The 113,920-nt window shown below is 43.1% G+C and overlaps 1 protein-coding gene across 4 annotated transcripts; it reads right to left on the minus strand.

The window, feature by feature from the left end:
* Nucleotides 1–1,133: 1,133 nt before the first annotated feature.
* On the minus strand, nt 1,134–89,384 carry kif3c (kinesin family member 3C). Of its 4 annotated transcripts, none has more exons than XM_062966681.1 (9): nt 87,628–89,384; nt 25,358–25,459; nt 23,361–23,483; nt 23,036–23,154; nt 20,221–20,340; nt 18,120–18,158; nt 12,266–12,407; nt 11,476–11,651; nt 1,134–7,837 (listed from the first exon to the last, which is right to left on the minus strand). In XM_062966681.1, the coding sequence occupies exons 1-9, from the start codon at nt 89,239–89,241 to the stop codon at nt 7,729–7,731; spliced, it is 2,544 nt and encodes an 847-aa protein (XP_062822751.1). In that variant the 5' UTR covers nt 89,242–89,384; the 3' UTR covers nt 1,134–7,728. The 4 variants fall into 4 exon arrangements, with proteins under 4 accessions (XP_062822751.1, XP_062822750.1, XP_062822753.1 ...); XM_062966680.1 differs by having other exon boundaries at nt 12,266–12,410; XM_062966683.1 differs by lacking the exon at nt 18,120–18,158.
* Between the last annotated feature and the right edge of the window lie 24,536 nt (nt 89,385–113,920).

Consider the following 113,920-nt stretch of genomic DNA (forward strand, 5'->3'; position numbering starts at 1 on the left):
TGGATCGAGCTGGCCATTTGGAATTTCAGCACAGGAGTGTTAGAATAGCAAACAAGAAAGTAAAAGAGGTCAGAGGCCAAAGAAATGCATTCATGCTGTGCAGAGAATATTAAAGGGTGTCCTGAGAGAAATCTTTGTCAAAAGCAACGTCTCGTTTTGGAGTATAGAAGCTAGTTCTTGCTTTCCTGGATTACCTTGCAGCCTTGTGTATTCAAGTTATGGGACTTTGTCAAGCATTCATGGAACCTTGTTTTTATGCCTTATGTTTTCTTGGATTATTCTTTATAGCCTTGGTTTTGCAACAATCTTTTGGATCTTTACTTTTGCTTTTTAAGAACTATTTATTTCCTATTTCCTAATAAACTACGAAAGACTTCAACCTGTGTACAGTCTGGTGTGTTCAGCAAGGTGAAGCTAACCTGAGGTGCGACAGGGCGTTTTATTTGTGGTGAAAAGCCGGTTCCTGTAAAGGCCAAGGTGAATGTGAACCAACCCAGAGCCGTTGCCTTGTTGCAGGGAAGCCAGGCTTGCTTTCCTTCCAGCTCGAGTCCCGGGTGACCTTTTTGCGAATTGTCTGCCTGCCTGGCAGTAACTGGAGCGTGAAAGTGCAATCGAACCAAGGGCAGGAGGAGGAGGAAAATGCCAGAAGGGGCCAAGCTGATGTTAGCAAGGCTGCGCTGGGTTTAGCCCAGGCATGGGCAAACTTAGGCCTTCCTTCCAGGTGTTTTGGACTCCAACTCTGTCATGATTTCCAATCCTTGACATCTCCTGTCAGCTGACAAGGAACAGATGCCAGCCATAAAACCTCAATGACCCTCTGGTATGCAACAGCCCCTATATAAGTGGGCCAAAGAGAAGGTTCTGGTATTCGGAACAATAAAATCTGTTGGAATCTACCAGCCTTGGTGTCTTGGTGCTTTTTCCTTTGGAAGACTGACCCACAGCACAACTGGGAGAAGAGAACCCAACAAACTCCCACCATTCCTAACAGCCTCAGGCCCCTTCCTTTCCCCCCCCTGCCGCTTAAGTCTCTTCCACCTCTATGACTATATGTGGTCTAAAGGACGCATACCTGCTTCTCCCCTTTAAGGAAACCCAAGAGACCCCAATGAACGAGGCAGCACTCTCTCCGCTTGGACAATGCTCATTCCTTTATTGTCACTGCCGGGATTCGGTCGCAGTGCTGCTCCGGCGCAGCCACCCAGGCCGGCACCGGGGCGGAGCAACGTGACAGTTGTGTTTGGAGAGCAGAACCAGAGGAGGGGATTGTGGGGGGAACAGCATCTGCCAGTACACTTTGTATAATATAGGTATGCATAACATGTCCAGTATATTCATACGTAGAGAGAGAGAGAGCGACAAGCGTGGGCCACCGAACACCGACTTCTGACTGCCTACGGGAATCACCACACCAACAGGCACAAAGAGTTTGGTCCTGGCCGCCTCGCCTGCCAACCAACCAACGCACCCATCAACAAACCCTCCCCTCCCCTCCCTCCCTCTTCCCGCTTCCGGACCCTCCCTCCCACCCTCCCACCCACCCAGAGAGGACCCCACAAGCGTTTCCCCAACCGGACGCCTGCACACGCACCCACCATGGAACACTCACTCACACGTAAATACAGACTCGCCCACATACACAGAACAAGGAACATCGGAAGCCTACAGCTTGGGTCGCGGCCACAGGGCCAAGGGGTCACTCAGCCCACCGTGACAGGGTCAGCAACGGCCCCCGTGCCAAATATCAGCATTTCTGTACAATTGTCCTGGGGTTTAGTCTTGTGCTCGGACGTCCTGGAGGCCAGCGGCAGGCTGGGAGGCAAGGAGGGCAGGAGAGCGAGTGTCCGGAGAGAGAAAGCGAGACAGCGGGCGGGCAGCACACAAAGGGCACTCTGGCATCCAAGGCCATGTGCTGATGCCGCCGCCCTTGGCAGTGCGCCCTTGAGAGGAAAAGCCCACTTCATCCCCCAAAGATGTCCTTAGTCCGTTCCTGAAGCCGAGGGTGGCCAGCCCCAGCCCAGCCCATACCAGTCCAAGGAGTCTTGACGAGCATCTCTCAGCGAAAACGTCTTGGAGAGAGAGAGACACAGTGCAAATGCCTCCCCGCTTTGCTAATGGGAAGGAATGGCCTCCGTGGCTTGGCTAGGTCTTTCATTCGGCCTCCGACAAGCCAAAAGCCAGCCGGTCACCTCCGCATCCAACGGGCCTTGGCACTCAGGTGTGCCTCAAGGTGTTTCACCCCCAGTTTCCACCCTGCTTTTGTGCTGTAAGGAGAGCCCAGAGGACCACCCCACCTCTGGCCCCCAACCATGGGTGCATTACTGAGGGGGCCGTGGAGGAGTTCAAACCACGCCAGTGAAGAATGGAGGGGAAGGGATGCTCGGGCAGGTGTGCTACCCGCATTGTGCTGCCCATGGGCTCCTCTGCTGCCTGGGGTCTCCAATGGGGGTCCCATAAATGCACACGGATGAACAAGGAACACGAGGAAGCTGGAGTGTGCCCAGAGGAGGGCGACTCAAAGCATCAAGGGTCTGGAGAATAAGAATCCCTTTGAGGAGCGGCTTAAAGAGCTGGGCATGTTCAGCCTGCAGAAGGGAAGGCTGATAGACAGGAGACATGAGGAGAGCTATGGGTTATGATGTGCGGGGACGGAAGCCATAGGGAAGAAAGAGCAAGCCAGGACATGGAACAAGGGCTTCAAATGACAGGAAAGAAAGGAGACCCCACCTGAACATGACTGTGTGTTACAAAGAGCTGTTCAGCAGTGGAACTCTCTGCCTTGGAAGCCCGGTGGAGGTGCCTTCTTTGCAGACTTTGAAACAGAGGCTGGATGGCTATCTGTCGGGAGTGCTTGGAATGCGACTTTCCTGCTTCTTGGCCTAATGGGGTTGGACTCGGTGGACCATGAGGTCTCCTCCAACTCTAGGTTTCTATGATTCTTACTTGGGCTGCTCCTCAGGGAAACGGGGGCTGCAAAGAGCCTCAGGGTCCCCGCTGGGCCTCTGCTCACAAGGACAACGGGGTCATGGGCCAGGGCTTGGAAGGGCTTGGTAGCCCAACCTCAGTGAAGCAGGCCACCAAATGCAAGACACAGAGACTGGAGGAAGGGTCGTTCTGCAGCGCAAGGCCCTGGAAAGGGGATCTGGACCCCTCCCTCTGGATCTCAGCCCCAAAGAAAGGCAGCTGCCCGTCTCCTAGACCTTCTCCCCTTAACTGAGGGCCCTTCTGTTGGGAATCACCCTGGACTACTCAAGTCTAGATGTAGTTCGATGATAGAGTTAGATTGAGGGAATCCTTTCCCTGTTTCCAAAGCATGCCTAGACAGGCTTTACTGTGTTTTCACTCTATCCTGTGTACGTCACATCCCTTACTTTGAAGTTAGTAGAAATGTGAATCTCCAGGGACACTAACTTCTCATTGGTCAGAATGTCTTTTATGGCCCCAGTAAACTGGACCATGAGGTTGGAACCATTCTGGTTCTCTCTTCTCCCTTTGTTCTTCTAGCTAACAAGCAGCGTCCTGCCATCTCTCCTGGCAAGATGTAACTATTTAGGTGGTTGTTATTTTCCCTTAGAAACCAGTCTAGAGTAGACTAGACAGCTCCCAAGCCTTTCTATCTACAACGGAGTTCTTTTTACCTGAATAAATACTTTTTGAACTTTTACTGAGTCTTTTACTGAGTCTTTTACTGAGACTCTGCAGTCCATTGCCATCCTAAGTTGAAAGGTTTCTCTTGCTCACCCCGTGTAAGTAACTGCTGCATTTGAAAGCTTTGCTTTTGCTACTCTGCTGCATTTTGGTGGAATCTCCCCCAGAGAGGGTTAAATGGAGTCTAACCGCTCAGAGATTACCACAACACCTTCCTCATCTACTTCCTCCGGTCACCCATCGTGGCTGCCACCGCCAGGGTGACCGCTATCTGAAGACATCGTTTCCCTGTCACTTGAAGGGACCAGCCGTGGTGTCCTTGGTGTTTGGATTGAAGGGTACACTAAGGTAGTGGCGCCCAGCACTTGCCATTGGACTATTTGTGTCTCCGAGCGGGGCCACTGGAGTGGCCACCAAAGAGCAGCCGACACACCAAAAGGCAAGCCATGAAGCAGAGAGTGAGACACTGAACATAAGGAAGCTCTGGAGCAGGGGATCCCCCTTAATGTGCATAGGGCCGGCCCTAGGTAATTTTCAAGCGTAAGCAAGCAATATTTTTGGTGCCCACCCAAACTCTTCCCTCCGACAAAGGCCTGGCCTGGATTTCGCTCCGGATTCTTCCAAAGGCCCAGGCCCTTGCCTCAACTGCACCCCCTCGAGGATTGCACCTTCCGCAAATGCATAGTTTGCCTATAGCTTGAGCCGCCCCTGGGTGTGCAGGCTCCACTCTCCTCTCCAGTGGCACAATGGGTTAAACCTTTGCGTCGGCAGGACTGCTGGTTGTTGGTTCAAATACAAGGAGAGCGGGTGAGCTCCCATATGTCAGCTCCAGCTCCATGTGGGAACATGAGAGAAGCCTCCCACAAGCGTGGCAAAACATCAAAACATCCTGGCAATGTTCCCTGGGCAACGTCCTTGCAGACGGCCCATTCTCTCACACCAGAAGCGATTTGCAGTTTCTCAAGTTGATCCCAACACAAAAAAAACACCTTTCCTCTCCAGAATCCAAATACAGGGAGAGTGAGTGAGCTCCCATATGTCAGCTCCAGCTCTATGTGGGGACATGAGAGAAGCCTCCCACAAGGATGGTAAAACATCAAAACATCCTGGCAATGTTCCCTGGGCAACATCCTTGCAGATGGCCCATTCTCTCACACCAGAAGCGACTCAAGAGTTTCTCAAGTTGCTCCTGACACAAAAAACCCCCCCTTTCCTCTCCAGAATCCAAATAAAGGGAGAGTGAGTGAGCTCCCATATGTCAGCTCCAGCTCTATGTGGGGACATGAGAGAACCCTCCCACAAGGATGGTAAAACATCAAAACATCCTGGCAATGTTCCCTGGGCAACATCCTTGCAGATGGCCCATTCTCTCACACCAGAAGCGACTCAGAGTTTCTCAAGTTGCTCCTGACACAAAAAACCCCCTTTCCTCTCCAGAATCCAAATACAGGGAGAGTGGGTGAGCTCCCATCTGTCAGCTCCAGCTCCTCGTGCGGGGCCATGAGAGAAGCCTTCCACAAGGATGATAAAAGTGCCAAACATTCAGGCAACGTCCTTGCAGACAGCCCATTATCTCACACCAGAAGCAACTTGCCGTTTCTGAAGTCGCTCCCGACACGAAAAAAAAAAAAGCCACAGGAATCCTTTCTGACGACTACTTTGGATGGTCCATTGGCTTCCTCAGCTGCCAGCCCAAAGGGATTGTGGGTAACCTGCCAGGGGATCCAGGGGTCTGCTTTGTGGCTGTTTTCCACATGGCAGAGCCCCCTTCCCCCCCATCACAACACAATAGTGCCTCATGGGTGACCAATCGCACAGCGCTTGAGCCATGATTCTGGGAATGGAGGTCAACAGGTGGAGAGTGTTGGAAAAATGTCATCCTGTACTGCTCAAGTCTCTATGGTTAGATAGGAAGACTAGAAAAGAGCTAGGGACATCTTCCCCAGTTCCATGCATGCTTTGATTAAGCTTCTCACTATTGTTTCCTCCTTCCTGTCCTATTTAGGTCAACCCACCCTTTAGATACTTTAGAAATGTGATCTCTCCTAGGGTTGTCGTAACTTCCCAATTTGGCCTTTGGAATGTTTATGGCCCTAGAGAAGAAGCGACCCATGAGGTGGGTCGCCTTTTCCTGCTTTGTTCCAGAGAGAGGACGCACTCTGTCCGCTCCTATTTTCCAAGATGTAGCTATCTATACCTTTGTTATTTTGATCCGTCTATGTGTATTAGAACAGGATAGATTAGCTAGTTAGCTCCAAACCTTTTCTATCCATTAATGGATTTCTTTTTACCTCAATAAATGCTTTTAAACTTTAAAGCTAACTTTGTGTTCCTTTGCCTTCCTGAAGACTCAAGAGGCCTTCCAAAACTCACACCGCGTAAGTCTCACTGCTGCATTTTACTCTGCTATTTTAATGGGAATTCACCTCAGAGAAAGTGCGCTCTGTCATGGGGAGAATGGGATGTGGGGGGGGGGGAGCATGGAATAAGACCCCCAGCCCACCCCTGTGCAGCATTTCCATCACTGGGGCCCAGGTTCTTTCTGTGCAAACAGGGAGTCCGTTCTATGAGATTTGGGGGGCAGAAGGTGGGAGTGAAGGGATCACTGAACCAAAGTGACTCCATTTTAGAATGCCTGTCTGCTTGAAACCAGAAGATCAGTCTCACTTCAGAAATAAAGATAAGAATTTGCAACTTGCTGTCTTGTGACAAGATAGCATGTGTCCTGTGTGTTTAGCAAGTTTCAGTTGTGGTTAAGCTTGTGGTCGGCCGATTCTGAGAAATGTATGCAATGCATGTACTTTCGCTTCACCTGTTGAAATGTTCTACAGTTTGTGGTGGGCTACATCCTGGAGTTGTTTACAAGGCAGGATGTGCCTGCCGACCACAAACTGTACTGGTGGTTTTTCCAGTAAAGCCCAGTCCAGAATGGGGAACTAGAAATGCGTAAACAAGTAGGGTATAAAAGACCCCGGGCAGATTTGCTCGGGGCAGACAATTTTTGCCAGCTTCACTGCCTGTGTTGCTATTGTCTGTCTGTAGCTACAATAAAGGTGTTTTGTCCTCAACTCTTTGGTCTCCGAGTGTGCTCATAGCGGCTTGGCAAGCCCGGTGGTTTTTATGTGATTGGGGTACTCCCAAATCACCCCTTTCAGGAGAGGAGGGCGAGCTCCGCCAGAAGGACACACGGCACGGCCAACCAGGACTCCCAGTATTGTTGAGGAAAGGGGGTGAGTGGGGGGCTAGGGACCACTGCTGCAGCCTAGCGCATGATGCTCAGTGGCCTCTGTTAATGTAAGATTTGTGTAAGGTGAATGTTTAAATGTAATTTGTGCTGTGCCTGGGATTGCAAAGTGATGGCATCATCTGAAGTGTATGGACGTTGAAAGAGTTAATCAGAAATGTCTGCAAAGAAGGAGGATCCAGATATAAGAGTGAGTTCCTTCCTCTTGCATCAGCCACCAGTTATCAGTCATCGGTTGTTAGTTGTCTGCCTGCCTAGTCTGTATGTGCTGTATTTGCTGCTCTACACAGTAAAACTGTGTGCATTGATTTTCCTGACGTCTCCCAGTGTCCGTCCTTCTACGCTCCAGAGCTTCCAAGCTCCAAAAGCTTCTTTACAACGCTGACAGCCTCTTCCCCAAAAAGTGTGCTCAGAATTATCCACGGGATGAAGAGCAAGCCAGGGCTGCCTCCTAGGAACATTGTGCATTGGCCGAGGCTGGACGCCGCTCAGTCTAACAACCCCATCATCATCATCATCACCATCACGAAGACACACCATAAATAAATATGTTAAATAAATAGAGTGGGGGGATCCAAGGAGGGCAGGGGGTGCTGTACCCTTCCCAGGAGCCACCCCCTCCTCCTATAGACAGACGGACAGACAGACATAGACAAGAAGGGGCTACACAGACAGGGGTGAGTTAGTGCAGGGGAGACCCTCCCTGGACCCCGGGGTCCTCCATGGAGGGAGGGGGGAGGGAGGGAGGGGGGAGGGAGGGGGAGAGGAGGGCGGCCCCCTCCCCAGTGCAAAGGAAGGACAGAAGGGAAGGGGGTCGGGTCGGGGGGGGGGAGACACTACTGATGAGCCGCTACTGCCGCCGCCGCCGCCGTGGGAGGGGTCTGTGAGCCGGAGGCCAAGGAGACGTGGCTGGTGGAGGAGGGCAGGGGGCGAGGGGCCTGGCACCTGCAGAGGAAGACAGGAAGAGAAGGTTAATGCGGGATTTGTGTATTGGTAGTGTTTACATGCAATTTGTGTCTTGGTTTGTATTGCATACTGATTGCATCATCCAGAGTGTGACATAGTCTGTAAAGAGTTAATGACTGAGAAGCTGTGATGACCTTGATGTGTGGCTGGAACTGGGGAGTGTCCAGACACAAGTGTTTGTGCATTACTGATTAGTTCTGTTCTGTTCTGTCTGCCTAGAGCAGGGGTCCCCAAACTTTTTAAACACAGGGCCAGTTCACAATCCTTTGGACCGTTGGAGGGCCAGACTATAGTTGGCCACTGAGCAATTATTATTATTATTATTATTATTATTATTATTATTATTAACAATAATAATAAAAACAGTGTTGGAAGAGACCCCTTGGGCCACTTAGTCCAACCCCCTTTTGCCTTTGTGCACCGAAAGCACAAGCAAAGCACCCCTGACAGATAGCCACCCAGCCTCAATGTTAATACATAATAATAATAATAATAATAATAATAATAATAATAATAATAAGGATTACAAGAGACCCCTTGGGCCATTTAGTCCAACCCCCTTTTGCCTTTGTGCACCAAAAGCACAAGCAAAGCACCCCTGACAGATAGCCACCCAGCCTCAATGTTAATACATAATAATAATAATAATAATAATAATAATAAGGATTACAAGAGACCCCTTGGGCCATTTAGTCCAACCCCCTTCTGCCTTTGTGCACCGAAAGCACAAGCAAAGCACCCCTGACAGATGGCCACTCAGCCTCAATGTTAACAACAACAACAATAATAATAATGTGATTTTGTGATACGAAATCCAGCATATCTATCTTGTTTGCTGTATCATACAATATAATATGTATCATACAATATAATAATAATAATAATAATAATAATAATAATAATAATAATAACCCTTGCAGCCCAGGAGCAAGCCATCAGAACAAATGCAATCAAGGCCAAGATCGAAAAATCAGCTGATGACCCAAAATGCAGACTGTGCAAGGAAACCGAAGAAACCATGGGTCATCTCCTCAGCTGCTGTAAGAAAATTGCACAGACAGACTACAAACAGAGGCACAACTATGTGGCCCAAAGGATTCATTGGAACTTATGCCTCAAGTCCCACCTCCCAGCAGCAAAGAACTGGTGGGATCACAAACCTGCAAAAGTATTGGAAAATGAGCACGCAAAGATACTGTGGGACTTCCGAATCCAGACTGACAAAGTTCTGGAACACAACACACCAGACATCACAGTTGTGGAAAAGAAAAAGGTTTGGATCATTGATGTTGCCATCCCAGGTGACAGTCGCATTGAAGAAAAACAACAGGAAAAACTCAGCCGCTATCAGGACCTCAAGACTGAACTCCAAAGACTCTGGCAGAAACCAGTGCAGGTGGTCCCGGTGGTGATGGGCACACTGGGTGCCGTGCCAAAAGATCTCAGCCGGCATTTGGAAACAATAGACATTGACAAAATTACGATCTGCCAACTGCAAAAGGCCACCTTACTGGGATCTGCACGCATCATCCGAAAATACATCACACAGTCCTAGACACTTGGGAAGTGTTCGACTTGTGGTTTTGTAAAACGAAATCCAGCATGACTATCTTGTTTGCTGTGTCATACAACGTCGTTGTGTCAATAATAATAATAATAATAATTAATAAGGGTTGCAAGAGAAGAAGAGACCCTTTGGGTCATTTAATCCAAACCCCCTTCTGCCCTTGTGCCGTGGGGGCCGGATAAATAGCTTCGATGGGCCGCATCTGGCCCCCGGGCCTCAGTTTGGGGACCCCTGGCCTAGAGTGAGAGTCCTGTGTCTATTGTCTGCAAGTCTGTTTGTCTTGATTACTGCTTCCAGTAAAACTTGTATATAGTTTTACCATTGTCTTGGATGTCTCTTTGTTCTGCGTTCCTCTGACTCCATCCAACTACTGCTGCGCTGCTATTACTCTGACAGAAAAGACGGTCAGAGGAGAAGAAGACGAACAGAGCAGGACCAGAGGATCCTCATGGGGATTCCTGGCGTCCAAACCTTGGCCCACTTGGGCCGCCCTTCTCTTCTTGCCCATACGCCTATCCTGACTTGCTTTGCCCAGAACTGGACTCAAGTCTTCTTCCAGGTGAGCAGGTCTGGCCAAAGCAGAAGAAGAGAAGGCGACAAGGACTTCCCTCGACCCCAACACTGTTCTCCTCTTGATGCAGCCTAGATGTGCTAAAGGGCCGGGCTTGAGCACAGCAGGTGAATCACCAAACTGCAATACATCTTGCCAATCAGAAGGCTGAGACCTCAAAGCCTGGGTCAGGGTGAGCTCTTCAGTGTCTTGGAGGTTGTGCTCGATTCTGGCCACAGGGGGGTGCTGTCACTCCTTCCTCTATGATGACAAGCCCTTGATCACAGACTTTTCCTCCTGTTCTTTGATCACTGGCATTTTCTGGGATTTCCTTTGATGATGCCATAAAATACCTCTCCGCTTAATTGGTGCCTAATTTCTCTCCTCACAGCTCACAGCTGTTTTCTTTTTTTTTTTTTTATTCATAATTTTTATTGAATTTCTACAACACGTCACACTAAAATGAAGAAGAAAGAAAAGAAAAAAAAGAAAGGAAAAAAGGAAAGAAAAAAAAAAGGGAAAACCCCACACACACCCATTTACATACTAATAGTACTTCCCATCATCCCCTTTGGGGGGGGGGGTCCAATTTAAGTTAGTTTTTATAATTGTTTTCCAGTCCTGATTGTATTGGTATGTCCCAGTTTATTTTTTTTCTGTGACAAGGCGTGTTTCTTACTGCATGTCCATATACTTTTTATATTGATCCCAGTCTGTCCTTTTTATTGGCTGTCCTCTGTGCATCTTCAATAAAAATGTTAGTTCATCCATATCTCTTATGTCCTCAATTTTCTCGAGCCATTCTTCCCTTCCCGGAGTTAATTGTGATTTCCAATGCTTTGCATAAATAATCCTTGCAGCTGTATTGATATATGTAAATAGTTTGTCGTCATTTATGTTAAATTGTGTTTCTGAGTCTGTCAAGTTTAGTAAATAATATTCTGGTTTCATTGGAAATTTTTTCCCTAGTATTTTCTGAGATTCTGTGTGTATCATTTTCCAAAATTTGGAACAGCTCACAGCTGTTTTCAAACTGCTTAGGTGATCAGTGAGCTGGGCTGAAGGTCGGGTGCTCACCCCAACCCAGGCTCGAACTGCCAACCTTTTGGTTCGTAAAGATCTATTGCTGTTGGTGATTAGCCAGCTGTGCTAAAGCCCAGCCTTAGTAGTAGTAGGAGTATCAGCAAAATAGATGATGGTAATTTTTGGGGTGTTGTATGGTTTCCAGGCTGCATGGCCAATGTGTCTTAGCAGCATTTACTTGTGATGTTTCCCCTGCATCTGTGGCTGATGGCATTTCCAGAGAATCGGATGGTGCTCAAGCAAGTGGAGGATATCTACCTGTGGAATGGGTGGGAGGAAAGAACCAATGTCCCTTTTGGCCTCCTCCCCATGAGCAGCACTCCTTGCTGGAATTTGGGTGCTCCCTATAAGCAAAACACACACATCCATGTACACATTCCTATACATCTACCCCTCGTCCCCTCCCTCCGGGCTCACCAGGAGCGGGACTTCCGGACGCGGGAGGCGGCCGGCGGCTCCAGGAGGCTGTCCAGGCGGGTGAGGCGCTCCAGGTGCAGCGCCCGGGGGTCCTGCTCCGCGGGGTCGCCCGTGATCTCAAACTCAAAGATGGTCGGTGGGGAGACATCCAGCTCCAGGAACATGATGTTCTCGGCCTGCGAGAGGAAGACAAGGAAGGCCATTAAGAAGGCAGGCTTGCTCTTTTGGGAAGGCCATCTACTCAATGGTATTTGAGGTGGCCACTGGGTGAAATGTGTTTTTAACTGCTGTGATTCATTGCTTTTAACACGGCCATGGGCAAACTTCGAACTTGATGTGTGAAGATAGAGATATTCTTGGGAGCCCTGTTATTAGAGAGAGACCTCTTTGAGGAATATAGTTAAAAGCTGTAATAAAGTATGAATTTTTGGTTTACAGATGTTATGTTTAATTGTGTGTTTGTGTTTTAAAAGGGTAAGTATTACAGTTATTGCATCTGAGCACTCAGAGGTAGGTTGTCATAGAGAAGTAGGCAGAGCCAACTGCTGTTTTGCTGAAAAAGTGTAGAGTTTAAAAAAGGGATTCAGTCTGTGCTCTGATGAGGCACAGGGAAGATTGATCCTAGGTTAAGGGGATCAAGCAGACTCAATTGTTCATTTCTGAGTCGGTTTAAAATAAGTCTGGTGACTTATTTAATGTAGTCTGTGTCCTGGTAAGGAACAGAGAATCTGTGATCGTATATCACAGGGGTGACTTGCCCTGTATGTGGCTCTAGGCCTCCCTGACTCACCCGGTAGCGCGGATGGGAGCCCATGGACATGGCGAGCCGGGCGTACTGGCTGATGGGCCGCTTGTAGCCCACGGCGGAGGCCGGTCGGCGCTTCATCTGCGTGGCTCCCGCGGTGCTGCTCAGGGCGCTGCTGGCACTGCTGCTGCTGCGGAAAGGGAGGCAGGTTCAGAATTATAGGGGTGGGGGCTCCTTCTTTGCAGGCTTTGAAGCAGAAGCTGGATGGCCATCTGTCGGGGGGCTTTGGATGCGATTTTCCTACTTCTTGGCCAAATGGGGTTGGACTGGGTGGCCCACAAGATCACTTCCAACTCTAGCATTGTATAATTCTATACCGTTGGCCAAAGCCGACCCTGAGGGAGCAGCACAGCCAAGGCAAGTGGGTTGATATATATAATAACTAGCTGTGCCCGGCCACGCATTGCTGTGGCGTTGTCTGGTGGTGTTGGTGAGAAATTGTTGAGGTAGTGGTGGTATTGAATGTCTGTGGTATGGCTGTCTTTATGTTTAGTATGCACACTGAAGTGGATTATATGGCAGTGTGGAGTCAAGATAATCCAGTTCAAAGCAGATAATATAAGATTCTAAATGGGTTATATAGATGTGGAAGGGCCTTGAGTCTACACTGCCATATAATCCAGTTAAAATCTGATAATCTGTGGAAGAGGCCTAAGTGAGGCCTAACTGTGCCTGTCCCATGGGCTGAGTAGGTTTGCTAGGAGACCAAGTGGGCGGAGCTTAGCCTTCTAACTGGCAGCAATTGGATAAAAGCAATTATTCCTCTCTCTCTAATTAGGACTTTATTTTTCTTTTCTTTTTGTTGTATCAACCTAGAGGCGTGGATGACGGGTTGTGTTGTCAAATTTTGAGGTTGGGGGGCCTGTAGTTTTGTTGTTTTGTCCGCTGCCCTGATGCCATCACTCTTTTATATATATACTAGCTGTGCCCGGCCACGCGTTGCTGTGGCGAAGTCTGGTGGTCTGGGAAATAAAGTATCGAGGAATTGGTGGTAGTTAAGGTATAGGGTCAAGGTTTCCCCTGACATTAAGTCCAGTCGTGTCTTACTCTGGGGGTTGGTGCTCATCTCCATTTCTAAGCCGAAGAGCCGGCGTTGTCCGTAGACTCCTCCAAGGTCATGTGGGATGACTGCATGGAGCGGCGTTACCTTCCCACCGGAGCAGTACCTATTGATGCACTCACATTTACATGTTTTTGAACTTCTGGGTTGGCAGAAGCTGGGGCTAACAGTGGGGGCTCTGTCAGTTCCCCCAATTCAAACCTGCGGCCTTTCGGTCCAGAAGTTCAGCAGCTCAGCGCTTTAACATGCTGTGCCATCAGGGGACATTATTTCCTAAAGGTTGTGAATATACAATATTTCTGATTGGTTTTTTTTTGTCTGTTGGAGGCAAGTATGAATGCTGCAATTAGGAAAAATGATTAGGATGTAATGGCCTTGCAGATTTAAAGCCTAGCTGTTTCCTCCCTGAGTGATTTTTTTGTTGGGAGGTGTTAGCTGGCCCTGATTGTTTCCTGTCTGGAATTACCTTGTTTTCAGAGTGGTGTTGTTTGCGATATTTTATATGCTTCTACTGTCTGTGGCCCTGAGAAAACAGAGGATTTTCCAAACTTTGATGATGGGAATACTTTGTTGGGAGGTGTTAGCTGGCCCTGATTCTTTCCTGTCTGGAATTCCCTTGTTTTCAGAGTGGTGTTGTTTGCGATATTTTATATGCTTCTACTGTCTGTGGCCCTGAGAAAACAGAGGATTGGCCAGACTTTGATGATGGGAATCCTTTGTTGGGAGGTGTTAGCTGGCCCTGATTGTTTTCTGTGTGGAATTCCCCTATTTTCAGAGTGTTGTTCTTTATTTAGTGTTCTGATTTTAGAGATTGTATTGTTCTGTTTTATTATACCACATTAATTTTTATATATTCTGATTTTAGTGTTTTTGAATACTTGGAGCCAGATTGTATTCATTTTCACGGTTGACCGCAACACAATAATAATAATAATAATAATAATAATAATAGTAAGGATAGTAAGGATAGTAATAATAATGACTTTGGTAATACATAGTGCTTCACTGCCTTCTCAGCTTCCTTTCTGGAAGAATCCTTTCTTGGGAGGTGTTAGCTGGCCCTGATTGTTTCCTTTGTGGAATTTCCAATTTCCTTGCTTTATTTACTTTCTTTATTTCTTTATTACTGTCCTGGTTTTAGAGATTATATTGTTCTGCATTATTCTATCCTAGAAATTATTTCATATCAAAGTAGAATCTCACTTATCCAACATTCGATTATACAATGTTCTGGATTATCCAACACAGTCTGCCTTTTCATAATCAATGTTTTTGTAGTCAGTGTTTCAAATTCATTGTGATATTTTACTGGTAAATTTGTAAATACAGTACAGTAGAGTCTCACTTATCCAACATAAGTGGGCTGGCAAAATGTTGGATAACCGAATATGTTGGATAATAAGGAGGCATTAAGGAAAAGCCTATTAAATATCAAATTAGGTTATGATTTTACAAATGAAACACCAAAACATCATGTTAGACAACAAATTTGGCAGAAAAAGTAGTTCAATACGCAGTAATGCTATGTAGTAATTACTGTATTTATGAATTTAGCACCAAAATATCACGATATATTGAAAACATTGACTACAAAAATGCGTTGGATAATCCAGAACGTTGGATAAGCGAGTGTTGGATAAGTGAGACTCTACTGTAATTACTACATAGCATTACTGCGCATGGAACTACTTTTTCTGTCAAATTTGTTGTAGAATATGATGTTTTGGTGCTTAATTTGTATAACGATTACCTAATTTGATGTTTAATTGGCTTTTCCTGAATCCCTTCTTATTATCCAACATATTCACTTATCCTGCCGGCCTGTTTACGTTGGATAAGTGAGACTCTACTGTATATTTCTAATCTTATATTATCTGCTCAGAACTGGATTATCTGAGGCCCCTTCTTCACAGTTGTATAAAATGCACACTGAAGTGGATTATATGGTAGTGTGGAGTCAAGATAATCCAGTGCAAAGCAGATAATATAAGATTATAAATGGGTTATATAGCTGTGTGGAAGGGCCTTGAGTCTACACTGCCATATAATCCAGTGCAAATTAGATAATCTGTGGAAGAGGCCTGAGGCCTAAATCTGCCTGTCCCCTAACTGAAACCTGGCTGTCCCTTGGTTGCTAGGCAACCAAGTGGGCAGAGATTAGCCCTCTAAACTGGCAGCAATTGGATAAAAAAAATTATTGCTCTCCCTCTAATTAGGACTTTATTTTTCTTTTCTTTTTGTTGTATCAACCTTGAGGCGTGGATGATGGGTTGTGTTGTCAAATTTCGAGGTTGGGGGGCCTGTAGTTTTGTGGTTTTGTCCACTGCCCTGATGCCATCACTCTTTTATATATATAGATAATAATAATAATAATAATAATAATAATAATAATAATAATAATAATAATTTTATTCTTATACCCCGCCCCATCTCCCCGAAGGGACTCGGGGCGGTTTACATGGGGCCAAGCCCGGTCATGACAATATAAAAACAAGTAGCAAAACAAATCAAACAACAATAAAACAAGTTATAAAAACACATACAATACATCATGATAAAATCATGGATAAGATCTGTAGGAAACTAGGCTAAAGTGCTGTGGAATGATGTCCAGGGAGGGAGAAAGAAAGAACTCTTTGTCTCCTGGAAGCAAGTGTCAATGTTGCATATTGGCGACCTTGATTAGCATTGAAAGGCCTTGCAGCTTCAAAGCCTGCCTGCTTCCTGCCTGGGGAATTCTTTGTTGGGTTTGATTGATTCATGCCTCCAATTTCTGAGTGTTGTTCTTTGTTTACTGTCCTGATTTTAGAGTTTTTTTAAATACTGGCAGCCAGGTTTTGTTCATTTTCATGGTTTCCTCCTTTCTGTTGGAATTGCCTCTGCGTCTGTCTCTGTCTCGGTTGTAGGTGTATACGGGCATTGAATGTTTGCCCTATATGTATATAATGTGATCCGCCCTGAGTCCCCTTCGGGGTGAGAAAGAAGGGCGGAATATAAATACTTTAAATAAAAATAAAAATAAATAATTGTCCACATGCTTGTAGATTTTCCCCAGGCAGGAAGCACCTAGGCTTTGACGCTGCTTGCAACATTCACACTTGCTTCCAACAGACCAAAGTTCGTTCTTCCTCCCACCCTGGACATCATTCCACAGATATATGAACCCCACTTGCCTGGTTTCCAACAGACCTCACCACCTCTGAGGATGCCTGCCCTAGATGTAGGTGAAACGTCAGGAGAGAATGCTTCTGGAACAAGGCCAGACAGCCCGGAAAACTCACAGCAACCCAAATAGGACTCTGATTCACCCCACAAAACCAGTGGGCCTCAGCAGACATTGTCATGGCTACAGGCGGAGACTGAAGGCTTAAACCCACCCAACCTGTGGAACTCCCTGCCACAGGAAACTTCCTTTGCCTCCCTTTCTGCTCCCCTTCCTCCCAGAAGACCTGCATGTTTTGGTGTGAAGAGTTAATGCAGTGTTGACTCTTAACTGCCCTGGCTCAAAGCAAGGGAAGGATGGGAGCTGTAGTTTTGCAAGGTCTTGGGCCTGCTCTGACAAAGAGCGCCGAAGCGTCTGCAAACTACAAATCCCTTAGTATTGAGCCATGACAGTTGAACCGGAGTCGAACTGCATTAATTCCACACCCCAGCTTTTAAATTTTTGCAGCAGGACGATGTTTACATGTCATGCGTTATACTTTTAGACTAAATTTAAATGTGTTTTTAACTGCCGTGATTCATTGCTTTTAACATGGACATGGACAAAATTCAAACTTGAAGTGTGAAGATAGAGATATTCTTGGAAAATGTGTTATTAGAGAGAGACCTCTTGGAGGAATATAGTTAAAAGCCTTCAGAATTCAAGTTACAAAACTTGGTGTTATTAGAGAGAGACCTCTTGGAGGAATATCGTTAAAAGCCTTCAGAATTCAAGTTATAAAACTTGGTGTTATTAGAGAGAGACCTCTTGGAGGAATATAGTTAAAAGCCTTCAGAATTCAGGTTATAAAACTTGGTGTTATTAGAGAGAGACCTCTTGGAGGAATATAGTTAAAAGCCTTCAGAATTCAAGTTATAAAACTTGGTGTTATTAGAGAGAGACCTCTTGGAGGAATATAGTTAAAAGCCTTCAGAATTCACGTTATAAAACTTCGTGTTATTAGAGAGAGACCTCTTGGAGGAATATCGTTAAAAGCCTTCAGAATTCAAGTTATAAAACTTGGTGTTATTAGAAGAGACCTCTTGGAGGAATATAGTTAAAAGCCTTCAGAATTCAAGTTATAAAACTTGGTGTTATTAGAGAGAGACCTCTTGGAGGAATATAGTTAAAAGCCTTCAGAATTCAAGTTATAAAACTTGGTGTTATTAGAGAGAGACCTCTTGGAGGAATATAGTTAAAAGCCTTCAGAATTCAAGTTATAAAACTTGGTGTTATTAGAGAGAGACCTCTTGGAGGAATATAGTTAAAAGCCTTCAGAATTCAAGTTATAAAACTTCGTGTTATTAGAGAGAGACCTCTTGGAGGAATATAGTTAAAAGCCTTCAGAATTCAAGTTACAAAACTTCCTAACAGCCTCAGGCCCTTTCCTTTTCCCGCTCAGCCGCTTAAGCGGCTGAGCAGGAAAAGGAAGGGGCCTGAGGCTGTTAGGAATTATGGGAGTTGAAGTCCAAAACACCTGGAGAGAGGGCTGAAGTTGGCCCATGCCTGTTTTAACACAACTGTTTATGTAATGTTTTCCCTTTTTTCTCAATTGAACAGATATTATTTGGGTGTACCTTGTTTTTAACTTGATCTGAGCCTTCGTGGGTCTCGGGCTAAAAGGAAGGGAGGAGAGGGAGCCGTTAGTTCACGAGTTAAGAACCTGCATTTTCGCCCGCCGTTCGTTCGGGCGGGATCCAAGGAATTCAGAACAAGATGCCGTCCAAATCTCTCTCTTATACAAAAGTTGGAAAAGGAATTAAATAACAGCATTATGTTTTAAAAGAGGGTAAAACAGTTAAAAACACATTTAAATCCTAATTGCCAAAAGAAGATTCAATGGAATAGCCTACTGTAATGAAGTATGAATTTTTGGTTTACAGATGTTATGTTTAATTGTGTGTTTGTGTTTTAAAAGGGTAAGTATTACAGTTATTGCTTCTCTGCACTCAGAGGCTAGTTGCCATGGAGAAGCAGCCGGAGCCAACTGCCGTTTTGTTGAAGAAGTGCGGAGTTTTAAAAAAAGGGATTCAGTCTATATGGAACTTAATTCTAAACTTCTATGGAAGGGATCGGAAGTCGACAAATGTGTTTTTTCTCTTTTCTCTTTCTTTTTATTTTCTTTCTTTCTTCTTTCAATTTTCCTACATTTCTTTACCATTTATGTTCCCCCACTTTTATTGTAATGAAAAATACTCAAGAGTGCAAGTATATATCTATTTTTTTTGTATTTCGTTTTTTTTCTTTTCTCTCTCTTTTAATAAAAATGAATTTTAAAAAAAGGGATTCAGTCTGTGCTCTGATGAGTCACAGGGAAGATTAATCCTTGGTTGAGGGGATCAGGGAAACTCAATTGTTCATTTTGAGTCGGTTTAAAATAAGTTTGGTGACTTATTTAATGTAGTCTGTGTCCTGGTAAGGAACAGAGAATCTGTGATCGCATATCACAGGGGTGACTGTGGTTTAAAAGTGGCAGAGGATGAAGTTCTAGCTACTTTAAGTAAAAGAAGTGACACTTTAGGGAGTTTGACTCAACTCATTCTAGTATTGTAACTGTTAATGAAAGTGCCTCTAAGTGAGAAACAACAATTGTAACCAATAAGCTCTATGCCTGAATAAACTTGTCATTGTTCCTCTAACATCTAAGCCTCTATCGCATATATTATAAACTAAGTTATGCTACCATCTAAAGTGAAGAAGAAAGAAAAAAAAAGTAAAAGGTCTCCTCTGAGTCTTTGGTGGTTGCATCTTCCCACCTACCTTACAAGGTCGGTGTACAGGTAACTTCAGGCCTTGCTTGCAAAAGCTAAGCAAAGCAAGGGGGAGGAGCAATCAGGCAACCATTACTGGAAGTGCAGTCTGATTGGCTGAGGTGAATGGAGGAAGTGGCTTAGCAACTGGAGATGGGTGGAGCCAAAGTGACAGTTGGAACTGTGCAGCCCAAGAATATTGTTTTGTAGTTGATATTTCTGTGAGCCGCCCTGAGTCCCCTCCGGGGGAGATGGTGGCGGGATACAAATATACGTATTATTATTAAGGGGCCGGGCTGTGGCACAGGGGCCGGGCTGTGCCATAGGCTGGTGAGCAGCCTGCTGCAATAAATCACTCTGACCATGAGGTCATGAGTTTGAGGCCAGCCCGTGGCGGGGTGAGCACCCGTCAATTAAAAAATAAAAAATAGCCCCTGCTTGTTGCTGACCTAGCAACCCGAAAGATAGTTGCATCTATCAAGTAGGAAATAAGGTACCACTTATAAAGTGGGGAGGCAAATTTAACTAATTTACGACGTTGGAATGAGGAAGTGCCGTCACAGTGGATGATGAAGCAGCTGCTCCCCCCTGTGGCCAGAATTGAACATCTCCTCAGGAGAAGGTTAAATTGCCTCTGCGTCTGTCTGTCTCTGTCTTGGTTCTATGTGTTTATGGGCATTGAATGTTTGCCCTATATGTATATAATGTGATCCGCCCTGAGTCCCCTTCGGGGTGAGAAAGAAGGGCGGAATAGAAATACTGCAAATAAATAAATAATAATAATAATTATTATTATTATTAAATGAGGCTTGAACGAAGTTATATTTCCAAAGCAACTAAAGTAATTGACTGTTATGGAATCGACGGGGCTGGAATAAATAGGTATGTCCCTGCCTTCCTCGCAGGGAGGGCGCCCAGGAGGACTCACCCAGCCGCACCCAGCACCAACGGCTGGAACTTCCACTGGTCCTCCTCACAGTCGAAGTAGAGCCGGTTCATGATCTTGTTCTTCTCCTCCGGAGGAATGAAGTTCTCAATGATCAGGTACCTGGGGAAACGCGGGGGGGGGGGGGGGGGGGGGGAAGGAGAGTGGGACCCCAGGTAACTCATCGTCGTCATCATCATCATCATCATCATCATCATCATCATCATATTGCTTTTGTATTTCACTGTTGGTAAAATGGATTGGTATAGTGTGAAACTGTGCTTGGAGTTTAAAGCTGTGTGTGTAATCCGGTAGTGAAAGAGGTTAAATGCATAGAGTGGGAATGAATGGCTAGAGCGCAACTTTGAGAAGTTTCCGATTGCTAGCCGGATGTATGTTTAGAGATAAGAATGGAATGTTCACTCCTGATGTAGACGGACAGAGTCTGGGGATGATCCCATCTGTCTTGTATATACAGTAGAGTCTCACTTATCCAAGCTAAACGGGCCAGCAGAAGCTTGGATAAGCGAATAACTTGGATAATAAGGAGGGATTAAGGAAAAGCCTATTAAACATCAAATTAGGTTATGATTTTACAAAACTTCATGTTATACAACAAATTTGACAGAAAGAGTAGTTCAATACACAGTAATGATATGTTGTAATTACTGTATTTACGAATTTAGCACCAAAATATCACGATATATTGAAAACATTGACTACAAAAATGGCTTGAATTATCCAGAGGCTTGGATAAGTGAGACTCTACTGTAGTTGTAAATAATCAATAAATAATAATAAATATTATTAATATTTATAATAACTATTATAAATAGTTAATAAATAAACTTTGAGCTGCTTAAATAAGCTGAATTAAGGAGTCGTGAAGCATATTTTATTTGGTCAGAATGTCGGAGAAGGAATTGAGATCGGGAAGGTGATTCGTCTCAATCAACCGATATTCACTCCTCCAGGTGAGGTCTGGCCGCCTGGGCAAACTTGGGCCCTCCAGGTGTTTTGGACTCCAACTCCCACAATTCCTAACAGCCTACCGGCTGTTAGGAATTGTGGGAGTTGGAGTCCAAAACACCTGGAGGGCCCGAGTTTGCCCAGGCCTGCTCTAGACCAAAGCTTCCCAAACTTTCATGTTGGTGTCACACTTTTTAGACATATCGCCACACCGTAATTCAGTTTTACTACAAAACCGGAGGTGAAACCAACCCTGGAAGAGGTTCATGCAACACAGGCCATCCCCTAATTATAAACATCCGACTTACAAATGACTCCTAATGAAGAATGAGGCTGAGACAACACGAAGGGAGATGAATCTACTTCTCAGAAGGAAGGGAAATCCACTCCTGGAAGAGTTATTATCATGGGGGAAAAGGGTCTCCAATGAAGCTCTATATCCAATCCTTGTCCCCACAACAAGCCACGTTTTCCAAAATCCAATGATCACAGGGACAGAAAGTGAGGTGGAACCTTAGGGCACAGACAGCAACAAATTCCCGGGGGGGGGGGGGATCTTTTGTTGGGAGGTGTTAGCTGGCCCTGATTGTTTCATGTTTGGATTTCCCCTGTTTTCAGAGTGTTGTTCTTTGCAATATTTTCTGTTCTTCTACTGTCTGTGTAGATGAAGGAGTACCCGTGTGCAGTCCTTGAGCGCACACACTCAAAAAGGAAGGCTGCGAGCCTCAGAAAACAGAGGATTTGCCAGGCTTTGGTGATGCAAGGCTATTCAATGCTATCTATGCTGGCCAACAATGGATTCCGCTAATTAGGAAGCAGCCAGGCAAGTGGGGTTTATATCCCCTGTGGAATAATGTCCAGGGTGGGAGAAAGAAATCTTGTCTCTTGGAGGCAAGTATGAATGCTGCAATTAGCATGTAATGGCCTTTCAGTTTCAAAGCCTGGCTGCTTCCTCCCTGGGGGAATCCTTTATTGGGAGGTGTTAGCTGGCCCTGATTATTTCCTTTCTGGAAATTCCAATTCCCCTGTTTTCAGAGTGTGGCTCTTTATTTACTGATCTGATTTCAGAGATGATATTGTTCTGTATTATTATACCGCAGTAATTACTACATATTATATTTATAATCTTATATTAGCTGCTTAGAACTGGATTATATGAGGCCCCTTCTACACCAGATAATCCAGTTCAAAGCAGACACTGTGGATTATGTGCCGTGGCATTCTGGGATATTGGGCTGTGTGGAAGGGCCTTGAGTCTGCACTGCCATATAATCCAGTTCAAATCTGATAATCTGTGGAAGAGGCCTAAGTGAGGCCTAACTGTGCCTGTCCCCTGGGCTGAGTAGGTTTGCTAGGAGACCAAGTGGGCGGAGCTTAGCCTTCTAACTGGCAGCAATTGGATAAAAACAATTATTCCTCTCCCTCTAATTAGGAATTTATTTTTCTTTTCTTTTTGTTGTATCAACCTAGAGGCGTGGATGAGGGGTTGTGATGTCAATTTTCGAGGTTGTGGGGTGTTTACTTTTGTTGTTTTGTCCGCTGCCGTGATGCCATCACTCTTTTATATATATAGATAGATTATTATGGCTTGGATAATCCAGAAGCTTGGATAAGCGAGGCTTGGATAAGTGAGACTCTACTGTATTATTATTATTATATTGTATTACATTATAATATTGTTATCAATATTATATGTATATACAATACATTATATTATTAATCTGTATTTTACAAGGCCCTTCTACACAGACCTATATCCCAGGATATCAAGGCGGAAAATCCCACATTATCTGAGTGTGGACTCAGATAACTCTGAGATTCAGGGCTGGGCGCTGCCAAAGGCACCCACTTGAGCTTGAGTTCCCGGGTCTGCTCGTTCTGGGCCTCCTCCAGGTCTTGCCGGACGCGGATGTATTCGTCGTGCTGGTCCTGGATCTCGGCCTTCACCGCCTGGAGCTTGGCGTAGAGCTGGGAGGGAGAAGGAGAGAAAAGACAAGGAGCTCGGGGGCATGCGCAGAGGGCCCCCAGTGACACAGGAAGGCCCAGAAATCCCTACCCAGGTTGTCTCTCTAGAGATGGTGGATCTCATCCAGCAGAACCACCGCGCCGCTGGGAGCCCATTGACCCAGTGCAAGGGAGACACCGGACCCCTGACCACCTCGCTGACCGCTCACCTTCTTCAGCTTCTTGGTCTTGATCTCCACTTCCTGCTGCAAAGAGGTGAACGTCTCCCGCAGCTCCATGGTCTCCTCGTTGCGCAGAAGCATCTGCTGCTGGATCTCGCGCTCGCGGCGCTTCTGCGGATCGAGACCCCCCCAAAGCCCCTTGGTCAGTGCCACGATGCAGGGCGGCCAGAGAGGAAGGCTGACCACTCATGGACAGCGCTTTCCAAGTAAGTCAGGGCCAGGCTCGGCTCAGCAGGTGAGACCGCCAAGAGGCAGAAAATCCTGCCGGTCGAAAGGTCGTCAGTTCAAGCCAGGTCGGGGTGAGCACCCGCCATCAGTGCCAGCTCCCTGCCCACGTAGCAGACCAAAAGCAGAAATGCAGGTATATAAATAGGTACTGCTTTTTTAAAAGTGGGGAGGTAATAAAAGGCGCCTGTAAGGCAATTTGATCTGGAAAATCCTGTTGATCGAAAGGTCAGCAGTTCCAAGCCCGGGTCGGGGTGAGCACCCGCCATCAGCCGCAGCTCCCTGGCCACATAGCAGATCGAAAGCAGAAATGCGAGTAGCTAAATAGGTACCACTTCTTAAAAAGTGAGGAGGTAATAGCACCCATAAGCCAATTTGATCTGGAAAATCCTGCTGATTGAAAGGTCAGCAGTTCAAGCCCAGGTTGGGGTGAGCACCCGCCATCAGCCCAGTTCCCTGCCCATGTAGCAGACCGAAAGCAGAAATGCAAGTAGCTAAATAGGTACCACTTCTTAAAAAGTGAGGAGGTAATAGCACCCATAAGCCAATTTGATCTGGAAAATCCTGCTGATCGAAAGGTCGGCAGTTCAAGCCCAGGTCGGGGTGAGCACCCGCCATCAGCCCAGTTCCCTGCCCACGTAGCAGATCGAAAGCAGAAATGCGAGTAGCTAAATAGGTACTGCTTTTTAAAAAGTGGGGAGGTAATAAAAGGCGCCTGTAAGGCAATTTGATCTGGAAAATCCTGCTGATCGAAAGGTCAGCAGTTCAAGCCCGGGTCAGGGTGAGCACCTGCCATCAGCCCAGTTCCCTGCCCATGTAGCAGATCGAAAGCAGAAATGCGAGTAGATAAATAGGTACTGCTTTTTTAAAAAAGTGGGGAGGTAATAAAAGGTGCCTGTAAGGCAATTTAATCTGGAAAATCCTGCCGATCAAAAGGTTGGCAGTTCAAGCTCAGGTCGGGGTGAGCACCTGCCATCAGCCCCAGCTCCCTGCCCACCTAGCAGATCGAAAGCAGAAATGCGGGTAGATAAATAGGTACTGCTTTTTTTTTAAAGTGGGGAGGTAATAAAAGGTGCTTGTAAGGCAATTTGATCTGGAAAATCCTGCTGATTGAAAGGTCGGCAGTTCAAGCCCCGGTCAGGGTGAGCACCTGCCATCAGCCCCAGCTCCCTGCCCACATAGCAGATCGAAAGCAGAAATGTGAGTAGATAAATAGGTACTGGGGAGGTAATAAAAGGCTCCTGTAAGGCAATTTGATCTGGAAAATCCTGCTGATCAAAGGTTGGCAGTTCAAGCCCGGGTTGGGGTGAGCACCTGCCATCAGCCCCAGCTCCCTGCCCACGTAGCAGATCGAAAGCAGAAATGTGGGTAGATAAATAGGTACTGCTTTTTAAAAAGTGGGGAATTAATAAAAGGAGCCCGTGAGTCTCCTCAGGGAGATAATGCGGAATATAAATAAAGTATATTATTATTATTATTATTATTATTATTTAAACTTATATGCCGCCACTCCCCTAGGGCTCGGGGCGGCTTACAAGAAAGGCTAAAATCTAACAATTTGAAAACATCTTTAAAATGTTATTAGTTGTGTGTATGAGCCCCCCACTATCAGCCAGCATCAAGGGATCTAACATCCCAGGTCAGAGCGTAGAAAAGTTACTTTTCTGGGACAACCACCCCCAGCATCCCCCAACCATCAGTCGCTGGGTCCTATTGTCCAAAGGCTAACTTGGGCCAAAGCGGGGGTCCCGGATCCTCACCTGTTCGGCAATCTCTTGGCGCTTGAGCTCCAGCATCTTCTGCTGCTCGTTCGTGTGGTCCATGATGTTCCTCCCTCCAATCAGCAGCTTGCTCTCCATGGCCTGCAGGAAGGCAGCGGTGAGGAAAGGGTTAAGGGCCGCAGACAACTGCAGGGAACCCACAGATGTTGGTTGAGGGGGTGCATTTTGGTATCTATTATTATATTTGTTGTGTTGTTGTTATTATATTTGAAATTGATTTCCCCCTTTCTTTCCTCCCTTAAAAGAGACTCAAAGCAGCTCAAAGGCCTTTTAAGAACAGTGTTCCCTATGAAATTATCCTACCATCTCCTTTTGTTAGGGATTCCTTATCTTCAGAAGAGGAAGAAAGGGAGCAGGAAAGTGTCCAGGAATTAGAACGGGAGTTGGAATCAGAGGAGGAAGTTTTGCAAGTGCCCACATTTCAGGAAAGGCGAAAGGAAACAGAGCAGAGACGCCGATCAGCTAGAATAGCTGCCAGCAATGCTAAAGTAATTGGGAACTGCCCTAGCAGTTGCTGAGTGGGGGAACTCAGGGCTATAAATCAGAAGCAGGTCAAGTCACAAGTTGCTGATAATAAACTGACTCTCATGCCTAAGCCTTTGCTCACCTTGTGCCTGCTTCAAGTCTGCGTTTGGAAAACTGCTCCTAAGGAATTAGTGCTGCTTCTTTGTCTGAAGTAAAACTGCTGCCTGAATAAATCAGAAGCAGGTGGAGTCACCTTTTGCTGGTAACAAACTGACTCTAATGCCTAAGCCTCTGTTCCCCTTGTGCCTGCTTCAAGTCTGCGTTTGGAAAACTGATCCCAAGGAATTAGTGCTGCTTCTTTGTCTGAAGTAAGACTGCTGCCTGAATAAATCAGAAGCAGGTGGAGTCACCTTTTGCTGGTAACAAACTGACTCTAATGCCTAAGCCTCCGTTCCCCTTGTGCCTGCTTCAAGTCTGTGTTTGGAAAACTGCTCCTAAGGAATTAGTGCTGCTTCTTTGTCTGAAGTAAAACTGCTGCCTGAATAAATCAGAAGCAGGTGGAGTCACCTTTTGCTGGTAACAAACTGACTCTAATGCCTAAGCCTCTGTTCCCCTTGTGCCTGCTTCAAGTCTGCGTTTGGAAAACTGATCCCAAGGAATTAGTGCTGCTTCTTTGTCTGAAGTAAGACTGCTGCCTGAATAAATCAGAAGCAGGTGGAGTCACCTTTTGCTGGTAACAAACTGACTCTAATGCCTAAGCCTCCGTTCCCCTTGTGCCTGCTTCAAGTCTGTGTTTGGAAAACTGCTCCTAAGGAATTAGTGCTGCTTCTTTGTCTGAAGTAAAACTGCTGCCTGAATAAATCAGAAGCAGGTGGAGTCACCTTTTGCTGGTAACAAACTGACTCTAATGCCTAAGCCTCTGTTCCCCTTGTGCCTGCTTCAAGTCTGCGTTTGGAAAACTGATCCCAAGGAATTAGTGCTGCTTCTTTGTCTGAAGTAAGACTGCTGCCTGAATAAATCAGAAGCAGGTGGAGTCACCTTTTGCTGGTAACAAACTGACTCTAATGCCTAAGCCTCCGTTCCCCTTGTGCCTGCTTCAAGTCTGTGTTTGGAAAACTGCTCCTAAGGAATTAGTGCTGCTTCTTTGTCTGAAGTAAAACTGCTGCCTGAATAAATCAGAAGCAGGTGGAGTCACCTTTTGCTGGTAACAAACTGACTCTAATGCCTAAGCCTCTGTTCCCCTTGTGCCTGCTTCAAGTCTGCGTTTGGAAAACTGCTCCTAAGGAATTAGTGCTGCTTCTTTGTCTGAAGTAAAACTGCTGCCTGAATAAATCAGAAGCAGGTGCAGCCAGCTCTTGCTGGTAACAAACTGACTCCCCTTCGCTCCCCTTGCGCCTGCTTCAAGTCTGCATTTGGAAAACTGCTCCTAAGTAATTACCCGTATATACTCGAGTATAAGCCGACCCAAATATAATCCGAGGCACCCAATTTTATCTCAAAAAATTGGGAAAACATTGACTCCAGTATAAGCTGAGGGTGGTAAATTTCAGAAATAAAATTAGATACCAATAAAATTACATTAATTGAGGCATCAGTAGGTTAAATGTTTTTGAATATTTACGTAAAGCTCAAATTTAAGATAAGACTGTCCAACTCTGATCAAATCATTATTCTCATCTTCTTCAATGTAAATGTGCTTATGTATCCTTTTAATAATAATAGGGTAAATAATACAAGTAATAATAATCTATATATATATAAGGATAATGGTGTTGCTCCACCGGGCAAAACAACAAAACTAAAGGCCCCCCTAACTTACAAAATTGACAACACAATCCCTCATCCACGTCTCTACGTTCTTACGTTCAACAAAGGATTCCCCCCCCCAAACAGGGAAACACCCACTCTTTGAAGGTCCAAACCCATTCGGTACTCATCACTCTCTCATCTCAAAACACAAAATAAAGAGCAACACTCTGAAAACAAAGGAATTCCATCCAGGAAACAATCAGGGTCACCTAACACCTCCCAACAAAGGATTCCCCCCTCTAAGACACGGAACCACCTAAAAAAAGCCACAGCGACACGTGGCTGGGCACAGCTAGTAAATAGAGTAAAATAATAAATGTAATAATACTAATAATAATAGAGTAAAATAATAAATGCAATAAATAGAGTAAAATAATAAATGTAATAATAATAAATAGAGTAAAATAATAAATGTAATAATAATAAATAGAGTAAAATAATAAATGTACCATATATTCTCGAATATAAGCCAACCAGGACCCTCACCCGAGTATAAGCCGAGGGGGGCTTTTTCAGTCTCAAAAAAGGGCTGAAAAACGAGGCTTATACTCGAGTATATACAGTAGTGCTGCTTCTTTGTCTGAAGTAAGACTGCTGCCTGATTTGGGAATTTATCAGAGACTTAAGAAATGTGTTTGCATTAATACTTCTTTGCTTTCCTTTGCATTATCCAACCGAGTGTGATGTCCCCTGACCCCTTGGGCCGCGATCCTGCCTCCATTATGGACCACAGTGACGAGGAAATGGGGTTTGTGCCGATTCAGCAAGACTCTGCCTCTTTCCAGCTGCTTCCTATTGACAATTCTAGTCCACAGCTCATTAAAAAGGCCCTTGAAACGGAGCCTTCTCCCACCAGTTCCCCTCCCTTTGATAGACAAATATTTTGGGAAACTTGCAGGTCTGAGAAAGCTGGCAGGAGAAGGAGCGCGCGATTAGCAGCTAGAGAATCTGCTGATTAACCTGTTTTCCCCTGAGAACTCTCAGGGAGGATCACATCTGGTGAAGATGTTGTTTTAGCTCTTTTCCCTTGGGAAAAGAGCATTTGGACACCTGCTCTGTGAAAAGATTTGAAGTTCCTTAAAAGTTCTGTGCGCTGGCTAGATCAACTTCACTTCCAGCCAAGTGTGGACTGCGTTTAGCTCCACTACCTTCCAGTCTAGCCGTGCCTTGCCTGGCCGTGTTTCCTTGCCTTGCCTCGCCGTGATTCCAGCCTTGTCTTCAATACCTTGCCTTGGACGTACATTGAACTCTAGCAAAAGACTTGGACGTTTTCCCCACTCAAACTGCTTGGAAGTTTGAGTGTGTTTCGGTTTTTGGATTACAAACTTTAAACTCTAATATTATACATTGGATGATATATTACTGGACTATATTTGACCTTTCCTGAAAGGTCTATTGATGAACTATATCTTCTGCTTGTTTTCGTTTTAATTTCTTAATTCCTTAATAAAGATATTAGATTGTTTATTGGCCTTGGTGTATTGGTTTCCAGTGCTCTCGCAGCCAGGGGTGTCACACCGAGTGTGCTGTTCTTTATGTTGCTGAAGTAATAATAATAATAATAATAATAATAAACTTTATTTATACCCCGCCACCATCTCCCCAGCGGGGATTCGGGGCGGCTAACATGGGGCCATGCCCAGAGCAATACAATATAATAAAATATAAAAACAGCATATCCTAGCATAATTAAAAGTAATACAATAGATAATAATAAAAATCACATCAAGAAATCAAGAAACAGTAAAACAAGAGCAGGCCGCATGAACACAAAGATAAAACCCGGAGTGAGAGGGACAGAAGGGTACTCCAATGTGGGCAGGGACATATGAAAGTGGGGCAGTTTAGAGGATAGATGTTCGGGGGGGAGTAACACAGAAATATATAAAGTAAAGCAGTACTCATTTACTGACCACGTTGTTTTAAGGCTGTTCTTGAGAGACAAATCAGGACACACTTCTACCACTGTAAGGTGTTTAATGTCCAGTTTTATGCCAAAAACAGCTTTAGACACAAGTGAAAGCAAATAGAAAAGGCTTGACTTCAGCCAAAATAAAGATAATGCAATAAGTGAAACAGAAAGTACAATCCTGATGATAATGGACTGTCTTCAAGCAAATGTAAAACAGAAGTCTTCACATCAGACAGCAATGAAAGTCTTTGATGATATCAAAGAGATATTCGACAAGCTCCAACACTTTTGGGCTTCAGAAGAGCCTTAAAAACACGGTTATGTGCTCAGGCTTTTAATGAATAATGGCAAAGATGACACAGACTGCCTTATGGCTAAAGCACAAGGTTTTTGTGGATGAATGGATCTGACTATTTGTTTTAAAATTGTTTTAAAATTTTGATATTGTATTTAATAGTTTTAATTGATTTTATGTACTGTGTAATTTTGATCTTGTGTAGGCATCGAAGGACTGCCATTGTTGTAAGCCACCCTGAGTCCCTTTGGGTGAGAAGGGCGGGATATAAATGTTGGAAATAAATAAATGAATGATAACGCAAGCGTAAAGAAGAAGTTGTCACATCAGACAGAAATTAAAGTCTTTGACAAACAGGCTTACAAGTTGCAAATGACAAAAGCCTTCAGAGATCCGACACTGGAACAAAGACACGGTGCTGGTAACAAGAACTCCCCTGAAAAGCTAATTTATAGGCCTGAGCTTCCCAGCTCAGCGGGCTCTACGGCACAGTCTGATTGCTCAGCGTTTTCTCTGCTAGCCTGGCTGATCTTCTGACTTCTTTCTTCCTTCTACATTCCAGAAAGGTAGGGATTTCTGATATATCTACCACCTCTCATCCTCCTCCTCCTTCTTCCTCATCACTTAACCCCAAACCTTCAAGTGCTGCTTCTTCAACCACATGTCCTCCTTCTCCCTCAGAATCAGAAGAGCAACCCACAACAGTTAATCGCAAAGGACGACCACCTCACCCGCTTCATAGGGAATCTGCTACAAAACAGGAGCTTTTTTATTGAGTTCCAGTGTCAGAGAAGCAGAAGAATGGCCTGCCTCAGGGAAGCGTGTTTGTTCCATCAATATTTAACATTTACACAAATGACCAGCCGCTGCCAGAAAGGACAGAGTGTTGTGCCTCAGCCACAGTATAGCCAGAGTCAGGATGAAGAAGGGGATGCTGGGTTTCAGATACAAGAGCCAGTTGAGCCAGAAGTTGATGGCATGGGAATGCAGGCTGAATCAGAGGCTGGAGAATTGCAGTTTGAGCAGAATGAACTGTTGACTCCAAAAACCATAGATAACAGCCAGGCTGACATTCCCATGGGAACTAATGAGCGAGAGAGCTCAGTCCTGGTTCAGGTGCAAGATAACGATACTAAGACCTTGATTTATCTAGGGCGGACCGTCTGTTATGGAGAGGTTCTTAGGTTCGTAGGAGTGAGAGGCTAGTGGGAAAGAAAGAGGCCAGTTCTGGGGAAAGAAATGCCTTTCTCGGGTGCTTTTAAAAGTGTGTGTTTGCAGATAGCTCGTTGTCAAAGCAAATCCTCGCTTCATCTGTGTGGATGTTCTTGTTTCATGCTTAGGAAGAGTTTTTCTGAATCTTTGCACTTATGGGCTTTGTTTTTGGGATCTACTGCCTACTGCCTTGCCTTATGGATTATTAGTTTTGCTATGGTTTATGGACAAATGGATTTTCATGACTTATGAACTATTTGGATTCTTATTGACTCTTTTATTGCAACTTTGAAAACCCTTTCAACTGCCTGCTTTGATTTATATATTTGCTTTGCTCAATAAAACTTGAAAATACTTTCTTCTGTGTCTGACTGGGTGTCTATAGCAAGGTGAACTATTCTGAGGTGAGACACAGAGTTTCATCTATTCTGACGATCGTGCCATCACCACCCAAGCAGGGAGTTTTGATATGGTAGAAATTTAGTATAATGCCAAGTTTTATACTTGTGTTTGTGGTTTATATATTATAACTGTATTCTCTATACATAGGGTTGTTGTATGTTTTCCGGGCTGTATGGCCATGGCCAATCTATACATATAATAAAAGTGAAAAATGTGTATGTGGTGGAGGTGTCCACTTACACAGACAGCCTCCCACCTCCACAAACAACTCTAGTTCCCATGGCCCTCCCTCCACTGACACGCAGGTTACAGTGAGCGCCATGAACATGTAGCCCAAGCCCTGTGTTAGGGATTCCTCTTCTTCAAAAGAGGAAGGGGAGCAGGAAAGTGTTCATGAATCTGAGGGTGAGTTGGAATCTGAGGAGGAGACTTTGCAAGTACCCACATTTCAGGAGAGGCAAAAGGAAACAGCAGAGAGGGCTATAAAGCAGAAGCAGGTGCAGCCAGCTCTTGCTGGTAACAAACTGACTCTAATGCCTTCGCTCCCCATGTGCCTGCTCCGAGTCTGCATCTGGATTTAGTGCTGTTTCTTTGTCTGAAGTAAGACTGTTATTTGTTTTGGGACTGTATCAGAGACTAAGAACTGTGCTTGTCTTAAGACGTCCTTGCTTCCTTTTGCATTATTCCACTGAGTGTGTTGTACTTTATGTTTTGCTGAAGTAAAGCAGTTTTCTTTTACTTACCACAGTGTTTTAAGGCTGTTCTTGAAAGACAAAACAGGACACCCTGCCCGTGTCCTCCACAAACACCATCCTGCCCCCCACCCAAGTTAAGGCTTTCATGTGGGGATATGTTCATCCTAGATGTTCTGTTTTTCCTCCAGAATGGACATCCCAGGATTCCTTAATTTGCATGACCCCGCCCACTACCTCTCCCTTAACCCTTTCCTACCCTTTCCTATGACACACAGTTAACAGAGGAATTGATCAGCAACTGAACAAGAGGTTTGGGGAGAATTCATCATGATTTATAGTTGTACTTGACCTACATCCAGAGAGCACTGTGAACCCAACCAACGATGGATCTGGACCACATTTGCCACGGATGATGGGACTTGCAGTACCGTCACTGATACTGTGATGCCCACCAACAATGGGCCAGGACCAAATTTGGCACAGAGAAGCCTCTTGACCAAATGAACATGACATTACCTAACATCCCAAAACAAACAATGCCTTCTTCTAATAACCCAGGCACTGCCGGGTCCCCAAGCTAGTAAATAAATAAATACCATTGTGAGACATTTAAAATCCTTTGCATTAACGATTCCTCTTCTGCTTCCATTAGCTCTGCCTGACCCGTTGGATGGAGTCCTAAATTGCTTTTCAGGATGTTCGAATGGAACAACAACAACGACTACAAAATGCTACAAAATCCTTTGCACAAAGCACTCCCCTCCTGTGGTTTTAAACTTCAAATAGGTTTAAATGGTTTTTAACTGGGAATTTTAAAATACTGTACCTATTTAGTTCTGTTTTAATGTTTGCATATTTGTATATTTTAAACTGTATTATTATTATTATTATTATTATTATTATTATTATTATTATTATTATTATTATTATTATTATTATTATTACGATGTGATGATGACAGCAATCATAAGCTTGGGCACTCCAGGTGTTTTGGACTCTGGCCGTTGTCCATGTTGGGCTATAAATTATTTTTCAAAGAGGTCTTGTAATCTGTTTTTAAGTCCAGTTTAAGTACCATATATACTCGAATATAAGCTGACCCAAATATAAGCAGAGGCACCTACTTTTACTGCAAGAAAACTGGGAAAACATTGACTCCAGTATAAGCCGAGAGCGGTAAATTTCAGAAATAAAAATAGATACCAATAAAATGACATTAATTGAGGCATCAGTAGCTTAAATGTTTTTGAATGTTTACATAAAGCTCAAATTTAAGATAAGACTATCCAACTCTGATCAAATCATTATTCTCATCTTCTTCAATGTAAATGTGCTTATGTATCCTTTTAATAATAATAATAGAGTAAAATAATACATGTAATAATAGAGTAAAATAATAAATACAATAATAATAATAATAATAAGATCAGAGTGAAATAATAAATGTATTATTATTAATAATAAAAATAGAGTAATGTGAATGTAATAGTAACTGTCCAACTCTGATCAAATCATTATTCTCATCTTCTTCAATGTAAATGTGCTTATGTATCCTTTTAATAATAATAATAGAGTAAAATAATACATGTAATAATAGAGTAAAATAATAAATACAATAATAATAATAATAATAATAAGATCAGAGTGAAATAATAAATGTATTAATAATAATAATAAAAATAGAGTAAAGTAAATGTAATAGTAACTGTCCAACTCTGATCAAATCATTATTTCCATCTTCTTCAATGTAAATGTGCTTATGTATCCTTTTAATAATAATACAGTAAAATAATACATGTAGTAATAATAATACAGGAAAATAATACAAGTAATAATAAATAGAGTAAAATAATAAATGCAATAATAATATCAGAGTGAAATAATAAATGTATTAATAATAAAATAGAGTAAAGTAAATATAATAGCAGCTGTCTAACTCTGATCAAATCATTCTTCTCATCTTCTTCAATGTAAATGTGCTTATGTATCCTTTTAATAATAACAGAGTAAAATAATACATGTAATAATAATAAGATCAGAGTGAAATAATAAATGTATTATTAATAATAATAAAAATAGAGTAAGGTGAATGTAATAGTAACTGTCCAACTCTGATCAAATCCTTATTCTCATCTTCTTCAATGTAAATGTGCTTATGTATCCTTTTAATAATAACAGAGTAAAATAATACATGTAATAATAATAAGATCAGAGTGAAATAATAAATGTATTATTAATAATAATAAAAATAGAGTAATGTGAATGTAATAGTAACTGTCCAACTCTGATCAAATCATTATTCTCATCTTCTTCAATGTAAATGTGCTTATGTATCCTTTTAATAATAACAGAGTAAAATAATACATGTAATAATAATAAGATCAGAGTGAAATAATAAATGTATTATTAATAATAATAAAAATAGAGTAATGTGAATGTAATAGTAACTGTCCAACTCTGATCAAATCCTTATTCTCATCTTCTTCAATGTAAATGTGCTTATGTATCCTTTTAATAATAACAGAGTAAAATAATACATGTAATAATAATAAGATCAGAGTGAAATAATAAATGTATTATTAATAATAATAAAAATAGAGTAATGTGAATGTAATAGTAACTGTCCAACTCTGATCAAATCATTATTCTCATGCTTTTGAGAATTTTTCTGACCCTTTGTGTGTATTCTTTGCTGACCACAGTCTTCACATGTTCATGCTTGATGTTGTCTAGCTGTAATATGCCCAGATATTTACAGGCCTCTGGCTGGTGACACTTTATTGTTTGGCCATTGGGCATATTGATGCCCTCACTTTCAATGATTTTTCCCTTCTTCAATGCCACTTATTATTATTATTATTATTATTATTATTATTATTATTATTATTATTATTATTGGCTGTATCGACACTGCAGCATGAATCCATTTTGGTGCCACTGTCATGGCCACAGCTCAATGCAACGAGATCCTGGGATGTTGCAGTTTTGGTGCATCTACACGAGGCATGGGCAAACTTGGGTACCTCCCATTGGGTGTTCAACTCCCAATGGCCGAAGCTGGCACATGCCTGATCTCAATGGCATGGAACCCTGGGATTCGAGGTTTGACAAGGTCTTCATCCTTCTGTGCCCCTGGAAACTACAAACCCCAGGATGCCAATAGCAGTGAGGTGTGAGAGTTGAAGTGCACTCACTTTGTTCCCACCCATGGAAAGGGGTGAGGAGATGGACAACTGACCCCGGCCCCCTCCTGCCCCCTCCCCAAGACCCTGGCTTGAGCCACAGCAGCCCTTTGTGCAGAAGGATCTCCGAGGCAGCCAAGGCCAGACCCACTCACTCCCTTCCTTCCTTCCTTCCTTCCTTCCTTCCGGCCAGCTGTTGGCCCCACAGCTGCAGGCAAAGGCCATGCACTTCCCTGCACATCTTGCCCCACACGGGCATATATAGGGAGTTATAGAAGCATCGGGCTGGAAGGGAATCCCAGAGGCCATCCAGCCCAACCAAGCCCTTCCAATGGCCATCCAGGCTTAGCTCAGGAAACCTCCCGAGAAGGAGACTCCACCAGACTCCCAGGCAGGCTCCACCCCAGGGACCTCCTTCTGTTAGGCAGGACGACACCCTCCAAGCCCTCCCGACAGATGGCCATCCAGCCTCCGCTTACCAACCTCTAGAGAAGGAGACTCCTAGGTAGTCCAGATCCCATTAGACTTGGAAGGTAGGCATGGGCAAACTTCTATGCTAACAATATAATACGAGGGTTGAATGAAAAGTAATGCCTCCACCTTCAGTCCAACCAAGCCCTTCCCATGGTCATCCAGGCTGAGCTCAGGAAACCTCCCGAGAAGGAGACTCCACCAGACTCCCAGGCAGGCTCCACCCCAGGGACCTCCTTCTGTTAGGCAGGACGACACCATCCAAGCCCTCCCGACAGATGGCCATCCAACCTCTGCTTACCAACCTCTAGAGAAGGAGACTCCTAGGTAGTCCAGATCCCATTAGACTTGGAAGGTAGGCATGGGCAAACTTCTATGCTAACAATATAATACGAGGGTTGAATGAAAAGTAATGCCTCCACCTTCAGTCCAACCAAGCCCTTCCCATGGTCATCCAGGCTGAGCTCCGGAAACCTCCCGAGAAGGAGACTCCACCAGACTCCCAGGCAGGCTCCACCCCAGGGACCTCCTTCTGTTAGGCAGGACGACACCATCCAAGCCCTCCCGACAGATGGCCATCCAGCCTCCGCTTACCAACCTCTAGAGAAGGAGACTCCTAGGTAGTCCAGATCCCATTAGACTTGGAAGGTAGGCATGGGCAAACTTGGGCCCTTCTCCTCAGTCATATGCTATGCTAACAATATAATACGAGGGTTGAATGAAAAGTAATGCCTCCAGCTTCAGTCCAACCAAGCCCTTCCCATGGTCATCCAGGCTGAGCTCCGGAAACCTCCCGAGAAGGAGACTCCACCAGACTCCCAGGCAGGCTCCGTCCCAGGGACCTCCGCAAAGGTCATCCTTTTCTGTTAGGCAGGACGACACCATCCAAGCCCTCCCGACAGATGGCCATCCAGCCTCCGCTTACCAACCTCTAGAGAAGGACACTCCCAGGTGGTCTAGATCCCATTAGACTTGGAAGGTAGGCATGGGCAAACTTGGGCCCTTCTCCTCAGTCATATGCTATGCTAACAATATAATACGAGGGTTGAATGAAAAGTAATGCCTCCACCTTCAGTCCAACCAAGCCCTTCCCATGGTCATCCAGGCTGAGCTCCGGAAACCTCCCGAGAAGGAGACTCCACCAGACTCCCAGGCAGGCTCCACCCCAGGGACCTCCGCAAAGGTCATCCTTTTCTGTTACACAGGACGACACCATCCAAGCCCTCCCGACAGATGGCCATCCAGCCTCCGCTTACCAACCTCTAGAGAAGGACACTCCCAGGTGGTCTAGATCCCATTAGACTTGGAAGGTAGGCATGGGCAAACTTGGGCCCTTCTCCTCAGTCATATGCTATGCTAACAATATAATACGAGGGTTGAATGAAAAGTAATGCCTCCACCTTCAGTCCAACCAAGCCCTTCCCATGGTCATCCAGGCTGAGCTCCGGAAACCTCCCGAGAAGGAGACTCCACCAGACTCCCAGGCAGGCTCCACCCCAGGGACCTCCGCAAAGGTCATCCTTTTCTGTTAGGCAGGACGACACCATCCAAGCCCTCCCGACAGATGGCCATCCAGCCTCCGCTTACCAACCTCTAGAGAAGGACACTCCCAGGTGGTCTAGATCCCATTAGACTTGGAAGGTAGGCATGGGTAAACTTGGGCTCTTCTCCTCAGTAATATGCTATGCTAATACAGTAGAGTCTCACTTATCCAACATAAACGGGCCGGCAGAATGTTGGATAAGCGAATATGTTGGATAATAAGGAGGCATTAAGGAAAAGTCTATTAAACATCAAATTAGGTTATGATTTGACAAATTAAGCACCAAAACATCATGTTAGACAACAAATTTGGCAGAAAAAGTAGTTCAATACGCAGTAATGCTATGTAGTAATTACTGTATTTATGAATTAAGCACCCAAAAATCACGATATATTGAAAACATTGACTACAAAAATGCGTTGGATAATCCAGAATGTTGGATAAGCGAGTGTTGGATAAGTGAGACTCTACTGTAATATAATACGAGGGTTGAATGAAAAGTAATGCCTCCACCTTCATTACTTCAGTTTGGATGGGAATGTTTTAATAAATCAAATGCAGAAATAATCCTTACAATGTGCTCTTTAACTACCACTATTCACTTTTCCACATCATCACCAGACAATTGGATACATTTCTGCCAACGATGAACAAGTTTTCTGAAGCCGTCACGGAAAAAGTCGACACTCTGTTTCCGCAACCAGCGTCTCACAGGACCCATCGTACACATATCTTCTGACAGTCAAGCAAAGTAATAATGAGATCCACACATTTTTCTGGAATGCCAATGATGCTTGAAATTTCTCTCTGAGCGATACGACAATTGTCCTGAATCAATCTGTCAACCTTTTTCTTGTAAAACTCAGTGGTTGCTGTCACAGGACGTCAAACTCTTTGTTTGTCACACAAGTCAGATGTTCCCACCTCAACATCTTTGAATTTACTCGCCCAACGACGGACAGGACTCAAATCCACACAGCTCTGTCAGCTCTAGTTTGTAGTGCGGTTTTCTTGTACTGATTTTTTGTCTACTGTGCTTTGAGGAGTTTCTGATTTTTGACTTCAATCAAAGCAGGTTTCCAAATGCCAGCTGAGATCTTTTGGCACGGCACCTACACATCATTGTTATTATTATTACTATTTTTTTAATTATGATACAGCAAACAAGACAGAAATGCTGGATTCCGTATCACAAAATCACAAGTCGAACACTTCCCAAGTGTCTAGGACTGTGTGATGTATTATTATTATTATTATTATTATTATTATTTTATTGTATGACACAGCAAACAAGATCGATATGCTGGATTTCATATCACAAAATCACAAGTCGAACACTTCCCAAGTGTCTAGGACTGTGTGATGTATTATTATTATTATTATTATTATTATTATTATTATTATTATTATTATTATTATTATTTTATTGTATGACACAGCAAACAAGACAGATATGCTGGATTCCGTATCACAAAATCACAAGTCGAACACTTCCCAAGTGTCTAGGACTGTGTGATGTATTATTATTATTATTATTATTATTATTATTATTATTATTATTATTATTATTATTTTATTGTATGACACAGCAAACAAGATCGATATGCTGGATTTCGTATCCCAAAATCACAAGTCGAACACTTCCCAAGTGTCTAGGACTGTGTGATGTATTTTTGGATGATGCATGCAGATCCCAGTCGGGTGGCCTTTTGTAGTTGTCAGATCGTGATTTTGTCAATGTCTATGGTTTCCAAATGCCGGCTGAGATCTTTTGGCATGGCACCCAATAACAATAATAACAATAACAATAACAATAATAATAGTAATAATCTTTTTTTTTAAGATCCGTGCCAAAAGATTATTACTATTATTATTATTATTATTATTATTGTTATTGTTATTATTATTACATTAGTAATATACAAGATAGAATTCCTGACTAAATAATCATAACCGTAATCACAATAGTTCCAATAGCAGCAGCAACAGACAGCGTGCCAGACAGTTCCTGACGGTCTGATGATGATGATGATGATGATGATGATGACAGACAACACGGCAGATTTATCTGTTAGGACAGAGTTCCCATCATCCAGATGCACAATCCCATTAAACCCAAGCGCTTGGAGGTAAACTAATTTATGCCTGTTGTAATCTATAGGATTATATCTGCCTAAACCCAAGGCGGCTCAGCGATGATATAAACCAGATAGAGATATCCGAGATTCTGAAAGGCAGAGCTGGAATGAAAATGCCTGGATTTGAGGCATCACTGGCTCATTCATACTTACGGGTGAGTTTATTTATTTCAAAAGGACGGCATTTATTTGGCCACAAAGCGAGGCTCAGGGCTGCCACGATGTCCCCCTTTTGCAAAAACCCCATCTAATACAACAATATAATAATATACAATACTAATATTACGCTATACTAATAATATAATGTATTGTATATACATATAATATTGATAACAATATTATAATGTAATACAATATAATAATAATAATAATAATAATAATAATAATAATAATAATAATAATAATAATAATGAAAAGCAGAGGGGACAATGAGTCTCCCTGGAAAATTCCTCTCCTGATGTTGACAAGTCCATAACTTTCATTTCCAATAAACAGTTCAGTTTTCCAGTGCTCCATCATGTTTTCAATGAAGGTGCCAACGTTTTTACTAATCCCGATGGCGTCCAGGCACTTGATGATCCAGCTGTGTGGGAGTGACTGACAAAGTTCTGGAACACAACACACCAGACATCACAGTTGTGGAAAAGAACAAGGTTTGGATCATTGATGTTGCCATCCCAGGTGACAGTCGCATTGAAGAAAAACAACAGGAAAAACTCAGCCGCTCTCAGGACCTCAAGATTGAACTGCAAAGACTCTGTCAGAAACCAGTGCAGGTGGTCCCGGTGGTGATGGGCACATTGGGTGCCGTGCCAAAAGATCTCAGCCGGCATTTGGAAACAATAGACATTGACAAAATTACGATCTGCCAACTGCAAAAGGCCACCTTACTGGGATCTGCACGCATCATCCGAAAATACATCACACAGTCATAGACACTCGGGAAGTGTTCGACTTGTGATTTTGTGATATGAAATCCAGCATGTCTATCTTGTTTGTTGTGTCATAATAAAATAATAATAATAATAATAATAATAATAATAATAATAATAATAATACAGTAGAGTCTCACTTATCCAAGCCTCGCTTATCCAAGCTTCTGGATTATCCAAGCCATAATAATCTATATATATATATATATATAAAAGAGTGATGGAATCAGGGCACTGAAGTAGTAGCGGTATACAAGTCTAATAAATAAATAAATAAATAAAAATAATATAAGATTATAAATGGGTTCTATAGCTGTGTGGAAGGGCCTTGAGTCTACACTGCGATATAATTCAGTTAAAATCAGATAATCTGTGGAAAAGGCCTAAGTGAGGCCTAACTGTGCCTGTCCCCTGGGTTGTAGGTTGCTAGGAGACCAAGTGGGCGGAGATTAGCCCTCTAATTGGCAGCAATTGGATAAAAACTATGATTCCTCTCCCTCTAATTAGGACTTTATTTTTCTTTGGTTTTTGTTGTATCAACCTTGAGCCGTGGATGATGGGTTGTGTTGTCAAATTTCGAGGTTGGGGGGCCTGTAGTTTTGTTGTTTTGTCCGGTGCCCTGATGCCATCACTCTTTTATATAGATAGATGTATATTGGTGTAGTATAATATAGTAATAAATAATGTGTGTATTATGCTATGGTAATAATATAATATATTTTATGTACATTTAAATTGTAAGCTGCTCTGAGTCGCCTTCGGGGTGAGGAGGGTGGGATATAAATGCTGCAAATAAATAAATAAACACATATTAAGTGCTCAGAAAAGTCCCTTTTTGGGGACTGCGGTTCCCATCGTCCCCCAATTTGGCCAGAAAGGGGTGCTCAGAGCTGCCCCATTTTCTCCTGGGATATTTGGGCCATGTGCCCCTTCCCTTTGGGCCCCGAATGGACTCAAAACTGCCTGGGTTTGTGCAATGTGAGGAGGGGTCTCGGCATGGTCTGCTCCACATTCCCTGCATACATTACACTATATAGGTCACTGCAAACGGCAGCAGCGGAGGGGCTTCCTTTGGCAGGGAGATCGCTATGCGCCACGTCTCCCCCTCCCTCCTCCGCGCACAATGCCCTTTCTGTGCATCGCAGCCCCCTCCTCCTCCCCCTCCTCAATTGGGGTCTGGCTCTGACATTTCTGCATCCTTACATTATTTTGCAATTTGCATAGGGTGTGCATGCAAGACCTTACATTATTTTGCAATTTGCATAGGGTGTGCATGCAATATTTGGCACTATTTTGCAATTTGCATAGGGTGCGCATGCAATATTTGACACTATTATTCAATTTGCATAGGGTGTGCATGCAATATTTGACACTATTTTGCAATCTGCATAGGGTGTGCAAGCAATATTTGACACTATTTTGCAATTTGCATAGGTTGCGCATGCAATATTTGACACTATTTTGCAATTTGCATAGGTTGCGCATGCAATATTTGACACTATTTTGCAATTTGCATAGGGTGTGCAGGCAATATTTGACACTATTTTGCATTTGCATAGGATGCGCATGTAAGACCTTACATTATTTTGCAATTTGCATAGGGTGCGCATGCAATATTTGACACTATTATTCAATTTGCATAGGGTGTGCATGCAATATTTGACACTATTTTGCAATCTGCATAGGGTGTGCAAGCAATATTTGACACTATTTTGCAATTTGCATAGGTTGCGCATGCAATATTTGACACTATTTTGCAATTTGCATAGGTTGCGCATGCAATATTTGACACTATTTTGCAATTTGCATAGGGTGTGCATGCAATATTTGACACTATTTTGCATTTGCATAGGATGCGCATGTAAGACCTTACATTATTTTGCAATTTGCATAGGGTGTGCATGCAATATTTGACACTATTTTGCATTTGCATAGGGTGTGCATGCAAGGCCTTACATTATTTTGCAATTTGCATATGGTGTGCATGCAATATTTGACACTATTTTGCAATTTGCATAGGGTGTGCATGCAATATTTGACACTATTTTGCAATTTGCATAGGGTGCGCATGCAAGACCTTACATTATTTTGCAATTTGCATAGGGTGTGCATGCAATATTTGACACTATTTTGCAATTTGCATAGGGTGTGCATGCAAGACCTTACATTATTTTGCAATTTGCATAGGGTGTGCATGCAAGACCTTACATTATTTTGCAATTTGCATAGGGTGCGCATGCAAGATCTTACATTATTTTGCAATTTGCATAGGGTGTGCATGCAAGACCTTACATTATTTTGCAATTTGCATAGGGTGTCCATGCAAGGCCTTACATTATTTTGTAATTTGCATAGGGTGTGCATACAAGGCCTTACATTATTTTGCAATTTGCATAGGGTGTGCATACAAGGCCTTACACTATTTTGCAATTTGCATAGGGTGTCCATGCAAGGCCTTACATTATTTTGTAATTTGCATAGGGTGTGCATACAAGGCCTTACATTATTTTGCAATTTGCATAGGGTGTGCATGCAAGACCTTACATTATTTTGCAATTTGCATAGGGTGCGCATGCAAGATCTTACATTATTTTGCAATTTGCATAGGGTGTGCATGAAATATTTGACACTATTTTGCAATTTGCATAGGGTGTCCATGCAAGACCTTACATTATTTTGCAATTTGCATAGGGTGTGCATGCAAGACCTTACATTATTTTGCAATTTGCATAGGGTGTGCATGCAAGATCTTAACATTATTTTGCAATTTGCACATCTTTTTATTTGCGGGGTGTATCTCTGTCCATGCATGGCTATTTTTTGGAGCAATGACAACTGCGTGCATGGCAATCTGGCTTCACACAAAGTGCTGGCGTCATCTCATGCATGCGCACCCTATGCGCCACAGTGGCCGGCGGCAGGCTCGGGCCTGCGGTCTGGAAAGGCCTCTTTAAGAAACATCTCTAATGCTTAAAAGCCATTTCTAAAGCTTGTTGTTTTTGTTGGTTTATTCAAGGTGTCCTTCACTTATAAACAGAACCCGTACAAATTTGCAGCGTGACTCCACTTTGTCTGCCACAGCTCCATGCAATGGAATCCCGGGAGTTGTAGATCCACAAGACCTTAAGGTTTCTCTGCTAACAAAGGCTGGTCCCCTTCCTAACTACAATTCCCAGCTTCCACGGTGTCGCACCTCAGAGTAGTTCACCTTGCTATAGACACCCAGTCACACACGGGAGAAAGTCTTTTGTAGTTTTATTGAGCAAAAGCAGATATAAGTTGCTTGCAAAAGATCTCTGCAAAAAGGGAGCTGAGTTTGTGCAGAGGCAAGCCACGCCTCAAACAATGTATCGGTTTGCTGGCAGATGGCTGGGTTTGTCAGTTGGGAATCTGGCCTTCCAGAGAGAGCACAGAAAAGACAGGCTCTCTAGCTACAGTCAAGTAGCAGTTTAAATATGCTATGCTGGGTATATTGAATGCTGATTGATTAGTTATTGATCCTATGCAACTATAAGGACATTGTACGATTGCTGAACTGTTTATTTGACTTCAACTCAACAAGTAAAGTTTTCTTTGTTCTTTTAATTCCTCTGCCTGGTCTGAGTCTTTTGCACATGGTGTTAACTGGACGCTGCTGGTTCCGCTATACACACTCGCTAATAACATCCACTCAGATGAAGCGAGAATTTGCTTTGACAAAAATCTATTTCCAAACACACACTTTTAAAAGCACCCCAGAAAGGCATTTCTCTTTCCTGCGGAGGCCTCTTGCTTACTCGCCAATCTCACACTCCTACGAGACTGAACTCCCTTCCATAACAACCGGTCCGCCCTAGATAATTCAAGGTCCTTGTTATCTTGCACCTGAACCGGGGCTGAAGACACCGGGGCTTGAGACATCTCTTGCTCATTAATTCCCATGGGAATGTCATCCTGGCTGTTATCTATGGCCTGTGGGGTCAACAGTTCATTCTGCTCAAGCTGCATTTCTCAAGCCTCTGAATCAGCCTGTATTATTCCCATACCATCCTCCTGAAATTCATCCTGCATCCCATCATCTAACTCTTGTATCTGAAACCCAGAATCCCCTTCTTCATTCTCACTCTGGCTATGCTGTGGCCTAGTCACAATACACGGCATCAAAGGGGTATCAAAGTGTAGTTAATTCCTGCAACTTTCTGATCCATGTGCACAATGCATACAAGGCAGGGGGGTGTTAGGGCTCAGCAAGGGAAAGGGGATTTCTCAGAGGAGGAGGGGGATGATGGGTTTCCAACTGATGATTCTGTGTGTGATCAGTTGAAGATGAGACAGAGGATGCTTTGGATTCCGATGTTTGTTTGTTAGCAACAGGGGAAAAGGAAACCCATGAAAGGTCCATTCTCTTGGGAATCGGCCTTCAGCTGATGGGGAGTTTTCCCGCAATATCAGATTAGGCCTCTGGATGGAGGGAGTGAATGCTAGACTAATTAGGCCAGGGGTCTCCAAACTAAGGCCCGGGGGCCGGATGCGGCCCTCCGAGGTCATTTACCTGGCCCCCGCCCTCAGTTTTATAATGTAATATATTGTATATACATATAATATTGATAATAATATTATAATGTAATACAATATAACACTAATAATAATACCATATAATAATAATATTGATTATATATTCTATATTGCATATAATATAACTAATATTACAGTATAGTGGTATAGTTCACTATAGTAATATATAATGCTAATATTGTGCTATGCTAATAATATAATATATTGTATGTACATATAATTTGTAAGCCACTCTGAGTCCCCTTTGGGGTGAGAAGGGAGTGATACAAATGTAGTAAATTAATGCAGTAAATAAATACATAATAAATAAATAAATAAATTTTAGACTTAGGCTCGCCCAAAGCCTGAAATGACTTGAAGGCACACAACAACAACAACAACAACAACAACAACAACAATCCTAATTAACTTGACTATCTCATTGGCCAGAAGCAGGACCACACTTCCCATTGAAATCCTGATAAATGTATGTTGGTTAAAATTGTTTTTATTTTTAAATATTGTATTGTTCTTTAATTGTTCTTTAATTGTTCTTGTTGTTGCTGTTGTTGTTTTTGCACTACAAATAAGACATGTGCAGTGTGCATCGGAATTTGTTTGTATTTTTTTTTCTAATGATAATCCGGCCCCTCAACAGTCTGAAGGATTGTGGAGCGGCCCTCGGCTTAAAAAGTTTGAGGACCCCTGGCTTAGACAGTAACCCGAACCTTTTGGCAACATTGTCTGTTCTTGAGAGACACAGTAAACACCACTTAATTTAAGGCCAAGCCTGACCAAGAAGCCATGAAATCATTCCTCACACACCTGGGTTTCAAGGACTTCTCACAGAGTCTTTCTGACTGCCTAATTCAGGGGTCCCCAAACTTTTTAAGCCGAGGGCCGGTCCACAATCCTTCAGACTGTTGAGGGGCCGGATTATCATTTGAAAAAAAAAACGAAAAAATTCCGATACATACTGCATTTGTCTTATTTGTAGTGCAAAACCAACAACAACAACAACAATGAAAGAACAATACAATATTTAAAAATAAAAACAATTTTAACCAACATATATTTATCAGGATTTCAATGGGAAGTGTGGTCCTGCTTCTGGCCAATGAGATAGTCAAGTTAATTAGGGTTGTTGTTGTTGTTGTTGTTGTGTGCCTTCAAGTCATTTCAGATTTTGGGGGAGCCTAAGTCTAAAATGTATTTATTATTTATTTACTGCATTTATTTACTACATTTGTATCACACCCTTCTCACCCCAAAGGGGACTCAGAGTGGCTTACAAATTATATGTACATACAATATATTATATTATTAGCATAGCACAATATTAGCATTATATATTACTATATTGAACTATACCACTATACTGTAATATTATTAGTAACATTATATGTAATATAGAATATATAATTAATATTATTATATGGTATTATTATTAGTGTTATATTGTATTACATTATAATATTATTATCAATATTATATGTACATACAATATATTATATTATTAGCATAGCACAATATTAGCATTATATATTACTATATTGAACTATACCACTATACTGTAATATTATTAGTAACATTATATGTAATATAGAATATATAATTAATATTATTATATGGTATTATTATTAGTGTTATATTGTATTACATTATAATATTATTATCAATATTATATGTACATACAATATATTATATTATTAGCATAGCACAATATTAGCATTATATATTACTATATTGAACTATACCACTATACTGTAATATTATTAGTAACATTATATGTAATATAGAATATATAATTAATATTATTATATGGTATTATTATTAGTGTTATATTGTATTACATTATAATATTATTATCAATATTATATGTACATACAATATATTATATTATTAGCATAGCACAATATTAGCATTATATATTACTATATTGAACTATACCACTATACTGTAATATTATTAGTAACATTATATGTAATATAGAATATATAATTAATATTATTATATGGTATTATTATTAGTGTTATATTGTATTACATTATAATATTATTATCAATATTATATGTACATACAATATATTATATTATTAGCATAGCACAATATTAGCATTATATATTACTATATTGAACTATACCACTATACTGTAATATTATTAGTAACATTATATGTAATATAGAATATATAATTAATATTATTATATGGTATTATTATTAGTGTTATATTGTATTACATTATAATATTATTATCAATATTATATGTACATACAATATATTATATTATTAGCATAGCACAATATTAGCATTATATATTACTATATTGAACTATACCACTATACTGTAATATTATTAGTAACATTATATGTAATATAGAATATATAATTAATATTATTATATGGTATTATTATTAGTGTTATATTGTATTACATTATAATATTATTATCAATATTATATGTACATACAATATATTATATTATTAGCATAGCACAATATTAGCATTATATATTACTATATTGAACTATACCACTATACTGTAATATTATTAGTAACATTATATGTAATATAGAATATATAATTAATATTATTATATGGTATTATTATTAGTGTTATATTGTATTACATTATAATATTATTATCAACATTATATGTATATACAATATATTATATTATAAAACTGAGGGCGGGGGCCAGGTAAATGACCTCGGAGGGCCGCATCCGGCCCCCGGGCCTTAGTTTGGGGACCCCTGGTCTAAAGGATCATGAACTCGCTCTATCCATTATTCCTCTTTTACTCTACTGCAAGCATCTCCTCCACTTTAGAAAAATCACAATACTATTTTTGGTCTCTTGAGAGTATGATTTGATTAGCATGATTAGTCCCCCCCACCCCCACCCCCAGGACTAACTGTCACTCAGGGCCAGAGTGAAGAAGACATTCCACCTATGCAACCGAATTAAAAGAAAACTGGATCAAAATGTTCTACCGCTGGTATTTCACCCCCAAAAAATTATCAAATTTTAATAAGAAAATCTCAAATAAATGTTGGAAATGTAATGACCAAGTGGGAACATTTTACCATTGTTGGTGGACTTGTAAAAAGGCGAAAAACTATTGGAAGAAAATCCATCAAACAATACAAAAGATGTTGCAAATTAATATAGAACTAGATCCCAAACACTTTCTTCTGGGGATGATTAATATAGGAAAGGATAAAGATAAAGAAATTCTTTGCAATTATCTCATAATAGCTGCAAGAATAGTTTATGCCAGATATTGGAAAAAGAAAGAAATTCCGGAGCTGAGCCAATGGCTAGTTAAGATTTTGGAAATAATGAACATGGATAAATTGACGTATTTACTCAAAAATAACTATGGCATTCCCAAAAAGCAAACAAACTGGGACCTGGTTAAGAATTTTTTGATTGAAAGGCAAATGAAGGTGCTAATTTAACCCCAATAGAAAATCTAACGCTAATGATGGAAGAATTAAAAAAAAGAAGAAGAAAAAAAAAGAGAGAAAAGGCTGACACCAAAGCAGAACGAACGGAAAGACTAATTAAAGACAGAAATTTTTCTTTAAGTATCTGTGTAAGAGATGGAAGTGACCAATTATATTATATTTCTGTTTATTTTATTTTATTCTCCCCCCTTTTTTTTCTTTTCTCTTTTTTCTCTCTTTCTTCAATTTCTACTCACTCATTGCACTTTTTCTTCTAAGAACCCAATGTGTTCTTAAACACTTACTGTAAATTTTATTTGAAAACTCAATAAAAATTGTTTCACTCATTGCACTTTTTCTTCTAAGAACCCAATGTGTTCTTAAACACTTACTGTAAATTTTATTTGAAAACTCAATAAAAAAATCAAAAAAAAAATCACAATACTATTTTTGGTCTCTTGAGAGTATGATTTGATTAGCATGATTAGTCCCCCCCCCCCCCCCACCCCCAGGACTAACTGTCACTCAGGGCCAGAGTGAAGAAGACATTCCACCATGTCTGTTGTGTCAATACAACAATATAATCTATATATATAAAAGAGTGGTGGCATCACGGCGACCCACAAAGCAACAAAACTACAGGCCCCCCCAACCTCGAAATTTGACGACACAACCCATCATCCACGGCTCTAGGTTGATACAACAAAAATAAAATAAAAATAAAGTCCTAATTAGAGAGAGAGGAATAATTGCTTTTATCTAATTGCTGCCAGTTAGAAGGCTAAGCTCCTCCAACTTGGTCTCCTAGCAACCCAATAAAAAATAATAACAAACACTAAAAAAATAATTAAATACACTAAAAGAAATTAATACAATAAAATACCATAATAACAAAAATAACTAAATTTTTTTTACAAGAAAATAATAAAATATAATAAATAAAAAGATAACTTACAATAAAATTAATTAAAAAATGCAAATAAAGTCAAATAAAAATTACACAACAATTTTTAACCAATACCACCACCACTTTGCCACAGCAACGCATGGCCGGGCACAGCTAGTAATATATAATATTCATATTATGCTAGGCTAATAATATAATATACTGTATAGACATATAATATTGATAATCTATATATATAAATGAGTGATGGCATCACGGCAGCGGACAAAACAACAAAAGTAAACACCCCACAACCTTGAAAATTGACAGCACAACCCGTCATCCATGCCTCTAGGTTGATACAACAAAAAGAAAAGAAAAATAAAGTCCTAATTAGAGGGAGAGCAATAATTGTTTTTATCCAATTGCTGCCAGTTAGAAGGCTAAGCTCCGCTCACTTGGTCTCCTAGCAACCCACTCAGCCCAGGGGACCCTTTACCTTAACTACCACCAATTCCTCAATACTTTATTTCCCATACCACCATACTTTGCCACAGCAACGCGTGGCCGGGCACAGCTAGTAATACTATAATGGAATACAATATAATAATAATACACTATTACAATTGTATATTATATATTACATGTAATGTTACTAATAATACTGCATTATAGTGGTATAGTACAATATAGTAATACAGTCGAGTCTCACTTATCCAATGTTCTGGTTTATCCAACGCATTTTTGTAGTCAATGTTTTAATGCATTGTGATATTTTGGTGCTAAATTCGTAAATACAGTAATTACTACATAGCATTACTGTGTATTGAATTACTTTTTCTGTCAAATTTGTTGTATAACATGTAGGCATAGAAATGATGGAAATAAATAAAAATAATGAATGTTTTGGTGCTTAATTTGTAAAATCATAACCTATTATGATGTTTAATAGGCTTTTTCTTAATCTCTCCTTATTATCCAACATATTTGCTTATCCAACATTCTGCCGGCCCGTTTATGTTGGATATATGTCTTATGAATCCATTAGTATTCATGCAAGGCCGATTAGGTTTCTCAGTTGTTAGACTGATATACTTAGTTCTCCCTCTGAACTGTAAGGAACAAAGATATTAGTTTTCTAAAAGGTTATGATCTCTAAAAAGTCATCGTTGGGTGATATATTAGTATTATGCTATATATATATATATATATATATGTCTTATAAATCCATTAGTATTCATGCAAGGCCGATTAGGTTTCTCAGTTGTTAGACCGATATACTTGGTTCTCCCTCTGAACTGTTAGGAACAAAGATATTCCTAGTTTTCAAAAAGGTTATGATCTCTAAAAGATCACCGCTGGGTGATATATTAGTATGATGATATATATGCCTGGTTCTCCCTTATATATGTCTTATGAATCCATTAGTATTCATGCAAGGCCAATTAGGATTCTCAGTTGTTAGACTGATATACCTGGTTTTCCCATATATGTCTTATGAATCCATTAGTATTCATGCAAGGCCGATTAGGATTCTCAGTTGTTAGACCGATATACCTGGTTTTCCCTTATATATGTCTTATGAATCCATTAGTATTCATGCAAGGCCGATTAGGTTTCTCAGTTGTTAGACTGATATACCTGGTTTTCCCTTATGTATGTCTTATGAATCCATTAGTATTCATGCAAGGCCGATTAGATTTCTCAGTTGTTAGACTGATATGCCTGGTTTTCCCTTATATATGTCCTATGAATCCGTTAGTATTCATGCAAGGCCGATTAGGTTTCTCAGTTGTTAGACCGATATACCTGGTTTTCCCTTATATATGTCTTATGAATCTATTAGTATTCATGCAAGGCCGATTAGATTTTTCAGTTGTTAGACCGATATACTTGATTCTCCCTCTGAACTGTTAGGAACAAAGATATTCCTAGTTTTCCAAAAGGTTATGATCTCTAAAAGATCACCGCTGGGTGATATATTAGTATGATGATATATATGTGTATTAGGAATCCATTAGTATTCATGCAAGGACGATTAGGTTTCTCAGTTGTTAGACCGATATACTTGGTTTTCCCTTATGTATGTCTTATGAATCCATTAGTATTCATGCAAGGCCGATTAGATTTCTCAGTTGTTAGACTGATATGCCTGGTTTTCCCTTATATATGTCCTATGAATCCGTTAGTATTCATGCAAGGCCGATTAGGTTTCTCAGTTGTTAGACCGATATACCTGGTTTTCCCTTATATATGTCTTATGAATCTATTAGTATTCATGCAAGGCTGATTAGATTTTTCAGTTGTTAGACCGATATACTTGATTCTCCCTCTGAACTGTTAGGAACAAAGATATTCCTAGTTTTCCAAAAGGTTATGATCTCTAAAAGGTCACCGTTGGGTGGTATATTAGTATTATGCTATATATATGTCTTATGAATCTATTAGTATTCATGCAAGGTCGATTAGATTTCTCAGTTGTTAGACTGATATACCTGGTTTTCCCTTATATATGTCTTATGAATCCATTAGTATTCATGCAAGGCCGATTAGGTTTCTCAGTTGTTAGACTGATATGCCTGGTTTTCCCTTATATATGTCTTATGAATCCATTAGTATTCATGCAAGGCCGATTAGGTTTCTCAGTTGTTAGACTGATATACCTGGTTTTCCCTTATGTATGTCTTATGAATCCATTAGTATTCATGCAAGGCCGATTAGATTTCTCAGTTGTTAGACTGATATGCCTGGTTTTCCCTTATATATGTCCTATGAATCCGTTAGTATTCATGCAAGGCCGATTAGGTTTCTCAGTTGTTAGACCGATATACCTGATTTTCCCTTATATATGTCTTATGAATCCATTAGTATTCATGCAAGGCCGATTAGGTTTCTCAGTTGTTAGACCGATATACTTGGTTCTCCCTCTGAACTGTTAGGAACAAAGATATTCCTAGTTTTCCAAAAGGTTATGATCTCTAAAAGATCACCGCTGGGTGATATATTAGTATGATGATATATATGTGTGTTATGAATCCATTAGTATTCATGCAAGGCCGATTAGGTTTCTCAGTTGTTAGACTGATATACCTGGTTTTCCCTCTGAACTGATAGGAACAAAGATAGGGACAACTCTAAGCGCTCTCTGGTTCCATATAATAACCCTGCTTTTCTTGTTAGGCGGGGAGAGGCTCAGCCTCTTTGGCGCAAACCAGATGGAGAGAGGAGCTGGCACTCGCAGCATGCTCCATCCATGCGCAGGCACGGAGAGCACCATTAGCACAAGGCGGTTCCTGCCCGGGCTGCCAGGAGGCATCACATCTCCAAAGCCATGCCGCGTGTGCAAACACGCAAATGCACACACAGAAATAGGTCACCCTTGGAACCGGGTTTGCAAAGGAGTGACGAAGAGGAGGGCTATATTATGTGGGTCAACACCAGGCATGGGCCAACTTGGGCCCTCCGTCCGGGAGTTTTGGACTGCAACTCCCACCATTCCTAACAGCCTCAGGCCCTTTCCTTTTCCCCCTCCGCCGCTTAAGCGGCGGAGGGGGAAAAGGAAAGGGCCTGAGGCTGTTAGGAATGGTGGGAGTTGCAGTCCAAAACTCCCGGACCGAGGGCCCAAGTTGGCCCATGTCTGGTATATACTAACCATATGATGCCATACTGTTCTGAATCAAGTGATGTCAAGCTGCATTAATTCTGCGCCCGCGATCCAAACTGGTTCTCCAGCAGCAGAACAGAAACAGTATCAAATCAATCCCCAATCCTGGTTCTTCTCCCTGTTTTCTCAGCAGCAAACAGGCCTCAAAATAGCAAGGCCTCTCTTGAGTCCACTACAGCAGCAGTACTTAGCCAGCGCTGAAAACTTGTCCAAACTGGTTCTGCAGCAGCAGAACAGAAACAGTATCAAATCAATCCCCAATCCTGGTTCTTCTCCCTGTTTTCTCAGCAGCAAACAGGCCTCAAACTAGCAAGGCCTCTCTTGAGTCCACTGTTCACTACAGCAGCAGTACTCAGCCAGCACTGAAAACTTGTCCAAACTGGTTCTGCAGCAGCAGAACAGAAACAGTATCAAATCAATCCCCAATCCTGGTTCTTCTCCCTGTTTTCTCAGCAGCAAACAGGCCTCAAACTAGCAAGGCCTCTCTTGAGTCCACTGTTCACTACAGCAGCAGTACTCAGCCAGCACTGAAAACTTGTCCAAACTGGTTCTGCAGCAGCAGAATAGAAACAGTATCAAATCAATCCCCAATCCTGGTTCTTCTCCCTGTTTTCTCAGCAGCAAACAGGCCTCAAAATAGCAAGGCCTCTCTTGAGTCCACTACAGCAGCAGTACTTAGCCAGCGCTGAAAACTTGTCCAAACTGGTTCTGCAGCAGCAGAACAGAAACAGTATCAAATCAATCCCCAATCCTGGTTCTTCTCCCTGTTTTCTCAGCAGCAAACAGGCCTCAAACTAGCAAGGCCTCTCTTGAGTCCACTGTTCACTACAGCAGCAGTACTCAGCCAGCACTGAAAACTTGTCCAAACTGGTTCTGCAGCAGCAGAATAGAAACAGTATCAAATCAATCCCCAATCCTGGTTCTTCTCCCTGTTTTCTCAGCAGCAAACAGGCCTCAAAATAGCAAGGCCTCTCTTGAGTCCACTACAGCAGCAGTACTTAGCCAGCGCTGAAAACTTGTCCAAACTGGTTCTGCAGCAGCAGAACAGAAACAGTATCAAATCAATCCCCAATCCTGGTTCTTCTCCCTGTTTTCTCAGCAGCAAACAGGCCTCAAACTAGCAAGGCCTCTCTTGAGTCCACTGTTCACTACAGCAGCAGTACTCAGCCAGCGCTGAAAACTTGTCCAAACTGGTTCTGCAGCAGCAGAACAGAAACAGTATCAAATCAATCCCCAATCCTGGTTCTTCTCCCTGTTTTCTCAGCAGCAAACAGGCCTCAAACTAGCAAGGCCTCTCTTGAGTCCACTGTTCACTACAGCAGCAGTACTCAGCCAGCACTGAAAACTTGTCCAAACTGGTTCTGCAGCAGCAGAACAGAAACAGTATCAAATCAATCCCCAATCCTGGTTCTTCTCCCTGTTTTTTCAGCAGCAAACAGGCCTCAAAATAGCAAGGCCTCTCTTGAGTCCACTACAGCAGCAGTACTTAGCCAGCGCTGAAAACTTGTCCAAACTGGTTCTGCAGTAGCAGAACAGAAACAGTATCAAATCAATCCCCAATCCTGGTTCTTCTCCCTGTTTTCTCAGCAGCAAACAGGCCTCAAAATAGCAAGGCCTCTCTTGAGTCCACTGTTCACTACAGCAGCAGTACTCAGCCAGCACTGAAAACTTGTCCAAACTGGTTCTGCAGCAGCAGAACAGAAACAAAATCAAATCAATCCCCAATCCTGGTTCTTCTCCCTGTTTTCTCAGCAGCAAACAGGCCTCAAACTAGCAAGGCCTCTCTTGAGTCCACTACAGCAGCAGTACTCAGCCAGCACTGAAAACTTGTCCAAACTGGTTCTGCAGCAGCAGAACAGAAACAAAATCAAATCAATCCCCAATCCTGGTTCTTCTCCCTGTTTTCTCAGCAGCAAACAGGCCTCAAAATAGCAAGGCCTCTCTTGAGTCCACTACAGCAGCAGTACTTAGCCAGCGCTGAAAACTTGTCCAAACTGGTTCTGCAGCAGCAGAACAGAAACAGTATCAAATCAATCCCCAATCCTGGTTCTTCTCCCTGTTTTCTCAGCAGCAAACAGGCCTCAAACTAGCAAGGCCTCTCTTGAGTCCACTGTTCACTACAGCAGCAGTACTCAGCCAGCACTGAAAACTTGTCCAAACTGGTTCTGCAGCAGCAGAACAGAAACAGTATCAAATCAATCCCCAATCCTGGTTCTTCTCCCTGTTTTCTCAGCAGCAAACAGGCCTCAAACTAGCAAGGCCTCTCTTGAGTCCACTGTTCACTACAGCAGCAGTACTCAGCCAGCACTGAAAACTTGTCCAAACTGGTTCTGCAGCAGCAGAATAGAAACAGTATCAAATCAATCCCCAATCCTGGTTCTTCTCCCTGTTTTCTCAGCAGCAAACAGGCCTCAAAATAGCAAGGCCTCTCTTGAGTCCACTACAGCAGCAGTACTTAGCCAGCGCTGAAAACTTGTCCAAACTGGTTCTGCAGCAGCAGAACAGAAACAGTATCAAATCAATCCCCAATCCTGGTTCTTCTCCCTGTTTTCTCAGCAGCAAACAGGCCTCAAACTAGCAAGGCCTCTCTTGAGTCCACTGTTCACTACAGCAGCAGTACTCAGCCAGCGCTGAAAACTTGTCCAAACTGGTTCTGCAGCAGCAGAATAGAAACAGTATCAAATCAATCCCCAATCCTGGTTCTTCTCCCTGTTTTCTCAGCAGCAAACAGGCCTCAAAATAGCAAGGCCTCTCTTGAGTCCACTACAGCAGCAGTACTTAGCCAGCGCTGAAAACTTGTCCAAACTGGTTCTGCAGCAGCAGAACAGAAACAGTATCAAATCAATCCCCAATCCTGGTTCTTCTCCCTGTTTTCTCAGCAGCAAACAGGCCTCAAAATAGCAAGGCCTCTCTTGAGTCCACTGTTCACTACAGCAGCAGTACTCAGCCAGCGCTGAAAACTTGTCCAAACTGGTTCTGCAGCAGCAGAACAGAAACAGTATCAAATCAATCCCCAATCCTGGTTCTTCTCCCTGTTTTCTCAGCAGCAAACAGGCCTCAAACTAGCAAGGCCTCTCTTGAGTCCACTGTTCACTACAGCAGCAGTACTCAGCCAGCACTGAAAACTTGTCCAAACTGGTTCTGCAGCAGCAGAACAGAAACAGTATCAAATCAATCCCCAATCCTGGTTCTTCTCCCTGTTTTTTCAGCAGCAAACAGGCCTCAAAATAGCAAGGCCTCTCTTGAGTCCACTACAGCAGCAGTACTTAGCCAGCGCTGAAAACTTGTCCAAACTGGTTCTGCAGTAGCAGAACAGAAACAGTATCAAATCAATCCCCAATCCTGGTTCTTCTCCCTGTTTTCTCAGCAGCAAACAGGCCTCAAAATAGCAAGGCCTCTCTTGAGTCCACTACAGCAGCAGTACTTAGCCAGCGCTGAAAACTTGTCCAAACTGGTTCTGCAGCAGCAGAACAGAAACAGTATCAAATCAATCCCCAATCCTGGTTCTTCTCCCTGTTTTCTCAGCAGCAAACAGGCCTCAAAATAGCAAGGCCTCTCTTGAGTCCACTGTTCACTACAGCAGCAGTACTCAGCCAGCACTGAAAACTTGTCCAAACTGGTTCTGCAGCAGCAGAACAGAAACAATATCAAATCAATCCCCAATCCTGGTTCTTCTCCCTGTTTTCTCAGCAGCAAACAGGCCTCAAACTAGCAAGGCCTCTCTTGAGTCCACTACAGCAGCAGTACTTAGCCAGCACTGAAAACTTGTCCAAACTGGTTCTGCAGCAGCAGAACAGAAACAGTATCAAATCAATCCCCAATCCTGGTTCTTCTCCCTGTTTTCTCAGCAGCAAACAGGCCTCAAACTAGCAAGGCCTCTCTTGAGTCCACTGTTCACTACAGCAGCAGTACTCAGCCAGCACTGAAAACTTGTCCAAACTGGTTCTGCAGCAGCAGAATAGAAACAGTATCAAATCAATCCCCAATCCTGGTTCTTCTCCCTGTTTTCTCAGCAGCAAACAGGCCTCAAAATAGCAAGGCCTCTCTTGAGTCCACTACAGCAGCAGTACTTAGCCAGCGCTGAAAACTTGTCCAAACTGGTTCTGCAGCAGCAGAACAGAAACAATATCAAATCAATCCCCAATCCTGGTTCTTCTCCCTGTTTTCTCAGCAGCAAACAGGCCTCAAAATAGCAAGGCCTCTCTTGAGTCCACTGTTCACTACAGCAGCAGTACTCAGCCAGCACTGAAAACTTGTCCAAACTGGTTCTGCAGCAGCAGAACAGAAACAAAATCAAATCAATCCCCAGGTCTTTGCAGGCTCAATCAATTGGCTTCATGCACTTCATTTCCCAGTTAACACACACAGCACAGTGCCTTTTGCAAAGCATGACACCACTGACTCTGATTGAGTGGACCTAATCCAGGAGCAAGATAACTCCTGGTTTTAACAGCCATGAAAACACTTCCAGTGGCGGCCCTGCAACTGTGTCTCTATGGAATTTGGGGTTTTTTGGGGGGGAAAGGGCCCCCTGAATGCCCCCCAACGGCTCCTTACAGAGCCAGGCCCTGTGCCTTCGGAAGTGGGACATTTATCATGCCGAGCCCTGCGCATGGGTCCGTCCGGCGCATTCCTTCCTCCTGAGCTAATCCCGCTTTCTGCACAGGGTGGCCTACTGGCCCGGTTTGGAATAAGCCTGGCATCGTGACGGTGCTTCCGGGCTAGGGTGGAGTGACCCACAACTATGACTGGGGTTTGTTCAAGGGGGTTGCGATCGTGGGCTTCCTCCGAGGCCGAGAGAGCGCACTCCCTGCCTAAGATTCCCCCAATGAAGAGCCACAGCCGTGTGGGGACTTGGGCTGCAGAGTCATAATACGATGCTCAAACCATAACTCTGTACTGGCAGAGGACTCTTACAAGTGAAACAAGCAGTCAAAGAAGAAGAACATGCCCTGGCAGAATATGGAAAGCAAAGTGAAGAACCTGCTTTGATTGAGGTCAAAAATCAGAAACTCCTCAAAGCACAGAAGACAAAAAACCAGTACAAGAAAGCCACACTACAAACTAGAGCAGAATCAGTACAAGAAAACCACACTACAAACTAGAGCTGACAGCTGGCACAACAAAACATTGCATGGAAAGTTCCTTGACAGAATTGAAGGAAAAGCTGACAAGGAGAAGACCTGGCTCTGGCTCACGTAGCCCAGGAGCAAGCCATCAGGACAAAGGCAATTAATAATAATAATAATAATAATAATAATAATAATAATAGAAGACCTGGCTCTGGCTCACGAATGGGACCCTGAAGAAGGAGACAGAAGGCCTGATCCTTGCAGCCCAGGAGCAAGCCATCAGGACAAAGGCAATTAATAATAATAATAATAATAATAATAATAGAAGACCTGGCTCTGGCTCACGAATGGGACCCTGAAGAAGGAGACAGAAGGCCTGATCCTTGCAGCCCAGGAGCAAGCCATCAGGACAAAGGCAATTTAATAATAATAATAATAATAATAATAATAATAATAATAATAATAGAAGACCTGGCCCTGGCTCACGAATGGGACCCTGAAGAAGGAGACAGAAGGCCTGATCCTTGCAGCCCAGGAACAAGACATCAGGACAAAGGCAATTTAATAATAATAATAATAATAATAATAATAATAATAATAATAATAATAGAAGACCTGGCCCTGGCTCACGAATGGGACCCTGAAGAAGGAGACAGAAGGCCTGATCCTTGCAGCCCAGGAGCAAGACATCAGGACAAGGCAAATAATAATAATAATAATAATAATAATAATAATAGAAGACCTGGCTCTGGCTCACGAATGGGACCCTGAAGAAGGAGACAGAAGGCCTGATCCTTGCAGCCCAGGAGCAAGACATCAGGACAAAGGCCATTAATAATAATAATAATAATAATAATAATAATAATAGAAGACCTGGCTCTGGCTCACGAATGGGACCCTGAAGAAGGAGACAGAAGGCCTGATCCTTGCAGCCCAGGAGCAAGACATCAGGACAAAGGCCATTAATAATAATAATAATAATAATAATAATAATAATAATAATAATAATAGAAGACCTGGCTCTGGCTCACGAATGGGACCCTGAAGAAGGAGACAGAAGGCCTGATCCTTGCAGCCCAGGAGCAAGACATCAGGACAAAGGCAATTAATAATAATAATAATAATAATAATAATAATAATAATAATAATAATAGAAGACCTGGCTCTGGCTCACGAATGGGACCCTGAAGAAGGAGACAGAAGGCCTGATCCTTGCAGCCCAGGAGCAAGACATCAGGACAAAGGCCATTAATAATAATAATAATAATAATAATAATAATAATAATAATAATAATAGAAGACCTGGCTGTGGCTCACGAATGGGACCCTGAAGAAGGAGACAGAAGGCCTGATCCTTGCAGCCCAGGAGCAAGCCATCAGGACAAAGGCAATTAATAATAATAATAATAATAATAATAATAATAATAATAATAATAATAATAGAAGACCTGGCTCTGGCTCACGAATGGGACCCTGAAGAAGGAGACAGAAGGCCTGATCCTTGCAGCCCAGGAGCAAGACATCAGGACAAAGGCCATTAATAATAATAATAATAATAATAATAATAATAATAATAATAGAAGACCTGGCTCTGGCTCACGAATGGGACCCTGAAGAAGGAGACAGAAGGCCTGATCCTTGCAGCCCAGGAGCAAGACATCAGGACAAAGGCCATATAATAATAATAATAATAATAATAATAATAATAATAATAGAAGACCTGGCTCTGGCTCATGAATGGGACCCTGAAGAAGGAGACAGAAGGCCTGATCCTTGCAGCCCAGGAGCAAGACATCAGGACAAAGGCCATTAATAATAATAATAATAATAATAATAATAATAATAGAAGACCTGGCTCTGGCTCACGAATGGGACCCTGAAGAAGGAGACAGAAGGCCTGATCCTTGCAGCCCAGGAGCAAGACATCAGGACAAAGACAATTAATAATAATAATAATAATAATAATAATAATAATAATAATAATAGAAGACCTGGCTCTGGCTCACGAATGGGACCCTGAAGAAGGAGACAGAAGGCCTGATCCTTGCAGCCCAGGAGCAAGACATCAGGACAAAGGCAATTAATAATAATAATAATAATAATAATAATAATAATAATAATAGAAGACCTGGCTCTGGCTCACGAATGGGACCCTGAAGAAGGAGACAGAAGGCCTGATCCTTGCAGCCCAGGAGCAAGACATCAGGACAAAGGCAATTAATAATAATAATAATAATAATAATAATAATAATAATAATAATAGAAGACCTGGCTCTGGCTCATGAATGGGACCGTGAAGAAGGAGACAGAAGGCCTGATCCTTGCAGCCCAGGAGCAAGACATCAGGACAAAGGCCATTAATAATAATAATAATAATAATAATAATAATAATAATAATAATAATAGAAGACCTGGCTCTGGCTCACGAATGGGACCCTGAAGAAGGAGACAGAAGGCCTGATCCTTGCAGCCCAGGAGCAAGACATCAGGACAAAGGCAATTAATAATAATAATAATAATAATAATAATAATAATAATAATAATAATAGAAGACCTGGCTCTGGCTCACGAATGGGACCCTGAAGAAGGAGACAGAAGGCCTGATCCTTGCAGCCCAGGAGCAAGACATCAGGACAAAGGCCATTAATAATAATAATAATAATAATAATAATAATAATAATAATAATAGAAGACCTGGCTCTGGCTCACGAATGGGACCCTGAAGAAGGAGACAGAAGGCCTGATCCTTGCAGCCCAGGAGCAAGACATCAGGACAAAGGCAATTAATAATAATAATAATAATAATAATAATAATAATAATAATAATAAAAGACCTGGCTCTGGCTCACGAATGGGACCCTGAAGAAGGAGACAGAAGGCCTGATCCTTGCAGCCCAGGAGCAAGACATCAGGACAAATGCAATCAAGGCCAAGATTGAAAAATCAGCTGATGACCCAAAATGCAGACTGTGCAAGGAAACTGACGAAACCATGGATCATCTCCTCAGCTGCTGTAAGAAAATCACACAGACAGACTACAAACAGAGGCACAACTATGTGGCCCAAATGATCCATTGGAACTTATGCCTCAAGTACCACCTCCCAGCAGCAAAGAACTGGTGGGATCACAAACCAGCAAAGATCGTGGAAAATGAACACACAAAGATACTGTGGGACTTCCGAACCCAGACTGACAAAGTTCTGGAACACAACACACCAGACATCACAGTTGTGGAAAAGAACAAGGTTTGGATCATTGATGTTGCCATCCCAGGTGACAGTCGCATTGAAGAAAAACAACAGGAAAAACTCAGCCGCTCTCAGGACCTCAAGATTGAACTTCAAAGACTCTGGCAGAAACCAGTGCAGGTGGTCCCGGTGGTGATGGGCACACTGGGTGCCGTGCCAAAAGATCTCAGCCGGCATTTGGAAACAATAGACATTGACAAAATCACGATCTGCCAAATGCAAAAGGCCACCCTGCTGGGATCTGCACGCATCATCCGAAAATACATCACACAGTCCTAGACACTTGGGAAGTGTTCGACTTGTGGTTTTGCGAAACGAAATCCAGCATATCTATCTTGTTTGCTGTGTCATAATAATAATAATAATAATAATAATAATAATAATAATAATAATAATAATAATACATCACACAGTCCTAGACACTTGGGAAATGTTCGACTTGTGGTTTTGCGAAACAAAATCCAGCATATCTATCTTGTTTGCTGTGTCATACAATAATAATAATAATAACAACAACAACAACACAACAACAACTACTACTACAACAACAACAACAACATCACGTCCCCTATCCATCTTGCCTCTTGAGAGGTCTGTCTTTGGACGCATCTGCACCAAACTGTGTGTCGCTTGCAGTGTAAATGGAATAACAACAAACCTCTGAGTCTAGGTGAAATAAACAACACATCACTCATATTTTTACAAATATATACCCGAAGGAGCCCTCGGTGGTGCAATGAGTTAAACCACTGAGCTGCTGAACTTGCTGACCGAAAGGTCAGCAGCTCGAATCCGGGGAGCGGGGTGAGCTCCCGCTGTCAGCCCCAGCTTCTGCCAACCTAGCAGTTTGAAAACATGGAAATGTGAGTAGATCAATAGGTACCGCCCTGGTGGGTAAGTAATGGCACTCTGTGCAGTCATGCCAGTGGCCTACTGAATTTCTGCCTTGCAGAAGGAACATGACTCCCTTGACCCCAAATAATATCATTATTATTATTATTTGTTTGACTCCGTTCGGTTTAATTTATTGCTGTTACGTTTGATTCACTGATGTCAGGTTTAATTTGAAGTGAGGTTTTAATGTTGTTTTTGTAAGTGGGGTTTTTCACATGTGGGTTTTTCCAGGATCTCATGCCAGTATTTGTTTGTTTTTACAGAGGCACTGGAATCCCCTAGGTATGAAGCAGCCAGGCTTTGAAGCTGCAAGTTCACTCCTTAGAAAGTGTTGAGTATTGTGGCAAATTTGTAGTGTGATTTGGTCCAGTGGTTTTGTTGTTAACTCGGTCCTAATTATGCACATTACATTTTTTTTATATAAATAGATTATTATTATCATTGTTATCATTATTATCAATGGTATTCAAGTTGGACAACAGTGGAGTCCCCTTGATATGAAGCAGCCAGGCTTTGAAGCTGCAAGGCTATTCAATAGTATTCAAGTTGGGTAATAATGGAATCCTCTAGGTATGAAGCAGCCAGGCTTTGAAGCTGCAAGGCTATTCAATAATATTCAATTTATTTTTATTTACAGTATTTATATTCCGCCCTTCTTTCTCACCCCAAAGGGGACTCAGGGCGGATTACAATGAACACATATATGGCAAACATTCAATGCCAACAGACAAACAACATATATAGACAGACACAGAGGCATTTAACATTTTTTTCCAGCTTCACGATTCCGGCCACAGGGGGAGCTGTTGCTTCACTGTCCACTAGTGGCTGTACTTCCTCATTCCTTTCCTTGTGTTTTGCTGGCAGTTTTTATGATGTTGTAAATTAGTTAAATTAGCCTCCCACATAAAGCGTCCCTAAATTTCCCTAACTGACAGATGCAACTGTCTTTCGGGGCTGCATAGGTCAACAGCAAGCCGGGCTATTTAATGGTCGGGGGCTTAACCCGACCCGGGCTTCAAACTCATGACCTCTCGGTCAGTAGGGATTTATTGCAGCTGGTTACTAGCCAGCTCCGCCACAGCCCAGCCCTCAAGTTGGGTAATAATGGAATCCTCTCGGTATGAAGCAGCCGGGCTTTGAAGCTGCAAGGCTATTCAATAGGATTCAAGTTGGGTAATAATGGAATCCTCTAGGTATGAAGCAGCCGGGCTTTGAAGCTGCAAGGCTATTCAATAGGATTCAAGTTGGGTAATAATGGAATCCTCTAGGTATGAAGCAGCCGGGCTTTGAAGCTGCAAGGCTATTCAATAGGATTCAAGTTGGGTAATAATGGAATCCTCTAGGTATGAAGCAGCCGGGCTTTGAAGCTGCAAGGCTATTCAATAGGATTCAAGTTGGGTAATAATGGAATCCTCTAGGTATGAAGCAGCCGGGCTTTGAAGCTGCAAGGCTATTCAATAGGATTCAAGTTGGGTAATAATGGAATCCTCTAGGTATGAAGCAGCCGGGCTTTGAAGCTGCAAGGCTATTCAATAGGATTCAAGTTGGGTAATAATGGAATCCTCTCGGTATGAAGCAGCCGGGCTTTGAAGCTGCAAGGCTATTCAATAGGATTCAAGTTGGGTAATAATGGAATCCTCTAGGTATGAAGCAGCCGGGCTTTGAAGCTGCAAGGCTATTCAATAGGATTCAAGTTGGGTAATAATGGAATCCTCTAGGTATGAAGCAGCCGGGCTTTGAAGCTGCAAGGCTATTCAATAGGATTCAAGTTGGGTAATAATGGAATCCTCTAGGTATGAAGCAGCCGGGCTTTGAAGCTGCAAGGCTATTCAATAGGATTCAAGTTGGGTAATAATGGAATCCTCTAGGTATGAAGCAGCCGGGCTTTGAAGCTGCAAGGCTATTCAATAGGATTCAAGTTGGGTAATAATGGAATCCTCTCGGTATGAAGCAGCCGGGCTTTGAAGCTGCAAGGCTATTCAATAGGATTCAAGTTGGGTAATAATGGAATCCTCTAGGTATGAAGCAGCCAGGCTTTGAAGCTGCAAGGCTATTCAATAGGATTCAAGTTGGGTAATAATGGAATCCTCTCGGTATGAAGCAGCCGGGCTTTGAAGCTGCAAGGCTATTCAATAGGATTCAAGTTGGGTAATAATGGAATCCTCTAGGTATGAAGCAGCCGGGCTTTGAAGCTGCAAGTTCACTCCTTAGAAAATGATCTGAGTATTGTGGCCAAATTTGGTGTGATGTGGCCCAGTGGTTTTGTTGTTAACTCGGTCCTAATTATGTACATTACAATTTATATAAATAGACTAGCTGTGCCCGGCCACGCGTTGCTGTGGCGAATTACCTAATTTGATGTTTAATCGGCTTTTCCTGAATCCCTTTTTATTATCCAAGATATTCACTTATCCAATGTTCTGCCGGCCTGTTTATGTTGGATAAGTGAGACTCTGCTGTATATTTCTAATCTTATATTATCTGCTCAGAACTGGATTATATGAGGCCCCTTCTTCACAGCTGTATAAAATGCACACTGACGTGGATTATATGGCAGTGTGGGGTCAAGATAATCCAGTTCAAAGCAGATAATATAAGATTATAAATGGGTTATACAGCTGTGTGGAAGGGCCTTGAGTCTACACTGCCATATAATCCAGTGCAAATTAGATAATCTGTGGAAGAGGCCTGAGGCCTAAGTCTGCTTGTCCCCTAACTGAACCCTGGCTGTCCCTTGGTTGCTAGGAGACCAAGTGGGCAGAGATTAGCCCTCTAAACTGGCAGCAATTGGATAAAAACAATTATTGCTCTCCCTCTAATTAGGACTTTATTTTTCTTTTCTTTTTGTTGTATCAACCTTGAGGCGTGGATGATGGGTTGTGTTGTCAAATTTCGAGGTTGGGGGGCCTGTTGTTTTGTGAGTTGCCGCGATGCCATCACTCTTTTATATATATAGATTATTATTATCATCATTATTATTATAAGGGAAGTCCTCTTTGAGCAAACCCTTTGCCAAGGAAACGCCATGATAGATTCCCCTTAGGGTCACAGTACACTAGTACCACCACCACCACAACAACAACAACAACAACAACAACAACAACAACAACAACAACAACGGCAACAACTTGGGGTTCAAAAGAGCTACTCCGTCAAGGTCTTTTCTTGCCCCTTGGGACCAGAAAGCCCTAAAAGGAAGCCACAAAGGGGGGCAAGATCAGGGTTCAAGGCAGACGTCGGAGGGGAAGGAGGAAACGGCTGAGGCTGTGATGCCTCATGGGCCTTGCAGTCCCGTTCCTAGTGTCACTGTGGCAGATGAGGATGAAAACATGGGGTTTTCACCGGTTCAACAAGAGCCGGATTCTTTCCAGCTGCCGGATGTTTTCGCCCAAGAGCCCAGTAAAACAGACCTTGGGCATTCCTCACCCCCGTTCCCTAGGAGACAGTCCTATTCTGCAGACAGGGGAGTCAGAGAACAGACTCGTAGGAGCATACGGATTGCAGCTAAACAACAGGCTGATTAGCCATGTTTCCCCTGGGAAAATCCAGAGAGTCTCACATCTGCAAAGTTAGGTTTCGTTCCCTGTTCTCTAGGGAAAGAGGACGCTGAACACCTGTTTGGCGGGGAAACGAGACCCCAATATAGGTGCCGGGCACGTTAGAATTGTTGCGGAGTCAACAGAGCAGCTCCAGAAGCAACTTCGTGTTTCCAGCCTTGTGTGGACTTTGCAAAGTCCGCAACCCCAGTTCCTTGTTTTCCGGATCAAGTATTCAAGATTTGTCTCCACTGTCAGGACCCAGGCTGCAGAACACCAATAACCATGCGCAGAGACCAGAATCTATCTAATATCTTTATTAAAGGAATATATAAAGTCAATAAAAACAAGTGTAGAATATAGTTCCGAAGTAGACCTTTCAGGAAAGGTCAAATATAGTCCAGGAAAACAATGTCCAATATGTGATATTAAAGTCCAAAGTTATAATCCACTTCACCGAAACACACACTATTTGGCAAGCAATAGTGTGGGGAACTGTCCATAGTCTTTGAGGCTTAAGGTAAATCCGAAGGAAACTGGAAAACAAGGCTTGAAACTGAGAAGCAAGGTCCGTGGTTTAAAACGCAAGGCAAGGCAAGACTTGAAACTTGGCAAGATCAAACTTGAAACAAGGCAAACATGAATCAAGAACTGAGTCCATAGAAGTCCATGGTACAAGGCTGGGCTGGAAACTTGATCCGGGATCTGGGAACTGGAGTACGAAGTCTACACACGATCTCACTCCTCAAGCCGACGAATTGACTCCGCAAGGATTTCTTTGCGGGCAAACACCTATATAGGATCTTGCTTTCCCGCCAAGGAACACTTTCTCTGGGGAACAAGAAACGAAACCTATACTGTGTCCAGATGCATGACTCCTTAAAGTTTCCCAAGGGAAACAGACTTAATCAGCTAATTGTCTGGCAGCTATCCTGGCACTTCTGCGATTCGCCTCCCGAGCGCCTCTATCTTGATTATAATAATCCTGGCGAGAAAATGGGGGAGATTTCTGCTCAAGGCTTGTTTGGCTGACTTCTTGTGGGCAAACATCTTGCAGGTGCAAGGGCTCCACTTCTGGCTGAAACGGTGGGAAACCCAAGTTTTCCTCTTCATCTGCCACAATAGTACTAGGAATGGGACTACATGGCCCATGAGTCATCACATCCACGGACCTTGTTCTTAGAATCTCTGTTTCGCCTTGTTCCTAGTCACGGACCTTGTTTAATGATTCAAGTTTGTTTCCAGCCTTGTTCTCAAGCTACCTTGGACTTCAAAGACTCTGGGCATTTCCCCCACACTATTGCTTGGCAATAAGGTGTGTTTCGGTTATTGGATTAAAAACTTTGAACTCTAATATCATTTATTGGACAATACCTTTTTGGACTATATTTGACCTCATTTGATAGGTCTGCTTCTGAACTATATTCTTCACTTGTTTTAATTACTTTTATATATTTACTTAATAAAGATATTAGATAGATACTGGCCTCCGTGTATGGTTCTTGGTGCTCCGCTGCCTAGGGTCTGACAGAGGCTGACGAGGCTGACGAACCCACCCGAAGATAATGAGCGGAAAAGGCAGATTTTTCCCCAGGGAAGGAAGAGCCCTCCAGAACAATGGGAGTAAAACATGAAAGCGAGCAGAGCGTGGGGGTGTGGGTGGGGGTCTTGGAGCGGAACAAGAGGGGGATCATCCAGCAACAAGCCAATTTCACGGCTGGGAGAAGAAGTGGAGCCCGCGTTCACTGCAAAGACATCCACATGTGCATTCTGCATTTTCCTGGCTGCAGGATGAAAGGCTTTAACTCAAAACGCAGATGTCTATAATCTACAGCGAAACGTAAAAAGGAAAGTATGGTATATAATGTGTGGGTGCCACCCTGTTTCCCCTAAAATAAGGCATCCCCTGAAAATAAGACCTAGTAGAGGTTTTGCTGAATTGCTAAATATAAGGCCTCCCCCGAAAGTAAGACCTAGCAAAGGTTTTGTTTGGAAGCAAGCCCAACGAACAGAACACCAGAGCATGCAGGATCGGTAAATGTACGCACCATAGAGTATTGTACATGGAAATACAGTAGAGTCTCGCTTATCCAACATAAACGGGCCGGCAGAATGTTGGATAAGCGAATATGTTGGATAATAAGGAGAGATTAAGGAGAAGCCTATTAAACATCAAATTAGGTTATGATTTTACAAATTAAGCATCAAAACATCATGTTATACAACAAATTTGACAGAAAAAGTAGTTCAATATGCAGTAATGCTATGTAGTAATTACTGTATTTACAAATTTAGCACCAAAATATCATGATGTATTGAAAACATTGACTACAAAAATGCATTGGATAATCCAGAACGTTGGATAAGCGAGTGTTGGATAAGTGAGACTCTACTGTAATGGTAGTAACAAGAAATTATTGATAGGATTCACAGTTTGTCTGGTTATGCTGGTTTGTGATGACAACCACTGTATAGTATATAATAAATGTTCAATTTTTTTATTCAACAATAAATGTGAATTCTTTTTCATGGAAAAATAAGACATCCCCTGAAAATAAGACCTAGTGCATCTTTGGGAGCAAAAATTAATATAAGACACTGTCTTATTTTCGGGGAAACACGGCACGTTGGTAATGTAATATTGTTATTACATTACCATGTAATGTAAGCAGGAGGATCTCGGACGAATGGAATTAATTAATCTATATATATAAAAGAGTGATGGAATCCCGGCACCGAGCAAAACAACAAAACTAAACACCCCCCAACCTCGAAATTTCACAACACAATCCATCAGCGAGGTTGAAACCACAAAATATCACATCACGAACCTCCACAGGGCCTAAAAAAAACCCCAAAACTGGAGCTATTCAGTGCAATTCCAATTTGTTTTTTCGTGTCAGGAGCAACCGGAGTTGCTTCTGGAGTGAGAGAATTGGCCGTCTGCAAGGACGTTGCCCAGGGGACATTGCCCGGATGTTTTGATGTTTTGACCATCCTTGTGGGAGGCTTCTCTCATGTCCCCGCATGGAGCTGGAGCTGAGAGAGGGAGCTCATCCGCGCTCTCCCCGGGTGGGATTCGAACCTGGCAGCCTTCAGGTCAGCAACCCAACCTTCAAGTCACGAGGCTTTTATCCCCTAGGCCACCCGAGGCTCCAGTGCAATTCCAATGGGCCACAGCAACGCGTGGCAGGGTACAGCTAGTAGTTATATATACGTTTTTAAGGTTTTTATAATGTGTTTTAACGATGTTATTAATGGATCTGTTTATATTGTTTTGTTTTTATGATTGCGTTTTTGGGCATTAAATTTTGCCAATTTTTGTAAGCCGCCCTGAGTCCCCTCGGGTGGGAAGGGCGGGGTATAAACGTTGTAAATAAATAAATAAATAAATAAATATCTTCTATATAAACAACTTTTAGTGGCACTTGTTATACAAGCTGCAAAAGAAGGGGATTATGGTGTCGTATTGACAACAATCTAAACTGGATTTGACTAGAAACAGTGGTAGATCATAGCCCTCTGGTATCTATATATATAAAAGAGTGATGGCATGACGGCGACCCACAAAACAACAAAACTACAGGCCCCCCAACCTCGAAATTTGACAACACAACCCATCATCCACGCCTCTAGGTTGATACAACAAAAAGAAAAGAAAAATAAAGTCCTAATTTGAGAGAGAGGAGTAATTGCTTTTATCCAATTGCTGCCAGTTAGAAGGCTAAGCTCCTCCAACTTGGTCTCCTAGCAACCCAATAAACAATAATAAAAAAACACTAAAAATTAATACAATAAAATACTATAATAACAGAAAATAACTAAAAATAATACAAGAAAATAATAAAATATAATAAATAAAAATATAACTTACAATAAAATTAATAAAAAATTGCAAATAAAAATTACACAACAATTTTTAACCAATACCACCACCACTTTGCCACAGCAACGCGTGGCCGGGCACAGCTAGTATAGTATATATTGCATTTTAGGTATCCACTACTTATATTCTCTTTCACTACACTAGTATAGTTCTTAACATAAAGGAACACACTTAGCAACACTTACAAAGGTACAGTAGAGTCTCACTTATCCAACATTCGCTTATCCAACATTCTGGATTATCCAACACATTTTTGTAGTTAATTTTTTCAATATATCGTGATATTTTGGTGCTAAATTCATAAATACAGTAATTACTACATAGCATTACTGCATATTGAACTACTTTTTCTGTCAAATTTGTTGTGTAACATGATGTTTTGGTACTTAATTTGTAAAATCATAACCTAATTTGATGTTTAATAGGCTTTTCCTTATTCTCTCCTTATTATTCAACATATTCGCTTATCCATTATTCTGCCGGCCCGTTTATGTTGGATAAGTGAGACTCTACTGTATTATGGAAAAACTATTCCTATTTATGGTTTAAGTGTCAGTTATGTCAAATAGAAATCAAAACCAGATAAAGTCTTATTGTTGACTTAATAACAATCAAAATTGCCTTAACATAAAACTGTTGTAGTCTCTAGATTGATTACAATCTTGTCAAATCAAATAAATGAAATGCTTTCCCTACATTTAGGGATTTTCTTCTTTTTTTTAAAGGAAAGAGCATATACCTATATACACAAGTATAAGCCGACCTGAATATAAGCCGAGGCACCTAATTTTACCACCAAAAAAACTGGGAAAACATTGACTCAAGTATAAGCCGAGAGCAGTAAATTTCAGAAATAAAAATAGATGCCAATAAAATTACATTAATTGAGGCATCAGTGGGTTAAATGTTTTTGAATATTTACATAAAGCTCTAATTTAAGATAAGACTGTCCAACTCTGATCAAATCATTATTCTCATCATCTTCAATGAATATATGCTTTTAATAATAATAGAGTAAAATAATGTAATAATAATAATAATAATAAATACAGGAAAATAATACATGTAATAATAAATAGAGTAAACTAATAAATGCAGTAATAATAATAAGATCAGGGTGAAATAATAAATATATTAATAATAATAATAGAGTACAATAATGTAAGAATAATAATAAATACAGGAAAATAATACATGTAATAATAAATAGAGTAAACTAATAAATGCAATAATAATAATAATAAGATCAGGGTGAAATAATAAATATATTAATAATAATAATAGAGTACAATAATGTAATAATAATAATAAATACAGGAAAACAATACATGTAATAATAAATAAACTAATAAATGCAATAATAATAATAAGATCAGGGTGAAATAATAAATATATTAATAATAATAATAGAGTACAATAATGTAATAATAATAATAAATACAGGAAAATAATACATGTAATAATAAATAGAGTAAACTAATAAATGCAATAATAATAATAATAAGATCAGGGTGAAATAATAAATATATTAATAATAATAATAGAGTACAATAATGTAATAATAATAATAAATATAGGAAAATAATACATGTAATAATAAATAGAGTAAACTAATAAATGCAATAATAATAATAATAAGATCAGAGTGAAGTAACAAATATATTATTAATAATAATAGAGTAAAATAATGTAATAATAATAATAAATACAGGAAAATAATACATGTAATAATAAATAAACTAATAAATGCAATAATAATAATTAAAAAATCAGAGTGAAATAATAAATATATTAATAATAATAATACTAGAGTAAAATAAATGTAATAGTAGCAACAACAATAGAGAAAAATAATAAATGTAATAATACCAATAATAATAAATGTACCATATATTCTCGAGTATAAGCTGACTCAAATATAAGCCAACCAGGACCCTCACTCGAGTATAAGCCGAGGGGGGCTTTTTCAGTCTTAAAAAAGGGCTGAAAAACTAGGCTTATACTCGAGTATATACAGTATATATTTCCAGCAGGTAGAAAAAGAACACTGAAAACAAAGGGGACATTTAAATTACTATTGGGTTGCTGTGAGTTTTCGGGCTTTACAACCATGTTCCAGAAGCATTATCTCCTGACGTTTCATCCACATCTATGGCAGCCATCCATAGATGTAGGCGAAACGTCAGGAGAGCATGCTTCCGGGACATGGCCGCACAACCCGGAAAACCCACAGCAACCCAACCCTAAATATTATATTATCTTTCCCCACCAGCAGTCAAGTTTCCAAAAGGATGCATCCACACTGAAGAATCAATGCAATTTGATCTCGCTGTCACTGACATGGTTTAATTATGGGAGTTGTAGTTTTGCAAGGTCTTCAGACAGAGAGTGCTGGGGCATCAACAGACTACAACTCCCAGGATTCCATTGCATTGAGCCGTGGCAGCCAAAGTGGGCGTCAATGAATTTGTTCTGCAAATGTCTATTGTTTCCAAATGCCGGCTGAGATCTTTTGGCACGGCACCCAGTGTGCCCATCACCACCGGGACCACTTGCACTGGTTTCTGCCAGAGTCTTTGAAGTTCAGTCTTGAGGTCCTGATAGCGGCTGAGTTTTCCTGTTGTTTTTCTTCAATGCGACTGTCACCTGGGATGGCAACATCCATGATCCAAACCTTGTTCTTTTCCACAACTGTGATGTCTGGTGTGTTGTGTTCCAGAACTTTGTCAGTCTGGATTCGGAAGTCCCACAGTATCTTTGCGTGTTCATTTTCCAATACTTTTGCAGGTTTGTGATCCCACCAGTTCTTTGCTGCTGGGAGGTGGTACTTGAGGCATTATTATTATTATTATTATTATTACATTGTATGATACAGCAAATAAGATAGATATGCTGGATTTCGTATCACAAAATCACATTATTATTATTATTATTATTAACATTGAGGCTGGGTGGCCATCTGTCAGGGGTGCTTTGCTTGTGCTTTTGGTGCACAAAGGCAGAAGGGGGTTGGACTAAATGGCCCAAGGGGTCTCTTCCAACCCTCTTTATTATTATTATTATTATTATTATTATTATTATTATTATTATTATTATTATTAACATTGAGGCTGGGTGGCCATCTGTCAGGGGTGCTTTGCTTGTGCTTTTGGTGCACAAAGGCAGAAGGGGGTTGAACTAAATGGCCCAAGGGGTCTCTTCCAACCCTCTTTATTATTATTATTATTATTATTATTATTATTATTATTATTATTATTAATAATAATAATAATTAACATTGAGGCTGGGTGGCCATCTGTCAAGGATGCTTTGCTTGTGCTTTTGGTGCACAAAGGCAGAAGGGGGTTGAACTAAATGGCCCAAGGGGTCTCTTCCAACCCTCTTTATTATTATTATTATTATTATTATTATTATTATTATTATTATTAATAATAATAATAATAATTAACATTGAGGCTGGGTGGCCATCTGTCAAGGATGCTTTGCTTGTGCTTTTGGTGCACAAAGGCAGAAGGGGGTTGAACTAAATGGCCCAAGGGGTCTCTTCCAACCCTCTTTATTATTATTATTATTATTATTATTATTATTATTAATAATAATAATAATTAACATTGAGGCTGGGTGGCCATCTGTCAAGGATGCTTTGCTTGTGCTTTTGGTGCACAAAGGCAGAAGGGGGTTGAACTAAATGGCCCAAGGGGTCTCTTGTAATCCTCTTTATTATTATTATTATTATTATTATTATTATTATTATTATTATTATTATTAACATTGAGGCTGGGTGGCCATCTGTCAGGGATGCTTTGCTTGTGCTTTTGGTGCACAAAGGCAGACGGGGGCTGGACTCAATGGCCCAACACTCTTTTTTATTATTATTGTTAATAATAATAATAATAATAATAATCATTATCATTATAATAATAATAATTGCTCAGTGGCCAACTATAGTCTGGCCCTCCAACAGTCCAAAGGATCGTGAACTGGCCCCGTGTTTAAAAAGTTTGGGGACCCCTGATTTAAGACCTCGTAAAACTACAACTCCCAGGATTCCACAGCATTGAACCGTAGCAGCCAAAGCGGGGGTCAATGCATTCGTTCTGCAAGAGATCGTTAAGACCTTGTAAAACTACAACTCCCAGGATTCCATAGCATTGAACCGTAGCAGCCAAAGCGGGGGTCAATGCATTCGTTCTGCAAGAGATCGTTAAGACCTTGTAAAACTACAACTCCCAGGATTCCATAGCATTGAACCGTAGCAGCCAAAGCGGGGGTCAATGCATTCGTTCTGCAAGAGATCGTTAAGACCTTGTAAAACTACAACTCCCAGGATTCCACAACATTAAGCCATGGCATTTTAAAGAGGTGTCAAACTGCATTAACCGGACAGTGTAGACGAATTCCAGCCTTGAAGGACGGAAGCGGGAAGCTGGACGGCAAAGCCATAGGCAAACGCCATCAGAGAGGGGGATTCTGGGAGTTGTAGTACGCAAAAAGGACTCAATGCATAAATCTGGATTTGCATATTTTCCAAAGGTGGACAATGACCGTTCTCTGTGTGCCTCTGTCCACACACAAGGCCCTTCTTGATGTCCAAGGACAGAGCGGGTCATTCAAGGGGACGCAGCTGTGGACCACGGCCAAAGGTCAGCCTTGAGCCACGGCGGTTCAAATGGAACTAAACCGCATTAATTCTCCAGTGTAGATGCTTCCAAATTGTCCCAAACTTCTTCCTAACAGTCCATTGCAACCTCCTTCCTTGGAACTGGAATCTCAGAAACCGTTCCTTAACAAATGCTTGCAATGCCCATAGTCCCCACCCACGCTGGCTGTGGATGATGGGAGTTGTGGTCCCAACAGATCTGGATACATTCTCCCTTCTGACATAATTTTTATTAAACTTGTAACATAAGCTACTGGATGCGTTCTCCCTTCTCAACAGGCGGGGCCACCAACACCCATCATCCCCACTCACGGTGGCAGTGGATGGTGGGAGTTGTAGTCCAACAGATCAGAAGAAACAGAAGCAGAGGACGCAGGGGAGAACATACACATCGTTTTCAAATATGGTGGAACGAAGAGGCGAGAGATGAGATTTCTTGACTGTCTAGTAGTAATGTTGTTGTTGTTGTTGTTGTTAAATCAATACACAAAAAGTAAAAATGTGTATGTGTGTATGTGGCATGCGTGTCCGCTCACACACACAGTCTCCGGCCTCCACAAACAGGCTCTAGTTCCCAGTGGTGAGGAGCCACCACGTCACTCCCTCCCTGGACATTGCAGGTTACAGAGAACACATCCCAGTGTTCCTTTCCCTCTCCATTTGCATTTCCCCGCCCACTGACTCTCCCTTAACCCTTTCCTAGTGGTGAGGCACCACCAAGTCACTCCCTCCCAGGATATTGCAGGTTACAGAGAGAACATCCCAGTGTTCCTTTCCCTCTCCATTTGCATGACCCCGCCCACTGACTCTCCCTTAACCCTTTCCTACTCTTTCCTATGGCACACAGCAAACAGCGGACTTGATCAGCAACTGAGCATACTGGAGAGAGAAATTTGGGGAGAATTTATCATAATTTATAGGAGTTGTAGGGACTGGGATGTATAGTCCACCTACAATATGACAGCACTCTGGACCCCACCAACGATGTACTTGGAACTAACCTGGCACACAGACCCAACATGGCATAATGGAAGGTTTGGGGGTGATTGACCTTCACATCCAGGAGTTATAGTTCACCCGTATTCATAGAAGACAACCCATTTGATGACAGATCTGGACCAAAATTGGCACACAAATTCAGCATGGTCAACTGGGAATACTGGAGGACTTTGCAGGTGATTGAGCTTTAACTCTGGGAGATATAGTTCAGCTGTATTCCGTGAGCCCTCTGAACCCCGCCAATGACGGATCTGGACCGAACTTGACACACAGACCCAACACTGCCAACTTGGGGTGATTGACCCTGGCATCAGAGAGTTATAGTTCACCTGTAGTTTAGTGCAATATAGTAATACATATAATAGAAAATATAATTATATATAATAACTAGCTGTGCCCGGCCACGCGTTGCTGTGGCTGAGTCTGGTGGTGTTGGTCAGTCTACATTAGGTTGTATTTATGCTGTGACCTCCACCCTTCTTTATACTCACATTAGTCGTAGTATTTGAAGTCTGTTACCTTCTTCAATTTTCGTGTTGATTGATAATTGCTTGAGATCCCTGTTGTCTTTGGTTTGTTGTTAGTTGTAATGTCTAATTCTGCTGAGTGCGGTTTATATTTTTATTGTGGTACAATAGTCTTTTTTTGTTTTGCCTGTGTAGGTGTTTATTATTGTTGTTGTTGTTGTGGTCATGAAGGCTGGATAAGTTAGATGCTACTGTATTGTTTTTTGGAGGCCCAGTGTAGCACTGACTGGCCTCTCAGCCTCAGTGCCTGGCTGTTTCTTGCCTGTGATGGTGTTGATTCTTGTTGTTGTTGTTGTTCTCATTGTTATTATTGTAATTGTTTTTTTGGAGGCCAAGTGTGAATGTAGGGATTGGGGAGGTGGATGAGTTGTGTTGTCAAATTTTGTATTTGTTATAGTCACAATGCGTTGTTGTGAGTTTTGTCGGTCCGGATTGTGGTTTTGTGGTGTGGTTGTGTTGTTACAACTGAGAGGCAAGGCTTTTGTGTTGTGTTGCCAAGTTTTGTATTTCTGGGGCGTTTAGTTGTGTTGATATAGTCACGATGCACTGTTGTGAGTTTTGTGGTTCCGGATTGTGGTTTTGTGGTGTGGTTGTGTTGTTACAATTGGGAGGGAATGCTTTTGTGTTGTGTTGCCAAGTTTCGTATTTCTGGGGCGTTTAGTTGTGTTGTTATAGTCATGATGCGTTGTTGTGAGTTTTGTGGGTCCAGTGTGGTTTTGTGGTGTGGTTGTGTTGTTACAACTGGGAGGCAAGGCTTTTGCATTGTTTTGCCAAGTTTTGTATTTCTGGGGCGTTTAGTTGTGTTGTTATAGTCATGATGCATTGTTGTGAGTTTTGTGGGTCCGGATTGTGGTTTTGTGGTGTGGTTGTGTTGTTACAAATGGGAGGCAAGGGTTTTGCATTGTTTTGCCAAGTTTTGTATTTCTGGGGCGTTTAGTTGTGTGCCAAGTTTCGTATTTCTGGGACGTTTAGTTGTGTTGTTATAGTCACAATGCATTGTTGTGAGTTTTGTGGGTCCGGATTGTGGTTTTGTGGTGTGGTTGTGTTGTTACAACCGGGAGGCAAGGCTTTTGCGTTGTGTTGTCAAGTTTTATATTTCTGGGGTGTTTAGTTGTGTGCCAAGTTTCATATTTCTGGGGCGTTTAGTTGTGTTGTTATAGTCACGATGCGTTGTTGTGAGTTTTATGGGTCTGGATTGTGGTTTTGTGGTGTGGTTGTGTTGTTACAACCGGGAGGCAAGGCTTTTGCGTTGTGTTGTCAAGTTTCGTATTTCTGGGGCGTTTAGTTGTGTTGTTATAGTCATGATGCGTTGTTGTGAGTTTTGTGGGTCCTGTGTGGTTTTGTGGTGTGGTTGTGTTGTTGTAACCTGGAGGCAAGCCTTTTGCATTGTGTTGCCAAATTTCGTATTTCTGGGATGTTTAGTTTTGTTGTTATAGTCACTGCGCAAACAACTTTATCATTTTATATATATAGATATAATATATTGTATATGCATATAATATTGACAATATTGACAGCTAACACTTCCCAACAAAACATTCCTCCAGACAGTAAACAAACACCCTTTCAACCTGCAAGGCCATTAAAAAATAATCAAGGTGGCTAATTCCACCATTCCCACTATTAATTCCTATTCAAACTGACCAACCAAGGATTCCGCAAGGTAAAAACCGACCAGGCTTACAACCATCAAGGCTATTCAATACTTTTCAACCAGGCCAACCAACATTTCCCCTACATACAAGACCCACAAACTTTGAAACCACAACACTACTCTGTCCCATTCAACCTCGCCTAGCAACAATACCTTATGTGCAACCCGACCAGACTTTTAACCTACAAACCTATTCAATACCATTCAATCTAACCAACCAAGAATTCCCCTACTAAGGAAGTACCCACACTTCAAAGCGCCTTTTTGATTAATGCTACGACTCCAACCACTCCACAAACGGCCAGACTTTCACGCTGCAAGGCTATTCACTCCTATTCCACCTGGCCAACATAGGATTCCCATAAGCCACAGCAACGCGTGGCCGGGCAAAGCTAGTATGATATATAATAATATAATATATATTATACATTACTACTAATATTACAGTTTAGTGGTTTAGTGAAATATAGTAATATATACAATACAAAATATGATACATAATAAAATATTGTATATACGTATAATATTGACAATATTATAATGCAATACAATGTAATACTAATAATAATACAATATAAGAATATTAATTATATATTATATATTACATATAATATTACTAATAATATTACAGTATAGCGGTTTAGTGCAATATAGTAATTTAAACAAAACAAAATATAATGATATATAATAATATATTGTATATGCATATAATATTGACAATAATATTATAATGTAATATAATATAATACTAATAATAACACAATATAACAATATTAATTATATATTATATGTTACATATAATATTACTAACAATATTACAGTATAGTGGTTTAGTGCAATATTGTTAATTAATAACAATATTAATTATATATTATATATTACTTATGCTATTACAGTTAAAATTGTTAATTAATAACAATATTAATTATATATTATATATTACTTATGATATTACAGTATAGTGGTTTAGTGCAATATAGTAATATACACAATACAAAATATAATGATATATAATATAATATATTGTATATGTATATAATATTGACAATAATATTATAATGTAACACAATATAATACTAATAATACAATATAACAATATTAATTATATAATACTTATAATATTGCTAATAATATTACAGTATAGTGGTTTAGTGCAATATAGTAACATATATAATACAAAATATGATATATAATAATATAATATATATTATATATTACTAAGAATATTACTAATAATATTACAGTATAGTAGTTTAGTGCAATATAGTAATACAGTAGAGTCTCACTTATCCAAGCCTCCAGATAATCCAAGCCATTTTTGTAGTCAATGTTTTCAATATATCGTGATATTTTGGTGCTAAATTCGTTAATACAGTAATTACAACATAACATTACTGTGTATTGAACTACTTTTTCTGTCAAATTTGTTGTATAACATGATGTTTTGGTGTTTAATTTGTAAAATCACAACTTCATTTGATGTTTAATAGGCTTTTCCTTAATCCCTCCTTATTATCCAAGATATTTACTTATCCAAGCTTCTGCCGGCCTGTTTATGTTGGATAAGTGAGACTCTACTGTATATACAATACAAAATATAATAATACATAATAATATATTGTATATGCATATAATATTGACAATAATATTATAATGCAATATAAAATAATACTAATAATAATACAATATAACAATATTAATTTTATACTACTTATAATATTACTAATAATATTACAGTATAGCGGTTTAGTGCAATATAGTAATTTATACAATACAAAATATAATGATATATAATAATATATTGTATATACATATGATATTGAGAATAATAATATAATAAAATATAATACTAATAATAATGCAATATAACAATATTAATTATATATTACTTATGATATTACAATATAGTGGTTTAGTGCAATATAGTAATATATACAATACAAAATATAATGATATATAATAATATATTGTATATACATATAGTATTGACAATAATAATGTAATAAAATATAATACTAATAATAATGCAATATAACAATATTAATTATAAATTACTTATGATATTACAATATAGTGGTTTAGTGCAATGTAGTAATATATACAATACAAAATATAATGATATATAATAATATATTGTATATACATATAGTATTGACAATAATAATGTAATAAAATATAATACTAATAATAATGCAATATAACAATATTAATTATATATTACTTATGATATTACAATATAGTGGTTTAGTGCAATATAGTAATATATACAAGTTATAAATAAAGTTTTATTATTATTATTATTATAATACAAAATATAACGATATATAATATATTGTATATGTATATAATATTGACAATAATATTATAACATAACAATATAATTCTAATAATAATACAATTTAACAAATAGTAATATATACAATACAAAATATGATTTATAATAATATAATATATATTATATAATACATATAATCTTACTAATATTATTACAGTATGGTGGTTTAGTGCAATATACTAATATATACAACACAAAATATAATGATATATAATAATATATTGTATATACGTATAATATTGACAATAATAATGTAATAAAATATAATACTAATAATAATACAATATAACAATATTAATTATATATTACTTATAATATTACTAATACTATTACAGTATAGTGGTTTAGTGCAATATAAGAATATATAATTGTGCTAATAATATAATATATTGTATAATACTTCCCTAGTATTATAATTGGCACTTTAATGACTATGATAGCCGGGTAATCACCCCTCCCTGATGACTTCGACATATTTTGCACCTTGGCCCAGATCCTTGAATTTAACTCTTGATTTTATCATTTTATTTTTGTACGTGACTTTTTATGACTGTTTTTATCGTTTCTGATGTTTTATTGCCGATTGATCTGTTTTATTGTTTTGCTTTTATATTGTTGTGTCCGGGCTTGGCCCCATGTAAGCCGCCCCGAGTCCCTTCGGGGAGAGGGGGCGGGGTATAAGAATAAAGTTGTTATTATTATTATTATTATTTTATTATGACACAGCAAACAAGATATACATGCTAGATTTCGTATCACAAAATCACAAGTCAAACACTTCCCAAGTGTCTAGGACTGGGTGATGTATTATTATTATTATTATTATTATTATTATTATTATTATTATTATTATTATGACACAACAAACAAGATAGACATGCTGGATTTCGAATCACAAAACCACAAGTCGAACACTTCCCAAGTGTCTAGGACTGTGTGATTTATTATTATTATCATTATTATTATTATTATTATATGACACAGCAAACAAGATAGATATGCTGGATTTCGTATCACAAAACCACAAGTCGAACACTTCCCAAGTGTCTAGGACTGTGTGATTTATTATTATTACATTATTATTAATATTATTATCATCATCATTATTATTATTATTATATGACACAGCAAACAAGATAGATATGCTGGATTTCGTATCACAAAACCACAAGTCGAACACTTCCCAAGTGTCTAGGACTGTGTGATTTATTATTATTACATTATTATTAATATTATTATCATTATTATTATTATTATTATATGACACAGCAAACAAGATAGATATGCTGGATTTCGTATCACAAAATCACAAGTCGAACACTTCCCAAGTGTCTAGGACTGTGTGATTTATTATTATTACATTATTATTATTATTGACACAACGATGTTGTATGACACAGCAAACAAGATAGACATGCTGGATTTCGTTTCACAAAACCACAAGTCGAACCCTTCCCACTTGCCTCACCACTAGCTACTTTCAGTGGGACACTGGATTCTATGAACAGAAGGATGGAGTGGCCATGGGGAGCCCTCTCAGCCCAGTAGTAGCAAATTTCTATATGGAATACTTTGAAAAACAGGCCCTAGAAACAGCACCAAAAAAGCCAACTGTTTGGTTCAGATACGTAGATGACACCTTCACAATTTGGAGCCATGGAGAGGAAGAACTCAGCAAGTTCCTGGACCATCTTAACAGCATCCACCCAAACATCCAATTCACCATGGAAAAAGAAAAGGAAGGAAAACTGCCATTTCTAGATGTTCTGGTCATCCGCAAACCCAATCAACAATTGGGCCACACAGTTTACAGAAAACCTACACATACAGATAGATACCTTCATAAAAACTCCAAGTCAAAAAAGGAGCACAATCAAAGCCCTGACAGACCGGGCACAAAGAATCTGCGAACCTCACCTCCTCCAAGGTGAACTCAACCACCTAAACTGGGCTCTACAGGCCAATGGAGACTCCACCACAGACATCAGAAGAGCTGCAAGGCCAAGAACAAGCCATGAGAGTCAAGACAAAGATCCACCCAGAGGAAAGGTGTCCTTACCATACATCAAGGGGACCACTGACCGCATAGGCAAAGTGATGAAGAAGCACAACCTACAAACTATCTACAGACCCACGAAGAAAATCCAACAAATGCTACGGTCAGCGAAGGACAAGAGGGATCCTCTCTCCTCTGCAGGAGTCTACCGGATACCATGCAGCTGTGGACAAGTCTACATAGGGACCACCAAACGCAGCATTGCCCAAACAAGAGTCAAAGAACATGAAAGGCACTGCAGACTAATTCAACCAGAGAAATCAGCCAGAGCAGAGCATTTGATGAACCAGCCTGGACACAGAATACTATTTGAGAACACAAAAATGCTGGACCATTCTAACAACTATCATGTCAGACTACACAGAGAAGCCATTGAAATCCACAAGCATGTGGACAACTTCAACAGAAAGGAAGAAACCATGAAAATGAACAAAATCTGGCTACCAGTATTAAAAAACTCAAGAATCAGAACAGTAAATAAAAAGCAATACTCTGAAAACAGAGGATTTCCAGACATGAATCAACCAAGGGCAGTTAACGACTCTAAACAAAGGATGCCCCAGAGGCAGGAAGAAGACAGCAGATAAGCTTTTCAATGCTAATTAAAGTGATTAACTACACAACATTCACACTGACCTCTCTCACCCTAGACTTTCCACAGATATATATTAACCTCTTTGCTTAGTTTTCTCCATACCTCACCACCTCTGAGGAGGCCTGCCATAGATGTGGGCGAAACGTCAGGAGAGAATGCTTCTGGAACATGGCCACACAGCCCGAAAGACATACAACAACCCCACTTCCCAAGTGTCTAGGACTGTGTGATTTATTATTATTACATTATTATTATTATTATTATTATTATTATTATTATTATTATTATATGACACAGCAAACAAGATAGATATGCTGGATTTCATATCACAAAATAACAAGTCGAACATTTCCCAAGTGTCTAGGACTGTGTGATGTATTATTATTATTATTATTTTATTATGACACATTTATTATGTGATGTATTTTCGGATGATGCGTGCAGATCCCAGCAGGGTGGCCTTTTTATTATTATTATTATTATCAACACAACGACGTTGTATGGCACAGCAAACAAGATAGATACACTGGGTGCCGTGCCAAAAGATCTCAGCCGGCATTTGGAAACAATAAACATTGACAAAATCACCATCTGCCAACTGCAAAAGGCCACCCTACTGGGATCTGCACGCATCATCCGAAAATACATCACACAGTCCTAGACACTTGGGAAGTGTTCGACTTGTGATTTTGTGATATGAAATCCAGCATATCTATCTTGTTTGCTGTGTCATAATAATAATAATAATAATAATAATAATAATAATAATAATAATAATAATAATACATCACACAGTCCTAGACACTTGGGAAGTGTTCGACTTGTGATTTTGTGATACGAAATCTAGCATATCTATCTTGTTTGCTGTGTCATAATAATAATAATAATAATAATAATAATAATAATACATCACACAGTCCTAGACACTTGGGAAGTGTTCGACTTGTGATTTTGTGATACGAAATCCAGCATGTCTATCTTGTTTGCTGTGTCATAATAATAATAATAATAATAATAATAATAATAATACATCACACAGTCCTAGACACTTGGGAAGTGTTCGACTTGTGATTTTGTGATACGAAATCCAGCATATCTATCTTGTTTGCTGTGTCATAATAATAATAATAATAATAATACATCACACAGTCCTAGACACTTGGGAAGTGTTCGACTTGTGATTTTGTGATACGAAATCCAGCATATCTATCTTGTTTGCTGTGTCATAATAATAATAATAATAATAATAATAATAATAATAATAATACATCACACAGTCCTAGACACTTGGGAAGTGTTCGACTTGGGATTTTGTGATACGAAATCCAGCATATCTATCTTGTTTGCTGTGACATAATAAAATAATAATAATAATAATAATAATAATAATAATAATAATAATAATACATCACACAGTCCTAGACACTTGGGAAGTGTTCGACTTGTGGTTTTGCGAAACGAAATCCAGCATATTATTATTATTATTATTATTATTATTATTATTATTATTATTATTATTATGTACAGTACATATAATTTGTAAGTCGCACTGAGTCCTCTTTGGGGTGAGAAGGACGGGATATAAATGTATTAAGTAAATAAATAAAGAGCTGGTGCCGCAAGCAATTTCGGGGAAGGAAAGAGGGGGCGAATTGAGATGGGGGGGGGGCATCTCTTGCCAAGACAAAAGGATCCGATGGGCCGGCTTCCCATCCCCGCCTGGGCGGCTTTGTTGTGATGCGGATTGGGGAGGGAGGGAGGGGTCTAGTGCCCACCCACTTGCCCCCCCCTCCCCAATCCAGAGCTTTGTTGCCTTCCTGCGGATGTCCCCCCCCCCCCAAACTTAGGGCCAGACGGAGGAAGACGAAGCATCATCATCATCATCATCATCGCCCATGCAAAGGAATCCGACACAATCCGCTCCAAGGCCTTCACGGATCTTAGGAACACAATACACATCAACATACACTTCGACAAAGCGGAATGACAGCCCGAAATGAATTTATCCCAGGCATGGGCAGACTTGGGCCCTCCACGCCGGAGATAAAGTCTTTATTTATCCCACGAGACACATGCTGTGTGGATTCGGCAGAAGGGCCTTTCCGGAAATCCCGCTTCCTCTTCTCGGAGGAGACTCAGGGCAGCTGCTCTGAATCACGGCCATATGATTCCGACCGCGTTGGAATTCAACCCCACTCTGCCCCGGTCTCATGTCCTCAGCAAGGAAATTTAGTTAGGCCGGGGCTGGATGTTGCCCCCTGGGCCCTCCTCGTTTTCCTTGCCCTCTTGGCATAAGGACATTGTGGCCCACCTTGTCCTTATGCTTAAAAGACAATGAAGGCACGCAGCAGTCGAGAGCGCTCTCAGCCACTACATGTCCTGTCCTCCTCCTGGCATAAGGAGGGTGCGAGCAGGCCCATCTTGGTGCCAGGACAGCCCGAAGAAGGCATGCGATGGGTGAGAGCCCTCCGGAGCACTCTCAGCCACTACATGTCCTGTCCTCCTCCTGACATAAGGAAGGTCCGAGCAGGCCCATCTTGACGCCAGCAGGACAGCTTGAGGAAGGCACGCAGCAACCAAGAGTCCTATGTAGCGCTCTCAGCCACTATGTGTCCTGTCCTCCTCCTAGCATAAGGAGGTTGCGAGCAGTCCCATCTTGACGCCAGCAGGACAGCTTGAGGAAGGCATGCGGTGGCTGAGAGACCTCTGGAGCGCTCTCAGCCACTACATGTCTCGCCCTCCTCCGCGCATAAGAAGGGTGCGAGCAGGCCCATCTTGATGCCAGGAGGACGGCTAAAGGAAGGCACGCAGCAACCGAGAGCCCTCTGGAGCACTTTTAGCCACTACATCTCTCACCCACCTCCTGGCATAACGAGGGTGCAAGCCGCCCCATCTAGATGTCAGGAGGACGGCTCAAGGAAGGCACGCAGCAACCGAGAGCCCTCTGCAGCGCTCTCAGCCACTACATGTCTCGCCCTCCTCCTGGCATAACGAGGGTGCAACCCGCCCCATCTTGATGTCAGGAGGACGGCTCGAGGAAGGCACGCAGCAACCGAGAGCCTTCTGTAGCGCTCTCAGCCACTACGTGTCTCACCCTCCTCCTGGCATAAGGAGGGTGCGAGCAGGCCCATCTTGATGTCAGGAGGACGGCTCGAGGAAAGCACAGAGCAGCCGAGAGCCCTCTGGAGCACTCTCAGCCACTACATGTCCTGTCCTCCTCCTGGTATAAGGAGGGTGCGAGCAGCCCCATCTTGATGCCAGGAGGACGGCTCAAGGAAGGCACGCAGCAACCGAGAGCCCTCAGTAGCACTCTTAGCCACTACATGTCTCGCCCTCCTCCTGGCATAACGAGGGTGCAAGCAGACCCATCTTGATGTCAGGAGGACGGCTCGAGGAAGGCACGCAGCAACCGAGAGCCCTCTGTAGCGCTCTCAGCCACTACGTGTCTCATCCTCCTTCTGGCATAATGCGAAGAGGAGACCCCGGGTGAAGGGGATCGGGGCAGTCGCCACAGGTCTTGCCGTTCTCCGAGCATAAGTATGGGGTGAGCAGTCCCGTCCTTATGACGGGAGAACAACCTGAGGACCCTGGCCCTCCCGCTCCCGGGCCCACCCCACCCAGCATGTGTCCAGCCTCTCTCACTCCTGGCCGAGCCTTAACTTTGACTTCATTTTCTTACATCTGCGCATGTGCTGCGTGCTTTGAGATCACTCTCTCTGAGTGAGTGTCACAGAGATGTAGTGATCGGTGTGTCCTCCCCACCTCTCTTTGAAGCCTTAGAAGAGATGGGTGTTAGAGTAGCCCAGGCCTAGTTGTTTACTATTAAGAAATGCTGTTATTCTTTACTATTCTGCATCTTTGCCTGCCTAAGCTCTGAATTCTTCGCAGCCACACCCAACGGCACTTCACGCTCTGCATGCTGTGAGCTAATTCTCAACTTTAACTTTCCTATTTGTGTTTTAGGGTAGCTTTCCCTAGGACGTGGTCCATGAACACAGCCTACAACCAGGCCGAGGGCCTGCCTCCTTGGGGTGGGGGTCCGAGGGTCCTATTGGTGGGCCTTTGGGAGGCACCTCTGTTGAGCGAGTGGGCTTATTCATAAAAGACCCTCCCCATAAACGCATAGCAGAGCAACTTATTAGCAGCACCAGTAGCCAAAAGTGATAAAAAGAACAAAAACACACAGACCAATGTTATCTCTTCCTTTAGGAGGTTTGCCTTTGTAGTAAAATAATATGGTTGCACTATTTACAAAAACAAGGTTTCCATAACACAAATAAAGTTCTTTATATTTCCTTCTTTACATTGACCATGTGCTTTTCTCTCATGCAGATAAACAGTTTCACCCTCACAGAGCCTCCTCTCACACCAAACTCACACAGGAGCTTCACACATTAGCTCTGACACTAGAACTTGTCTCACAAGGCCTTCGACCTAGGGCCTTCTCACACTGAGGCCCCGCTCACACTGAGGCCTTTTCACATTGAAGCCTTCCTCACACTGAAGCCCTCCTCACATTGAAGCCTTCCTCATACTAAAGCCCTCCTCGCACTGAGGCCCTCTCACACTGAGGCCTTCTCACACTGAAGCCTTTCTCACACTGAAGCCTTCCTCACACTGAGGCCCTCCTCACACTGAGACCCTCCTCACACTGAGGCCTTCTCACATTGAAGCCTTCCTCAAAATGAGGCCTTCTCACACTGAAGCCTTCCTCACACTGAGGCCTTCCTCACACTGAGGCACTACTCACACTGAGACCCTCCTCACACTGAATCCTTCCTCACACTGAGGCCCTTCTCACACTGAGGCCCTTCTCACACTGAGGCCCTTCTTACACTGAAGCCTTCCTCACACTGAGGCCCTCCACACATTGAGGCCTTCCTTGCACTGAGGCACTACTTACACTGAGACCCTCCTCACACTGAAGCCTTCCTCACACTGAGGCCCTGCTCACACTGGGGCCCTCCTCACAGTGAGGCCTTCTCACACTGAGGCCTTCTCACATTGAAGCTTTCTCACAATGAAGTCTTCCTCACACTGAAGCCTTTCTCACACTGAGGCCCTCCTCACACTGAGGCCTACTAAGCTACAGGCACACCTGCTTATATTGAGCTGCAGCTTTTCCTGAGTCATTGCTTCCATTGAACACTTTCTGTGCTTGACTCACATTTTTTGTATAAACATTTCTGACCGCCTCACCTTGTACTTGGCGGCCAGGTGCTCGGTGGCCTGCCGCTCCTTGCGCAGCTCGCCCAGCATGCTCTCCTTCTCCTCCAGGAGCCGGGCCTTCTCCTCGCTGACCAGGCTGCGGTCGTCCTGGATGGCGGCCTTCTCCTGCTCCAGCCGCTCCTTCTGGGCCTTGAGGTAGCCCTCCACCTTCTTCTCCAGGAGCCGCCCGTCCTCTTCCCGCTGCTGTTGTGGAGATGTCCCGTCCCGGCTATTGTTGTTGTTGTTGTTGTCATCGTCGTCGTCCTCGGTCTCGTCCTCCTCGTTGTCCACCCCGCCGGGGCCCTTCTTCCTCTGCCGGTGGTGGTGCCGGTGCTTGAGTCCGCCGCCACCTCCCAGCATGCCCCTCTTCTGCAGCTGGGCCTTGAGCCGGGCCACCTCAGCGCGGAACTCCCGCAGGAGGGCGTCCTTGGGGTCCTCGTTGACGCGGGGCCGGTTGCGGACGCGCTTGGCCCTCCCGGCGAAGCGCAGCGTGGAGAGGCTCTCCTCCAGGCAGAGCGAGGCCGGGCTGAGCGTGGCCAGCAGGGCGGTGCGCGCCGAGCCCCCCAGCGAGTCCTGCAGCAGCCGCGTCAGCTTGGAGTCCCGGTAGGGCACGTGGGTGCGGCACCGCCCCTCCGCCAGCGCCCAGATGACGTGCCCCAGCGCCGACAGCGACAGGTTGATGCGTGCCGCCTCCCGACCTCCGCCGACGACACCGACTCCGACACCTCCGCCTCGTCCTTGCCTCTCCCCACCGGCCAGGTCTACGAGGTGCAGCTTGCCCACGCGGACCGGCTCGGCCTCGCCGTCCTGGCTGCACTCGATGGTGAGGAGCACCACGGCGTGCGAGCGGGAGCTGCGGGGGTTGACGGCGGTGGCCCCGCGGGCACGACAGCGCTGGCCTAAGCGCAGGACGTGGCGCAGCTCGGCGGCATCTTTCGTCACGAAGGCGGAGAGGTCCTTGAGGTACACGCCTCGTTCGGGGCTCTCCTTGAGCTCCAGCCGCCGCGGCGACGAGCCGAGACCCGAACCTGGCGGGGCGAGAAGGTCGCGCACCTCCTCCAGGTAGACCTCCAGGAAGGAGGCGCGGACGAGGAAGCGCTGCTCCGGGGCGGCCCCGGCGATGCGGGCGAAGAGCAGCTCGGCCGCCAGAGGGAGCAAGCCCCGGCAGGGCACGGGATCCGAAAGACTTTCAGTGTCTTCTGACTCCCCTTCTGCGATCTCCGCATCCTCATCCGCGCCCTCTTCGCCGTCCCCGCCGGGCCCGAAGAGCGAGAAGGTCTTGCCGGAGCCGCTCTGCCCGTAGCACAGCAAGGTCCCGTTGACGCCGCCCAGCGCCGCCTCCACCACGGGCGCCGCCGCCGCCGCGAACAGCGCGCCCTCCTCGCCCCCGCCGCCCCCGAACACGCCGTCCAGGGAGAAGCTCTTCAGCGCCGCCGGGTCGCCCGGGGAGGCCCGCAGCAGCACCTGCCCCTGCGCCCGGTCCAGGAACACGGCCCGCTCCGCGCCCTGGGACGCCTCGCGCCGGGACAGGCCGCGGCACCGCGCCACCACCCGCAGCGCCTCCCCGCCCCCGCCGCCCCCGCCGCCCGTCCCCGGAGCAGGCATCACCGCGCCGCGCCCTCGCCCGCGCCCGCCTCCGCCTCCGCCTCGCGCATCCCCGGACGATCCTTCCTCTCCCGCGGTCAGGACACGAATGAGCGCCGCGCAGGGAGGGAGGAGCCACGCAAGGGGCGGGGATAGATCAAGCCACGCCCCTCCGCGTCTCTCATTGGGCCTCCCAGGCGCAAGAGTGGGACACAGAGTGGAGGGAGGAGCCACGCAAGGGGCGGGAATATATCAAGCCACGCCCCTCCGCGTCAATCATTGGGCCTCCCAGGCGCAAGGGAGTCTCGCCTTGGAAGGATGAGCCACGCAAGGGGCGGGGATAGATGAAGCCACGCCCCTCCTCGTCTCTCATTGGGCTTCCCAGGCGCAAGGGTGGGACACAGAGTGGAGGGAGGAGCCACGCAAGGGGCGGGGATAGATGAAGCCACGCCTCTCCTCGTCTCTCATTGGGCGTCCCAGGCGCAAGGGAGTCTCGCCTTGGAAGGATGAGCCACGCGAGGGGCGGGGATAGATCAAGCCACGCCCCTCCTCGTCTCTCATTCGGCTTCCCAGGCGGAAGGGCGGGGCACAGAGTGGAGGGAGGAGCCACGCAAGGGGCGGGGATAGATGAAGCCACGCCCCTCCTCGTCTCTCATTGGGCGTCCCAGGCGCAAGGGAGTCTCGCCTTGGAAGGATGAGCCACGCGAGGGGCGGGGATAGATCAAGCCACGCCCCTCCTCGTCTCTCATTCGGCTTCCCAGGCGCAAGGGCGGGGCACAGAGTGGAGGGAGGAGCCACGCAAGGGGCGGGGATAGATGAAGCCACGCCCCTCCTCGTCTCTCATTGGGCTTCCCAGGCGCAAGAGTGGGACACAGAGTGGAGGGAGGAGCCAAGCAAGGGGCGGGGATAGATATAGCCACGCCTCTCCTCGTCTCTCATTGGGCGTCCCAGGCGCAAGGGAGTCTCGCCTTGGAAGGATGAGCCACGCAAGGGGCGGGGATAGAGGAAGCCACGCCCCTCCGCCTCTCTCATTGGGCGTCCCAGGCGCAAGGGTGGGACACAGAGTGGAGGGAGGAGCCAAGCAAGGGGCGGGGATAGATATAGCCACGCCTCTCCTCGTCTCTCATTGGGCGTCCCAGGCGCAAGGGAGTCTCGCCTTGGAAGGATGAGCCACGCGAGGGGCGGGGATAGATCAAGCCACGCCCCTCCTCGTCTCTCATTCGGCTTCCCAGGCGCAAGGGCGGGGCACAGAGTGGAGGGAGGAGCCACGCAAGGGGCGGGGATAGATGAAGCCACGCCCCTCCTCGTCTCTCATTGGGCTTCCCAGGCGCAAGAGTGGGACACAGAGTGGAGGGAGGAGCCAAGCAAGGGGCGGGGATAGATATAGCCACGCCTCTCCTCGTCTCTCATTGGGCGTCCCAGGCGCAAGGGAGTCTCGCCTTGGAAGGATGAGCCACGCAAGGGGCGGGGATAGAGGAAGCCACGCCCCTCCGCCTCTCTCATTGGGCGTCCCAGGCGCAAGGGTGGGACACAGAGTGGAGGGAGGAGCCAAGCAAGGGGCGGGGATACATGAAGCCACGCCCCTCCGCGTCTCTCATTGGGCGTCCCAGGCGCAAGAGCGGGACACAGAGTGGAGGGAGGAGCCACGCAAGGGGCGGGGATATATCAAGCCACGCCCCTCCGCGTCTCTCATTGGGCCTCCCAGGCGCAAGAGTGGGACACAGAGTGGAGGGAGGAGCCAAGCAAGGGGCGGTGATACATGAAGCCACGCCCCTCCGCGTCTCTCATTGGGCGTCCCAGGCGCAAGGGAGTCTCGCCTTGGAAGGATGAGCCACGCAAGGGGCGGGGATAGAGGAAGCCACGCCCCTCCTCGTCTCTCATTCGGCTTCCCAGGCGCAAGGGCGGGGCAGACAGTCTCGCCTTGGAGGGAGGAGCCACGCAAGGGGCGGGGATATATCAAACCACGCCTCTCCTCGTCTCTCATTGGGCCTCCCAGGCGCAAGGGCGGGGCACAGAGTGGAGGGATGAGCCACGTAAGGGGCGGGGATATATCAAGCCACGCCCCTCCTCGTCTCTCATTGGGCCTCCCAGGCGCAAGGGCGGGGCAGACAGAGTCCCGCTAATGAAGGAGGCGCAAAGCCTCGCCTTGGAGGGAGGAGCCACATAAAGGGCGGGGCCTAAGGTGACCACGCCCCTCTCATCTTTCATTCGATTTGCCAGGCTCAGGAGGTTGGGCAAGAGAGCCACGCCCCCTTTTCCTCGCAGTCTCTTCTTATTGAGGGGCGGGACAAACGGAGCCACGCCCCCTTCTTCCCACTCATATTTTCTCCTTTGAAGGGCGGGGCGAAAGCAGACCACGCCCCTTGCGCATCGAATTATGTTTCCCAGGCGCAGGGGCGGGGCAGACAGAGTCACGCCCCCTTCTTCCTCCACTCCCAGTCTCTCTTCTCCGCAGGGGAGGAGCCATTGAAAAGGGGCGGGGCAAACAAGGTCACGCCCCCTTCTACCTCCACTGATATCTCTCTTCTTTGAGGGGCGGGGCGACAAAAGCCACGCCTCTCCTTTTACCCAATCCTGAGCCACGCCCCTCTCCGTCTCTCATTGGGTTTTCCAGGCGCAGGGGGCGGGGCAAAAGAATACTCATATTCTGTTTCTTGAGGGGCGGGGTAAACAGAGCCACGCCCCTTCTTCCCGCTCATATTTTCTCCTTTGAAGGGCGGGACGAAAACAGACCACGCCCCTTCCCGCCTCTCATGGGGCTTCCCAGGCAAAGCCTCGCCTTGGAGGGAGGAGTCACGCAAGGGGCGGGAACACACTGAGACCACGCCCCTATCCGCCTCTTATTGCGCTTTGTAGGCGCAGGGGGCGGGGCAAACCGAGTCACGCCCACTTTTCCCCTCTATTTACATTGTCTGTTCTTTGAGGGGCGGAGCAAACAGTGTCACGCCCACTTCTTCCTCTTTTCACCCGTCTCCTCGAGGAGGGGCGGGGCGAAAGGAGCCACGCCCCTTCTGCGCCAGCTTCACAGGCATCTATGACAGGCATCTTCAGAGGTTGTGAGGTTTGTTGGAAACGAGTCAAGTGGGGTTTATATCTATCTATCTATCTATCTGTGGAATGATGTCTGTTAATGTTACAATTAATCACCTTGATTAGCACTGAAAAGCCCTGCAGCTTCAAGGCCTGCCTGCTTCCTGCCTGGGGGGAAGGGAGAATCCTTTGTTGGGAGGTGTTAGCTGGCCCTGATTGTTTACTGTCTAGGATTCCCCTGTTTTCTGAGTGCTGTTCTTTATTCCAGGCATGAAAGGAAACAATCAGGGCCAACTAACACCTCCCTCCAAACAAAGGATTCCCACCCCCCACCCCAGGCAGGAATCAAGCAAGGCCTTTCAGTGCTAATCAAGGCGATGAATTGCAACATTAGCAGACAAGAGTTCTCTCGTTCTCCCACCCTGGAGATGCCTGGTTTCCATCAGACCTGACAACCTCTGAGGATGCCTTCCGTAGATGTGGGCGAAACGTCAGGAGAGAATGCTACTGGGACATGTTTTCCAGAACGCCCGGAAAAAGTCACAGCAACCCAATGCCATGTTCAGTCAACACACTTTCCCAGCTCCGTGCCCCCCGCCCCCAAATTGCTCTTGTCTGTTAAATGTTGCAATTAATCAACTTGATTAGCACTGAAAAGCCTCGCAGCTTCAAGGCCTGGCTGCTTCCTGCCTGGGGGGGGGGGAGGAGAGGGGGAAATCCTTTGTTGGGAGGTGTTAGCTGGCCCTGATTGTTTACTGTCTAGGATTCCCCTGTTTTCTGAGCGCTGTTCTTTATTCCAGGCATGAAAGGAAACAATCAGGGCCAACTAACACCTCCCTCCAAACAAAGGATTCCCACCCACACCCCCACACCCCAGGCAGGAATCAAGCAAGGCCTTTCAGTGCTAATCAAAGCGATTAATTGCAACATTAACAGACAAGAGTTCTTTCCAACAAACCTCACAACCTCTGAGGATGCCTTCCGTAGATGTAGGCGAAACGTCAGGAGAGAATGCTACTGGGACATGTTTTCCAGAACGCCCGGAAAAAGTCACAGCAACCCAATGCCATGTTCAGTCAACACACTTTCCCAGCTCCGTGCCCCCCGCCCCCAAATTGCTCTTGTCTGTTAAATGTTGCAATTAATCAACTTGATTAGCACTGAAAAGCCTCGCAGCTTCAAGGCCTGGCTGCTTCCTGCCTGGGGGGAAGGGAGAATCCTTTGTTGGGAGGTGTTAGCTGGCCCTGATTGTTTACTGACTAAAATTCCCCTGTTTTCTGAGTTCTGTTCTTTATTCCAGGCATGAAAGGAAACAATCAGGGCCAACTAACACCTCCCTCCAAACAAAGGATTCCCACCCCCCCCCCCAGGCAGGAATCAAGCAAGGCCTTTCAGTGCTAATCAAGGCGATGAATTGCAACATTAGCAGACAAGAGTTCTCTCGTTCTCCCACCCTGGAGATGCCTGGTTTCCATCAGACCTGACAACCTCTGAGGATGCCTTCCGTAGATGTGGGCGAAACGTCAGGAGAGAATGCTACTGGAACATGTTTTCCAGAACGCCCGGAAAAAGTCACAGCAACCCAATGCCATGTTCAGTCAACACACTTTCCCAGCTCCATGACCCCCCCCCCCCCCAAAAAAAAATTTGGGGTCTGTGTGTATTTCGCCCCCTCGTCCTTCTTCATGTGGGAGTCGGATCGGAAAAGAAGCCGGGGATGTTTCTGCGCCACTGGCATCGCAATGTGGGCAGAAGCAACATGGCCGGCCTCCAGAGAAAGAGGGATGCCCAGCCAGAGTGGCACCAATGGGAGGACACACACACACACACACACACACACACACACACACTTCTCTGTGCCAAGGACACTTAAGCCAGGCTTGGCTCAGCCTCAGCACCCAGTTGACAATAGCATTGGCACCAATGGGGTGTTAAAGGGCCCAAAGCATAGATTTGGGGAGAGAAGAGGGGGCCGCTTTGAATCCCACCCACGGGAGAAAAGCGGGATAGAAACGAATAAATAATAATAATAATACTGTAATAATAATAATAATAATAATAATAATAATAATAATAATAATAATAATAAAACAGTAGACAAAAAACCAGTACAAGAAAGCCGCACTACAAACTAGAGCTGGCAGCTGTCACAACAAAACACTGCATGGAAAGTTCCTTGACAAAAGGGAAGGAAAAGCTGATAAGGAGAAGACACTGAAGAAGGAGACAGAAGGCCTGATCCTTGCAGCCCAGGAGCAAGACATCAGGACAAAGGCCATTAATAATAATAATAATAATAATAATAATAATAATAATAATAATAGAAGACCTGGCTCTGGCTCACGAATGGGACCCTGAAGAAGGAGACAGAAGGCCTGATCCTTGCAGCCCAGGAGCAAGACATCAGGACAAAGGCAATTAATAATAATAATAATAATAATAATAATAATAATAGAAGACCTGGCTCTGGCTCACGAATGGGACCCTGAAGAAGGAGACAGAAGGCCTGATCCTTGCAGCCCAGGAGCAAGACATCAGGACAAAGGCAATTAATAATAATAATAATAATAATAATAATAATAATAATAGAAGACCTGGCTCTGGCTCACGAATGGGACCCTGAAGAAGGAGACAGAAGGCCTGATCCTTGCAGCCCAGGAGCAAGACATCAGAACAAAGGGAATTAATAATAATAATAATAATAATAATAATAATAATAATAATAATAGAAGACCTGGCTCTGGCTCACGAATGGGACCCTGAAGAAGGAAAGAGACAGAAGGCCTGATCCTTGCAGCCCAGGAGCAAGACATCAGGACAAAGGCCATTAATAATAATAATAATAATAATAATAATAATAATAATAATAGAAGACCTGGCTCTGGCTCACAAATGGGACCCTGAAGAAGGAGACAGAAGGCCTGATCCTTGCAGCCCAGGAGCAAGACATCAGGACAAAGGCAATTAATAATAATAATAATAATAATAATAATAATAATAATAGAAGACCTGGCTCTGGCTCACGAATGGGACCCTGAAGGAGGAGACAGAAGGCCTGATCCTTGCAGCCCAGGAGCAAGACATCAGGACAAAGGCCATTAATAATAATAATAATAATAATAATAATAATAGAAGACCTGGCTCTGGCTCACGAATGGGACCCTGAAGAAGGAGACAGAAGGCCTGATCCTTGCAGCCCAGGAGCAAGACATCAGGACAAAGGCAATTAATAATAATAATAATAATAATAATAATAATAATAATAATAATAATAGAAGACCTGGCTCTGGCTCACGAATGGGACCCTGAAGAAGGAAAGAGACAGAAGGCCTGATCCTTGCAGCCCAGGAGCAAGACATCAGGACAAAGGCCATCAAGGCCAAGATCGAAAAATCAGCTGATGACCCAAAATGCAGACTGTGCAAGGAAACCGACGAAACCATTGATCACATCCTCAGCCGCTGTAAGAAAATCGCACAGACAGACTACAAACAGAGGCACAACTATGTGGCCCAAATGATTCATTGGAACTTATGCCTCAAGTACCACCTCCCAGCAGGAAAGAACTGGTGGGATCACAAACCTGCAAAAGTATTGGAGAATGAGCACGCAAAGATACTGTGGGACTTCCGAATCCAGACTGACAAAGTTCTGGAACACAACACACCAGACATCACAGTTGTGGAAAAGAAAAAGGTTTGTGATGTATTTTCTGATGATGTGTGCAGATTCCAGTAAGGTGGCCTTTTGCAGTTGGCAGATCGTGATTTTGTCAATGTCTATTGTTTCCAAATGCCGGCTGAGATCTTTTGGCACGGCACCCAGTGTGCCCATCACCACCGGGACCACCTGCACTGGTTTCTGCCAGAGTCTTTGAAGTTCAATCTTGAGGTCCTGAGAGCGGCTGAGTTTTTCCTGTTGTTTTTCGTCAATGCGACTGTCACCTGGGATGGCAACATCAATGATCCAAACCTTGTTCTTTTCCGCAACTGTGATGTCTGGTGTGTTGTGTTCCAGAACTTTGTCAGTCTGGATCCGGAAGTCCCACAGTATCTTTGCGTGCTCATTTTCCAATACTTTTGCAGGTTTGTGATCCCACCAGTTCTTTACTGCTGGGAGGTGGTACTTGAGGCATAAGTTCCAATGAATCATTTGGGCCACAGAGTTGTGCCTCTGTTTGTAGTCTGTCTGTGCAATTTTCTTACAGCAGCTGAGGATATGATCAATGGTTTCGTCGGTTTCCTTGCACAGTCTGCATTTTGGGTCATCAGCTGATTTTTCGATCTTGGCCTTAATTGCCTTTGTCCTGATGTCTTGCTCCTGGGCTGCAAGGATCAGGCCTTCTGTCTCCTTCTTCAGGGTCCCATTCGTGAGCCAGAGCCAGGTCTTCTCCTTATCAGCTTTTCCTTCAATTTTGTCAAGGAACTTTCCATGCAGTGTTTTGTTGTGCCAGCTGTCAGCTCTAGTTTGTAGTGCTGTTTTCTTGTACTGGTTTTTTGTCTGCTGTGCTTTGAGGAGTTTCTGATTTTTGACTTCAATCAAAGCAGGTTCTTCACTTTGCTTGACATATTCTGCCAGGGCATGTTCTTCTTCTTTGACTGCTTGTTTGACTTGTAAGAGTCCTCTGCCCCCTGATCTTATTTTGTCACATATCCTTACATACAGAGACATGGCCCAGGGGACGCAGGGATGTGTTAGCTGGGAGGCTTTTCTCATGTCTCGAGCCATGGTAACCCAAGTGGGGTTGAACGGCATCCGTTCTATAGTGCAGATGTGCCCCAAGATCTCCATTCTTGTTCAGGGAAGGAGCTCCCCACCACACAACGTATGTCCTCTGGTGCTCTCTGCTGGCTGACCAGAGGTAAGATCCCTTGCATTCAATACCTTGTTTTCTTGACAATGATTTTGCCATGAGATTCTTCCCTTTCTCCCCAAAGACTGGGGAAAATCGTTTTGGCCCCAGGATCAGATACTCCCATTTCGTACAGGAGAGTCAATTCAGCCCCAAATGCATCAAAGACAGATGTAAGGGTGATACCGAGCAAGAATTTAGGGGGTCCTGCTGCAGATAGGACCTGCAGAAAGCAGGAGGGATCCTTCAGCTGGAAACAGTCGGACTTCCCAAAGGCTGCTAGGATCTGCAAAGACTGGCGAGCCACAAGAAGCAATTAGAAATTTCCCTGATTCCAAAATAAAAAGCTCACCAGTTGAAGAAAAGGGTCACCAAGGTTTTGTTGTGCTTCAGTCTGATGATGAGGGGGGATTTGGGTTTATGCAGGCTGACCAAGGAAATGTTGAAGGCTCTGAACTGTTAGAAAGGCCGCAGGCTAGCAGGGAAGCAACAAGTCCCAGGTGGCTTGAGCAGCGAGTCAGAGGAGTCTTCTTTAGCTAGAGATACAAGGTTAAGGTGACCCTAAGATACTGAAAGCTGAAAAGACTTGAAGGCATGCCAAGACTATGGCTGCAATATCTGGAGTTGGTCAGGAGGTGGCGGTCGAGTGCAGCCAATGGGCTCAACCTGGCCAGTGGCAGACCTTGGCCAGCCATGGAGAAGCCACAGCAGCAGAAGATAGATAGGACACACTTGCCCAATTCTCCTCAAGATATTTAAGCATGGCACTATTCCCTCAGCCTCCCCTTCTCCAAGCTGAACATCCCCAGCTCTCTTGGCCACTCCTCAAAGGGATTCATAGTTTCCAGACTTTTGGCCATTTTGGTCACCTTCCTCTGGACACCTTCCAGGTTGTCCTTCTCCCGCTTGCATTGTTCTGCGCAGAACTGGACACAGGGCTATTATTCCAGGTGAGGCCTGGCCAAAGGAGAGTAGAGTGGGCCTATGTCTTCCCCGATCTGGACACTAGACTCCTCCTGAGGCAGCCCTGAATCGCATTGTTTTTGCTGCTGCATCACGCTACTGGCTCATTATGGTTCACTAAGAGACCTAGACCCCTTTCATATGGACTGTGTCCAAGCCAGGTCTCACCCGCCCTATATCTGTGCATTTCGTTTTTATTGCATAAGTGTCGCACCAAACATTTCTCCCTATTGAGGTTCGTTGTGTAAGTTCTGTCTGATCAGCTCTCTGAGGTCAAGTTTAGCACCGTGGGTAAAACCGCCATGCTGCAGAAAGTCCTGCCGATCAAAAGGTTGGCTGTTCAAGCTCGGATAGGGGTAAGCACTCGACGTCAGCACCAGTCCCTGTCCACCTAACAGATCAAAAACAGAAATGTGAGTAGATAAATAGGTACTGCTTTAAGCGGGAAGATAATTAAAGGCGCCCATAAGGACATGCTGGTGATTTGATCGGGAGGATGCCTAAGGACGACAAAGCTCCTCGGCATGGAAAATTGAGCGATAGTATCTTCTCCATGGCCAGAATAAAGCACAGCCTCCAGATGGGAGCAGCCTTTCCCTCTGTCTATGTCTTGTCTGTCCTTGTTAATTGTATAACAGCATCTAATGTTTGCCATGTGTGATGGCACTAGTGGCGCCATCTATATGTTAAACTGTAAGTTGCAAGATTTGAATTGTTGTATCATGCCTGATTTTGCCTTTACCCTGTAAATATAGTTGGACTGATTGGTTATTCATAGCTGTCAATCAATGTTGTTTGCACCAGTTATTTGCTCCCTCAGCTCAATTGTTTGGCTCCACCTTTTCCTGGAGAAGGAAAGTGTTTCCTTTTTTCATTCCACCATCAAGCTTTCTACCAGATGGACGTGAGAGAGGGACTTGGCTCTAAAAGCCCTTGATTAAGTTACCTCTCAGCACCAATTCTGAGGTTCTTACCCTTGAGACTTATGCTTCATGTTCAGGGTCAACCTGGATGACGTTGAGGAGTCTCAAGCGCCTTCAAATCAGTTCTTTGGCATCAGAGGAAGACAGTGTCTTCAAACATAGGCCATTTGGACTGAGGCTGAGGTTTGCTCCGTCATTCACAGCCATTGAGAAAGAGGGACCTGGAAAAGCTTCTCAGCTACAGAGCTCCTTGGACTTAAAACAACCAAAGACTGTAACGTATATTTTCCTTTACCCCTTTGAAACTTCCAGCTTATTGGGATAACCTTTTGTGAACAATAAAACCAGTTTTGAGTTATCTCCAGTGTTTTGGTCCTTGGGAGTTCCAGTTTCCCTAAAGGAGGGCAAGAAGCAATCCCCTGGGGAAAGATGTCACGTCCATGCCTTTTTCACTAAGAGCGATGGCACACCATGTATGTGTGTTCTGTAATCGGCTCTGGAAGATAGAGCGGACTATAAAAAGTATATTATTATCTGTGAAGATCCTTTTGGATCCTGATCCTGCCCTCTGGCACTCCTTCCCAAATCTGATCAGCGTGCCCTCTCTTTCGCCAGACGGGTCATTGTGAAATCCATGCCGGGGGGAGGACGTCTTTGTGGGTCTGTGGACGGGGTGATTCACGGAGGAATCCGGGTCGGATGTGGTTGAACGAGTCACACAGGGCCCGCCCGGATTGCACAACCAGGACCGTTCTTCGGGTCCTGCTGAAGCAGCTTTTTTTGTGGGAGATCTAGTCTCCTAAATGGAAGGGCAGCAGGACTCTTACCAGCGCCAAACCCAATGAATTTATGTATCTTGTTTGCACACATTCACCTCGTTTTGTTATGGGACCAAAGTGGCTTGAAATAAATACAAACCGAAGCACAGCTAAGGGTGCCTCTAAAGAATTTTATGCCATTTTAACTACAACTAGCTGTGCCCGGCCACGCGTTGCTGTGGTGTTGTCTGGTAGTGTTGGTGAGAAATTGTTGAGGTAGTGAATGTGTGTTGTATGGTTGTCTTTATGTTTAGTATGCATTTGACTGTTTGTGTACTGTGAAAGTGGTGAGGATAGAGGGGGTCTATGTGCGGAGCTTAGCCTTCTAACTGGCAGCAATTGGATAAAAACAATTATTGCTCTCCCTCTAATTAGGACTTTATTTTTCTTTTGTTTTTGTTGTATCAACCTAGAGCCGTGGATGATGGATTGTGTTGTCAAATTTCAAGGTTGGGGGGCCTGTAGTTTTGTTGTTTTGTCCGGTGCCCTGATTCCATCACTCTTTTATATACAGTAGAGTCTCACTTATCCAACACTCGCTTATCCAACGTTCCGGATTATCCAACACATTTTTGTAGTCAATGTTTTCAATATATCATGATATTTTGGTGCTAAATTCGTAAATACAGTAATTACTACATAGCATTAATGTATAATGAACTACTTTTTTCTGTCAAATTTGTTGTATAACATGATGTTTTGGTGCTTAATTTGTAAAATCATAACCTATTTTTATGTTTAATGGGCTTTTTCTTAATCTCTCCTTATTATCCAACATATTTGCTTATCCAACGTTCTGCCGGCCCGTTTAGGTTGGATAAGTGAGACTCTACTGTATATAGATTTTAATCTGTCAGCAGCATATGATACTGTAAATCACCACCTCCTCCTGAGAAAAAAGCTTTTAATGAGTAATACAATAACATCGACATGGTCCGATTGAAGGCTGAAGCATGAGGTTTTTGGACAAATGGATCTAATTTGCATATGTGTTAATTGTTATAATGTATTTTAATGTTGTATTTTTATAGTGTTAATTGATTATATGTACTGTTTTTGTTTGATTTATTTATTTACAGTATTTCTATTCCGCCCTTCTTTCTCACCCCGAAGGGGACTCAGGGCGGATCACATTATGTACATATAAGGCAAACATTCAATGCCCATAAACACATAGAACCGAGACAGAGACAGACGCAGAGGCAATTTAACCTTCTCCCGAGGGGATGTTCGATTCTGGCCACAGGGGGGAGCAGCTGCTTCATCGTCCACTCTGACCGCACTTCCTCATTCCAACGTTGTAAATTAGTTAAACTTGCCTCCCCACTTTTTTTTGTAATTGGTACCTTATCTCTGTGATGACTCATGGGCCATGTAGTCCCGTTCCTAGTACTATTGAGGCAGATGAAGAGGAAAACTTGGGTTTCCCACCGTTTCTGCCAGATTTGGAGCCCTTGCACCTGCAAGATGTTTGCCCACAAGAAGTCAGCCAAACAAGCCTTGAGCAGAAATCTCCCCCATTTTCTCGCCGGGATTATTATAATCAAGATAGGGGCGCTCGAGAGGCGACTCGCCGGAGCGCCAGGATAGCTGCCAGACAATTAGCTGATTAAGTCTGTTTCCCTTGGGAAACTTTAAGGAGTCATGCATCTGGACACAGTATAGGTTTCGTTTCTTGTTCCCCAGAGAAAGTGTTCCTTGGCGGGAAAACAAGATCTTATATAGGTGTTTGCCCGCAAAGAAATCCTTGCGGAGTCAATTCGTCAGCTTCGGGAGTGAGATCGTGTGTAGACTTCGTACTCCAGTTCCCAGATCCCGGATCAAGTTTCCAGCCCAGCCTTGTACCATGGAGTTCTATGGACTCAGTTCTTGATTCATGTTTGCCTTGTTTCAAGTTTGATCTTGCCAAGTTTCAAGTCTTGCCTTGCCTTGCGTTTTTACCACGGACCTTGCTTCTCAGATTCAAGCCTTGTTTTCCAGTTTCCTCCGGATTTACCTTAAGCCTCAAAGACTATGGACAGTTCCCCACACTATTGCTTGCCAAATAGTGTGTGTTTCGGTGAAGTGGATTATAACTTTGGACAATCACATATTGGACATTGTTTTCCTGGACTATATTTGACCTTTCCTGAAAGGTCTACTCCTGAACTATATTCTACACTTGTTTTTACTGACTTTATATATTCCTTTAATAAAGATATTAGATAGATTCTGGCCTCTGCGCATGGTTATTGGTGCTCTGCAGCCTGGGTCCTGACAATCTCCTACTTGATAGATGCAACTATCTTTCGGGTTGCTAGGTCAGCAACGAGCAGGGGCTGTTTTTTATTTTTAATTGACGGGTGCTCACCCCGCCACGGGCTGGCCTCGAACTCATGACCTCATGGTCAGAGTGATTTATTGCAGCTGCTCAACAGCCTGCGCCACAGCCCGGTCCCTTTATTTATTTACTAGCTGTGCCCGGCCACACGTTGCTGTGGCGTTGTCTGGTGGTGTTGGTGAGAAATTTGAGTTAGTGGTGGTATTGAATGTCTGTTGTATAGTTGTCTTTATGTTTAGTATGTATTTGGTTGTTTGTGTAATGTGAAAGTGGTGAGAGTAGAGAGGGTCTTGGTTGCTGTGTAGTATTGTATAGTATGCATACGTTGTCCAAGTGTTGTGAATGGTTAGATTGTGTCTTGGTGCATAGTAGAAAGGGTTGGGCTGGATGGCCATTAGGGGTGTCTCCAAAGTATTGGATGGTCTAGTTCTATGATTATTATTATTCTTATTATTGTTGCTGTTATCATCATGATTATTATCTTTATTATCATCATTATTATTGTATAGTGGGTGGATGGCCATCTGTCAGGAGTGTTTGGATTGTGTGGGCTTGTATGGTAGAAGGTGGTTGTACTGGATGATTCTTAGGGGTGTCTGCAAACATAAGGATTCCGTGATATTGTTATTAGTATTACAGTAGAGTCTCACTTATCCAACATTCGCTTATCCAACGTTCTGGATTATCCAACGCATTTTTGTAGTCAATGTTTTCAATACATCGTGTTATTTTGGTGCTAAATTCGTAAACACAGTAATTACTACATAGTATTACCGCATATTGAACTACTTTTTTTGTCTAATTTGTTGTAGAACATGATATTTTGGTGCTTAATTTGTAAAATCATAACCTAATTTGATGTTTTGCTTTGCCTTAGTCTCTCCTTGTTATCCAACATATTCGCTTATCCAACGTTCTGCCGGCCCGTTTATGTTGGATAAGTGAGACTCTACTGTATTATTATGAAGAGGCTGTATGGCCATTATTGGGAATGTTTGGATTGTGTTCTCCATGGCAGGAAGGGGTTAGACTGGATGGCCTTTAGGGGTCTCTCCTATCTGTGTGACTGTAGGATTCTATTATTATTTATATGGTGGAGATTGTGGAGATAAGCACCAAAACACCATGTTAGACAACACATTTGTTAGAAAAAGTAGTTCAATATGCAGTAATGTTATGTTGTAATTACTGTATTTACGAATTTAGCACCAAAATATCATGATATATTGAAAACATTGACTACAAAAATGGCTTGGTGTTGGGTTATCTAAGCAATCATGCATGCATTTTCAATGTGGGATGGTTTATGTAGTTAGTTATGTCTGTTGCTTAGTAACCTGAGCCAAGCTGCATTCCAGAGTTGAAGCCACCATTTAAGGGTTTTGCATATGAAATGGGAAATGGGTGTATCCTTTCTGGGGACACACAGGAAGTGATGTACAGATGCCTCTTCCTGTCTCTTCCTCTTTGCTCCTGACCATGCCATGCTGATGTTCCTGTCTGTTAAGAGACATTTAGTTTCCTGAACTGTTTTTCTTTGGAACTAAGATGTTTTTGCCTGTATGACCATCATCATACAAGATTGTGAGTAAACATATTTTTGCTATTTTATTTGATGTCTCTGATGCTTATTTTATGCGCATGACTTTTTAAAGGGAAAGGGAGGCTGGATATTTTGTCTTACTGTTTAATTTCTTTTTACCTCTGCTCACATAAACCCCTAGTCTTCTGCGTTTTTACTGCTCTGCACGAATATTTAACCAATATTGGAATCATAATCTTAACAGGTTATGAAAATATATTCCTATTACTTGGATAATCCAGAAACTTGGATAAGCGAGGCTTGGATAAGTGAGACTCTACTGTAAATAATTCTGAGGATGGGCGGGTGCTAGGACCCAGGGGACAGCTTTTCCCCATTGCCTGCCTTTCCTTTTCCCTGCCGGCCTGGAGAATCCAGAAACTTGGATAAGCGAGGCTTGGATAAGTGAGACTCTACTGTAAATAATTCTGAGGATGGGCGGGTGCTAGGACCCAGGGGACAGCTTTTCCCCATTGCCTGCCTTTCCTTTTCCCTGCCGGCCTGGAGAATCCAGAAACTTGGATAAGCGAGGCTTGGATAAGTGAGACTCTACTGTAAATAATTCTGAGGATGGGCGGGTGCTAGGACCCAGGGGACAGCTTTTCCCCATTGCCTGCCTTTCCTTTTCCCTGCCGGCCTGGAGAATCCAGAAACTTGGATAAGCGAGGCTTGGATAAGTGAGACTCTACTGTAAATAATTCTGAGGATGGGCGGGTGCTAGGACCCAGGGGACAGCTTTTCCCCATTGCCTGCCTTTCCTTTTCCCTGCCGGCCTGGAGAATCCAGAAACTTGGATAAGCGAGGCTTGGATAAGTGAGACTCTACTGTAAATAATTCTGAGGATGGGCGGGTGCTAGGACCCAGGGGACAGCTTTTCCCCATTGCCTGCCTTTCCTTTTCCCTGCCGGCCTGGAGAATCCAGAAACTTGGATAAGCGAGGCTTGGATAAGTGAGACTCTACTGTAAATAATTCTGAGGATGGGCGGGTGCTAGGACGCAGGGGACAGCTTTTTCCCATTGCCTGCCTTTCCTTTTCCCTGCCGGCCTGGAGAATCCAGAAACTTGGATAAGCGAGGCTTGGATAAGTGAGACTCTACTGTAAATAATTCGGAGGATGGGCGGGCGCTAGGACCCAGGGGACAGCTTTTTCCCATTGCCTGCCTTTCCTTTTCCCTGCCGGCCTGGAGAATCCAGAAACTTGGATAAGCGAGGCTTGGATAAGTGAGACTCTACTGTAAATAATTCTGAGGATGGGCGGGTGCTAGGACGCAGGGGACAGCTTTTTCCCATTGCCTGCCTTTCCTTTTCCCTGCCGGCCTGGAGAATCCAGAAACTTGGATAAGCGAGGCTTGGATAAGTGAGACTCTACTGTAAATAATTCGGAGGATGGGCGGGCGCTAGGACCCAGGGGACAGCTTTTTCCCATTGCCTGCCTTCCCTGTTGCCGGCGGCCATGAGGGCTTCTCTTTTCCCTCCCGGGCATGGCTCCCGATGGGGCGTTGTGGGTTCTCTCCATGTGGAGGTGCATGACGTGATTTTGTGTTGTTTCAACCTGAAGGCGTGGATGATGGGTTGTGTGGTTAAATTTCTATGTTGGGGGGTGTTTAATTTTGTTGTTTTGCTCGGCGCTCGAATTCCATCACTCTTTTATATATATAGATTTATTTATTTTATTTACAGCATTTATATTCCGCCCTTCTTTCTCACCCCGAAGGGGACTCAGGGCGGATCACATGACACATATAGGCAAACATTCAATGCCTTTTAACATAGAACAAAGACAAACAAACATAGGCTCTGAGCGGGCCTCGAACTCATGACCTCCTGGTCAGAGTGATTCATTGCAGTTAATTGCAGCTGGCTTGCTCTTCCGCCTGTGCCACAGCCCGGGCCTTTATTATTACAGTAGAGTCTCAATTATCCAACATAAACGGGCCGGCAGAACGTTGGATAAGCGAATATGTTGGATAATAAGGAGGCATTAAGGAGAAGCCTATTAAACATCAAATTAGGTTATGATTTTACAAATTAAGCACCAAAACATCATGTTTAACAACAAATTTGACAGAAAAAGTAATTCAATACACTGTAAAGCTATGTAGTAATTACTGTATTTACGAATTTAGCACCAAAACATCATGATGTATTGAAAACATTGACTACAAAAATGCGTTGGATAATCCAGAACGTTGGATAAGCGAGTGTTGGATAAGTGAGACTCTACTGTATGTTCTTGGCATTAAGGCTTATACTTGAGTATATACAGTATGTGTTTTTAAATACATTATAACTACATCATCAATCTGCTGACATGATAAATAAATCAAAACTATAATAATAATAATAATAATAATAATAATAATAATAATAATAATAATAATAATAATAATTTTAATCTTATATCCCGCCCCATCTCCCCGGAGGGACTCGGGGCGGCTTACATGGGGCCATGCCCAGACACGACAGCACAAATCAGATAAAACATTAAACCGAGCAGTAAAACTTCAACATGATTAAAAACAGTCATAAAAGTCAATATATAATGGCTTGATGCTTTAGGATTCTGGGAGTTGTGGCTTCACCAGGTCTTGAGCCCTCTCTGCCCCGCGAAATTACAAATCCCAGGATCCCACAGCGCTGAGTTAACTGAGTTAAAGCTACAGTCAAGACGCACCCTGGGCCACTGTTAGGACGGCTCCTTTTGTGGACTACAAATCCCTCGTCCAAAATTAAATCCCGTCAGGCTGTCTCATTGAGCCCACCCCAAATATGCCAAGAACACTAGCCATTGGAGGCTCTCCCCTCTGTCCTTAGGACTCCTAAGATACAAACTCAGGCATTTTAGGAACGGAGAGCAAAGAGGGTGCTGCCGGTCTTCCTGGCCGCCGACCTCCGATGCCCTTGGCCTGCAGGGCAGTGACCGAAGTGGCCACGGCACAATGGAGCCCTTTCTGCCGCCCTGAAGAAGACAAAGGCCGCTTTCAGGGATCCCTTGGGACGGAGGGACCAGCAGGAGAGAGGCTCGTACGCAGAGCTGGCCCTAGGTATTTTTCAAGTGTAGGCGAACAGAATTTTGGCGCCCCCCCCAAAACCAATCACTGAAAAATAAAAGCATTGGATAAGCGAAAATGTTGGATAATAAGGAGGGATTAAGGAAAAGCCTATTAAACATCAAATTAGGTTATGATTTTACAAACTAAGCACTAAAACATCATGTTTTACAACAAATCAACAGAAAAAGCAGTTCAATGCCTTGCGGAGGCAGGCCGCACGAGACAGGAGTTGCCTCGATGGCGCCCCCAACAAGATGGCGCCACAGGAAACTGCCTAGTTGGCCTGGTGGTTGAACCGCCTCTGCTCATATGGCTTCAGATTGGAGGCTCCCAAAGGAGAGCCCAGCATCCTTGGACTTCCACTCTTCGATGCTATGGGATCTTGGGAGGTGTAGTTTGAGGAGGCGGCAGTGCCAAGCCGCAGGTCCTTGGGATGTCTAGTTTACCTGGGCCACTGAAGTCTCATTTTTCTCTTTTTTCCTCTCTCTGGCGCCTGCCGGAGCACTGGCCCAATGAAAGGCAAAGAGCAGTCCTTGGATTGCTTGCCATCATCTTCCTCTGAAGGTTTATATGACGTGCCATGACAACCAGGTAGATTACCCCTGGCCATGACTTACTGGGGAGCCTGGCTTGTTAAAGGTACTTTGGAAAACTATGTCTCTCATGTAGATAATTTGCCCCAATGTGTTTCTATTTTGCCTCCATGTTGTGTTAACCTAATTTTTTTATCCTCCTGAGATCCCCATTCCCCATGTTCCTGAATCCAAAGATGTCTTGCATCCCACACAATTGTATAGCCTGGAGGAAATAAACCAAGCTGGGAACTTCCTCATCAAGTTCCCAGTTTGACCTATATTTTTGGACTTTACCTGGACATTGTAACACAATTCAGGCAGGGGAAATCATCTCCCTTGCCCCTTGAGGGAAGAGCAATTCACCACCCACGCCTTCAATGAACAGGACCTCTCGCATTGGAAAGAATCAGTATTTCTACAGCCAAACCCCAACCTCTGTCATTTTTGCCTGATTGTATTAATATATGATGATTTGTTTCTCTGAGGTCTGGAATCGCCAGGCCAGCCCTCTTAATGGGCTAGGTCATGTTCATCCCATAGAACAATAGCCTTCCTGGGTAGGGCCAGAGACGCCCTCAATCACTTTGTTATTTTTCCTGTCAATAAAGAGGAACTTCACCGATTGCCATTTAAATCACCCATTGTAAACAGCCATGCCAGCTGTGATTGGTCAGAATTAGAGGCTTGGCTGCAGCCTATGCCAGCTTGTGTATAAAAAGGGCTGTGAAACTATATTCTATACACTATCTACTTTGTGAATGAATCACTAACCAGCATCTTATCTGCAGATAATAAAACCTTCCTTGGCTGAAAATCACCTTCTCTCCTTGCTTGTGCGTGCCTTCATCCTTCTCATCCCTCAATGGCCTGGCTTTGGCCACTTTCTGGGGTGGCCTGGCACCCTCGAGGGGTCACTCCTGGGCCATGGCAGCTGGCCTCCTGGGCAGAGGTAGTGGCTCCATGCGTGTGCATTTGCGCATGGAAAGGAGCTGCCGGGAGACAAAAGCCCTCTCGCTAAATAATTGACCAGGTGCAACACCTGACCCGACCTCTTTATTTCTTCCCTTTGGAACGGTCCTGCGGCCCATTACAGTGGAGAGATGGAGGGATGCTATAACAGACACCCCTCACTCTACACTCTTCACACACGCAAGCACACGTATGTGAGAGGTGAGGGAACACAGTTTGATTTTAGATTTTCTTTTAAAATGGTAGCTGCCACCAACCTAAAATGTCTTTAGGATTTTTGTTGGTAATGTACTTGAGATAAGTTTCTCCCATTCCTTGCCCACACTGTTTCCACCCCCTGGCTCCCAAACTGGTGTTTACTATGAGGCCTTTCTGTGGTATTTAATTGTTGTATTGCTGGAACTATTATGAAGGCTTCTGTGATGTCTCAGGGACCTTTGACCCATGACCCCGCAGCCATCATAGATCAAACTGAAGAGGATTTGGGCTTTCTTCCATCTCAGCAAGATTCCGTCCCTTTCTAGATGTCTCCTGTTGACATTTTCGTGCCAGAACCAATTAGAGATGCCCTTGAAACGGAGCCTGTTTCTCTGGAAAGTTTGGTCTTTGATAGAAGGGCTTTTCTCAAAACAGATCGCTCCCAAAGGCAGATTTTAAGGAGAAGCGTGAGATTAGCGGAGAGAGGCGATTGTGGCTAAACAGTTTCCCTTGGGAAGTTTCGGGGAGGCAGGCATCTGGTGCGGTGTTGAAACAGCTCCGTTTCTCTGGAAAGATTTGGGGAGTCAAACACCTGCTTGGGGGGAGCTCTTGAACTTCCATAAAAGTTCTGCATTGAGTTTTCCCTCAACATGACTATTGATTGAAGAACATTGTCTCTTGTTCCTGAGCTTCCAAGCGGCCCTCTGGTGCGCTTACTCACGAGTAGACTGGGAGTTGTGTCCCACTCCTTGCCAAGTTTGAACTGCGTTTCAGATCCACCACGAAATACCTTGCCTAGCCTTGAATCGTTGTTCTGGACTTTACTTCAAGAATCTCCATGTGAAACCTTGCTCTTTCCCCACTCAAACTTCCAAAGAGTTTGAGTGCGTTTCGGTTTTTGGATTATAGACTTTGGACTCTAATACTGGACATATAACTTCATTTTATTGGACTAATTTTGATCTTCTCTAAAAGGTGAACTGCTGGACTATATACTCTGCTTATTTTTGTTTAGAACTTTTATTGCTTTAATAAATATATTAGATTGTTTATAGGCCTCCATGTTGGTTTCCAGTGTTCGCGCTGCTTAGGGGTGTTACAGCTTCTTAATAGAAAAATATACTGTAGAGGCTTTTGAAAGTTGAAAATAGAATAAAATATTATTTTCTTAAAACAGGCAAATAATTACTTCAGAGAGGTACATAATCGTAAATGGTTACAGAAGTTCTTCAGCTTAACTTAGTTGTATGTTTCAGATTACTTCACTTAGTTTCAAACAGTTCCAATCAAACCAAACTATCTATTGGCCACAGAAACCCTTGCTCTATTTGCTGAGAATAGTCACGAGTTCGAATAACCTAATCTAGATAGCCCGCTGAGTTGTTAACTAACTCTAACCTAGAGTCCTTCTATTAACCAGCCCAGTAGTGAGAGTCAATCTCTTGAATTATCTTCCCCAAGAGACCCAAAGTGCCTGACCCATCTTGTCAGTTTCACAGCTCTCAGTTCTCTCACACACAACCAAAACTCCAAAATGCACTTTCCTCTCCAAAACCCAAAACCGAACTGCCTTGGAGCTTTTTTCCCCCCTCTGCACTCTAAGACTTGGCTCCTCCCATCTGCTCTGGCCAATCCTAGGATTCTCTAAGCTCCTCCCTCTTTCTAACCACACTCAAGATGGCTGCCTGGCATTCCTCTACAAAATGGAGGCCTGCCTCACTCACTGTTACCCAGGCTTCGTTCCTGGCCTAATAGGTAAGGTTCACTACAGATGCCCAGGTGGGAGTCATAGCGATGAAGGTGTATTGGGAAAATATAATACTTGTATTGGAAACTATATATTGAATGTAATCATGTTAAGAAATAGAAATAGGAAAATATGTAATCAGCAGATTGTGTGCGTAGCCTTAAAATACACTCTGCTCAGCAAAACAGATCTCTCCCCATAAGCAAGTCCAAAGTTCACTCTGAGTGCCAGGGACATATGTTAAGTGTTAACAAGAGTAGATAAGCTAATGGACAAGAGACAAATTAAGGCTTTTTGGGATGTCAAGATAAGACCTGGCGCCAGGGGGGAATATTAATTACTCTCTCTGACAAGATAAGTTAGGGAGTAAATTCCTTAATTAATGGAGGACGAAGGGGAGCCCTAATGGATGAGATGAGAATTCCAGAGATAAGGCTAATGGAGGGTCAGAGGTCTTGAAGTAGTCTATATTTTAGGAAAATGCAAAGATAGCTTTTAGTTAAGTGCCAAGTAAGACTTTTTTGACACTAATTGGTGATGGATAATACCTATGTGACGTAGACAGAGGCAGGCCAAAATAGTATATAAGGATCTGTGTTTCTTTGTCTAAGGTACCTTCGCTTTCCTGGTTACAGGGGAAGGTCTTTTCAATATTGCTTATTCTCACTGGCCACTGAGAATAAACATCATTTTTTCTACAGCCACCGGAACTCTCTTTGTCTCATTTCCTCAAACCTTTGTCTGCCATTTCAATAGAATACTCGGGTTGGAAGGGGCCCTCAAAGGCCATTCAGTCCACCCCTCGTCTGCCGGGCAGGAAGGCACAATCCACTGCTTTGGGAGACAGTGATCTCTGGGCATTCGGACAACGTGGCCTTCAGTCCAGAGGAGTCAATGGCGTAGGAGCATGGCTTCAATGCTGGTGGTCTTGGCTTCTTCTTCCATCATGTTGACCTTTCTCTGCCTGTCTTCCCAACAGATTTGCAGGATTCTTCGGAGGCAACACTGGTGGAATCATTCCAGGAGTTGAATGTGACGTCTCTAGAAGGTCCACGTTTTGCAGGCATATAACAGGGTTTGGAGGACAATCTATCTCTATATATAAAAGGGTAATGAAATTTCGGCCTAGGACAAAACAACAAAACTACACATCCCAGAAACACTAAACTTGGCAGCACAACCCCTCATCCATGCCTCTACGTTCATACAACAAAAAGAAAAGAAAAATAAAGTCCTAATTAGAGGGAGAGGAATGCTTTTTTTATCCAATTGCTGCCAGTTAGAAAGCTAAGCTCCGCCCACTTGGTCTCCTAGCAACCTACTCAGCCCACCCAGCCTCTTAATAATAATAATAATAATAATAATAATAATAATAATAATAATAATACAATCCTAAAGTTAGCAGATACCCCTAAGGATCATCCAGTTCAACTTCCTTATATCATGCAGGACACAATCCAACCACTCCTGACAGATGGCCATCCAATATCTGCGCAGTAATAATACAAATCGAATCATAGAATCAGACAGTTAGGAGAGACCCCTAAAGGCCATCCAGTCCAACCCAACTCTGCCATTGGACAATACAATTCAAACACTCCCAACAGATGGCCAGCCAGCCTCTCAATAATAATAATAATAATAATAATAATAATAATACAATCCTAAAGTTAGCAGATACCCCTAAGGATCATCCAGTTCAACTTCCTTATATCATGCAGGAGGACACAATTCAACCACTCCTGACAGATGGCCATCCAATATCTGCGCAGTAATAATACAAATCGAATCATAGAATCAGACAGTTAGGAGAGACCCCTAAAGGCCATCCAGTCCAACCCAACTCTACCATTGGACAATACAATTCAAACACTCCCAACAGATGGCCAGCCAGCCTCTCAATAATAATAATAATAATAATAATAATAATAATAATAATAATAATAATACAATCCTAAAGTTAGCAGATACCCCTAAGGATCATCCAGTTCAACTTCCTTATATCATGCAGGAGGACACAATCCAACCACTCCTGACAGATGGCCATCCAGCCTCAACAAGTTCTCACCAACACCACCAGACAACGCCACAGCAACGCGTGGCTGGGCACAGCTAGTCTATATATATAAAAATGTAATGGATGTTTTATTATGGAGTAAACAACAAAACCACTGAACCAAATCGCACCAAATTAGGCCATAAAAGTCATAGTCATCCAAAGTATGTCTTTCAAACAAACAAACAAACAAACAAACAAAAACTAGAAAAATAAAGTCCAAATTAGAGGAAGAACTGTTTTTCCCCTTGCTGCCAGTTAGAAGGGTAGGCTCAGCCCACTTTGTCTCCTAGGAACCCACTCAGCTACAATGGCGCCCAGGCGAAAGGCAGAGTTGTTGTTGTTATTATTATTATTATTATTAACTGCATTTCTATACCACTTTTCTCACCCCTGGGGGGACTCAAAGCGGTTTACAACATAATAAATGGCAAAATTCAATGCCTTACAAATATATATAAATATATAACATATCTAAATAAAATACATACAACTGTAAAATACATACAACTAAAAAATAAAATAACAAATAAAATAACAAATACATAATAAAATACATACAATTGTAGATTAAATCCATTAAAACTATAAAAACATTGAACAAAGACATATGCATAAAAACATGCTATTACAGTAATTAACATAGATCCCTTCTCTTCCCCCACCACCATCCCCCATCTCCCCATCTATATATTATATAAGGTTATAGATATAATATATAATAATTACTGTGGTATAATAATGCAGAATGATATAGTCTCTAAAATCAGGACAGTAAATAAAGAGCAACACTCTGAAAACAGGGAAATTGAAAATTCCAGAAAGGAAACAATCAGGGCCAGCTAACACCTCCCAACAAAGGATCACCTCCGGCAGGAAGCAGTCAGGCTTTGAAACTGCAAGGCCATTAAATGCTAATCAAGTTAAATTCGGCCTCTTCCACACTGCCTATAAAATAGAGATTATCTGATTTTAACTGGATTATATGGCAGTGTAGACTTAAGGCCCTTCACAGCCAAATAACCCTGAATGCCAAGGCAGATAATCCATAGTATCTGCTTTGAACTGGATTACCTTGAGTCCACACTGCCATATAATCCAGTTCAGTGTGGATTTTATACAGCTGTGTAGAAGGGGCCTCATATAATCCACTTCTAAGCAGATAATATAAGATCATAAATATAATATCTAAAATTACTGTGGTATAATAATACAGAACAATATAATTTCTAAAACCAGGACAGCAAATAAAGAAGAACACTCTGAAAACAGGGGAATTCCAGAAAGGAAACAACCAGGGCCAGCTAACACCTCCCAACAAATGATGACCCCAGGCAGGAAGCAGGCAGGCTTTGAAGCTGCAAGGCCATTAAATGTTAATCAAGGTGGCTAATTGCCGCACCGAGACTATTAATTGCTATTCAACCTGGGCAACCAAGAATTCCACAAGATAGAAAGCGGCCAGGCTTGCAAGCAGCAAGGCTATTCAGTGCTGTTCCACCTGGCCAACAAAGGATTTCCATAAGCCATAGTAACGCATGGCCGGACACAGTTAGTAAATACAGTAGAGTCTCACTTATCCAAGACTCGCTTATCCAACGTTCTGGATTATCC

The sequence above is a fragment of the Anolis carolinensis genome, unplaced genomic scaffold, assembly GCF_035594765.1.
Source record: "Anolis carolinensis isolate JA03-04 unplaced genomic scaffold, rAnoCar3.1.pri scaffold_27, whole genome shotgun sequence".
Taxonomy (NCBI): Eukaryota; Metazoa; Chordata; class Lepidosauria; order Squamata; family Dactyloidae; genus Anolis; species Anolis carolinensis.

What these genes read in the sequence shown, in the direction of transcription:
- kif3c (XM_062966680.1), bottom strand. Translation starts at nt 89,241, where the DNA reads ATGCCTGCTCCGGGGACGGGCGGCGGGGGCGGCGGGGGCGGGGAGGCG. An exon ending in GCCAAGAGATTGCCGAACAG is followed by an intron (nt 23,484 to 25,357) that starts GTGAGGATCCGG and finishes CTCGATCCGCAG; the next exon opens with AAGCGCCGCGAGCGCGAGAT. An exon ending in GTCCGGAAGTCCCGCTCCTG is followed by an intron (nt 7,838 to 11,475) that starts GTGAGCCCGGAG and finishes CTTCCTCTGCAG; the next exon opens with GTGCCAGGCCCCTCGCCCCC.